Source organism: Plectropomus leopardus, chromosome 20 (genome assembly GCF_008729295.1).
Source record: "Plectropomus leopardus isolate mb chromosome 20, YSFRI_Pleo_2.0, whole genome shotgun sequence".
NCBI lineage: Eukaryota > Metazoa > Chordata > Actinopteri > Perciformes > Serranidae > Plectropomus > Plectropomus leopardus.
Window position 1 is genome coordinate 24,441,392 of NC_056482.1, and position 144,179 is coordinate 24,585,570.

At 40.9% G+C, this 144,179-nt stretch overlaps 1 protein-coding gene across 1 annotated transcript; it reads left to right on the forward strand.

Moving 5' to 3' along the window:
- The first annotated feature begins 33,029 nt into the window (after window positions 1–33,029).
- LOC121959725 (ephrin-A5b-like) lies at window positions 33,030–116,987 on the forward strand. Its single transcript, XM_042509194.1, has 5 exons — window positions 33,030–33,910; window positions 105,408–105,700; window positions 113,727–113,792; window positions 113,918–113,998; window positions 114,769–116,987. The coding sequence occupies exons 1-5, from the start codon at window positions 33,786–33,788 to the stop codon at window positions 114,891–114,893; spliced, it is 690 nt and encodes a 229-aa protein (XP_042365128.1). The 5' UTR covers window positions 33,030–33,785; the 3' UTR covers window positions 114,894–116,987.
- The last annotated feature ends 27,192 nt before the right edge of the window (window positions 116,988–144,179 follow it).

Below are 144,179 nucleotides of genomic sequence, written 5' to 3' on the forward strand. Positions count from 1 at the left end.
TCTGTGTCCACCTGTATCATAGATGGACGGCATCAGATGAGAACGCAGCCAGACAGAACATCATGGCAGCAGCATCCCGGAGCATAAAATTTCTTTTACTGTGCAATTTTATTTGCCTTTGCACACTGCTGTAATAAAAAATGGTTTCCAACTTGATTTAATTAATTTAATGTGATTATGTGTGTATCTTTTTTATAACCTAAAAACAGTTAAATTAAGCAATTAAAAAAAATCACAATGTGTGCATTTGTACTAAGTAAACTTCTTCTCAAACTGTCTCAAAGGAGACATGTCTGTGTCCCAGTGGCTACCATGCTTAATTTGCTAGTGAAGCACTTAGCAAAAAAAATTTTGTTTTGTTTAAAACTGCATTTCTGAAGTTATGATCACTAGGGGGCAGACCACAACACCTGATAACAGATACTGAGCCACCGCCACATCTTATGTTAACAGCTGCCTAGTTACACATTCTGCAGACACGCAGCAACATTATCATCTCATTGGAGTCTTGTATGTGTCCTCCTTATGGAAATCCACCAACTCCTGAGAAAAATATTTGGGTTTTAGCTACTAAATGCTCCACTTTTTTCCACTGTCACTCACTGTCAGTCCTTGATCCACTATAAATATAAAAAAAATATTGTGGAGCTTTAAATAAATAATAAGGAATTAAAAAAATCTACATTCCTGAAGATGAAATATTAGCTTGAAGCCGGTGTGCACAGGGTGGGTGCACTGTGGGGATTATCAGCTGTAAACACGTACCCACCCTAGTTTACATGCAAGCCAGCCTAAGGATACTCCCAGGCATGAGGCATGTGAGCAACACTGGAACAGACTTTACAAAGCCAGCTCTAAATCCTTGTGCACCTGCACGCGGAGGACGGTGGAAAAACAGCAGGATTATCAATAAGAAAAATATGCTGACAGCCATGAGGTGGAGGTCATCCATTACACATGTGCAGACACACAGACATGCACAGAGGTATACACAGGTACATGTATGCATGCAGCATCTTTTCTGCAGCCGGAGGGGAGCCATGGGGGGTGAGATGTACCTGTAGCTCATTAGCCTGACATGCATTATTTAGACACACGCATGTGAAATAGCTTGTTAAGTTCCTCTGTGATGATGATGCTGTTTACAGCTGAGAGATCATATAACAGTGCAAGACGGTTTCAACAAACATGTAATAAACCACACACACACACGCACATTTTCCCCATTATCATCCATTTCCTTTATGCATAAAACAAGTCAAGTATCTGGAATGATCTGCTATGCAATCTTAGATCCCTTTGGCTATCATGTGACGACCATAAAGCTACAGATGAGGGCCAATATTTTGGGCTGATCCGGTGTAGTCAGTGGAAATCCAGAATTGAGGTGCCATTGGGGGTTTTCTGCTCCAAAGTTATTGTATGCAAACAGTGTTATTTGGTCTATAACCATTGATATATGATAAATCAGTTTCACTACTGTCCTGGTTTTACTCATACTTCATGCTTTTGACTATTTTAAAAGTCCAGTTTGTTTTGTATTTCACTGTATTTGGATGTTTTTAATACCAAGCTTATGCTTTGTTGGTTAAGTTTAACCTTGATACTGTACATGAACTGTCAAAAGGGGTGCACGCTACATTTGACTTAGTAGATTGATCAATAAGGCATGATTAGTTTGTGTGTGTGTGTGTGTGTGTGTGTGTGTGTGTGTGTGTGTGTGTGTGTGTTTTCCATGTCCCTGTGTGTCTGTCTAAAGTCTAAAGCCTCTGCAGCGTTGGCTTCACAAAGAAGCAAATTAAATTATCCAATGGCATTACAATTGTTCCACTTCACTTGTAGAATGGTTTGAACCAAAATCATGTTGAATACCCCATAAAGAAGCGTATATTAGCAGCAGTGTTTTATGCCCACAGTGAGTCCCGAAGCCTTTGTTCTACTTCTGAAAGAATTCCTGAGCTCATGTGCTTTTCAGCTTTCCTTTCCCACAAAGTCATATGATGTTATTACATCCTTTAAAGACCACACTGACATTATTTTGCATAATGGTTGGAAATACTTACAAAGGGGAGAGAAATTCTTTTACTGTGTTACCAGTACATGAAGGGTAATTTTGACCATTATAACACAATGGTGGGTAAATGAATGTTCTCACTGGTCTCGGATGGAAATCATTTCTTTATTCGGTTATGTTGTCTTCATGTGTTCTTTTCCGATATAATTGTTTTTGATCTTTTTGTTTTCCTGTTGCATAATTATCATTTAGACGAGCTAGATTCTCTGTCATTTCAATTGTAGAAATAATGCTGGAGGAGATATAATTTCTCTCAGGGTATGAACACTGACAAAACGTCAAGATAAAACATAAATATTGTTTAAATAAGTTGTATGAGTGCATCAAAATGTGATTGCAATACAAGATTTGAGCTGATCAAAAACTACATTTAAGCACCACAGACTCGTAGGGAGATGGTTGGCAGCAAAAGCACTTTGTTTAAATTAAAGGAAATATTGTATCATAATATACAGTATATACCGATAGTGATGGGTGAAACAATGTGTGGAGGATATCTTGTGTGGTGCAGCTGATGGACTGAGCAAGCGGCCGGCAACCTAGTTCTGGATTAGGGGACATTTTCCTCTCCTCTCTATCCGTGGACATTACATGCCCACTGGATCTTTGAAAGGTGGTGATGAGTCTGCAAAAGGTTGAATAATTTTTGTATTAAACATTACAAGTTATCCATTTGTCTGTTTACAGGGCCTACGCCAAAATTTGGAAAGGGGGGTCATTGGTTTGACCATATAGAGACTCACCAAGCAGCTGTTAATCAGCTGCTTCCAATCAGCAATCGTCATTACAGCTCTCTTCTATCTGTTACAAACGAATCACTGCTATCAGCCTGATATCACCAATCCTATATATTTAACTTGTGCTGCCATCTCATTAATTACAAATCATCTGATCCTATTATCTTTCTCATCCTGAAAACAGTTTGAGGCGAACGCTATTCCTCAAGAAAATAACGATAATGCCTGATGCATACACATTAAATAGAACAAACATTGTTTGTCACAATATTTAATGATTTTGCCACTCGCATTTGCAAAAATCATTAGTGGTGTTATTTGCCCGCTGTGCTGAGGTGTTAGCAGGAGCCGGCTGATATCAGCGGTGCGTATGCAAAACCATGCTCTCTATCAGTCTTTGAACAGTGTGTCGTCTCTCCTCGTGCCACCAGCTGAGACGCACATTCACTGTCAGCACCAATTCCCAGTTTGATGAAGTCTCACTGTGTGTGTGTGTGTGTGTGTGTGTGTGTGTGTGTGTGTGTGTGTGTGTGTGTGTGTGTGCCTTTGTTTATCATTAGGCCTTGGTAGACAACTCAATATGTTTGCTCCGGTTGACATCTTTGTTGATGGGCCCTGAGGTGATCATGTGATGTTGTTTTAGTGTTTGTGTGCATTAGTAGTTAGACATCATCTCCCCTCCCCTTCTCAGTGTCCTTTACAATTACCTTTTTTTGTTTGATAATTTAAAGAGAGAAAAAATTAAACTGCAACTTCTGTTCCATAAGAAAAAAAAAAAACATCATTCAAAATCGCAATTGTAATAACATAAATGACAAAATACTGGCCTTAAAAAGGATTGTATTTTTTTTATATTTTCACCTCTTTGTTATGTCTGCCATAACAAAATTGCTTTGAGATTTTTTTGCAGGGAATATTGTGTGTTATTTTAAAAGTGCTTTTTTTTTTTTTTTTTTAATAGAATTGAATTTATGTTGCATCTCCTAACTCAGTGAAATAGCTTGACAGATATACTTTACTTATCCCAAATTGTGAAATTCTTATATTACACAAATAGGTTAAAAGACAGCATTACACATACCACACAGTCGAGAGAAATACACTAAAATTAAACCTTGGGATACTTTATATGCATAAGATACAGTAGATACAAGAATGGAGTGAGGTAGAGTAGGAGAGTTTATTTTATTTTATTTATTTATTTTAACTGTCCCTGAACAGCAGTCTGCTTTTGGACATTTCTGATTAAAAAAAACATTTGGCAAAGAGCAAACGTAACTGCTGCTCACAGCTCCAACCTTTAGATGAATAGTTCAAGCTGTTTCCTTCAGGCTGGAGGTATGGACTCCCCAGGGTCAGGTGCAATAGATACAAACATCCCTTTTTATATGTGCAATAAAATCACTTAATTTGCACTCTAGCAATTAATTTGCACCCTCCGTTGTTATAAGCCAGATAATCCCTGTGTCTCTGACTTAATGTTTAATTTTTTTTATACATATAGGCTATTTATTGTTCATTTTACCTGTTTTAATTTGTTTTTACTGCCAAAACTTTTTATAGGAAATTCATTTTTTAATCTGTTTTACTAATGGATGAATCTGTTTTAATGTGCTGCAATCCAAATTTCCCAAGTGGGACCATAAAGACTGAAATGAGCTAAGCTTTTACAAGCTGATCATATATTTTATAAGTAAAATGTTAATTGCAAAGTAATTACCAACTTTAGCTGTAAAATAAAAGTAGTGGAGCAGAAGGTATTCTAGGTTTTTTTCTGAAATATAGTGTATAATATAAAGCAGCATAAATATTCTTTTTGTCTCGTCCTGTCCTGCTCCATAAAGACAAACTCACTTTGTTAAAGAGCCGTTATAATCAAGTTTGACTCAATTTGACTTTCATCATTCTCTTCTCTCTCCTCGCTGAACTTAATCTGACATTTATTTGATCAAATCACAGCAGAAACATTAATAAATTCCAGGGGAAAGGTTTATTTTACCGAACCCTGTGCCCTGCTGCTTGCTTGTTTTCGGTAACCCAATCTTTGCATTTACATTCTTTGTACTATTTGGATGTAAAAAGCTCTGTTTGGCCTGATCACCACCTTTGCAGATTCTGCTGTTACACCCATGAGCTTTGTGATGACATCATGTGGAAAAATCCCAACAAGTTTGCCAAATAAGCATAAAAGTCTGAGACACACAAGCAGGACCTCAGACGTTGTACTGTACTTCAACAAACCTGTAGGTTCATTAGTTTTGGTTAGACTTTGTCATGGAGAGGTGAAGGGGACGGTGAATGGCGTGTCACCTAGGCGGGAAAGCTGCCAAGCCAAACTGTTTGAGACCAACTTACAGGAAAAAAACTATTGTTTTTTTAGAGAGTCATTGCTGCTTTTCCAGCAGCTTTTTAGCCACCAAACATGGGTGTTTTTGAGTGACCTATTGTTGTGCTTCCAGCAGAAATGGTGCCAAACAAAGGGATTGTTTTTTTTACCAAAACACTGTCATATGGTAAATGGACTTGCCTTTTAAAGTCTTCTAGCACTTCAACACTACATGTAACATTGCCCTATTCGCACGCACATTCACACACACTAGTGGCCGAGGCTACGGCACAAAGTACCACCTGCTGCTCATGCACTCACACGCCAATGGAACAGCCATCGGGAGCAACTTGGGGTTCAGTATTTTGCCCAAGGATACTTTGATATGCAGACTGGAGGAGCCGGGGATCAAATAATCAATTTTTAGCGATTAGAGGATGACCCGCTTTTTTTACAGCGTTACTGGCAACATTTCAACTGTCGCCACCCGTCTGCCTATCATATGGCCACGCCAGGTGTCGTCTGTAGACTGGGGATGTACCATACCACTGCAAAAGTGTAATGCTGCATTATAAACTGCCTCTGAAATGTGAGCTTGTGGTGTCTGTATTTTATTCCAAAATCACTGACAAAGCAGCAGTATTTGACAGTTTTGGAATGAAAATGGACTGCAATTTCCAAACGCTTCGCAGTACTTTCACCTCCTGTCTGAACTTAATGTTCTCACCCAGGGTTGCTGTTAGATACCAAAATTTGGCACTGATTGATTTGACATAAAATGGTAACCTCTAGTACCGAAATCATTTGGTTGGTACCCTTAAAAGCAGAATTAAAAAGCCAACCCCAATAGTAATTCATCAAACAGCTGTCAAAATATTCCACTCTGAAAAGATAATGTCAAACTGCTGTTGGCACTCTTTCCAGTGGTCATCAAGTATTTTCAGTCCTGACTAAAACCTGCTATCCTGAACAGCTAAAGTGACAAGTATGGTTTCTCCAAGGGGGTGGATGTTAAAGGGTTAATAGAGGGACTAAATGAATTAGAAGAAAGAAGGCAAATCGTCATCTTCTGTAAAGCGGGCGGCTCAGGCGTGGGGTCGCGCCCCGCTCTCTGAAAGCTCCTCGGCTCTAAACAGAGCTGAGTGTTAGGGTCGCGTAAACTCTGAGGGAGAAAAGACTCTTTTGAAATGGGGACGAGCCACAGCTTTGGGTTCAGTCACCAGGATATAAAATGTAGCCAGCGTCCTCTCACGGAGCTAACGAGAGCTAGAACACGACCTCTGACCCTCGTGTGCTAAAGTTCACCACGCTCATGTGAAATTAAGAGCTATTAACAGGGAGGTCATTGCTAATGAGGACCCCTGTCTGGACATCCGAGGAAAGCTCAGCCTGAGGAATGTGGACTCCTCATGTGCTCTGGGAGACGTTAGCACCACAACACACGCTCTCGTGATGCGGGTGTGCTCTGTGGGGCTCAGTAAATGCAGTAATTCATTATAAGCTGCAGTAAGGACTGTGGGGAGTAACACCATCATGTGAAGAAAAAATTACACCATAAAGATAGTCTTTTTTTTGCTTGCCTGCCAAAAAATGTCCAATCACTGTGATCCAGAGCAGAATATTTTGACAGCTACTGGCCAGATCTCATGGATATTCATGTTTCCCAATAGATGATCCTTTGCTTTTGGTGACGCTCTGATCTTTGCTGTCGTGATATCGCCAGGTCAAAATTCCTCTTTACCTTTGAGCTTATCCTTACGCTACCTTGGTTAGCACAGTGCATTTACAACTATGGCTAACTCTGATGATGCTTATGTCAATTTTTTGTTTGCAAAAAAAAACCCCAAAACAGCCTCAACACAATAAAAACAAAATGTTAGCTCGATTCAATTCCTTCTCATTGTTATGCTTCACATAAAAAAAGAAATTTCACACACTTAGTATGTCAGTGCAAGACAATCAATAGTGGTACTGGAAAAATGGAGCATCTAATGCTGAACAAGACAGTTTAATGTTCAAATTAACATTCATCCCCAGAGGATGCACCGTTCAGTGCACTAAACTTGGTCATCAAAAATGTTTGTTTCCTCTGTATGTTCATTATTCTGTGCAGACATGTTTGTTTTGTGGAGGAAATGAGCAGTTTCTGAATGAATAAATGAATGTGAAGTTTTTGTTTCTCTGATAAAGAGGGGATCTTATTGGACTAATTAAGAAATTGCATTGCAAAGCTAGTGCTCCTTGTTCATATATGTTACTTTGTTGAATGTGTGTGCATTTTTGTTAAATGAGTGCATCCGTGTAAATGAGCTTAACACATCCACATGTGTCGCTCCAGACCTCTCGTGGTTATGATTTAATTTGCTCCCTCTGAATGAGGCTACTGTCTGTGCTGATATGAGCTAACTGGATTCCAAGTTTCTTATCGTGATTATTTGATTACAGTTAATTACCCTGGGAACTCACACCATCCTGTGGTGCTGACATGCAGACACTAGAAGGAGCTGCATGTCATATGGGGGTCGTCTTTGTCTTCCAATAAGGTCTGCAGGAAGACAATAATGATGTCCTCCCTCCTTTAGCTGGTGGACAGTTGTGTTATTTGAAAGCTCACACAGCAAAGAGGAAAACTATGGTTACAACTGTGAGAACAGTACTCTTATTGTGTGACATAGGCTAATGCAGATTACAAGTCCCATCCTAAACTCTTCTGCTGTTATTATGTCAAGAGTGGCGGAAAGCTGTGAGGCATAAATGTGTTGCGTGATCATCCTTTTGGCATCTACACGCCTCTAATTTATCCCCAACACTGTCACACAAACAGTTAATGACTATTATCAAATACAAACTCGTATTTGCTTCTCTTAGTAAGTGAAACCAGAAATACTGGTGACTCAGAGGACAACAACTCTGTGACCGCTGAGAAAATCACCTGAATATGAAAACATAGACACTGAACTTTTGACAAGCTCGGCTTAGTACTGATATGTAAACAACTGCAATGAGCCGAAAAGATGACACTACATGACACCCCGCCTTTAGACAACGCAAACAGTCCCATGACAATAGCTGCACTGCACAGAAGTTTGACCAGGTCGGCCATATGAGACAGAGAGTAAATAAAAGAATTCAGTGAGAAAATAGGAGTGAGGAGTGTTTACTGATGACAGCAGGGACACAGAGACACAACTTTAGAGCAAACCTGCCCCTCTTCAGCCATGAGGTGACTCAGTGTTTGCATACTCCGGTTGACAGATAATTAAAGTTGATTAGTTTAAGTGTGTGAGGTAGCTTATCTAAACTAACACTGAGACCTGCAGAGACAGCAAGATGAGTCCTCCAGCGCTTTTTAGGTTTTGTAATATCTGCTTCTGTCACTTGTGGTGCTGAATTCAGATACCCAAACACAGCACACATTCATGCACTCATCAGGACAAGCTCGCAAAACAAATTAGTAGAAGATATCATATTCAGGTTCTGTATAAAAATGGTGGATGTTGCCACCATCACATCGCCCGCTGTTTTGTATAGAATCATGTTTTGAAGCCCCGAGTTTGACATTTTGGCCGACTGACTGAAAGCCCAAGGCCGTTCTCCACAGGCAGCTTGTCACTCAAAGCGGCCACATCCTCGATTTTGTGTTTATTTTTTTTTTTTTTTAGTTCATTTCCACATACACATGTATAAAAAAAGACATAAAAAGAAAATTAAATGTTTAAGCACTTTGCAGGAGAGGTTAAAAGCCAAAAAATGGCTTATGGAGAAGCCTCTATATCTTCAAAAACTACAAACATTCATAAAAAGAAAAAAAATGTATAACTGATCAAAATTTCAAGACAGCAAAAATACAAAGTTGATAAAAATGTACATATTAGAAAACGTTTATATTTACAAAGTGAAATGCATTACAAACTAATCATTTAAATGCTGTGATTCTTTGTAGTTTTGAGTCATTTTAAGTGTTTTTATTAAAAAAATGTCAGTATTGATTGTAGTGATGGAAGTAGGTTGTTCCAAAGAGATGACCCTCTGTAAATTTTTGAACTTTCAGCCATAATAAAATTGAAATGGATGATTCAAATAAAATTTTAATGAATGTGGGAATTCCAGAGACAAATATTTTTTGTGACAGGCTGCATGCATGTTTATTTCTACTGTAAACTTTAACATGGGTGTGTATGGCAATTAATTCGCTTTCGGAGATTAGATGAAATGCACTTTTTGGCACTCATATGTTGGCTTCCTTTTTCAGCCATGGAGGTTGCTGCTTGGTTGGGTGCAATGTTGCTTTTCAGCAAAGAAAATGTTTGAAAGTAACTAGGAAGGCCTGTTACTTTATTATGATGTTAATTTTGTTCTCTGTTTTTGTATTCTTTATGATTGGTGTTTCTGGGCTTCAGTGGAAATGTGGTGCTTTGGAGAGTATATTTTATATCCATCCATTCAAAGGGCTTAAAAACACACAGGGTCAAATCTGAAGTCTTAACAGTTAATGTTTTGGGGTCCTGTTTACCGCTTAAAGTATTTCGCCACTGAAAAGATGGCCTTGCTATTAGAATGGGCTGTCTGTGCTGTAGGAAGATGCAAATGCTTTTGCAATTGGTGCTACATGACCAGAGAAAACAGTGCAGTGGCATATGCATTTGCTAAAGGGGAAGGAACGCTACAACTACCCGAATGCACTGTGCTCCACCGGACACTTCTACAAATTTGGCTCAAGGGGAGTGCCGTAAAGGAAGAAGCAAAGTTGACTCAACCAAATTTGAGTTTAAACAAAAGAAAACCAAAAGCAAACAAACTGGTGAGAGGAAGAAGCTGCTCCTGCAAAACCTGCTGCTGGCTGGCAGAGTGAAAACCTGCTGCTGGCTGAAGGCGGGGCTTTTTAAACAGGTAATCAGACCAGCTGCCAGACATCAGCAATCAGCTCTGAGAGGCAGGGCTGCACACCTGCTTCACCTGCAGCCTAACAGAAAAAGCGGACAAAAAAACAATTCCTGGGTCATAAAAACTGATATAATGCAGTTGGTTTTGGTTGACTTGTTCTAAAGAAATAAAATAAAGGTGGCTGGCAGGTAACAAGCACCTGTATTACAGCTAAACAGTGCACTAAATTGTGTTTCAAAAAACATTTTAGGCAATAAATAAGCAGTACAGTGACAAATCTTCGTCCATATTTGATCACCACTGTCTGTTTTCACAGTTTGGTAAACAATGTGGTGCCCATCTTCTGTTCACAGACTCTCATTTTAGTGCACTTTTTAGCTGTTATATGTGTTTCTAAAAATATTTTAGGCATGAAATTGGCAACGCAGTAACAGAATCTTAGCTCATATTTGATCAGCGCTGCCTAGTTTCACTGTTTGATCTCAGGTTTTTCAGCCTCTGATGGGAAAAATTAAGGTGCCCACTTTCTGTTCACAAACTCATTTTACAGCTAAACAGTGCACTAAAATACGTTTTAAGAACCTTTTTCTTTTTGCCTGTGGTGGCAGTGGGAGGAATTCATAAAAGGAGGGAGCGCAATCTGTAGCCTGAGCAACAGTCCAAGAGTCAGTGAAAATTGTGTCATTCAAACGCAACGCAGCTGGACAGTGTCAGATGAAAACAGTGGCATTGTTATGATACACTGATGGACGTCTGGAGCGCACCGAGCACATCCATGTGCAATGCACAGGGGCATTGTCACCTGAGAATGCAGCTGGATGGGAAAAATCGTAGATACAAGATGTTTTAGCAACTTTGTAAGTTTACTTTGAAAAAGACTGCATGCATCAAATATGCAGAAATTGTATTTATCCTCTGAAAATGCATTTAGCAAACATTTACAGGCCGTCCCGTCAATAACAGATGCAGGAGGATACTTAGCGCATCACATGTAGACGTGAATGGCACTGACCACATGCCGATATGTGAGGACTGGTGTCCAGATTCGGGTGTATTTTACATAAAACCACTCAGGTGACCTACATTTAAGTGGCAATACAATTTTGAAAAGCAATTGGATGTACCAGAGATCATTTAGCAGCCGGCGCCCGGGGCGACTCTCACCAGTGTATCATCAGTGTATCTGCTGCTGTTGTGTCTGACGGTTGCCACATAATGGATAGCCGGGGCGGCAGAGTAAACAGTTCGGGGCGTGAGCTGTGTGCAGGGGAGGTCAGACATGCTGATTTATGGCCTCTGTGATAAATCGCCTCCTCTTTCTGGGAGGAGGTCACCGTCCGATCCTCCTGACTGAGGAGCATCTGTGGATTCAGCTGTGGCCTCCGTGACCTGCAGGCAGGGCTGCAGATGAAGCCTGGAGCCTCACTGCCAATCCAGTACTCCTCCTACTCCTCGTCACTCGTCTCCTCCTCATCCTTCTTTTCTTCCCTCCTTCACCTCCTCCAACTCGAGCACTTTTCTTTTGCCATTTATTTCTTGTTTTTCATTCTCGTGTTCCTTGTTCTCCTCTCGCTTTTACATCTTTGTCTTCCTGCTTTTATTTCTCCTCCTCTTCAAGTCTCAAGTTTCACCAAACCTCTTTCTTTCTCATCTTCTGCTTCTTCTCCTCTTACACGTTTAATCTGCTCCGTTTTTTCATACCCCCCCCCCATCCTCCTCTTACTCTCTCACCCCTTGCTGCTCCCTCTCCTTTCATTCCTCATCCTCTCTTAACAGTCACAACTGCTCTCCTTTATCTCCTGCTTTTCTTCTTCCTCCTCCTCCTCCTCCTCTTTCTCCTACTTAATGAGATAACATGCATTAAGGCTCACTCTGTCATCATTTGAGTGTCAGCTGCAAACGCCTACTTGAAAACAGACTCGGTGTGAACATGCAACATGCAGATATTCCCTAAGACTGTCGCAAATTATCATAAGGAGCACAAAATTTCGAGTCAGTGCAATTTTTCAATGTAGCAGGATTTTTGTTTTACTAAGACTGCAGATGCAAATAAGATGCAGTTCATCTGATTTTTAGAAAATGTCCCTAAACAAGTCCTGATGCTGAGCTGTTTTTACACTTGTTGCACATGTGTGGAAAATGACGCACAAAGGAAATTTTTTCCTGCTGGATATTGGTTGAAGAGAAAACAGTATTAGGAGTGTGAGTGTGCAGTCATTCCACAAGAAAAAGGCTTATGCACGGACAGAAATCCTAAAAAACTATAGTCTGATGTTGCCAGCTCATCAAAAGATTGGTTTAATGTCTGCTGCAGTGCTCAGTCTGCACAGATAAATCAGGTGCTGAGGGTACTCGTAAAAACTTCCTTTCCCCTTTACCATATTTTGTATCTATAGCAATGCATTTAGATACATTTTGCATGAGGCCAAACACCAATGGTGTCACCTTTCCTCCATTTTACTGGTGAAAAACATTGGTGCAATTCTTTAGTAAATAAAAAGAATAATAATTTGACTGTTTAGCGCCATCAGAAGAGTTGTTTTTGCACCCTTTTTTCAGGCCTTTTCGGCTCTGAAATAGCTATTTTATATGGAAATTGTGAGATGTTTTTTTTCAACGGTTTCTCCTTGAAACTGCGTGTCTATCCTGCTAATTTGTATTGGCTGGTATGCTTAGAATGAAGACAAAATTGCTGCCTTAATAAGGTTTTGTGGCAACATTGTTTTTGAGTTGAAAAAGTCCAAAATGTTTGAAGAGGTGGTGGAGGTGTTCAGACTGGGGTTTTCATCCTCTGTCTTTCATTTGACTATTTTAGGTTGTTAGGGTTAAATATTTTTTAAAAGCATCTTTGTAGGAGGATATTTGCTGTAAATATACAATATTCATTTTTTTAACCAAAAAACAGGCAGAAAAAGTGGCAATATCTCTTTCAACCCTGCATTCTGCCTGCAGGTCTTCATAAAAAAAACAACAAAAAAGGGAGACTGTTTTAAGAAAATCAACCTGAAAGTATAAAAGTTTAAATTTCTCCATATCCACAGGTAATTTGAACACTGTGTACTAGAGAGTATGCCGTGTTCAAACTCACATTATTGACAGTGAAAACTTGGCAATCGCAGGAAGTGAAACTCACATGAGGGGACAGAAAACGCTCAATTTACAGTTGGGCCAACAGCGTTCTTGCTGACATGTCGAGGCTCTGGCGATTACACTTCAACACATCTGTTAGCCTCACTGTAATGAATATTCACAATGAAACCAAGTCTAAAATCATACACCATGCTGCCTTTACTCCTTTTATTCATGTTTTTTTTTATTTATTTGTTTTTTTTACCAGTTTCAGTTTAGGTAAGCAAGATTTGTACATGTAAGAAGCCAAGAAGAAGCCACCTTTATTCAGCCAGTGCATTTTTTCCAGAGACACACATTAGATGTGGACTTTGAAACAAAAGTTTATCTTCCAGAAAAATGTTTTCTTATATTTGAGGCACTATAAACATAATTTACTCCAGTAAATCAATTAATAATTAAGGCAATGAAAAACTTGGCATTAAAAGCCAAGCAATGTGCAAATAAATTAAGGTAAAAAGAAAATTACCTGAAAATTAGATTGAAAAGCAAGAGAAAGAGAATCATTACAAACAATGATCAAATAAATAGGAAAAAAAATTTAACAAAAAAATATATTTATCATCTTTTTTTTAAACCTTTTTTCAGGTCATTTTCTGTTTTTGTTTGTTTTTGTATGCACTAATTTAGGTAATTTTCTTGTAACTTTTTAGTGATTTTTTGGTCATTTTTGGGGCATTTTCTTGTTAAGATGCTCATTGCCTTATTTCTATGTTTTTGAAAGAAATCAAGCAAATTTGTTCGGGTTTCAATAGGTGAAAACCGTTGTCTCAATGATAAAAAATGATGGTTAAGATAATATCCACTTTATCTACTTTCATGGAGGCTAATTGGGATCCAAATCAAGAAAAAGGGGAAAAAGCATTTTGTAAACCTCCTGGTGTGTTCAGTCCCAGCCACTCAGCCACTAACAGATTGAAAGTAGCATCCGTGGATCAATATCCCTCATCAGAATGGAGCATGTGATCTCAGCCTCTCTGTCCCATTCTCCACTTTATCTCCCATATGGACACAGTGATGGGATGCATTCACTCTGGAGGTACATGTTTGTGTCCACGCTGGTGATTCACCTCATCTGAGTGTGTTGGTATGCACATGTGATGTTGTGATACGGCGAGACGGGCAGAAATCCCCCCGCTGCAGCGTGTGTTTGTTTGTGTGCGTGTCACCGGACCCTGTCATTCGATTACAGGTCACACTAATCTAATCATCCAGCTGTGAGCTCAGCGTGCAGGCTTTTGTGAAAGGGAGCGTGGTGCAGGAGAGCACAGAGCTCAGTCTGTCACCACGTTACCTTTTGCTCAATGACAAACTGAGTCTATGTGTGTCTCTGATAGCCTGCAGCTGTTTCCCAGACTGATTACTGTGGGAGAGAGCGCCTCGCCAGCTCCGGACGGACGTGTAAGTGTAAATAAGGGGTCACTTCAGCTCTGTCTGAAACCTGGTGGATATCCAGGTGTGATGGAGGACAGAGGCGTCTCACAGATAAAGCTGTTATCACTGTGACTTACAGGACTGGACGGGACAAGCAGCTCTCCTCCCTGATATCATATTGACAGGAAACGCGGCTCCCTCAGATGAACTCTGAAGCGGTTCGTCTGGTTTATCATTCTCGGGGCCCGCTTGTGAGGGTTGGCAGCTGATACAGATTTTCTCAGGCTCAATCAGCTGAGCGGCTTGAGGTAAAAAGAGATCAATACTTTTCATTTTTAACACAGAGGCCATATCGACCGTCTGAAACGGGCCTCTTCAGTGGGCACGGAGAGGCTTTCTGCGCCGCGATAAGAGGCGTATTATTTTAATCATCATCATCTTTCATCCGCTCCCCTCTTATCTGTCGCCCTTACACAGGAAGATGGTTGAGGAGAGGGTGGCAAGGTGGAGTGCGGCAGAGTCACAGAGGCATAAGCAGATTGGCTGACTCATGTCTGAACAAGCGACTTCTCATTTTTTCACACTCTTTGTTGAATTAAAGCCGCAGCTAACAGGATGACATGCTGACGCCACGTTGTGAAAACATGCCGGCATTCATTCATGAACACAAGCAGCACACAAAGCACTAGTTACAATGTGTGAGAAATAATACACAACTAGCTGCCATAATTGTGCATTTAACCCTTTGAAACAGGACAGTATGAGATCAAAATCAACTCGTTATACGAGGTAAAAATGTTTTTTTTAAGCTATTAAGCTCTTTAACAGAAATGGTTTGTAATTGTTTGTGTTATTGATCACAGTAAGGATTAGTTCATGCATTGCATTGTTAATGTGCTACCTGCCTAATTTGCATCTTGAATGAAGAGTTACTTATAGACGCAGGTGCAGAATATAAACGCTAGTTGGCCGTTGGCTTTAAGTGCAGCTGTTCTGCACAGAGGTGACGTGAGGCAACAATCAGCCTTCGGTGCCACGTTTTCTTTGATGTTAGTTTTATGTGTCTGAGCTTTTATACAATCACATTTCTCATATGTTTTTCTACTCGGTTACAGTGGGCTATAGACGCTTCTCTTGACTTTCCCTACAACTTTTTCTGTCTTGTTTCAGATACTTTCATGACAATTAACGTGCACTTCACATTTGTTTTCATGTTGAGGACCTGTTTGAACGCAATGCATCAATGCCATAAATTGAACGTCATGAAGTTACTGTAGTTTTTATAAGATACCTCTCTAGTCTCTACTCTTATTTAGGTTTTTATGAGCACTTTTACTTGAAATAAACCAACATTTTTACCTTTTTGTTTACCCTCCACTGTTTAAGGCCTTGAGTTGCGGAGCTGCTGTGGATGGGTGCAAGTAAAGAATAATTTCATCAGTGTCATCACCAGCTGTAAAAACAGAAAGAGATGTGTGAACACTGAGGGGATCCACGAGACAATGTCCCGGTCTCATTATCATAAGAAAAACATAACTGTATGTATTTATGACCACATCCACACACACAATGTGATGAAGTCCTAATGTTGGAGAATAAATCATGTGATACTGTACCCTGATGGAGATCAGAACAGCCGAGTTCCATCACAGAGAAACAAACAAACTGGATATTGTAATTTTATTCATTGACCAAATTGGCAGATGAAATACAAACCATATTCATAAAGTGGCAATAAGAGGCAGAGGCAATACAAAGCTAATAGCTCTGCTAGCGCAGCAGGGTTTATTGTTTCACTGCAGTAATAGACTCTCAAGGACAAACTATTGTTCAGAAGTAGCCTTAATGTTTGCAGAAAAGCACATAATTATTCTGAGAGATGAAATGATGTGAACTGCAGTCTTTGGTGTTTTTGCATTTTTCTTAAATTTAAAGTTTTCATGGTCTTAACAAGAAAATACCACAAGCTCATAAAACACACCCTAAACTGCTGCTTGTCTTAATATGTGAATTTATTTCAGAAAAAACAACTTTTCTAAGCTAAAAAAAAGTTACTTATGTCCTCAGACTTCCAAAACAATTCACTTAATTGTCAAAAAAACAACTGACCAACATTTTCTGCTCAGACGACTTAATGGTTGAAGTTGTGATAAGATTAGATTTTGCATTGGTTTATTATTGGCAATCTGCGTATGCCTTTCCCTCATTTGCACATTTATTTTTAGGAAACAGTATTGATTGCTTTTTAATGGTGTTTAAATTAATTATGATGCTATAGTTTTTTTTTGTATGAGTAATCTCAGAAAGTGCAGACTGTACATCTTCGAAAAATAATTCACTAAAATTCTTATATCACCCACATAATCCTGTAATGTTGTGACCTTTGTGCTACAGGCTGTCCTCCCTCATATGATTGGAGCAAAGGAGGAAATCACGTGACATAATTAAAGCCGGAGAAAGTCTGTGTGGAGGGAGGCCAGGGTGGTAGATGAGTCAAACAAAAGCAGGACTTTCTATCGATACAAAATCGACATATAGAGAAATAGTCATTCAGTCCATTTGCAACCTCTTTGCTGTAAAATTGGGTATGACTGAGAGACGGGTGAGTCTTCTTGCAATATTGATATTAAAGAAGGTACAACAGAACCAACACACATGTAAATGTGGTTTATGGGATTTGCAACAGGAGAAAATGGATGAAAAAGATGACTGAATTGTCTTTTGTTTCCCCAAAGGTGACAATAGAGACTAATTCCATCAGTGTAATAATTGTCATCAGCAGTGGATCGTGCCTTGACCTCGTCCTCATCGCCCCATAAGAAGAGCTTTCACGTCGGAAAGACAAAAATGCGAAAATGCTGCTGCAACCTTCCCATCCCTCTGTAGATGGGATGGATTGAGTTCTGTTCTCTATGACCCAGCTCACTTCAGTCCATTATGGGAGTCTTTTGTTTTTTCATGACAAGGTTACAATAACCAGGCACCTCCATGCTGCGCAACGCTGATTACCTTGAGCTATCACTGCCAGCTCCCATTTAACTTTTCAATGAATCACCTCAGCCGCATCCATTGTGAGACACAAACCAGGGACTGAGAGGAATTCATTCACTTTGTATATTCTCGCTGTCAGGTAAATGTCAATGTCAAAGTGTCACTTTCTGCGGGAACAGGGAAATGTGTTATTTTCTGATCGATGATTTGCTTTCTTGAGCTCAAAGGTGTTTCTTTAATTCTGTAGCTCAAACATGAAAGATAAAACTGCAAAGATTTTAGTCAAAGGACCTAAAAAAATGTGACCCCTGCTTCCACTCCAAACAGCTCCTGACAGATTTACCCAATAAACCTTGCTGACAATTCACGAGCGAAGGCTTTCAGGATTGTAAAGGAGATTAACTAAACAAATACATCACCTTTAGAGGCTAAATCTTTCCTCAAGGAGACTGGTGAGGGATGAGCCTCTGTGCAGGGGAATAAAGACAATGAATGAGACCAAGGTGTCCGTTTGTGACAGCAGGGTGATCTGATAGCTACTGAGGGCATCCTGTGACTTGGAAATCACACATTTCATCTTTACAGCAATCAATGTGTCACTCACTGTTGAAGTGTCCTTGAGCAAAAAAACTGTGATTTGCTGCCAAGAGTCGTCACTCCTCTGGCGTGTGACCTTTCTAGAGCAATACATAAAATTGTCTTTATTTTGCTTTGCAAAGTTCTGTAAAGCCTCTGAAAATAAATACAGGGAAACAAATAAAAGAGCCACAATGCTTGCACAATATCTGCCGCCTGGTGCTTAAGAGGACGCAGTGGCTCTGCTGGAAAATAGCAAGCTGCATATTAAAACGTATTTTCCCGTTGAAGACTTAGAGAAAACACATTCTCATTCTCAAATACCAACGCTTGGTCAGTGGCGCTACATGTCACTAGGTATCCGAATTTGCAGTGGTTACATGCATTGTGTCGTTTTAAAATAACCCTCCTTTTTTCACAGGAGGTGTACAGCTTATGTTTGTTGAAGATTCAGTGGATTAGATTTAGGGAAATTTAGTGGGATGGATCAATGTTTTTTTGATGCTGCTTGTTGTGGAAGGGCTTCTAGCTACAGTGGCTTACATGAAAACATAAATGTCCCTGTCTAGAACCTGTGTTTGGTTTGTCCATTTGGGGCCACTGTATGGTAGTGAACATGGGAATGTCCATGAACGAGAACCCGCTCCCTATGCAGATATGAACTACATAACAATTCTTATTTTCAGCTGATTACATATTAAAAAAATCACATAATATTGTATTCCATTTCTAAATCCAACACAGTGGACCTTTAATATGTGGATGATGGATGTCCCAGTTAATGAGGTCTAAAAGGGGACTTGATAAATGTGAAGAACCAGTACTAAATAAAAAAAAAGTGAAGACATTGTGGCCATTTCCAACAGGAACTGTCTTCATATTTGATGCTGAAGGCAAACAGTTACCTTGATTTCCTGACCATCTATTGTTTCCCTTTTCTTTGTTTATTTCTTTTCACAATCACATCTACTTGTATCACATCTTTTCACAGGCAGCTGCTTTTTTATGTTGTTTTTTATCTCCAGCGGAGTTGACTATAGAGACACAAAAGATGTTTCCTTTGGGAGTTTTGCAATTTGCTTTGTGATTTTCTCCCCCTTATATCTTTTCTATGCCTCACTTAGATAAATGTGTTTCATTTTTGTTGCAGAAACTGTTTTAAGAAGCTCTGCCATCAGCTGTCACATCGATCTGCCTTGAATGGCACTTCACAGGTGTACAGTGAGCTGCAATCATCTGCTTTTGTCTTAACGGGGCAATTTTGTCCGTGAAATATTGGGAGGCATAATTCTGACTTAAAAACGTCACTTTATGCTCAATTAAGTTTGTTTTTTTTAGAGCTCTTTTCAGAGGCAAAACTTTGGTGAGGGCCCCAGGCGATTGGCAATGTACCAGCGGCAAAGTCTGCCTGTACCTGCCTTTGCCATTTTTGTTTCAGAGAACTATATTCTGCTCAGCAGCTGCGTAGGTGAGCAGGTAAATGCAGGCATTAAAGACTCCAAGAACAGAAGTCTCATAATACTTATTATATACATATTATACCCATCACTACACTGAATAATAGAGAATCATAAAGGGGTCGACATACCGTACATTATATGCCTGTTTCGACAATTTCTATGTAAGAACAGCACTAAGATTTTATATACGGAAACCTTGATCACCACAGGTAAATAGTTAACCTCATTAATAGGAGTTGACTTCCAATTCATGCCTTTAACTTCAGCCTTCACTCAGCCTACTGTATGATGACTTTTAATTATTATTGCTGAACTCAAAATCTGTTGCATGATAACCAAATGATGGGGTGTTAATTAGGTTACCAAATAAATTGTTTGATATGACAAGCTTGCAAAGGCAAAGAGATGTGTCCAACAGTTTTGCCCTCCCTGTCTCAAGTTTTCCCCGGAAGTAACTTAAGTAGAAACAGTAACTGTATTGACAAAGTCTTCATATTTATCTGCACGTTTATAGAATTCATCAACGGTAAAGTTAGTACAGAAGCAATAATAAAGGACCTCTTTGCAACCTCGCCATTACTTTGGTTAGGAAGCTTCAGAACTTTCTTCTCAGTTGTGGATGCGAAATACTGCCATAATGGACAGTCATTATAGCACACAAGCCTGCTAGCTTTGGAGAGCTTTTGTGACTGACTAGCACTACTGTGTTCCTGTCTAGCTAGTGCAGTATTTGCTCGCTAAGTAGTTCACCAACTAGTCCTGCGACTAGTCACCGTCACTAGGCTTGTCTACCAAAAGAAGAGCATGCAGATTAATTAAGTTGCAACACGTTCTGGTGTGATAAGGGCTGTAAGAAAATTAAAATTGAGAAAATTAAGGCATCAAAGCATCAAAAGAAAAATTGCCAAACCCCTCTTGTAGCACAATTCACAGGCACATGTGTTCTAAACACTTGATGCTGTGCTAAGAGGTGCAAAAATACTTTTTTTTGCTAGATTGTGGTGCAACACTTCACTTGTTTCAAGAATCCAACAGTTTGTGGAATCACTCATCATCACTCATACTACGGTAATTACAGTATTCAAGCTAAATCAAAAAAGTGTTTCTTGTATTTAATTTTCTTTCTCAACTGAGATTTCTTGGAATGAGTGGCTAACATGCAGGTATTTTGCCGCTCTCTTTCCTCTGAATCCTGGCTGTGCCGCTCTGCTGGGCTGGCACAGACGCCTGTGATCCATCATTACCAGCCACAGGCAATGCAGAGTCACCTCAGCCCCACACTTCTCTGCAGGCTGTCTGCTAATTAGGAGGAGCAGAGAGTTGCGAAGTAGCTGCGGTGTAATAACATCTACAAGTCATGCATGTGTGCCTAATATGGAGCGGTGATATTTTAGATTTAGCTTGGTGAGGGGATGTTTAAGTATGCTGTTACATCAAAAGTTTTGTCATAAAATGAGACAACTTCCACTGGAAGAAACACAAAATTAAAGTGAATGTGAGTGAGTTTAATCCAGGAGATAAAATTGAGCTACAAGTTAAAATGTGTGCAATCATAACCCTAAAGCTCAACAAAAACGTATTTATTCATGTACGTATGTTTCAAATTTGTACACAGCTTTTCATATCCGTGAAATTGCATGAATAGACACTATGAGGCTGTGTTTTTGTATGGCATCTCACTTCAGGCTTCATCTCAACAAACCACCTGCCAAACATCCATTTATTTTTCCACAGAGCCGAAAAATGTCAGTAAATGTTGACGACTGCTTTCAGGTGATCTTTGGAGCGGCATCGTCTGTGTCGCCCACATACCGGTGTTACCACATGTCCCACCAATCGCTGAAATGCCACCGGTGCTATGCCTGGCATCTGGTCCCTGTTGGCTCTTTGACAGCTTCATGATAATTTGGTTGCTCGTAGGATGCTGTGCAGGAATTTCTTGGCCCTGAGCCAAACTTTGAAAGCGGAAAAGAGAAAACGGATATACAAATGAGGAAGAGTAGGGCTGACAACTGCTATTTGGTGCTCTTTGGATTTGATTAAATTGTGATTCAATTCAAATTTGTCAGGTCTAAATGTTGTAATTTCATCCTTGGAGAAAATGTGAGTTGCAAGCACTTTTATTCTCTATTTACAAGCATTCAGCACTCAGAGGAAGTGCGGCGATGTTTACAGCAATAGAACAAGATTTACATGATAGAAACAATACTCATGGCCTTCTACATCTACATGAGCATTTGAAATAGATGCACCTCCTCTTGCAGCTACACAATGTGTATGTGCATATGATGCTACCAGCTTAAGTTCAGGATAAGCTGGATCCTAAACGGTCAGCTTCTTTTTGATACAAGCTTTAATTTGGCTGCTGACATCATCGAGTAGATTGTGAAGCCAAATCTGCAGATTTAATATCAGCTTGTGTTTTGTTCACAGAAACAATGGAGTCGTCACTGCCTCGGGGATGCATTTTTACACTCATTTGTGACCACTGAACAGTCCAACAGTCAGTCCAAAACCATTGTTGTTAAGCTGCTGCTATAAAAGTCTCCGCTCATCTGGGAAGATTTTTAAGCAGATTTTATAACCTAGTTTTAGAGATTTGCTCTCATTGCTTCCATGTTGGGTGATAAGGTCGGACTCAGTCCATATTCCAGTTCACCTCACAGGTGTTGGATGGCATTAGGGTCAAGCACTTCTATATCAAACTGTTAAAATCATCTTTTTATGGAGTCCTTGTGCTCGCACTCATGGTCATGAAACAGGACAGGGTCTTAAACAAACTGGTAACACATAAAATATTATTGTATCCTGTAGGATTAATGGTGGATTGACACCAAACATGAAGCAAATATTTTGCATGGCGATATTACATACAATGTCAATGTAAAGTTTCAAATATGCACATATTTGTGCGGCGTGATTTGAATCGAGCACCAGGAATCCTGAAGAAAGATGCTTTTACTGCAAAGTTTCTTATGTTTTTCTAAAGACACATTGAATTAAACACATGTAAAACATCTTGAGCCCTTAATGATATGTCTTGGAATGTGTTGGAGCCGAAACAGTTAGCTGATTAATTAATTTGTCGATGCCGATTAAATTTACATCTTTAAGGAGGTTCCACCTTTTTACATGCAAATATTTGATTTATCCAGCGAAGCTTCGTCAAAGACAACTAGACTTGCTCTGGATTCTTGAAAATGTATTGCATTCAAGAATATTTGCTAGTTTTAGTATTTTTTACGATCCATCCACCAATTTTCTGTAACTGCGTATCTTTTTATGGGTCACAGTGGCGCTGGAGCCAACTAAGCTGGCAGGGGGCGGGAGGCAGGACACCCTGGAAATGTTGTCAGACTAGTCTTTGCTAAATATTTTGGGGCAAATTGAATATGTCCACTTGGGCTTCGAGATAAATATTATGGGCACTTTATCACAATTTATGATATTTTTGACCAAATTAATAATCACCGGCTGAACTGATAAGTAAAATAATCCTTAGGCTTGACTTTTGAGGAGATCAGTTTTCCTCCCAGTCTTTATGCTTATGTTTGAATCTAAAGTCACTCGTGAAAAGTTATCACATACTTCCATCACCACTGCGTATCTCAGGAGTTTATTTGTGTTGCTGAGTGTCTTTGCTTTGCTCTTCCCTGAAATCGTTTTTCGAATTATTAGATGTTTCCATTTTGATTTTGGGGGCTCTTCCTCAGGCTGACCGCAGCACAAGTCATTTATTTTGAAAAGGCCACCAGCTTTATTGAAAAGTGTCTGTTTCATTTTCACACAGATCTTCCCAGAGGGGGATCAGATATCTGTCGGAAGCAGAGCCAGACGATGTGCTCTCTACTGCCCCGCCGCAGACCCCCTCCCCCCTCCCGTCCGTGACCCTGAACCCCCTCTTCCACCCCCGTCTCATTTTCCCAGCAGAGACACATGAGCTGATGAGTCCTTTCGATCGCTGGCGTCAGATCAATTTTACCGTGCATGGACTGATTTTGTTTTATCAGTCTGATCCAAAGCTCCCTAATTTCCTGTTATGATCAAGTCCTCACTTCAGCTTGAAAGCGTCTCATCAAAGTCTAATAAACAAAAGCTTGCTGAGCTAAGACCCACACCTTTTTATTCGGAGAACTCAAAGGTGTAAGTGCTGTGTGTATAATTAATCACTTTGATAGACAGTATCTCAAAGAACCACTTCAAAGGGTAATTTATCGCCAAGATCATTTCCACTTTTGTTTACAGGTCCCACACACTGGGCAAGAGGGGGGTAGGACCTGCACTGGCTACAAAATACTCAATATATGCAAATGTATTTAGCAATTTTCCATTCTGTCTTTATTCATCTCCCCAAATCTAATCTCAACTCCTACGGTTTTAGAAATAAGCTAATTTCAGGCTGATGAAATTGTGTTATGAGAATGGGAGTGAGCGGATTGATTGAAAGGGCAATAAGGGCCGATCAATGAGCAGATGAGCGCGCCGGACCTTCAGCTCCACAGTGTGTGACTCCCCGAGGCAGGTTTGGCTTTGATTCGGATAACACCCGCTCATTTAGTCGTTGGGCCGGTCACCCACAGCTGTGTGAGTGTCTCTTAATTCAGGTTGTAGAGATCTGATTGTGTGTCTGTAACGGTCGCCTCCACATGAACTGTGTGAATCGGTGTTGTGACCAAGGTTTTAACAGAAGTGGGGCAACGGGGGGGTGAACAAAGGGGCACTTCATCCTCCTCACGCAAGTCTAGGGTTTTGATTCATTTCAAGGTCACACAAAAAAAGCACATGGGGGCACTTGGACCACACAAAAGGTCACTTGGTCTGACCACAGGGCGCGGGGCTGACAAGAAACAACTCAGATTAACCAGAGGGACATTTGGTCATTTAGTGTTTGGGCTAACGAAAAGTGACACTTGGGCCTGCCAGAGAGGCACTGTATGGCATTTTGGTTGACCAAAGGGGCACTTAGATTGGTGAGTGTGCACTTTGGCGCTTTGGTTGACCAGCAGGTGTACAACAGGCTCAACCAGAGAGGCACTTGTGGCATATTGGTTGACCAGAGGGGCATTTGAGCTGACCACAAGGGCATCTGGGGCACTTGAGTCAACCACATGAGGGTTTTGGTTGACTGGAGAAGCACGTTGGTCAACCAGCATAACACTTGGGTCAATCAGATGGCTCCGTGGAAAGTTGGTTGACAACAAAAGTTCTTGGGTTAACCAGAGGGGCACTTGGGATGACTAGATGGGCATATTGTTTGACCACTGGAGCCTGTATGCTAATAGAGACACATCAAGCATGTTGGTTGACCACAGGAACACTTTATTCAACCAGTAGGGAACTTTGGAGCATGTTAGTTTAAGTACTGTGCAGGCTGAGCTGCGGCAGACAGGTCTTTTATGGACTGAGGCATGACTCAAAGCAGTTGCCAGAATAAATATTGCGATTCTACATTTCTTCAAACAACAGATATGTAGCATTTTCACATTGTTATGTTGTAGATATGCTGAAACTTGATTTTTTTTATGTTTCATCAATGCTGTGGTTATATTCTGGCACACAAAACACCAAAATGCCCTGTTTTGGTGGCACAATCACTGCTGGAAATATTTCCAACGTCTCACTAAAACACATCCAGCTTTGGTGGCACAATTGCCACTGTAAACGCCACCAATACCTCAGCAAAACGCTCTGTTTTGATTGTGTCAAACAGTGGTCAATCCCAACATTGTCTCTTGGCAAATGGGCTGCACAACTAGTTGTTAGTTACTGCATCCCTCATTGGTTTGCGGTAAAATTCACAGTAAACTACAAGATCCTGTTGATAACACAGACGGCACTGCACGACCTCGCCCTCAGTTACATTTCTCATCTCCTTGTTACCTGATTGTGCATTTGCTGTTTTAGCCACTATCCTCTAGAACGGTCCTCCACACTGATCAGATCTGCTTTACTGTTTTAAATGTCAACTAAAAACCCACCTTTATAGGCAAGCCTCCCTGTAGCAACTCCAAGTGTGATGTTTTTATTTGTTTGTTTTGGTCTTGTCTGTCCCTCATCGTACTGTGTACTGTTTCGTATTTTTTATTGAAACTCAATTAATTAACTCATTATGTTTGTACAGCACTTCGTAACGGAATGTTTTTTTTTTTTTAAAAGTACTATATGAATAAAGCTTTACTTCCTTCCTCACTAAAAACCATGAGAAGGTTAAGGAGGCACATTATCAATGACTCACGAAGGAGCGTAAGTACGGAGGGCAATTGGGGGCACTTTACAAAAGGGACGCTCTGCTTGACCATACAGGGGCACCTCATTACACTTTTGGTGTGACAGGAGGACACAAATGAGTCATGAAAACGCCCCATTAAGACAAACACAAGGGGCACTTCACCCCAGCACCACCCTTTCTATACGGCACTGGTATAAATGTACAGATCTGGTGAGCACCTCCCCCCACCAGCATAGCTCGCATTCCAGCGTCAGCAGCCTTCTGTTTGAATGACTTTAAGCAGGGCAGGCTCCACGGGTCACAGACATCACTTACGTACATGCAGGGAAACATCACTGTGAAAACACCGATGGAGAGAAGTTTTTCTTCCGTAAAAACACATGAGGCGTGTTTGTGTGTGCCTGTCTTTGTGTGAGCACACACACAGTCTCAGGCTTTTGTGTGCAAGTGTGAGTTTGTGTATTTGTGTTTGCAGAGGTCATGTATACAAAAAGAGTTCAACCAGGTGCCACACACAGACCTACAAGTGCAGATTGGACAGGAATAACTCAGACCTCCCACGTCTTTCTGGCTCTAAGACGGCCTGTCATCGTGCATCTTCCTCACACCCCTCCTCTCCCAGGCCCTATTTCACCTTAATTTGTGTATTTTACACCACGGCCAAATCTTTTATAAGCTGTTCTTCTTCTGACCTCAACATTTACGTCCTGCACAGGGCTGCGTGCGAGGGCAGCTGGGAAGGTTCACACTGGAGTTTTAGACAGAGCGATGAAGAAGGAGAGACAGAGGAATAAACCGCTCCCTTGGGGGAGAGATAAACATTTACTTTTCCATGAGGAGATGGCAAAAGCATTACAAGCAAGAGCAAAACCAGGGAAAGAGAAAAGCAGTGAAAGTAAAAGGAAGTTAAGTGAGAGTAAAAGAGGCAGAAATTAAAGTACATGACCCATCAGCATGGATCTAATGCTCAATGGATCCAAAAATGGCTGACCTGTGTACTTTTTTTCTAAAAACCTTTTAAAACAAGCAAAGAAAGGCTTTATGTGACCATAACCACTAGCAGGCATTAACCTGCAGTGCAGACAGGTTACCGGAGCCCACCGTGGACTTTAAATTTAAAGTTTTGTTCTAAATGGAAACTTTAAATAGCAGCTGTCTGATATCCCAGAAACTGCATTTGTAGGAATAAAATCGCAATGTTTGCATCTGATATGCACCCAAAAACCAACACAGGCCTGTAGCAGCTAAATGAAAGCAGCTGCGACCTTTCATCACCCTTGACTTTAACCCTGTAAAGCCTGAACCATGATATAATTTTTTAGATTTTTAAAATTATTATTATTTATGTGGTCATGGACCTAATTGATTGCCACATATGAAATTAACTCATTTTTTTAAAACTCTATTTAATTTTTTTGTCAAAAGGTATCATCAGGCTTTTATGGTAATTAATTGATCACAAAAAAATTAGCTTATTTTAAAAACTGGAACACTTCACTTCAACTGGTTTTTGGCTTTTTTTCCATACAGAAACCTTTTTTACCACATTTCTTTGTGCATTGCACTGGGGTAAAAATAATAAAGTTCTGTCCTTATCCAGACAAAGACGGACTGGTTAAAACTCAATGTGTCATGAGAGTTGGAACAGGTGAAACCTAAATGCAGGAGACGGCAGACAACTCGAGCTCACACAGATAACTCTTTACTCCAGATTGGAGCAGGGAAACAGCACACAGAAAAGCACACAACCACAGCAAAGATCAAACGAAGACTGAACTGAAAACCAGGACTTAAATACAAGCTAGACTGACGAGGGGATGAAGTGCAGGTGGAGAAAAAGGGCGCTCAGGTGAGGGGAACCTGAGGAGCAGGAGACTGACAGGGCTGATGCAGGGCGGGTGTGTCGCTGTGTAAATGAGGAAAAGGCAGCACAGAAACACAGGAGAGAAAAATACAGTAAACCTGGATCAACATCTGTTTTCTTGTGCCATATTCAGATGCCTTCAACTGGCATTCAAACCTCTGGAACTCAAGAAAATTTGGGTTGATATCTTTCAAAAACATAAAAAAAAAACAACTTAATGAGCAACTTGACACGAATTGTCCCACACACTGAAAAAATAAATAAATAAATAAATAATAATATCAAATGAAACAAAAAAAGTAAAAGAAAATGATCTGAAAATTAGACAGTTAGATACAACAAAAAAAAAACTTATCTTTTGATATATTGTGCCGTCAACCATCCTCTGTACTAACTTAACCCTTTGAAACCTGTATTTAAACCTTTCAACCCTGAGCAAATTGGTTTGCTTTCTGGAGAAAAAAAAAAACACAGGGAAAAATGTCAATGAGCAAGTTGGTAAGAAATGTTCCACAAACTGCAAGAAATCTGTAGATTTAGAAAATTACTATTTTTAAAAGGTAGTGTAACATTTCAAGGAAAAAAACAATATATATAATTACATCATTATCATTAAAGCACTTATTTTAAACTTTGATTTTATCTTGTTTGTTTTCTTTTGTCATTGATTTTTTCTTACACTAATTTTCAGGCAATTTTCTCATACTAATTTCTTGCTCATTTTTGAATTGTTTCTTATTTTCTTGCTAATTGCCTTTGAAAGAAATCAAGCCAATGTGCTCGGGTTTCAAAGGGTTAACGTAGGTCTTTATACGAAAACTTACAAAAGCTCCATGGTGAAATCTTCACAAAACTCAAATCAATCAACAACATATAAACAACTCTGGTGATTACGGCAGATATTTAACTTGTGTTAAGAAAAAGAAACGATTTATTTATTTCTCGGAACAAGATAGGAATATTGAAATGGATTTTTCTTTGCACAGCCGAACGTGATTGCGGCGTGTTTACCAGCTGCTAATGGAAGAGGACTGAGGGGCTGTAATGCCTGTGTCACAACATAAACACTCAGTGGCACTTTGATGGTGCTTGTTTATTACAGATTGCATTCATAAACAACAGAGAAGGAAAAAAAAATCTGAACAGCCCTCGTCGCTGCCCTCCCTCTGCTCGCTGCGAAGCATGTGTGTGATTCAGAGCCCTGTGGCAACAAACAGTGTGTGACATATACTTCATATTGGGATCCCATTCCTGTGCGTATGTGACAGCAGACTCATAAGGCCACGAGAAACATTAGGATGCACTGCTGTGCTGGCAGCCCCACTGACCCTAATTTATAATGACTCCATTGTCTTGGGGAACACAGACGTATATCAGGCGTAAATGAAGTAGGACAGGCACTTTAGCTGGGGAGATGAGGTGATTATAGCTCATGGATTAGTCTGCCTGGGTGAGGTGGATGATCAGCCCGACGTGCACGTACAAACACACTCGTGCACCCAAGTGTGTGTGTGTGTGCACTCGAGCTCACATGCGAAACACTCAGACCTGCGGGTGCGTGTACATACATTTACAGGACACACATGCACGAACACACGGCCTCACCACGCCACCCAAACAAACACAGTGTGAGCTGGATTTACTGTAAACAAAGCCCACAGGAAGATGATGCTGCTGGTGAGTTTGGGTTCAGCCCGCTTACCAGTGATTTGATGATTGGTGGCGTGCAGCAGGTGCATGTTGCTGTGGTTTGCATGTTTTTTTTAGGTGGGTTCATGCACAGACAGAAACAGAGAGGTGATTCAGAAAGCCATAAACCAGGCTTATTTCAGTAAATCAGGCTTCACCTCAGCAATTTAACATTGAAAAGAAGTTTAATAAATGTCTACTGTCTGTTTGTCTTAAGATGTTTAGATTTTGGTTGAAAAGTGAACGTTTGGTGGGCATCTAGTCTGTTTTTGACATGAACTGGACTTGTTGCGCACTTCAAATCAAAGGTTTTTCCTTTTTTTCCACCTAAAGTATCTGCTCAGTGTTACAGTCAAATATGGGATTACTACACTGAAATTAATTATTAAAGCTAAAATAAAACTGACCCATGGCTGCGGGCTCTTAGTAAGAAACATTTTCACCATGTGTTCTGTGAACACACACCCTGAAATCAGTTTATTAAAAACACAAAGGGGGCACAGCCAATCTGAAGTAATTTAAGGAAACATATGAAAGTTGTTATGCAACCATATGAGTAACACAATCCAACTGATTAAAAACCTCCTCTTTTAAAAACAAAGACAGTCACCTGATTTGGGGCCTATTTAATGTGTTAAAGCTGTTTGAGAACCTCAGAATTCCATCTCTACTCTTTGCAGATGATGTGGTTCTTTTGGCTTCATTACACTGTGACCTCCAGCATGCACTGGGGCGGTTTGCAGCCGAGTATGAAGGAGTCAGTGCATCCAAGTCTGAGGCCATGGTCCTCTGCTGGAAAACTCTGCCATGGACTGGTTTGGGAAAGAGTCACTGCCTCAAGCGAAGGAGTTGAAGTATCTCAGGTATTTGCTCACAAGTTAGAGTAAAATGAAGCATTAGGTGGGCACACGGCCTGCGGACGCTGTGCCGGACTGTGGTGGTGAAGAGGGAGTTGAGCACGAAGGCAAAACTCTCTATTTACTGGTCCATCGACATCCCAACCCTCACCTGTGCTCATGAGCTTTGGGTAGCAAACCCAGAACACAATGGAGAGATTTTATATCTTATCTGGTCTGGGCATGCATTGGGATCCCCCAAAAAGAGTTGGAAAGCTTATGAATCTTACATGAAGATAATATGCACATTTGATCTATAAAGGTCCTCCTTGGATACACACACACACACGCACACACACTGACATTCTCTTTCTCTGGTGCATCAGTGTGAACTACTTAGCTGCTTTGCCACTCTGTCAAAGGCAATAACATGATATATATGAAGCATTTGATGCGATATCTACCCAGTGCCCTTTCTTTTTCACTTCATTTTGCAGGTGATCACCTCAGAGCTTGTGTCCTGGTAAAATGAAAAACCTCATCATTTGAAAAAAAGTATCTTTACCCGTCCACTTAGCTTCTATAGAAGCTATTTCATGTGGTGCTCTGAGAAACCCAATAGTTTTGAAATACACACTGTGGCATCAGAGGCTAAACAGATGGGGAGGAACTCTGAACCAGGAGAGATGGAGTTCAACAAGCCTGTTCAGGTGGAATAAATCAGGCTGTTTGTGAACAGAAGCCACAGTTTGAGCAGCAGCGGCGACTGTTCAGTGTCTCTAAAGTTTACAATCCTCCTGTTGAGCTTAGCGGCCCTCAGACCAGCTCCCTCAGTGGTACTGTTGTTATGAGAAGGATTAGTTCAACTACCAGACTGAAGTCTGTCTGTATCTGCAGTGACTCACTCATGGACATCCCCACTGCTGGTGTTTATGTAGTCTAAATACTTTAAAAAATCCCATTCAAACAGAGAAATAGTTCAAATATCTTCTTTAATGAGCAGTGTATTGAGTTATTGTAAAACACTGTGCATCCTCATACAGTTCATGCTGGTTTTCCCATGACCACCACTACGTGGCGCACTGAGTCATGAACCTGAACCGCTGCACAGCTCACTCCAGCCCTGAAACCTGAGGAAGGCACGGCATTAAAAGTCTGTGAGACAAATGTGCGGCCAATAAAAATGCTTCAAAAATATGTAGAAGCAAACTGGGAGAAATAAAAGCTTTTGTGCTGATGATGAAACGTGTGGTTGGTGCGGTCATTTAGGGCAGAATGGAAACTTTGTTTTTTCTCCAAAACAAGTGAAAACTCTGCCAGCTGAGATACTTTTCCTGGTTTCCAGGCAATTCTGCCAGTTAAGGAACTGTCGTGAAACCAGTCAGACCTTTCTTGTGGCTGGACAGAGCACTGGGAGAGCCCTGCATTTACTGACAACATCATTAAAGTCAGGAAATTCATAATAGGGGTTAATTTGCAGTGAAAACAGCTGAGCTTTGGTTCCAACACATTAATAACATCAACTTTATAGTATTTTAACTGGGCATTGTTAGAAAGTGAAACAGTGGTGAACTGAAATCAAGTGAAAATAAAGTATGTCTGGTGAGAGGAGCTTGTTGTGCAGCCTGTCTCTGAAATGATCTGCGATCTGTCTGCCGGTCTGGGAAGTTCATATACCCCCCAGGAGGTGGGATGTTGTTTTTATAAACGAAACGCCCGTCATTCAAAACCCCTAGGCCAATGAGACTGTGCGAAACCGAAGCCTACACTGCAAGAAATATCTGCAGCAACAAACAGGCTGCACTCAATGCTCCCTGTGGACGGAGTAGAGCATGACTCTCAGTGCATCAATCTCTGCACAGAATCAAATGCGTAACAATACTATGGGGAGACCAAATTTACCAGAATTAGCATGTGTATGTCACTTCTTCAAATGCGGGTGAACCAGCTAAATATGTCCTCTATGACCCTTTCCCACTGCCAGTAGACCAGAGCTGTTTACACATTTCTGCAGCAGAGGACTATGCCTTTCTGTGCGTTTGTGGTTTTTTTGTGCACGATGTTTAACATCACGGACAGGCTGAAAAACAGGTTATTAAAAAGCAGAAAGCAGCATGGAGGCCTGCCAAAACATTACGGTCATCTTCTTTATCTATTTTTTTATACGTATTCAGTCTCTCTGGTGCATACATATTTGGATCGATGTTTGAACGCTACTTGGACAGAGACGGATGGAATTTTGTGGCAGCCCATCATTGCATCTCACCAGTAGGCTAAGGCCCAAAAATAAACGGAGAGTCAAGAAACCCAGGTATGAATGCCGCTTATAAAATTTTCCCCTTACATTAAAAACTCAGATGTTAGTGGATATTAGCAGAGTTTTGTGTGTGTGTGTGTGTGTGTGTGTGTGTTTGTGTGCAGTAGGAAAGGGGCTTTACATGACGAAATTTGGTGGACCCCCTGCAGTGACTCTGAGGGCCCCCAGTGGGTCGCAGATTCCCTGTTGAATACATTATATTATATTATATTATATTACAGTTTAAATTATTACATTATGCAATTCACATGTAATTATTAGCTTATTACTTATTTTCTGAAACTTGTGAAAACGTGAAGCTTGACATAGTGGAAACCGAGTTCTGCGGATTCATCCATTTGCATGAAGCCTAATTTAATATACCCCAGAAGATTCAACTGTCACTTAAATTTAATGCCCAAACGGCAAAGACAAACACTTCTTGCAGTGTGCTCCGACTGGCACAGTAGGAGGGAGGGAGAAAGGGGGGGGGGGGGGGGGGGGGGGGGTCGAGGGGGGTTGGAGGAGGGGGGGTTGGTCCGGGTGAGCATGGCCGCAGGAGCCAGAGCGCTGCAGACTTGCTTTGGTTCATCCACATTGTTAACACCGCTTCTCGTGCGCTCTCGGTGATGTTGCGGAGCCGCTCGTCGGGGGACATTTAACCCGGAGATTGTGCGCGTTTACGCAGAGGTTTAATTCACTGCGTGTGTTGTTGTTGATCGGCAGGGCAGCTGCGGGTTCAGCCGGAGCTGAAGCTGCTGATTTCTTTCTTTTTGGCTTCTTGGGTGATTCACTGCGAACAGGAGGAGAGATCCGGAGCTGCTGGAAAAAGCGACAGCACAAGGACTGCGCCACTGATTTCTTTATCTTTAAATTGTGGGACATTTATTCTCTGTTTTTTGTATTTTTTCCCCCCAACCGCGTAGCTCCTCTGTGGGAAATTCAAGGCGAGTTGGAGAAACTGTTGGCTGCGCGGAGCGGAGTTGAGTCGGAGGAAGATTGTTCAGGCAGAAATATTGTGGATTTCCAGCGTCTGTTCACTACTTTAAGTAGAACAGGTTTTCAGTGAAGCGAGGGAAGAGTGAGCGTTTGGTGCAAAGTAATTGATCGGACTGTCAAAACGTGGACTGAGCAAGAAATTGCTGTCACAGAATAGTAAGACATCGCGTTAATTGTGTCATAAACACTAAGGAGGGAGCTACATCTGAGCTGGACTAAAAAGTGGACTCTCATCACAGCATCTCACTACTATATCCATCAGAACCTGAACCAGAGGAGGGACTGTAATCAATTTGGCTTCACCGGAGTTCCAGAGCAAATATGCCGCAGGTGGACATGATCCTCTTCCTCATCCTCATCATTGTGATGTGTGTGTACGGCCAGGACCCGGCGTCCAAGGTGGTGTCCGATCGATACGCCGTCTATTGGAACCGGACCAACCCCAAGTAAGTAAAGCCGCCCGCTGGCCCGCGCTCTCTCGCATGGACGCACGGGCACACATGGGCTCTCTGCGCCCGCAGGAGGTGGCGGATTTCACCCTTGACGTTGCCCGGTTGAAGCTGCACTCGAACCGCTTTATAGTAGTTTAATTGTTGGGTGGCTGGATACAGCGTGTACGCTCTGAGCTCCATTTATCTCAAGTAATCCACTTGGGGGAAGCTGAATAAAACGTTACTTGAAATATTTACATTTTAAGAGCTGACCTATTCTTACATCAATCTGCAACATGCATATCACAATGTAACATTTGCATTGAAGTAACACCGTTATAAAGTCTCCTCCGGCGCACACAAGCTTGATCAATTCATGTTTGCAAGGTTCCCTCGACTACAACCTTTATTTGTTGCCCTCTGATGGACTGCTGTGATCATTCCAGTTTAATAATCCTCCATATCTGAATCATCTTTGTAATCAAGTGTGCACGCCGAGCAGCATAAATCACACCTGACAGAGGAACACGGCGTTTTCACACAAGCTGCTCGCTATTACGCACCATTACGCGCAATTACGCATTTATGTTCAATGTTTGCTGCATGTTCAGGTCGAAAATGAAATATATGAGTGAGCCTTAGACAGAAATTACATTCAGCTGAGCTGTGCCGCTGCGTTCAAATAATGCTGAGTGGCTTTCAGTCTGCTGCCATGAATTAGAATTGATAGAATTGGTTTTGTGCCAAATGGAGAGTCATTGGGAGACTTGAGAAATTTAAAGTTAAAAAAGTTAGAGTTTATGTGGTTTATTATTCTATTTCAGTGATGGGCTGCTTTGCTTAGAAAGTGCAGATAAAGTGTATTTTCTTGTGCTCTTGGTGCTGTTTAAAACTTTAGGGAGCTTGTTGGTTTAATTATTGCAAATTTCCCCCCCAAAAGTCTTTTCATATGAGCTCAGATCCTACAAAAAGTGACACTTCTCTTCCCAAACTCCCTCCTGAGTGTGCCAGGCCACCTTCCTTGGTGACTCAGTGCTTCACTCTTGGCTCCGGAGCACATAGTGATATAATGAGTGTGTGTCACTCTGTTTCAGTTGGACAGGAGTACTTTAACTCTGGTATTAGCTGGCTACAGTTTCTGTATGAGTCAAAAGAGAAGAAAAGACATTTATATCATTTTCTCAGGGATGAGAAACTGGTCTGTTGGGCTTCAGAGGAGTTGAGCTGACAGGGTGTTAGTGATACAAATGCAAATCAGTTGGTTGTGCCATCAAAGGCTGATGGAGTTCCTGCTCCGCTAGCGGACAGATACATATCTGATAACAGCTTTCTGTCCCACTCACAGGCTGCAGGTTCTTTTTTTTCCCGTCTTGGCATTCAAACAGTTCCCAAGTCTGGTTTCTTCGTTGCCATGCTCCCCCGTCCAAGTGTCCCCCCTCCCTCTGCCTCTTCTGCCCCCCTCCCGGCCCACGCTGGGGCAGACAATAAGGGGGTACACAGGGGTATTTCAGCTGCGGCCAAGGCTCAGCGTGGTGCTCGGTCTTGTGAGAGATCCACACATGCTGAGGTCACACACGTGGTAGTAACCAGGCAAGTTGCGGGTTAAGCAGCACAGAGGGGACCGTTGTCAGGGTCAAAACCGGGGCAGTACCGCCGGCCATGGGGCCCGGTGACGGCCCCGGCTCGGCACCCCGCCTGGGCTTTGTCTCTGCAGAATGGGGGCTAAATAAATGAGTAACTCTAAATGACTCTCCTTTTCTCATTCATGACTTTAATCTAAACCTGACCCCGGCTGTATAATATAAGAGAGGGCCGTGCTCAAAGCCTGGGGGCCTCCTGACCTGCAGCAGAACCTAACAGTATTCCATACAAGCTCTCGGGCCCCGGATCCCTGCTGTTTAATGTAACCATACTCAGTATTGGAGCCCTGGGAACCTGCTGCGGTACAGTCCCAACTTCCAGATGAGCTTTCGTACCCCCCTCTTCTGCCTCCTCTGCTGCATATTTGACCAAAGTGGGGAAAAACTGCATCCGGAGCAGCAGTCCATACTCAGCCATTCATGAAATCCCCTACAGGAGCTCTGGAATTGAAATGGGAAGTGAGTCGTGAAAAATGGAAATGTGATGACATTTTCATGTTTTTCTATTGTTTCAAAAGGGGCTGAGGGGAACCTTTTTTTTTGGTAATTTAGATAAACGTGTGTCCGTGTTTGCTGCACTTTCATCTTGGGGAAACATCTCCCCGCGCTGCTGATGCTTGTTGCTGATTAGGCTCAGACGAGCAGGACTCTGAGCGGAGGAGGAGGAGGGATTTACAGCCCTGAGGATGGCTCAGCTTCGCCCAGAGTTTGAAAAGCAGTGACAGCTAGTAGCTGGGCTAGTATAAGCTACTTAATGAAATTAAATGAAACTCTGGTATCAGGGAGCCTTGTTAGAAAGAAACTGCTGAGACACAATTGATGTAATGACTCCTAGTTGTTGTTTCGGTGCCAGATCGCCTCAAAAAGAATCAAAAGTGCTTTAGATAATTGTGCCATTTTGGTCATTCAAATGTAATTCACTCAGTGTAGAGGCTGCAGTGCAATATTTTGCATTTTCAGTCTACGAACAGTCAGTGCATTAGTCTGAGTGTGCACATAGTTGCTGTGCAGGTTTTGCAAGTCTGGGAATGCTCCTGATTTAGACATAATCCTAAAAAAAATGTACAAATTTCACCAAAGAAAAAAATCTGTAAAGAGAATGTTGCGAAGCACAGTTGTGACTCCTTTTAGTTGTAGACGCAGAATGGTTTCAGATACTCTCATGAGAAGTGATGCGTAGCGGCTGTACTACAAGGTACTGGTTCTACAAATTTATGAATTCTAAGTACTTGGTCCCACTTTCTAATAAGGCGGACTTGATAAAAGTTGTCACAAATGGCTTTATTAATATTACTAAATAATTTGATCATGTATATAGATCAGTAAGAAGCCATTTTTCAGAACAGTTTTCTCTGGAACAAAGCAGACCCCCTCCAATGGGAAGTTTCACCTCGAACCTTATGAAAAAAAAATCTTGCATTGTGCAACAATAAATAAACAACTTATTGACATCTGCAACTATTCTCTTAATGTATTATTGTAGTGAAAGAACCCCTTTTTAAATGAGTTTCTAAAATTATACACTAAAAAACATTGAAAAGGGGGGGAAGTAGATTGTTTAATTAGAATTTATTTTATTTTTTCAGTGCGTCACAGTAAATTTCTTTAAGGGATCCATGAACTCTGTCTTACACAAAAATAATTTGATTATGTAGGATGCTTCTGTCACTTTGCTTAATTTTCCATCTTAATGTGGACTGAATATATGAACGTTGGACTCTGGTCCCGGCTTCTTTCATGGTGTCTTATAAGCTCATGGGGGCTGTGAAGAACTGTTTCCACAATAATACAGAAACAATAATTTAAAAAATCATTCATTCATATAAATATACACTTCATGGTTTGCTAGAAAGTAAAAAAAGCATACCAAAAAGTTAAAGTTAAGAAAAGCGCATGACTTAGTTGTAGACATGTCATGCTTTTATTGTGATAATGAAGAATTATGTGTAACAGCTGTTATACTGTAGCCACTGTCACACTGACAACGATAAAGTTACGTTGTAATAAACTGAATTGCAACAATTAATTGAATTGATTAGTTGTCAACTATTAAATCAATCACCAACTTATTAAGTAATCGATTAACTGTTTGAGTAATTTAAAAAAAAAAAGTCAAAATTATGATTCTAAAATTTGAATATATTCTGGTTTCTTTTCTCATATTTGACAGTAAAGTGAATATCTTTAGATTGTGGACAAGATGAGACATCTGAGCGCGTCATCTTTGGCTTTGGAAACATCGATTAACATTTTTTAAAATGTAATTTATTAATTGACTGGAAATAATCATTAGTTACATCATGAGTTGCGAAAGGTTAGTCAATCGGATTGTTGTGGCATATATTTATGGTTTATGAAACATTAATAACAGATTTATTAACAGTATTAAAGTTTTTTTTACAACTTATAAAGCCTTATTAGCAAGTTGCAAATGTTAAAAAGTTGTTAAATTGATTCTCGTAAGAGTACAATCCTTCAGAGATTATTCAAGATTTATAAGTATCAATAAACGATTTAGTAACCACTAATAAAGCCATTAGTTACCACTGATAAACCCTTTAAAGGGTGCATTATTAGTTTAGATTAAAGGATTCAAGCAGTTGTCCTTTTTGTGTGATCAATAAAGTCTTTGGTGGTTGAATGCGAGGTTCAACCACCAATAAAGTAATTGGTTACAGCTTATAAAGTCTGTATGCTTTACAAGAAAATGGCACGGAGACAAAAACCTCCCAATGAAGACGAGAAATCAAAACCCGGAAAATAAAAACTGTAGCGTTTCGCGGTGGAAAAGCTCATGTAAGAAAAATGAGCCACAGATGTTCCCTGTCAGCTTCGCCGTCTGTGTCGGCAACCAAATGATGGAATAAAGAGTACGGGTTGGGTATTTACTGCTGCTCTGACAAGGAGCTATTAGCGAATTCCCTGCTCACCAGCTATTTAGCTGCTTCATTAAAACCCACCGGGTCCATATGGTCCGCACGCAGGCGTTGCCGTGGCCCAAGGTGTTTATTTGTTGCTGATAGGTGGGATCAACGGAGAATCAGGGCCGAGTTCCGTCCTTAATCTCCCAAGCTGTTTGTGTCTCCGACGCCATGGAAACTGATACCCCTCGTCATCAAAGCACCTCATTGGGTGGGACTAAGGACCTGACAGCTGGGGGAGAGAGGGATTCCAGCATTCAGGGAGAGCACTGTCACCCCAGGGGTTTCCTTTAATCCCTGATAATGCCCATCTAAAGCTTCAGCCAGCAGATGCAACATATCTGTCCATAAGACAATCAAAGAATGGTTCCAGTGGCCTGTTTTCATGTGTGAGATAAGTGACTTAAAAGACCCTCAAAGACCCTCAAAATGTCTTTGCCCTCTTAGTTTCTGGACATACCTGATTGCCTTTGGTTGAGGTAAAAGCTAAAAAAATGGTAGAAAGTAGGGTTGATAATATTGGCACATTGTTGGAATTGGCAAGCATTGGCGTTAAAATTAAATACTGGAATGTGCCAGGATGCTGATTTCTACTGATAGATGAACATATACAAAACATTAACTTGAAATTGAAGTTTTTTTCTTATTTTGCGCAATAAATGAATATTATATACATTGAAAAAGCATTTTATTTCATGTGTCCATCTCTTGGTGGGATAAGAGTATGTATAATATGATGTTAATTCCACAAAAGAGCAGACTTGATCGCTAAAATTTGGTGGTAAAAGTGGATATATCAATATCGGTATGAATTAATTAATCAGCAGCTGACATGAACATTTTTAAGAGGCTGTGTCGGGCTGAGTTTTTGAATGATTATACTGGTATCATATTAAACTAGAGGACTTGTGGAATCCGTTGGTATCAACCATGTAATAGTAGCAGTAATGGGGCGAAATCACACTCCAAAATTAGGCTAAATTTTGGCAATGGAAAAATAGCATGGCCATTTCACAGGGGTCCCTTGACCTTTGACCTCCAGATATCTTAGTGAAAATGGGTTCTGTGGGTACCCATGAGTCTCCCCTTTACAAGCACTTTATGACAGTCCTATGTATTTTTTGCTGTAATTTGATTCCTAATAAAGATGGTCTGGTAGGAACTGCTTTACCTTGTTAATATGGATTTTATAACTGTTTTTAATGCAAAATAATGGAACTGAAAACATGCAATCAAAAAATTAGATCGCGTTAATCGCGATGAACTACAGAAGTTCTGCAATTACTTGCAGTTAAAAAAATAATCATTTGACAGCTGTAATTGTTTTATATCGGCATATTGGATATCGGCAAAAAAGTCCTGTATCGTGCCTCCCTAGAAGCAAGCTCCTCGACACTTGCACAAATTTCTTCTCATAGCAGAATGACCTCCGTTATTTGCTTTTCTTACTTACGCTCTCTTTTTAATCTCCACTTAAAGTAACAATACTCCATTTTTCACTTGGTGGCGAGCTGATGTTGTGATAGTTTCCCAGTGGCATTGTGAGTTGCCCCGTTTGCATTGTTCCCAGTGTTTACCCTCGCTTTCCCCTCTCAGCCTTTTCCCCGGCTCCCTGCCGCTTGGTTCCGCTTGGATTAAAAAAAAAAAACGGACACAAAAAGGCAACCACGTCCAAATATTGACTGGGTCTCAGGACCGCAGCCCTCTCCCAGCGCCAGCACAGAGCGCCTGAAAGGCCGCCATTGTTCCGCTCGTACTCAGCGGCCCATAGCCGGCTTTTACAGAGAGACAGACTGGGAGAAGGAGGAGACAGGAGAGGTGGTTGTAGAGAGTGTGCATATGTTATCTGAGGTGGGGCAGGGGGATTATAACAGGAGGGACAATACAGGCGCGGGGGTGAGAGAAACTTCCTCCTAAGAGGCCAGAGGCTACGACAGGGGAACAGTGTCCAGGCTGCAGAGTCCCGGGGTGGGGTCAGAGTGAATGTTTCCACCCTGAGGAAGTGTCAATCTCAAAAGGCATCAAAGCGAGCTGACTGGATGTGATTTCCTGCAGAGAGGGTTCACAAACCATCAATAAACTGAGGATGAGAGGCTTCTTATCTGAGGTTTACCTTCCATTTTATTACAAAGTGCAGGAGCATTAAGCCTCCTCGCAGCACTTCAGTCTCTCGGCGCTCGAAATGAAAGAGCGTCGCATCACAGATGGAAATCTCCCTCACTCACTTTCTCATAACATGTCAGTGTCCGGCCACTCGGAGGACTTTAATCAGTTGTACCTTACAGAATGTGCTTAATAAGACAGAGCTCCATACACTCAGCTCTCTGCAGAGTCGTCCTGTGGAGACGCCCGTCATTCCCCATGCTCTCTACGACCCCGCCTGCAGAGAAGAGCTGCCCCAGCCCGCCCTTTACGCTCTGACTAATAAGGCGAGGCCCTCAGGCTGCCAGACTGTGATTGACAGGAAGGAGTGACGAGGGGTTACTAATAAGTGTGGCCGCTTTATTGGTTTGTGGCGATGTTTCTCTCGAGTTCTGACACAGCAAATGCACTGCGATTGCAATCACTTTGATGCAAGTTGGTGCCTTTTCTTTCCTTTTGCTGTTTTTGTTTTTCATCACAAGAGTTTCCATCTTTAAGTCTTTAATTGTCCCAAAGGTCTTGTTTTCTATAACAAGAGCAACAAATTCGGAGCATGATTGACAGCCAGATTCTAATATAAGTCAACCTATTTCCAGAATTTTGATTGTTTCAGCCAGTTTTTGACACAAATCATCTTCTTTCAAAAGTTTTCTAGAACTGCGTCTCAGTGTCTTGAGACTCAAAAAAACCCACATTTTTATCTTAATTTTTTTGTAACTTAAAATGGGTGATTAGGTAACCAGTGAAGCAAGATAACTACTAATAAAAATCAGCTTGTAACAACGTTTTTTCGAGAACTGATTTTCAGTATCTTGATAGAAGACAGCAGAAGGTAAATTGCTGAATCGAGACGAATCACTCTCTATTCTTGAGAATTTTACTTGAAAGTGAAAATATCTGTCCATACAGCACACAATATTTAACCTGCTCTTAATAGAACTTGTTTCAGTAATTTTCTGGAACCTCTTGATCTAGAAAATGAAAAAAAAATCTTTGGTGGTTTGATTATTTTGGCCAGTTTTAGACAAAAATCAACTTGTCTTAGCAGTTTTCTAGAACTGAATGTCAGTTTCTTGAGAGAAGACAGAATAAAGTAAGAGGGCACAGAGCGCTGGGATTTTGTCTTGATCCAGAAAACCTGAAGAAAAACTGTCAGTGATATGATTAAATCACCCTTTTTTCAATATAATAGTCGATTTGTTTCTAGATTTTTCCAGAATTGATCCTGATTTATTGTCTTGAAAGCAAGGAAACTGCCACTTGAATGTAGTAATTACACAACACACGTTGACAAGTTTAAATGATGTTTCTCTACTCGTTGATTTTTCACTTGTCTGAGAAAAACAAAAACTTTTATGACAAAAAAACAACTAGATAAGGCTCATTGTGTCCAGATGTGATACTGTGAGAGTTTGGCATCCTGCGTTTGATATGCGCGGCAGTCAATGGATTAGCGGGGGGACTCTTCAGGCCTAATCTCACAGTCTCACTCCGCTGCACAGAGGTTCACTTTTCTGCCGTTTTAATCTTAGTGGGGCTTTTTTTTGTGCACGCTGTTAAAAATGTGAGTGGTGAAATGGCATCCCCTGTGTCTTTGTAGGCACCGGTGAGGGTATTAGCAAAGAGGCTCTAAGGGGCTTAAGAGGTCAGCCCTCCCTTTGTGTGGAGACACAAAACACTTCCTGTGGGACCCTTCACCCCTCTCTGTTCTCCCCTCAGAAAGCCAGGCCCTGCCTGACCATTCACATTAATCAGCCTTAGCTCCTAATGACTGCAGTAAAGCCTCGAAAAACTGCTTCGAAAAAAGGTCCTAAAGAGCCACTAAGCTGCTAACAGACGGGGCAAGGCTGCTGCTGTTTGTAGGGCATCACACAGTATCAAAGACTGCAGGGTGGGTGCTGGGCCGTGCTACAGTCCCTTTATAGTTGCCTCGACACCAGAAAGTGATCAAACATAAGTTTATGTAGTTTGTCAAGACTTCAGGAGTCCAAGAAAACAGTGAGCAATGTGCTTCTGATGCTCTGTTTAATGCACTTTAATGTCTGCACTGTAAAAATCACATTTGTAATCACAAATCTCTGTAATTAGTGACTCTAAAAGTCACTTTCTTTATAGTTCAAATATCCTCTTGACTCTAGTGCAATTTTAGGTCTTATTTTATTATTTTCTGATAGGAAAATTCTTGAAACAAATTAAAATGCACTGGAGACGGGTTTTAAAAAAAACACACTGCTATATATTCGTCCTGAGTCATAAAAGGCAACATGACTCGTTAATTGGATGATTTCTTTGCAGTGTAAAAGCTGATGGTGCATTTACACTCGAGTTTTCAAAGAAGAATAAATACAAAGGATGAGTATGAAAGACGCTGAGAGCTCGGCCATGTAAAAGTGATAAAACATGATAGAACACAAGACGTGCTGAGTCCAAGACAACAGTGACACAACATACTTCTTATTTTCCATTTTAAGGGCTTTAATGTTTGCACTGTAAAACACTCAATTTTACCAAGAAGTCTTTGTGTATTATTGACTGTAAATGTCATGTTTACTTTTTTATAGCACACCAAAGTTATTTTGATTATTTTCATGATTCTAGTGGAACTTTTGGCCTTATTTATGTTTTTTTTTTTTGCTTCTTACTAGTACATTCTTGAAACAAACTGAATTGCACCGAGAGTCATAAATGACTTATTAATAGGTTGATTTTTTGGCAGTGCAGACATTGAAGTTGCATTAAAACTTTACTCTTCAAAGTAGAGTAAACAGGATGAGTATCAAAGACTGCAGGGTGGGTGCTTGGCCATGCAAGAGTCTCTTTACAGATCCCTCAACACCAAAAATGAATCAAACATGAGTTTTTTCAGACTTGTTGTGGAAACGAGAGTCCACAAAACAGTGAGCAACATTTGTCTTATGTTCTGATTTATTCACTTCATGTTTGCAATTAAAAAGATTATTATTATTATTATTGCTTAAGCTTAAAAAGGTTAGAGTACAGGATGCCTTAAAATGTTAAGTTGACTGAATTTTCGAGGATAAGTTGAGGTAATTTTGTAATGAGTGAAAAGTTAAATCAAATTGTTTCTCTTCACAGTGAAGTGCACCAAAATTGTTTTAATTATTTTTGTGATTCTGGTGCAAGGTTTGGCTTTTTTTTTGTGTTTTTTTTTGTTGTTGTTAACTCTTGAAACAAATTGATTTGCATTGGAGGCAGATTGAAATCATTACAGTTAAACTCACTGATGTATATTTTCTTCCAGACTTTTATGAGTCACAAAAGACAAACTGACTTACTGTGGACTTCTCTGCAGTGCAGAAGTTGACGGTGCATTTACTCTTAATTCTTCAGAGTTTAGTGAACACTAAGACTGAGTGGATTCATCAGGACTGAGTGAAAGTTTAAGAATTTGCAGTGTTTTCTCGAACAGATTTGATAATTTAGAAATGAATGACTGTCTTGTAGTGATTAAGCTTCACTTTGGACTAAAAACTGCTGTGGTTTCGACTTGTTAGCTGTGATGTCAGCACAGTGACGGCCTCGCTGTCTCTTCTGGTTTAAGACAAATGGAGGTAATGAGAAAATTGGCACATGGGTAGATTGAAATCATATACGATTACCGCTGAAATGTCAATTGGCTCAGATGTGATCACTTTGACAGCAGGGGCCAAACCTCCAAGTAATTGTTTCTGGAAGTAGATTTGGGTCAGCGCGGCTTTGGAGGGAGGCCTGAAAGTTAAAGTATGTGCACCTCCTCATCAGGGCGATATTTCCTGATTTCAAATGGCTGCTGACTCTTAGCTTTTTGTGTATCTTGGAAGAAATTAGACAAAGCTGATGTGTGAGTCGTCCCAGTCAAGGTTTCCTGAATCATGTGTGATTCACAGAGCGAGCACATACGACAGGCAGTCTTTCTTTCAGCCACGCAGACAAACCAAAACATCCCTGATGAGGCAAAATATGCGTTTGTGGGAGACGCTGCTGCCGTCTAATTGCTTTTGTTGCTCTGGTTCAAATGTCTCATGTAATCATTCGGGTATGAGGGTTTATCTGATGATGGTTTGGAGCAGAACCACAACAGAGGTTTAGCATGTTTCACTGTTTTCAGCCTCCCGTGGTGCAAAAATATTAAAAAGAGAATTGTTATGTATCTGCGTGTGAAGAACAAATGTTGTTGCATGAACTTGGTGTGACTTTGCGGGACCTTTTGTGTGGCTCTCTGGTCCGTTGAGACCCAAAGTGTTTCCTCCTGTTGGATTTCAGCACACTTGGTGCTTTGGGACCCATGAAATATTAAAAAAGCCGTTTATGATCTCACGATAGCGCCTGGACAAACCTTCACACGCAACCAGGAGAAATCCAGGTCAGGGCCGCCATGACTTGAACAGTTGGGTCGACATTGTGTCGGCTTTTTCTTTTTTTTTTTTTTTTTCACAAATCTCTCCCCGGCCTGCATTTCTTTGATGATGAATGACGGCGATTAACTTGTTTTTTGGTATTTTATCATCGCAAAACTTGAGTTGCAGGGTCATTAATTGAAATCTCAGACTGCCAGGATCTGTGCACTTTCCACAGACGTGGCTGACTTCTCCTCCTCTTCGCCTTTTCACTGTGGTGTGTGGCGGAGCGGGGAGCACAGGCAGCCATTTTCCAAATTCGACTCCATTTTGTTTCAGTGAATAAAAGTAGGTTACGAATCCTGGGAAGTCACTTGAGCATTTTCTGATCTTTTCTGATGCGGCAGTAAGCTACTGCAAAGAACCCTCCATCTTTAGGAGCCGCGTATGTCCGTGAAAGAAGAAATTTATGTCTCTTTGTTCAGTTCTTTAAATCTGATTTTCCAAAAACTTGAAAAAAAAAACTGAAAATATTTCTGTTTTTTAATTTTTTTGTAATGTCACATCTTTCTTCATTTTTTTTTCTCAAGTGCAGTCACCGGATTTACTCTCTTTTATCGTTTCAAATCACATAGATTTTTATTTATTTCGTGAAATATTTCGAGTCCCAAATCTGCGTCAAAGGGTTATCAAAGTACAAATATGTACAATATGTACTATCCACAAAATCCAGATTTGTTTTCAAGATTTCTTTTTTAAACAAGTTGAGGTATTCTTTCTGCGCTGACAGCTTTTATTTGTGTGAATAAATTGTGGGTTTTTTCGCCGGGTATTGTGTGATTTTGCAACACTGGCGATAAAAAGGATCATACAAACTTGCGAGGAGCACTTTAAAAATAAATTCCCCTCTAAAAACAAACATATATTCTGTTCTCTACACTGTTTGTTTGGTATCAAACAAACAGTGTAACTTGATTTTCCTGAACGTATCATAACAATCAGGCCTCTACAAAACACTATCTGATCCTAAAACTGGTCAAAAAGTTATATATTAAACCTCAAGTACAAAATACAGGTTTCTAAAACCATATTAAGACGCTTGCTTTGTTAATTTTATCTTCTCTAACTTTGAGTTTAGTTTAATTCTTGATAAAAAGTAAAGCCATCTAGTTTTCTCTCATGAGATATGAGCTGGACACTTTGGACGTGCTTCTTGTGAACAAATCAATCAAAAATCAATTAAAACAACAATCTAATGCAGATGTTGTATAAAAAGTTCATTTAAGCAGAAAACACAAAAAAAGATTTGATTATCCGCACATAAGGTCTTGTGACTTTGCTGAGTCGGCCATTTTGCAGTGAGCTTGCAATCAGCCTGATTGACCTACTAACACAATAATGATGCGACAAGCTGTGATGTATCTGTTTATGCACAAACTCGCCCATGTGTGCCATCCCCGCTGCCCCTGTACGAGCTGGCACCTCGGCCCGCTCGTATCACTGCGTGGTCGCAGCGGCAGCACGGTGGGAACACGCTGGGCAGACGCTGCGAGCGCTAGCGCCGATGATCCCCTTTTATGTCTTGGCTCCATCAGGGCCCGGAGTTATTCTAGTGCATAATTGATGGAGGAGTTAGAATAGCAGAAGTAATGCGATGAGAGGGTGCAGCCAAGCGGAGCGAGGGATCGCGTGCGTGGGGCTGCAAACATTGCAGGGGACGAGAGGAGGGCATCTGGCGTAACAGGTCCCAGCGCTGAGTCGACACAGAATATGTCACCGCCTCAGCCAATCGCAGCTCTCGTCTTCCCGCCAATCAGATGTCTGCACTTGAGTGGAGTACTACGCTCTCATGAAAGAGACTCTCCGGTTATTAGTGCTTCTCTGAGCTCTCCTCGGCCTCATTTCTTCCTATTTGTGCGAGTAAATCTGATTCTGGTGTAAAAATTAGATTTTACTGGAGATTCCTTTTTAACTGGAAAGGAATTTTGTAAATCACCTCGGGGTGCTTTTGACCTCAGAGGACTCTTTGTTCCTGCAGGTCGACTTTGCGCTATCAGCAGTGACAGGGTGGATATCACACCTAGACGAGCACCTACAAAGAGAAAGTAATGGCCCAACAAGGCTGCATTGTGTGTTTAACAAAAGGGACAAGGTCACCTGTCCCGTCCTGCTTCAAAGAGACTCAACAGAGGGGACAAATAAAAAACAGGAGACGGGTTTCACCCCCAGACCTCGCCCAAAAGTTTCACTCTGATTTAATGTCAGAAAGTCAGTTTTTTTAATTTTATTTTATTTAAAAAGGGGAAAAATGAATGTATCTGAAATGAATAATGTCAATTCTAAAGAATTAAAAACTAAAAATGAAAATAAAATAAAATGCTTGTTAGTGCAAATATTTTATATAATATTATATTTTGAGTATTTTATTCTTTAGATTTAATACACCATTTTTTTCTGAATTCATCAGTTTACAGTAGAAAAAAGTTGACAGAACTTAAAATACAGTACAGCAAACACTACTAACGAATAAAGGTACATGAAAAATACAGAGTAACTTCAAAAACAAATGCAGTTGTGAAAGATTGTCAGAAAATGAGAACTTAAAAAATTCTAAAGGAATAAAACCAAATAAAGAAAATAAAGTACAATTTTATTAGTTATCATTTTTTGAAAATATTTTATGTAACAATTAAATTTAAATATATTATTTTTAAGATTTAACGGACCATTTTTTTTCTAAATTCCTCACTTTTCAGGAGAAATAAGTTGAAGGAACTTAAAATACAGCACTGCAAAAAAAAAACAAAAAAAAAAGAAAAAACAAAAACACTACTACTTAGTATTTAATCTCATACTGAATCTTCAAAATCCTAAAAACAAGACGACTGTCTGCCAGCAATGGTGAAAAAATACATCAGTAAAAGCAAGGGAAGGAATTTTCTCCTGAAAAAAAAAAGAGTCCGTTTCATGGAATAACACAGAATTAATCAAGCTTAGTCCAGAAAATAACTTGTTCATGTGTGCTGGATCGTGAAATAATTTCCCCTCATTAGCAGATTACTTTCACATGTTTTTAAAGAAAATATAATTTTGCAATTAAGCAAATTGGAAAATGTTTTGCACAGTAATCACCACACCTCCCAAAAAAAGTGCTGAAGAACTGCGTCTGGTCTGCTGCGTCTCCTACATGTAGCATTTGTTGTGTATCCATTAGTTTTATATTCCGTGTCTTAATATGCGAAATGTACATTAAACCCAGCTAATGGGAATTTATTGTAATTTCACGGGCAGTGAAAGTGTTCTTTTAATTATCCAGCAGCCGGCGTAATGAAAACAGTGAGTTGTGCAGTGAGTTTTGTGTGTGGCGCTGCAGACAGTAGCCGGTGTCTGAAGTCGGCTCTGAAACACAGACCTGTCCAGCAGAGCACTTAGAGGCCACTGGACCGGGACTGTGCCTATTAAGATCATAAAATCCTGCTCATAAAGATGTTTTATTTGTTTCCTGAGTGTGCCGGCTGCTTAGGTTTCCATCAGAAGTCTTTATGGCTCACTGCTCATATTTCTGTCTCTGGATGGAGGTGACTATTAAGTTTTAGTGGACTTTTGTAAGTAGCAAAAGCCTGGTCACTGAAAGTTCACTAATTATTTTTAATTTTTTTTTCTTTTCGTTGATGGAGTTTTTCGTTTTTTTAAGTGCAGCTTTGGCATCTCTGTAATGTGGTGTGGTTGTAAGGCAGCAGTTGTAATATCTACATCACAGGGAGAGCAAATGCAATTTGAATTATTATTTTTTTAAATTATAACAAAAAATATTTAACTCAGCAGTGTTAGGAAAATGTATGTTTTTTTTCTAAAAGTAATATTATCAGATTATCTTTATCTACAGATATTCTATTATTATTTAACTGTTGTGGCGTATACACAATTTATATTTGTATTCTTAGTGATTTATATATTCTTTTGAAACACAAATTATTTAAGATTTTAGTAGAATGTGCTTAAAACAAAATTTAAATTTTTGCAGAGACATTGTAATTTAAATCATGATTTTATTTGGAATGAAAGTACACCAAAATCATCTTTTTCAATTTATTGTAGTGTGTATGCTTTGTATATGCATTTCTGAATTTTCGTGAATTTATGGTATTGTCATGTTTTCTGTAACTTTTTCGGTGTATAATATGCCGATAGTTTGACCCAAAATTTATAAATTATTGAAAATTGTGTTAGAAATAGGAAAAAAAAGCATTAATTTAGTGACATTTTCCCATTATGGAAAACATACTCAAAATAAAGCACCGTAAATGCATTCATTTTACATTTATTGTAATTTTATTTATTTATTTATGAAATATCTATTTTTTTTAAATATTTGATGTCAAGTCTTATGACTAGTGTTGAAAAAACCTGACGAAATTAATAATAATTCAAAAGCGAGCTGGTATTAGCAGGGTTTAACCTCGCTTTGATGCAGCCATGCGTCGTTGGCGCCGGGTTCCACGTCTGTCACTTTCCCTCACATTCACTTATTTGAGCCTGATTATAGGCCGGACTAAAGGCAAAGAATTGATCGAAGAAGACGAAGAAAAAAAATGGGCCTAAGCGTGGACGTTGAAGTCCTGTGACTGCTCATCTGGGTCACATGGTTCTTCCAGAAGTAGTGCTGGTGAGGTCTAGACACGCGATACACAGGGGGGTTAGAGAAACACGCCGGCTAAGACGTCACACACATTTACCATCCACCAAGCCACTCCTGTATGGAGGCAGGCCCGTTCTAAATTTTGCCCAGCAACCCAACAGTGGAGTGGGATATGTGGTGCTATGGTGCAGCACAATGTTTGACTCTTTTCTTGACTTTTCCAATCAAAAATCACATTTTTATCTGATTATTCGAAAGTACAGCGAAGACTCTGCGTGACTGTGAAGTTTTTGTTGATGATTAAATGGTTTTAATGATTATTTATGTGTTGAATTAAGAATTTTGAAGAGCTACTGTGGAGGCTGAATCACCTCCTGAGAGGTCTGTTTTTTTAAATTTGGTAAATTCACGTCTTTGTCGCTGTAGCCAAAAATGTCCAAAATTAGGTTACAAATCCTCCACACTGCAATGGAAATGGATAAATATGCAAATTTGTTCCAAGCCCCCCCAAAAAAGACTAAAAAAAAAAGAACAGGGGTGTGTCTTTCCAGAAAGTCACCAATCAGGATTAACCCATAACCCTGCGGCAGCCAATGGGCCGTGGAGCAGCTGTGCTTTCATTGGCCCGTTGAGCACAGATAACCAAAACTGTGCCAGATACACCAGGGTAGAAATAACCCAGAATTCCTGTAGCCTGAAGGGAGCAAAGCTCTTAATGCAGCATGTTGAATTCATGCTGCAGCAGCCTGCTGCTTTCTGGGGGATGTAAACTGAAATGCCAACAACTATCTGAATTAATCACTATCTGTATGGTGTCTATTCATCGTGGCAAGGACACACACAAACTGTGGCGGAGTCCGCCACAGTATTAATGTTAGAAGGTTACAACGAGCTGAGTTTGCTTTCTCTTTTTCGTGCTCTCTCGCTTGCTCATTATCTCTTCCAGGGCTTCTCATTTCTCCCCCTCCCCGTCCTTTCCTTTCCTTTCAAGGAAGCTCACGCCTTTTTTTCTCCCCCAGCAGTCACCTAAAACTTGTGACAATCAAAATCACTGAGTGAAAAATCAACCTCTTTACTGCAGCACTGCCTGCCCTGCACAGTCTGTTTATTAAAGAAACAAATATATCTATTCTGAACAAAATCCCTGATTGTGTTTCGTACATACAAAACCCCCAAATCTGCCCCAAAAGTAGTATCTGTGATCATCCTCACATCAACAACGCCACGATATACAAAACTCTATTATTGTGACCCCAAATTGTAATATTTTAACATAATTTAATATCAATGTTTTTATATCTTCCCTAAAATTCATGTTTTAAATGCCAAAATACGGTATGTTATAGCACAGACGAATTGCCCCAAATGTGGTGTCATGCTCCCTAAAGTTTTTATTTGGGATACAGCCAGCACTCGTAAAAGCACAGGACTGTGTAAATGAGTTGTAATAACAAAAAAATATAGGTCATAAACAACACATTAGTTACAGGGACATTAAAACATTGACATAATCACAAATATGTTACAGTGCGTGCAAATCGGCAAAATTTGCGTACTGCGTATTTGTGTGTTATTTGAGATAATTTGTGACAGTACTAAAATCTCAACATTTACCAAAGCAGCCTCATAATTTGTATGCAAAATTTGAATGAAAAAATATGTTATAGTGCATGCAAAGTCCCAGAATTTACTTCCCTGTACCCAAAATGTGTCATTTGTGATTTATTTGTCACCACAAAATCCCATACAATCCAGTACAACCGCCATGTATTTTTCATCATCTCAAAATTTGTTGTAGGGCTTCAGACTTTATGTAATTATACCTGAAAATACTTTGATGCAACTGGACCCTAAAATCTGGTGCAGTGTCCCTGAAATGTGTTGTGCATGATGATCCCAACATTTTTTAAAGCATCAGAATTCACATTTTGTTTAGCAACCTCAAAATATGTTGCACCCATTTATTTCGGATTAAAAAAAATATTATAGTGCATGCAAATCCCCCAGATTTGCTAATATTTGTAAAAATATTTCATTTATGATTACTGCAGCCATAAAACTGTCACCACAAGATCCACAAATTTGGTGCAGCAAAACCAACATGCACTTTTATAATTCCAAATTTTTCACATTTTTTATTATTATCCCAAAATATACTATGGTGCACATGGATCCTAAAATCGTTTGTAGAGTCCCTGAAATTTGTTATGTGGGATGATCAACACTTTTTATAGCGTCAAAATTCTAAAAAATTGGATCAATAGCGCCATAATTTGGCAAAATTACAACATTCATACATAGGGTCCACAAAAATTTAGTCATGATTCAAAAAAGGTTTTAGTGTTCATGAATTTGTCAGATTTGGTGTTGTGTCCCAAAATGCAGTTGTGAAAGTCAAATTTGTCAGAGCACCACAAAAACCACAAAAATCCACTCAAAATATAGTTTTTGTAATAAAAACAAGTTTGATAAATTTGTGATTGCAACACAAATTCCCGCTATTGCATTAAACCAAAATTTCTTTGTTAGAATTACAAAATTTGTTATTTGTATTAAATCAACATTTTATAGCTCCTGAAAACGTGGAAACCCAGAAACGGTTCAGCTTTTCCGCTGCTTCTCCTCCTGATCCTGCTCTAACCCCGTCGTCCAGATGTTTTTCATCCAGCTGCTGACTCCTGCCGCTCTGCTATCAGATACGAGAAGGGCGATTAAAGCTTCTCAGACTTCACAGCTTTGTTCTGTTCCCTCAAAAAAATCCACCTCAGCTGACTCCCTCGCTCTCCGCCAGGTCTGAGCTGAAGTCACTTCCTCCATGTGTGAGACATAAAAACTCTGGACATTCAAGTTTCAAGTCTTCCTCAGAATTTGGACCTGTTTTAGGAGTGCGGAACATTTTTCTCCCTCTTTTGAGAAAATGGTTTTGGTTGCGATCATAAAAAAGGTTCAGATGCTGCACAGATGAACGTCGGCGCATATTGGTGACTTTAATTTGGCGGCGTGCTCTGTGGCTGCAGACACACATTTAATCTGCTGTGGAAAATGAGTCTGCAGACTTTGGGGAGACGCTGCGATCGCACGAACACACATACTTTTACACAGGCCATGCATGCCTACACACACACAGGCAGACACACACAGATGCAGACTTGTGTGCGGGGTGTCATATGTTTATCCTGTAAGTCAGCTGTTTGATCATAATTTGTGATTAATCAGCCATGAGAGCTTTTGAATTAAGTGCAGCTTTTCATGTCAGAGTAACTGCAGCCTAATCCGTCTGGCCTTTCCCAAATGCTTTATAGTTTAGCGGAGCAGATGACACAGAGCGGGCTGGCTCAGCGCTGGTGCTGGTTATAGAGTGTCTCGGAAAGTTGCAGGTTTTAGTCCCAGCCGTGTCTTGAGCGCAGTAAATTCCATTGATGTGTGTATGTGTATCTAGGAGGATATTTTATATCTCAGTGGCATCTGCCTCCACATTCAGACAGTTTGTCATTTTAACACTATGGAAGTAGATGAGGGATCTGCACTTTTTTTGTCTATAATAAATGTCTCAGGCGTGTACGTCGAACAAGAAAAAAAACTAGAGGAATCGAAACTCCTAAAGAGGCTAAAGTCTGCGAAACATTGTTTCGGGTCGACGCCGAAACTGTGCAAGAAAGAAGCGTCACAGATCCAGTCTTATTTATTATGTATAAGAGTAGAGTTACTCTGTGAACAGGCAGCGGCAAGCTTGTGTCAAGCTTTCAGATTTACTTGACAACCATCATCAAGAGCAGGTAGAGGAAATGAACCGAGTTCAATTCAATACAACCCAATTGCCAGATTTTTTTTCGGCATTGTACATCTCTACAAATCACGGATAAAACATTTTTATATTTCTATGTTGCGAATCCATTGAAACATGTTTCAATAACGCTGCCCAGCTAGCATTGAATATGTCATGAATATGACACCAGAAATACCTTCTACTCTTACATCAGGCAGACGTCACATTTTCAGTTGGAATGATAATTAGGTTGATGATATTTTAGTTGTCTAATGATCTAAAATCTGTTGTTTGGAAGTTAACATTATGACATTTTGGCTTTTGTTCTCTATACCGTGCACCTGAATGTCTTTATTGTACGTCAAGATGACGTTGGACTGAGACGTTTGGAAGATGTTGGATTTTGGTTACGTAACTACACAACCGCAAAATATCGACGTCATCCGTCGTAGTTTTCTGCATCAAACTGATGTTGCCATTAGTCTTGTCTCGACATTGAACATGACGTCACAACCTAAATTCAACCATGTATCAGTGTCTAATAACCGTGGTGGCTAGTTGGGTGTGGTTGAAGAGTGGTTAGGTTTATGCCCAAAAACCACTTGGTTATGATTAGTTAAAAATCATACTTGGGCTTAAAATACCAAATATTGGTGGCACACTCTTGGCCAAAACAGTGCCAATGAGTCAGCGAAAAACAACCAGTTTTGTTGTTTGGCCGTCTCGACCTGTCGACTGCAGCTTGGCAGCCATCTCACCGAGATGTTGTGCCATTCACCATCCTCCTCACTTCCCGATGGCAAAAGCAAGCTCAAGTACAGGAAATCAAAACTACATCACTTTAGAAACGTTTATATGATGCGTATGAAACATAGAAAATTTAGCGTATCTGTGGTTTGCAGAAATGTACATTTATTCAGGCGAATGAGCTGATTAAACACCAGGAGTGCGAGCTGATTGATCAGTGTGAAGCCCTGTTATTCTGATACTTATTATTACACCAAGTTACTCATTTAACCTTGATGGGGATATTTTCCTCCAAATCTACAGAAGCAAACAGTCAAACGTGAAGCAAATTCGCTAACATGTCGCTAACATCTGGGACAGTTTGCCCGCCACGTAAACAAAGCTGGTCAGTTTGCTATTGTCGCATCTTTAAAGGTAAAGCGCACTAATTACGGCCTCAATATTTTTAATTTAAATACGGGAATATATTGCTGAAAATCTGGGGTAAATAAATCAAAACCACAAAAAAAACGACTAAATATTGGATTCCTAAAAGAGCACGTAATGCATATTCGGGACCACACTTTCCGAAAGAGGATGTTGTTTGTTGTAAACACCACTACAAAAGACATAATTGGGCACATTCAAGAATTGTGGTAAAAATCAGTTTTACACGATCTGTTGGTATTTAAAAATCTAGGTACTATTTGCTAGAGTAAAAAAAGTCAGTTGAAACGAGAAAAAGATGCAGATAAATCAATTTGAAGCCAAGTTTGTTTGCAACATTCATAACCGATTTATTCCTATTACAAATCTAAACATTCTTTTGACAAAAACAAAAAAAAAAAAACGGTTGTAAAGGATGAAATGAAGGAATCTGAAGCTCGACAATCTCAATATATAATACTGTGCAGGCAGAGTCTTCTTGAATTCAGTGATTTGAAGACCCAGTTCACAGTTTGAATCTAGATATTTGCTTAGAGCAACACAAATGCTTCTACCTTTTGTTTTTGTTGATGCTGTATTGCTGCCATAAGCTGCGGGTTCAACCACGCCTTCAGATATATCAGCATGTCTGCCTGGCAGCTTTAATCGTGCATGTTTCTCTGTACGTCTAAAAAAAGAAACAATTTCCTCCTAATCTCATGAGTATCATTGCCTTTAAAATGCCTTAAAATGCTCCAAACTCACCCTGCATGTCATGCCCTGGGCACGCCGTTCCCTCCCCACAAATGTTTCTCCTACTGCCCTTTTGTTCCGCTCCAGAATGGAGTTGACGCGTGTGAAACCGAACGTGATACCAGGGGCCCGAGAGTTCATTATTTGCCGCTGTTCTCACGGGGCGAGTGAAAAATCACTCCTTTGTGCCTCGGAAGAAAGAGCCTTCCTCTGACCTCATGGTTGCGCAGTGTAATGTCAAAAGGCCCCGAGGTTTGTGCGGTGTAGCCACACCCACTCTGTTGTGGAGCCGCCGTGGAATCCGACCAGGGTTCCCTGTCCCGGAGAGAGAGCCGGGGAAAAAAACAGCCTGTTGTAAACAAATGTTTGGATCCCACATCGTATACCGCACTAATTGGACCTTGGCTGCTCAGGGGATCTTTTTTTTCTCTCTCTCTCCCAAATCCAAATAGTGCATTTTCTGCATTCTCTGTATACTGTCCATTTCAGACCACACTCACTCTCCAATTAGGCTCTTTTCCTTTAACGGATATGTTAAAGATTTCTTTCATGGCACCATCTCTCTGATGCAGCGCTGTGCAGTATCACACGAGTCAGAATTATAGGTTTCTAGACGTCAGCTCAGTCGGGGGCTCTCCTCTGCATGTCGCATCTCTCAAAGAGTTGACCGACATCAAACGCATCTCAGAGCGGCTGCAGAAAGTCGTTGCTTAAGTGCAGATCATGCATGGTGGCGGATCTGAGGAGGCGTTCTCAAAGCCTCAATCTGAACGCTAACAGATGACTTAATGACCCAGAGGAGCCTGCTGCCTTTCAGGTGTTAATTGAAGCTGTGTGTGGCATGTTTATATATGTGTGTCAGTGTGTAGTTTTGCCATAAATTCACCCCTACACACACACACACACACACACACACACACACACACACACACACACAAATCACTATTTTATCAAGGAATTTTTGTCTATTATCAAGACCTTAAAAGTTTAAAAAGTGGTTTCATGTGCACATCGGCTGAATTTCCTGCACACACTCTTAGAAATGTAAAACTTTCAGAGGGATCTAACTCAAACCCAACATAGAGGGTAATGCCTAGAATCATCTGTGAAAGGTTCCACCCAGAACCCCCTATACGAGGTTCTACAGAGAACCCTTCTGTATTGAAATGGTTCCTTCCACAAGCCTCACTGGGTGTTCTATCCAGAACCTGTCCACCTTCTGAGGGTGCCATTCAGAGCCCACCTATTCTACTGAGAACCCTTTCATATACCAAGGGTTTAATCTCGAACCCACCCTGGGGGGTTCTGCAGAGGAACCTTTAATATTCCAGGGGTTTCATCGAGAACCCACTTGGGCCATCCTACCAAGATCCCTTTCATATTCCAAGGCAAAGCCCACTCCAGTACGTTCTACTGAGAAGCCTTTTATACTGCAAGGATTTAATCTAGAACCCACTGAGGAGGGGCTCTAAAAAAAGCAATTTATTACATTACCCATAGGTCTCTTTACCACTAATCATGGTTTTAGTTCTCAGTGTAACGCTGTCTTACAAAGAACCCTTTCTTTAAAAAAAAAAAGTTTTTCAGAAGCAAATTGTTCTAAGTAGATCCTCAGCCCTTCAGGATGAACCCTTTTGTAACCTTTATTTCTTAGAGTGTACAAGTATAATTTTCCTTTATTCTAGTGCAACAATGATACTGATATTCTAGAAAGTTGTTTTTTCCAACTTGTTTCAACAAAACAAAACTTTGAAGGCTTAAAATTGAAAAAATAACTTTATAAAGTGGAGATTTTTTTTTCTGCAGTAGAAGCAATTATTTTAACAACGTGAAACTTTCAGGGTTCAGTAATCAACCAAAATGGCTTACAAAGATTTCTTTTGCAGCAGCTGCTAAAACCTTTGGTACATTTCCCCTCTGCTGACAAATCCAGACCCAGTAATGGAGTTTTCATTGCAAATCCCAGTTAACTGTGTGATATATGATACACTGCGCTTTAATCACTCATAATTATGACACGGCTCGACCAAAACCGACGCTCTCATGAGGTTGGTTTTGGATGCAGCTCTTATGTTCCATCCAGCTCTCCTCCGTCTTTTCCGTCGTCTCCCACCTCCCCAGATAGCGCCGCCTTGTTAGCCAGGAATGTGGAAAACGGCACATTTCTGCTGAACTAAACCTTCATGGGAAAACGTTGCTTCTTCTGTGGTGGAAGGACTGTTAATGGATTAAGTGGCTGCTGTTTCCCACTTGGGGGCCAAGCCTCCATCGTACCCCGGTTTATTCAAGCTAGATGCCCCCCACCCCCCGTCCTCCAACTCCCGCCTCCATCTGCTTACGGGCTAATAGGCATGGCTAGCGTAGCTCAGCTTTAGACCCTGGTCCTTCGCCATGAACTTGGCTTTCCTGCCCCTCTTCACCCCATTCATGTCAGCAGGTCCTGGCAGTCTTGTTGGGCTTTTTGAGTGTGTTCACTTTGGACGGCGATGAAAGGAGTCGGGGGAACACGGGATCTTAAATCACTTAATGAGGGGAGACAGGCAACGCTTTTGTCCAGCTTGTTCTGGGGCTGTGTCCAGCCAAAGGCCTCTAACGGGCTCTGACACCTCGCTCTGCCGCAGACCCCAGTGTGTGTGTGTGTGTGTGTGTTTGTGTGTGTGTGAGTGTGCATGTGTTGGTACGTTGCCAACATCGCTCCTGGCTTCAGCGTTTGTACAGAATTTTTTTTTTTTTTTATTTGTTCTACATCTCAGCATTTTATTCGCATTTCCTCACCAGCTCGGCATGTTTATTTGGTCTCGGCATATTTCGTGTCTTTGGGCAGCTGGGAGCATATTTGTGTGTGTGGTGAGGGTTAAGTGGGAGGCAGGGAGAAGCCGCATGATGTGTTCGGCAGCAGTGTCGAGGACAGGGTCGCTCCCTGCGGGTGTTTGGCCTTGGCCCACGGTTAGCATGTGCTGACTGAGCCGGAGCACGAAGGGAAAACCCAGAAGAAGAAACAAATAAACAAGTGGCAGCAGAGTTTGACGTGTTTGTGTTTGGTCATTATCTCGGCCTTGAAGTTCCTAACACACACTGCTGCTGAGCCGGTTAACTAAACACACAACCACTATGTTAATGATGGGTGTGTAAGACAATGAAATGTTTTAATGAGCCCCAAAAGTACCTGACTGCCTAGGGTCTATTCTCCTAGAGCACGGGTACTCAGCTTGCTTTGGGGCCACTTTTGCAAAATGACAGGAGAACAGGGGCCATTGGATATTTCTAGAATTTTAGCATATATCCAGGATTTTAGGATGTTTCTAGGATATTACGACATTGGTAGGACCCCTGTCTGGGTGAGGGGGATCCTCCACTGGCACTTTTTTAAATAAACAAGCTCTATTTGCTTAAACCCACTGTCTAATCTAATCCTGGCCGTGTAGGACTGAGAGCTTGTCTTTGTCCCAGTTTTGATTTGTGATTAACAATCGAGTTATCTCAGTAGCAGGTTTGGTTAAAAAAGGTATTCCCTATATATGTAAATAAAGCGTCTGTCAGGGCCAGCTCAAGAACAGCTCAAACTGAATGAGAAACTGGATCAGTGTGTAGTAGCACCACCAGCATGATAAGGATCAGGAAGGCCCGGGCAGTCAGGGGTCAGCTTTGTAGTGGAGGCCTCCACCCTGTGACATCACAGTCCAGGAAATCCCCTTTTCTCCCCCCAGCTTCCTCCGTCCTCACATAAGCCGCTGGCTCTCTCTCACCTCCTCGACACTCACTGCCGCCTCCAGCCGTGAGATGAGCTGCTCTCTGCTGTCTCCTCGACTGCTAGTTAAGTCTATTCACCCCACTCAGTCCATTTTCACTCGTGCACTGCTCTTAACACTCTCCCACATTCTTCACCAGCACTCCTTTCCTCCCCCCATTTTCCTCTGACATTTCAAGGTGCGTATCAGTGTTCGGATATGACACTTGCTCTCTTTCTCTCACTCATTGTCTCTCGCTGTCTATCACCACCTCCCTCTTCTCTTTTTCGCACATGCTGCACACACGCATTTCACACATGTTCGCACACACACTGATATCTGGCAGGCTAGTGTTCAGTTACAGGACACCCTTCAGTGTTTCTCCTCTGTCCCCGATGTGTAAATGAGTATTGTGAACTCGTCTTCATTAAGAGTAGGAGCTTTTCTGAGGCCAGTGTGGGCGCCCTGGCACCAAAGCGGCCTTGGTTGCACCATTAACATATCAGCTGTAAACAGTTGTCTCTGCAGAGCTGCCATGCATGCACGTATTTGCATGTGTGTGTGTGTGTGTGTGTGTGTGTGTGTGTGTGTGTGTGCGATTGCGTGTTGATGTTGCTCTCTGAAAAGCCAAGATTTATATGGCGTTCTCAATTTAGCCTCCCTGCAGCCGCGTCTTGGCTGTTAGGCCTCACTGTTCTTTTCAGCTGGCTCAAGTCCGGTTCCTTTCACAGTCCTCCAAAACAAGAAGAATGCTATGAAGTTCCCATGGTAAATCACATTCCCATTTACATTTTAGGCCTCATCCAGAAGGCAGTGAATACTATGGGAGAGGCCGTGTTCAGACCCATAATGGCACCGCATTAAAAAACCATAACGGCTTGCACTGGTGTACAAACAAACCAGAGAGTACAGTTTGAAGGTATATCACACAGCAACACATTTCACAGCAGTTTGTACTCTTTTGAGACACGATTTAACGACTCTGGAAAGTTACAGAAACGGTTAGTTTCTCAGCACTCTCACTGTTTGTGAGAAAAATAGTAGCTCATTATTTAAGAGAGCTTAATATTATCTCCAACAATTGAAGAACACTTGCAAATTCAGCAGCTGAGGCACAGGCCAACAGCAAAAAGAAGAACAAGATATACAGATAAAAAGCCACTAAAAAAACAATGTATTCATTTTTATTTGAATTGTCAGAATTCTGACAATAAAAAAGCACAATTTTATACAGGCTATATGTGCTTTTGAATTTTAAAATTTTCCATTGCAGTGTTTGCAGATGAGTCTTGGCAGCATTGCAACAATTTTGCGATGGTGGTGCCTGTTGCACCAACACTGTAATGTCATAAAATGAATGAGGGAGTTTAGGACATTTAAGGAAGCAGTCTGAACTTTATGTCTCTAGATTACTAAAAGGGTTGCTCAAGAGAAGACAAGCACTGAAGGTGAAGGTGAAATGAAGGTGAAGCAAGTTTAACCCTATATGTTAACACATGAGGTATTTATGTGGGTCAAATTAAAGATGTCTAGATTTCTAGGTTAAATTTAGGCTTCATTTGCTTATAAACTTTATTTAGATGTCCAGTTGACATGGGATTGTCATTTTAAAGCATTTCTGTATATTTCACTGAGTAGTAGAAGGTTCAAGGACAGAGGGCTGTTGTATGCTGTAAAGCTCTCTGAGGCAAATTGTGATGTGATGTTGAACATGTGGAACCAAATGCAGAAGATGGCACAAGAAATGAATGGCCCTAGAGCGAATGTTTGGTTTTTCCAATCTGGGCCACTGTATGAACAACATAGCAAAGTCCATGGATGAGGAGCTGCTCCATATTTAGATATAAATGGCTCATTCTATGGTAAAGAAAACAAACAATTCTTCAAGTGATTATACACTAGAGAAAATATAGTCATAAATATCACGTGGCATTTCTGCCAATACACCCCTAAATCCTACACACTGGACCATTGATAGAAAATGTGTTTAATCTGCAAAAGTTTATGATCAGCTGTCAGAAATCTTTGCTTGCAAAGCCAATTTCTGGTCCTTCTACGCTCCAATTAGACCCAAATTTCACAAGTAAGATTTGGGCCACAGTGAATCATAGTGACAAAAGGCAACCTTGTTTTACCCCAGTTAATACAGACACATGCTGAGAGATATAACCATTATTGATAATCCTGCAGCTAATGTTATTATATAGTCCACTAACCCAATTAATCAAGGATTTGCCAAAATTAAAAACTTTGGCAAATTTTAATTAAAATTTCAATTAGAAAATTTAAACAGCCTATGTATTTATTTCATAATTTCAACAGACTGTAACAACGTTTTAATTTTATTTTCAATAAAACACCCTGCAAAAATCCTAATTGCTTACTCAAAAGAGGCTTAAATTTATGAGTTATTTATTTGGTGATTATCTTAACATCTCACACATTGAAGTATATAGGTAAATAAAAAAATGTGGACGCAAGACCCTTGTTTTCCATCTCTGCTGCAGGTGGAGGCATGACGGATACTGAGCCCACGTTCTCAAGACACTGGTCTTTTCAGGACGCTTACTGCACTAAATGTTTATGAAAGTTAATTCAAAAAAGAAAGTACATACCAACCAAACCACAGTCAACCCAAGTGGTGGCTGAGGAACAAATCCCTTTTCCAAAGACTCGCTGTCATTGCCAAACAGCACGCTGCCAGTCCTGCCACATCTGTGCCTACTCAAAGTTGTTTCCACTGAATTCCTGTCTGAAATATGCAGATATGTTTTCAATTGCAGGATCTTAAGCTCAAAGACAATCAGATTTTATCAGTTTTCTCTTCGATCTATTCAAGCGAAGACTTTTTTTCCAAGCTCTTAGATTCAGCGTTCTCAAGTTATGTGACCCCTTTGAAAAATACCTTTTGACTTTTCAGACCCCTCAGGGTCTACACTTTATGACACTCTAATTTGAGAAAATGAGAAAAAGAAAAAAATTTCTTTTCCTTGTTTCTGTTGCCAGCCGACATCAGAAAGTGCAGGGGTGAACGTCATTGTGCTTGGATAAATATGGATTCACGCTTGCGCGACCAGACTACAAACAGACATTGTGTACTTTGCTTTGCAGCCGCTTTGCATGGTGTTTGAATGGGCCGCTCGATAGGCCATGAGCCCATGAGAAACCCCGACATGAAAGCCGTCGTCTGCACACCAAGGAAATTCTGCTGACACCTAATCACAAAAAGAGAGGAGTGAAAAAAAATCAGCCGGAGCCCACGGCGATCTCGGCGGGTTATCTTGAGGGAGCGTAACCTTTGTGACATTGATAGGATTGTACACAAAAGAAGGCGCTTTGCTTGTGCGCACACCAACACACACAACCTCAACAACTTTCTTTCATTAGCTTTCTTTGGGGTGTGCGTTGCCGGGCTCTGGAGCAGCAGAGGTGATGGATGTCAGGTTGCCCTCTGTCGCTGTTCTACTCGACTCGCCTTAATGGACCTTTTACGGACTTGAGTGAAATTGATGGGAAAACTAATTCCAAAAATAAAACTGGGGCTCTTTTCTTTTCTGCTCTTTTCTCAGGCTCTCAACCGCATGGCGCCTTATCAACACCCAATACTTTACACACAGTAAAACCTCTCATAAAGATCTGTTTCTCTTTACCTCATGTAGCTGGTCACAGCTTACAGAGCTGGGAGTTGAAGTTGGGCTGGAAGGCAACCAGTGCAACCAGTCACTCCTCTTCTCTCTCACTTATTTCTCAATTTCGTTCTTCCTCCTCATCTGACAGAGCTTTCTCATGTCAGGCCAAACATGTGATTCCCCTTAACCGCTGCCCTGGAGCAGCTGATAGCCCAGAAATCTTCTCTCCGGCCGGGCAGCTGTGGAGGCAGACGGCGACACAACTGTTTATTTTATTTACTATCTATGGAAAGCGTCTATTTCTGGGGGAGGTGTAAGGCTGGCTTGATGAGGTGTTTAAATCAGGGAGGATAAAGGCCAAGCATAGGGCGCGGTTACGGCCTCTCTGTACCCTTGATTGACTGGGTTGAATTTTTCTCCATTACTGGGTCACATTTCTCCTGGAAAAGAGAGGTTTCTAAAGGGTTTTTTTTGTGGGACAAAAGCTACAGCCATGGGCAGGACCACTGTGGCAACATATCCTCGTACAATTGTTCATTTGTCATGAAAATGCACAAATTAAGCCTTGCAAGTGGCATTGTTATGTCACAGACTCAACTTTAAATTAAGTTTGTTAGATTTAGGAAAAGAAATGTGGTGATGATGCACCTTAAAATGACTTCACCTGGTTTCACAAGGGGGAAAGTCCTGTGCTTGTTTGACCCATCCACCTTCCCAACCTGCCTCCTTATGTGGACTGTCACTTTTTATACTTCTACCTTCTTTACTCCCATTGGCCCATTGGTCATGTGAGCTCCGTTATTCCCAGTTTCGTTGGTCATATATGATTTCTGGTACTTTGCTTTTTGTATTCGTATGTACGAACAGTTCAAGGATCAACAGACAATGTCAAATTCTTTGAAGCAGGGCTACAGCTAACGATTCTTTTCATTATTGGTTAATTAATGATTATTTTGATTAATCATTTGTTCTATAAAACTTTAAGAAACATATTAATAATTTCCTAAAACCCAAGGTGGTGGTATCAAACTCTTTTTTTTTTTGTCTGACCAACAGCCAAAACTGAAACATATACAATTTACTGTAATGTAGGGTAAGAAAAAGCAGAAAATGTTCATATCTAAGAACCAACAAATGTGCAACATTTTTTCTTTTTTCATCATTTTTATATAAATAGTCAGTGTATTGTCATAAAACAGTTTGTCAAGTCATGTACTTAACAAAGTTACATACTTAAGGTAAAGTTATGTAGGGTAGATTTAGGCAAGTAAAAATACGTAGGTTCAGTTCAGGAAAGGAAAAAAATTCTCCTGAGTTAAAGTCTCTTTACTTTACTTCCTTCTTTACTCTTGTTAGTTCATTGGTCACAAGTTTGCAGCCTACACGATTACCAGGGCATGAGAACAGCATGAAATAGCAGCTGATTACTTTTCTACAGATCGACTAACTCTTTGCTCGACGAATTGTAGCGATCCTGAAATAAAGACTGTTCAGAATAGCTCAAGTGAACAGATGTGGGACATCAGGAAAGGAAATTAAATAATTGCTCATTTGTTTGAATTTAAGATTGTCTGATGTGCTGCCCCAACATTCTGTCTGAATAGAAAATTCATTGCCGGGTTATGCCAGAATAAAATGAGTTCGTACGACGTGTTTTGCGACCCTGGCAGACGACAAAAGTGTTTATAGTTTTTCCGAACAGCCTCGCTTGAAGATGGGGTAAAAAACGGGTCATTGTAGCGAGGGTTGAGATGTGATAATCGTTTGAATATGGGAAAGATGGCACACATTTTCAAACAGTCTCTCCTGGAGGGCATTCGTAGTGTTGCACTCAGTTGCACACATGAAAAGTGTGACAGTTCAAACCCTGCAGACTTTCTCACCTTCACACAGCGGAGTGGGTGTGACTGTTGGTTTCGATAAGTTACAGAAATTGTCAGATCCATCCCCCTTAATTAAGATGATGAAAGGTGAGGGCGAGGAAGGGAGTTTCCAAATCTGTTTTACCACGCGACAAGCACTTCCGATGGTGCAAAGTGGCGCCAATGATACATCGGACCCTGTCATGTTTTTTTGTCTGCATTACGTTGTGCATGAGCAAATGAAGAGGTGCATGGAGACAGGAGGGGGGCATAGCAAAGTGAATCCACTCAGATCTTCATCTGTCTCTGTCAACATTTCCACTGAGACGCTGAGTCCTCACAGCGGAGACGCTCCGACACCCCGCCATGTATGCCGAATCAAGACCTAATCTCAAGTCTGCCGCCATTTCACCCATACTGCTCAGCCACTGTGTGTGTCTGTGTGTGTTTTGGATGATTTGACTCTGAAGTGCGTTTGTTGATATCAGCGGCAGTCATACCTGAGTCATCACCTGTGGCGAAAAACTGCGCCACAACAAAACTGGCCTGATTGGAGTTACCTGAATGCTTGCATGTGTGTGTGTGTGTGTGTGTGTGTGTGTGTGTGTGTGTAATGACCCTGTGAGTGTTTATCACAGTGATCAGTCTCTGGTTGAGAGATAAGAGGACAAACAGCCAGCAGGAAGTCACTCAACACACACAGCCAGAGAGTGACTCCTGTTTGACTCTCAGCGTGAGTGGATGGTGTGTTGATGGTTTTGTTTTTTTTTTCTTTTTGAATGATATTTAGAGCATGTGCACGCTGACTCGTGCATGTTATAAGGGCTGTAAGGGCCTGGATTGGATGAGAAACAGGCTAACAATGAAAGTTGAGAGCTGTTTCTCACAATTCTTATGCTTTTCTTAGGAATATGTGCTAATCTGCTTTCTCGCAGAGATTTAGATGAGAAAACTGATACCACTTTCATGCATGTAGGGTAAATATAAAGCTACAGTCAGCAGCCGTTAGCTTTGCTTAGCTAAATGGCTGGAATCATTTAGCCTGAGGTCGCTCAAAGGTAACAAAATCTGTTGTTACACAGGGTCATGCTGCGTTCACATGGAATCAGAGTAAGAGCTGCTGACTTGAAACGTTGAACATTAAAGTCCTTTTAATGGGAGCTACTTGGTGTGCAGATCTTTTTGTTTCTACTTTGCCAGATATTTCTTCAGTCCAGCACCCACTCAGTTGGATACTGTGATGTGCGTATCTTGTTTTTTAGGACAGGAAAACTAGACATGCATGACGATATGTTGTGATAGTGAAATCAAAAATAATGTATTTTTTTCCTTTATTAGTATATTTAGTTATTCTTGTAAATTGCAGTATTTGTTTAGATCACCCATGTTTTTATCTTGTGTGAGGGAACTGCAGAGCGTCCGATTGTAAATTCAGTCACAGGAGATGGCAAAAAGTTAATATTTTAACTTTGGACAGTAGTGCCATCTATCCTGAACATTTCTCGTATTCTTTGCCAGCCTCACCTAATTTTACCATCCTGCTCTCGTCCATTAAAACAGTATCCAGTTTGATGTCTACCTTCGGCCTGATTCCATGTGTATGCAGCATTATGTGCTCTACTGTTCCTAGAACAGGCACAGTGACTTCTTGGAGTCCCTGATTTCAGTGACTCCTAGCTTCTCTGTTGAGACTTAGGATGTAGTATTGATCATCCGATTTTATACATTCATGTGCCTAACCCCCCACAAGTCAACTTGCCTAGAGCTAAAGATGTCCAACCTTGTGTATTTTTTTAAACTTAGCCAAAGTCACTTTACTTGTCTAAACATAACGACACCCAACCATGTTTCTTATCTCAAATTTATCCAAAGCAACTTAACTTACCCAAAACATTTCCAAGAAGATGCAAAGCAGTCCAAGAATCCTTTGTGTTTATTTTTGTGGTGGTCACATATGTACAGTATGTATGGAGCCCACAGAAAGTCCTTACTCTGCTCTCAAAGTATGTAAGAAACTTCAGCTCTCCATTAAGTTGTCAGCACATCTCGATACAAGGAAAAGAATATCTCTTAATGAAAACTAAAATGATTTTTTTAAATTCTGAATTTCAAGTTTACCTGTGCAAATAACTTTTCTCAAAGTTGTTTCTAGTTTTCTTATCACCCTTGACTGAGAGAAGATTATCTTTGAGCCCACTTTGATGGGAAAAGGAGGAATAATCTATGAAAATTGCATTCTTTAAAAAGGTCTTTTGGGTAATACAAGCGTTATCTAAGTAACTCAAGCACTTTCTTGAATAAAAGTCAAGAGAGACCTTCAGGTACCTTTGGGAAACCCGACCCTGAGCTGCATGATAAAAAAAACTGGCTCTGGACCAGTTGATAAGGACATAAACTTGAAGTTATTAAAGGGCATAAAGTAAACAAGCGGGCTGAACTCGACTCCTCGAGCCCCTGGCTGGCACACTGGGCAGCAGCGCCACCTGATCCTGGAGCCGTCGTAAATCAAGAGGCGTCCGAGACGCTGAGCTCGCGGGTGACACGAAGACGAGACCGCAACCAGACAGACAGGAATGCTGATGTGTGTCTCTGATAACACACTAATACAGGAGGCACACACACATGGATCTCTGCGTTTCCCTCAGCGTTCCCACTCGGCTCACAATAGAGCCCCACAAACAGTCGAACAAGTGGAGATCACAGGACGACTGACATAGTTGTGTACACACTAATTAGGCAAACTGGCGCAACCACAATAGGCTTTTTCATAGCCTGCATGCATAAATCACACACTCTTTCTCTCACACACACACATACAGGATGGATATCAGGGTTGGGATCTCTGCCATGTTTGCTATGATACTCTCTTTGATCTGGGGTGAGAAGTTCTCTGCCCTCGATAATAAGGAAAAAAGAAACGAGACAGCGGGGTTGGAGAAGGTGGCAGCATTTGTTGGAGTGTTTGACAGTCGCAGTGTGAATGGAGGATGCTGTGTTTTGTTCCGGCTCTGTATGAACAGGCGTTTTGTTTGCCAGATGACATTTAGACAATGGCTGCAGGGCGGGAGGGAGGAGAGGGGGTGTCCGTGTTGTCGCCGGTGATCGTATGAGCGACGTCTGAAGCTTTTGTGGACAGCTGAAGAACGGGGGGTCAGTGGGTCAAGACCGAGTGACCTTTGCTGCCATCAGGGCACAAAATAACATGCGGAGACAGGAACCAGTGACACCTTAATGTTGGTTTTCCACCTCAGGCCTCCTGATATAACATCATATTGCCATCAAACAGCCATATTCCTGCTGTCACTGCTGCTCTGACCTTCGCTAAAGGGATGTTGTTCAATGTAAGAAAGTTTGCGGTTCAAGTGCAGTGTGCAAAAATTTCTTCGATGACCTGCGCTGCGTCTGCATTATCGGGCCCATAGAGCAAGTGCACTAGAGATTTGTGGCCGCCAAACACGACCAAGTGCGGCCAAGCAGCCAACTTTCGCTGGCAGAGCAACTGACTTCCAGTTTAGCACTCTGCTGGCTTGAATGGAGATCAAATACGTTAATCTCACAGCTGTTTTAGACTTGCAGGGGTTGTGACGCTCAAAAAATGTATATATTGATTTATAAACCTTCCCAATATAAGTCCATAGGAAAAAGTCTTTTTGGGCCCAAAAGGGTCATAAGATGAACTATGGATATTGCAATACCACTGCAAAAATGCACAAAAATGCATTAAACAACACTCTGAGACGCCAGGTAACACCACTCTCAAGACATTTTTCTTTTGTTGAGACTTTGTGGCAAAATCCTCCGACGGGTCCCATTGTAACAAAGCTCGGCGAGTTCAAACTGTTGGAAGATTAACTTTGACTTGATCAAATGTTTTCTGTTCCCCCCTGCCCTGTTTGCGCAGATGAAAGAGCTGACTGAATGGGCTTTGTACTGGATGAGGGATAAGACTATTGTCTGGATTGAGCTTTTGTCAAAATGCCCAAGGATTTTGGGTTTACCTTGTTGGTATTTCAGTTGCTGGGTTTCCACCACGGAGGCAAACAGTCTGACTTAGTGTTCTTGGAATTTATTGTATTTCCTTTTGCAAACAAAGATCTTTTATTCAGCTGCAGTTTTTTAATTATGTGATGCATTTAAAGAGTTTATTTGCAAACAAAATGACCAATATGGGTAAATAGAATCATTATTTCCAAGACAAAGAGGTTTTAAACTGCAAGTGTTACTTCACCACATGAGGTTTTGCTGTGGAGTACAAACTGTATCTCTTTAGATAAACTGAACCATTACATGCTCCCCCCAAAAATTTAAAACCTCATAATTTGTGCAACAGCACTTTGAAAAGCAGCATTAGCTTTTTTCTGTTACTGATATCAGTGATCTGATTTGTTCTGTTGATAAAAATCTCGTTTTTGAGCAAAACTTTTCATTAGAGTAAAGCTTGATCTTCAATAAACAAGCTGCCCCTCGCTGTTAAAAAATAAAAGACCATGTGTTTTGTAGCCAGAGACAAAGCCACAGGAAGATAATGCAGAGGTGTGTTATCAGTCTTTGATGCTTTGGCATGGCTGTCTGAGTGTGTCTGAGTGTGTGTGAGTGTGTGTCCTGCTTTATCAGCACACTGAGATGTAAGGGGGCCTGACCTTATCATGGTGTCTCTGCCTCCTCCTGCATCCCGTTCTCCCCTTCTGCTCTTGAGATCGTCAATAAAAAAAAACACACACACACACACACCCAAGCAAAGCAGATCAGAGGAAATGCTCCAAAACAGTTCAATACATCCGTCAGTGACGCTCTTTGAAAGGACAGGAATGTGTGGTGACCTGTCCAGACAGCTGATATTGATGAAACCTTGGACGTCAATATAGTGGGAGTGGGGTGGTCCCTTCATTGACCTGTGGTCACTTAAGAGAGGAGAGCCCATGAGTGTGTCCTGTGCTCCTGTACAGGTCTGTGCTCTGTGTGGCGTGAGTTAATCACACACCATATTCCATTCACTGAACACACTGTACGAAGTCTTACATATATTTATATGTTTGTCTTGGTAGTATATACCACTACAAATGTATTTTTGTAGATGGTTTTGAAAATTTGGTTAAAAATTGCGATATTGCGATTGTTTGGATAGAAATCCAACTATTGAGCATCCTGGAAGATCAGTTAATATCCCAGACAAAGGAGTACATTCAGGCTAATCTCTCCTGGAATTAGGCAATATGAGATTTTGTAACATATAGAGGTCTCTCTCTGTGTAATAGCTCTGATTGGATTAGGACATTTCACGTCAGTGTTGCAAATCAATCAGCTGGACTGATTTATCTTTGATCTTGGATGCGACTCATGATGTGTGAGGTACTCAGAGGCAGTAGGTCATTTGTTAATTTTTAACATGGGGGACGTTTGCTCAGAAGATGCTCGGTGCTTTGAGTCATAATGGCGCTTCACATCTCTGCTTCTAATAATCGCCATGGTCTCTGAACATATGATGAGACATACTGGTTTTGAACTCCCCTTGGGAAGGATGAACATGTCTGTCCATTCTTGATTAAAAGCTCCGTCTACCTTTCTCTTTAGAGCACGCCATGTGAGATTACTTTTCTGACTCTTATTTCTCTGACTGCTGTCTCTCGTCTGGTCTCTCCCCTGTGTGTCTATCTCACTTGAGTCGTAATGCACACATTTGAGAGGATAGTAGCATTAAGTAGGACCATTTAATGCATGCAAATGGTCTGTGAGTTTCCTGTAATTCAGCAGTTATAGGTCTGGGTCTGGAAACGACGGCGACTAGGTCCAGACTCAGAGGATGGAGAGGGTTGGCGGGTTAACAAAGGTGATGCATTTTGGTCATGCTGGCTTCCATAAAATTTCACTCAGTGTTTGCTTTTTTAAATTTGTTGTCATTCAAATTTGCATTTTGAAACTAACAAACGTCATACCCTATAATACCACGGTGACACAATATGTCATACGTAAACCCTAAACATCTTGATTGCCCCCTGGTGGCTGCTTGCAAACAACGTCATTGTTTCAGTCATTTTAGGTCGTTCTTATCACCCTGATGTTTGTTGAAATGATCGGGGTTTTTTTTCTGAAAAGTTTAGTTTTAATTAGTTATTCAATACTTTAAAAAGCTGGTTTGATGTCATGAAAGCTGTGCGTACCATTGGTGTGCTCATGATCAATGGCACTGCTCACGATTGGTTGCTCCAAATTACCTCACCAGCACAAGATGGCAGTGGCTGTTTTGGGGGTATTTAGACTTCATTTTGTACAGTGGGAGGATATGGACACATATTATCCATCTTTATATACAGTCATAGGACACCATTCAAATTTATGGTGGCTGATAAATCTTTCTTCACTTCATGTTACACCTCATAAAAAGCTGCTTTGCATTGTAAATTTGAATGTTGGAATCAGATTTGTGGGTATATGTAGTAACATGTTTCTTTTTTCCTTGTTGCGCTTCCATGCACAAACTAAGCTGTTTCCATCAGATATCTAAATATGTATTCCAATGCCTAAGTACAATATTTACATTTTTAAATGTTTTTGAATGCAGTGGTTCCCAACTGGTGGGACATGGGTCCATTCTGAATGGACCACAAGTGAGTTGTGAACTTGTTTAATTTGTAAAAAAAAAAAAAAATGAACTTCAGTTTGAGAGAGAGTGAATTTCCAACAGAGAGCTTTTATTCTGAAGTGCTGTTTCTGTTAATTCTTGCAAGATGTTTTATTTCTTTGTATTCTAAGCCAACATATTGTTTCGATTTTGTGAAATAAAATTGAATATGTGGTAATTTTTCTCATGTGCTGACCTTGAATTAATGACTAACGAGACGTCTGGACCCCTTGGCTGGACCAGATGGAAACCACTGCTTTGATGAACCAGTGAAACTTACTCTTCATCTGTTACATTTATAGGAATATCAAAATAAGTATTTTATCAAATTAAACTGAATCCCACTCTGAGTATAATGTGTCTTTGAATATTTGCTGAGAGATTTAAAAATGAAATCACTGTTTGGTTAAATGGTTACAGTGAATAATTCTCTCTGCTCACTGAGCAAACAAAAAGGGTCTGTGCCCTAAAGCGCACAGAAAACATCTGAAGATTTCTGCCTAATTATATTAAATACATCAGATGTACAGAAGTCAAACTCGGAGCACATGTTCGCGCTCCCTCTTCCCCTCTGAAGCCCTTGTAAAAGGATCGGTTCTTATCATCGCTCTCGGGATGTATTGTCCGTGAACTCCCGGCTCATGTCTTTGGTATGAATCTTTGCCATTACTTGAGGATTTCTGAGGTCTTAGCTTCCCAGAGCTGGATGAAGCCTGCTGGAGCGTTTGATTTAAGACGGTTATTTTCGCCCAACACTTCTCCTTTGCCAGAAGAGGAGGCCTTAATTTACGTTCTGGTTTTTTACTGTGCGACTGTGCGGTCGCAGCCCTCATCTGTTTTAAAGCACGGAGGGGAAGTCATTCTCTAACCCCTACGCACGTGTGACTCGTTAGCTAACATGGCTATTAGCCACAGTTAATTCCTTTCTCTCTCTTTGCTGAAGGCCCACTGAGACACACATAAATATCCTGAGTGGAAAACTAAAAGCGACGACACGTGACTCCGCTTGCTTCCTAACCACCAGCTGGCCAGCTAAGCACTTTTTGGTCATGACAAAGTCCTTGACATGCCTCATGACCGCTGACACCGCGTTGCCGTGGAGAAAAAGGGACGTTCCCGGGTGTCACTCGGTCTTGATCAGCCTGAGATTTACGGTGACCTGACCCAGAGAAGGCCATCACGGGGTGTGTGGAATTATCCCAGGTTGACTCCTCCAGGGAGAGACTGCTAGAGGTCAGGGTGAGGGATGCAGATTTATATAGCCAGAGCTACATGCTGCACATGCTCTTTCTCCATTTAGCTAATGGGCCTGCTGTCATAATAACCGTACTTTCAGGGAGGAAGAGTTATTGCCTCATTGTCTTCCTGCTGGAGTGGTTTGTGTTTTCTTCTTGGAAAGTTGTGGGAGCTGCATGTCTGGTGTTTATGGAAGGAGTGTTTGGATGGCCTGATGGCCTGCGGCTTCAAAGTCACACCGTGCCCTTTTATTCCTGCAAGAGCCGGCGTCCATTCATGTGGAATCGTCCTGGCACTGACACTGAAGACACTGGGCCTGCTAACTGGCTGCAACATAATCATCTGGTGGAAATGTGTGTGTTTAAAGGGATATGCACGGTGGCCAACAAGGTTAAACACGCTACAGTGGCCCAGACATTCAGAGAAACATGCTGCTGCAGCAGCATAAGAAACAATTCAAAAACACAGAGGAAAGAATACAAATACAGGTTTCCGTTATAAATAAACTTAAGGGATATTATCGAAATGTTGTTAAAACATAAGATGACTGTTTCCATTGAGGAATGTTATGAGACTAGTCTCATGATAACATCAGCAGGTGTATTTATTGCAGCCACTGCACTAGTCGTTATTATTTTCAATCAAAGGCGCCATAGGCGTGGTATATGAGCAATAATAGAAAGGTAAGCCCCTTATATGTGGGAGCAGCCACGTCCGAGGGATTTCTGCGTATATTTTTCAGGGTTTGTGTGTTTCTGACATTGCATTGGTTCTGCATTTGAAAGGTGTTTGCTGTTCTCGTTTTAGCTTTCTGCAGCACATTTTTGCATTAGAAGCATGTGTCCATAGTTTTAGTTATTTTAGATTTTCATATGTGCATTTTAGTTGGCATGTTTTTTAAAGCTGCTGCACGTTTCTTTAATGGAAATGTTTTGGGCTGTTGCAGCATGATTGCCCTCAGTGGTATTTGAAGCAGGTATATGGGGATTACCCATTACAATATACCCATCTATCAGCCAAAAAGCAATCGGAATATAGGCGAGTATTTCCCCTCAGTATAACCTACCCATCTACTTAGTAGTACACCCACCTCATAAATAACCACTATGTCACTGTTTGCCCTTGTAGGCCACCGTAGCTATGCAAAGGAGAAACGCATTTGTGGCTTTATACTGAGTTCCACCATTTGTCCTTGCTAGCCTTTATTGTATAAGCATCTGTTACACAAATGTACTCTTATGCTTTTCTTTTATCAGTCTTTCAGCTGAAACATATTTCACAGGTTTTGTATTCACATTCTCAGAAAACTGGTCTATAACTGTACTGGAAAGAAAAGAAATTACACACCATGTCATTTCAAGCAAGGAAAAAAAGCTATAATTTTGCTAGCAGTCAACAACTAGCTCCCATAGGGCCTTTTTACAACATGCCAGTAGCTAAAGGGCGACACACACCAGCCGTGTCACGTTGTGTCATGTCATGTGACGCCTGTAGCACACCACAAGTGCGCCATGAAGGCAGAGATGTTGTCAGGGTACAGCAACATGTGAAGAATCTGAAGAAAAAATATTGTTGCTTTTCTAGATTTCTGTCTGGAGTGACATTGTCGCATGTCAACCCCACATGACAGCTGATGGTGAGTGGGCTTACACTGAAAACAGGCCCTGGTGTTCTGATCCATGTCTGCTGGTGTCTGTTGTCTGTAAGTCAGGGAACAGACGTGGATGACAAATGAACTAATCAGGTTTATAGGAAGGAATAGCTGCTTTCATTTTACTAAAAGATGTAAAACCTCCTGAATGTCTGGATCTAGTGTTGCGTCTCTGAAATGTAAAACGGGATTGGAAAAATATAGATTTTTAATGTGAAACTACGATTTTCAGTCTTTTACTGGTTTAAATCACCTGGTCTGTTTGTTTTGGCATGGAAGAGACCCCTGCAGATAATTTGAAATTTTAATTTTTTAAAATAGAAGAAATTCAAACCAGGAGAAGTTTAGGCTGGTTGCATTCCTCACATCTAAATGCTACTAAATCTTACACTCTGTAAGCAGTGCCATTGCTTTACAGTCAACCTTGTTGCACAAGGAACAAGGAAATCAAGTCTGCATACACAGCGTAAGAGGACAGAGTAAAAACTGTTTAAAATTAATTTATTGTGGTGACACAGGTTAGTACAATGACTGAGCCAAGTGCACATGCAGTCCAACTGTGAGGTCCTCACAGCGAACATCTGTGCCACATTCCTCTCCCATTCACACAAGTGTAAAACAGCAGCATGGTAGCCTCCAGCTAACCCCGAACACTACGGATTAGCAACGCCACGCTACAGTACAAAGTGTTGAGAGGAGCTAACAGGCTGTGTGTGGAGCAGGTGTGCCGGAAAAACATTAAACACACACGCACATGCACACCCACTCATTCATACACTCCTCTTGTGCACCTCCAGATTCATCATGGGCTCATCACAAACCCACACAGACAGCACATACATGCCAGATGGGTGGTAATGGATCGACATGGGCCATGTGCCAGCAAGCAGCGCGGTCATTAGAAGGAAGAGGGTGAGGGGAAGAGATGAGAAGGGAGGAAGTAAAACTGCGAGTGAAAAGCTAAACCTCCTGGGAGCCATTCGTCTCTCCAGGCTCTGTGTATCACATTAGCAGGAAGATAAAACTTTATATTGTCTTAGATGAGATTTTAACTTTGTTTTAGACCAGGTCTCGCCCCAGAATTAATGTTGGCCTCTGGACAAGCATCGAGCTGATGCACCACTAAAAATCTCCACTGAGACCGATGCTAATTAAATTCTTTCAGGCGGTGTGACATCTCAGGTGCAGACTGCTAAACGCTGAGGGATGCTCGAGTGAGTGCAGGTTTTCTGCCAACAGCTATTACATCTGTAAGAATATGGGGTAGTAGTGAAGCTCAGTACATTTTTGATACCATAAAATGTGTCTGTTGCACAGATTATCCAAAAGTGTTCAATACAAAAAGTTGGCATTGAAGGTCAGATTCATAATCTTGTTTGTGTATTCGTTTGGGTTTATTGGGGTTTTCATTCATCAAATCCAAACAAAATTCCACCTATTGAATCCAAATGTGTTTAACAAACCTAATTAGGTTTAGATTTTTGCATTTGCAAGGAACTATAAATAACTTGACGATCTGTAATCAGCTTTTGTTAGTTGAGATTTCAGAAACACTGCAGCTTCAAGTGGTCGCCTAATTAATGTTCACAACCTGCAGCTAAGACCTGAGAGCGAGAACATACAGTAGAATATAAAATGCTACTTACAAATATTGCAGGTCCAAGAACTAATTAGGCTGATCAACTCAAAATATTGACAAAGTATGCACGAACTCAAGAATCATGTTGAGCTACATAAACACGAGTTCTGTGTCGCCAGCTTACACGTTAACCACACAACAGCCAAAGCTGCATTTTAGCCATTAGGAAACGTTAATTAGCTACAGGTGATATAATATGCTCTCAGCATTTTAATTGGTAAAAGTGATACCTTCGCTAAAAATGAGAAGCTTGGTAATGGTAATTATTTTGCATATCAATCAAAATAGCCTGAGGAGAAATAAAAAAGTTTGATAAGACATTCGTCAGAATCAGACTGACAAATCCAGATATCCAGACAAAATTTACTTTCTCAAAACGAAGCCCAGTAGCTAGAGGAAAATAATGGCATCGTACATTTCTGCAAACCAGCGGGTAAAATTACATACTTCTATTTACATGTATATGAGCTGATTTTATCATCTGGAAGGGGGTTGGCATGACACTTTTGCATATCACTGCCACCATTCAAGACCAAAAAAAACAACAACACTGGTTGTTTACTAGAGAAAAATCAGTGGTGTTTGCAGTGATGTTTGTGCCCAAAAAACCTGAGCGTTTTTAGCAACAGATCAGCAGCATTTGTGCCACCAGGAACCAATCAATGTTTCCAGCAGCATTTCAGCACTGAACCTGGGAGTTTTTCAGCAACACATCACAGCAATTTCAGCTGCATTTGTGCCGCCAAATCTAGGTGTTTTTCAGCAACACATTGCAGCATTTTCCGCCAGCGTTTGGGTGTTTTTTAGCCACAAATCAAAGTGTTTCCATTGGTGTTTCAGCACAGCACTTGAGTCTTTTTCAGCAACACATCATAGCATTTCCAGCAGTGTTTGTGCTCTTGGAGTGTTTTTTTAATTTATTTTTTAATTACCCATAATCAAGTCTTTTTTGTTCCTACACATAACCACATTTAAATGCATCGATGGCTGGCAGAAATGTACAATACCAACATTTATTCTGGCAATGGAGTCGAAGAACTTTGGCTTTTTAAGTAAAAAAAAAAGAAAAAAGAATTTGTCGAAAAACAATCTTAGATTTGAAGTAAAGAATTACAAAAAGTACAATCTATCTGTGCTGTGCTGATTCTCAGGTGTCATATTGGCAACAGAATCAGAAAGTACCCAGCCCTGGTAACAGATGACAGTGTGAATTTATTGCTTCAATTTATTTTTTATGCGTGTGTGTTTCTGTGTGCGTGTGTGTGTGTGTATGGAGTGTTTATTTAGGTAGTAAATCCCCGGCGGCAGGGCCGAGCCTAGCAATGCGGCTCTGTGTCAGGACTTACTCATCGGTGTTTGGGGAAGGGATTATGAGGGATGAGAGACCTACATCCACACAAAACAGGATGAAGGGAAGAACACGAAGAGAGAGTGAGTCCATTTACTAACAGCAGGCGTGTTCTCCTCCTGTCTCTTCTTCGCTTTTGTTCTCCTACACCATTTAACAAGTGCTTTTATCCAAAGTCCCTCACCGTACCAGGCGTGCATACATTTTTAGCATTGGCAGTTCCACTGGGAATGCACCGCCAGCCCCCTCTCAGCACCGCCACCCTGGCGGAGAGGGTGCCAGGCTCTGCCAGTTGAGCTATGCGGGACCACACACTTCTTTTCTCCTCGTTAGTCCTTCTCTGCAGTCGCTTCTGTAAATTACAAGAGCAACGTTCTGCTTTTCGTGACAGCTGTCGCGGTCACAGTTGCACCACATTTGCCTGTTGATTCTGATCTTCAGATTCACTTCTTCTGAGTTTAAGACTAAATATCTATCATAACACTGGATTAAATGACTGGATCACTAAAGATGATGTGTGTCGTGCTCTATGGACTTTTTAGCATCTGTCAGCTCTTTGTGTTGGTTTTCAGGTTTGCAACTTCTCTTCGGTCCTTTCTCACCGTTCTCATAGTATTTGCCGGCATCCGTGATCCCCCCATCTCCTCCTCCATCACTCTGTCGTGGGTCTTCCACGGCTCACCCCGAGCTGTCAGGCCCAAATCAGGGGAACAGATGAGAAACAAATGGGTTTTGTCTGGCACACATGAGGGAGGGAGATACGCTTATCAGGGCTCCCGTGGTGGGCTTTACCCAACGCACCACCGCTGCCTCCGAGCCACAGCTGCCCCCGCTGACTCTCCCTTCCTCTTCCTCTCTACCTGCCATTTTATCTGAGGAATGTGGGAATGCAGCGAGGTCGGGGATGGAGAGCAAGTGAAAGAGGGATGTAGGGAGGGGAAGGATAAAGGGAGAGTTCCTGGGTGCTGACAGACTCGCTCTCTACGCCGACACCTTCCCCTGAGCTCTAGAGCCGAGATAAGTCCAGACCAGGAAGCCCCTCCTCTGTGACTCCCACCCTCCCATCATCCCTCACCAGTCCTCCCCTCTCCTCAGATTTAAACCAGCCACCGTTTGGGGTACAGTAGGATGTATTGCAGCTGTCACAGTGAAAGAAAACCTTGTGCCTGGCATTTTGGCGATTTTCAGCTGAATGGAATCTGAAGCTGGCACTTCATGGCTTAAATTAAAGATGGTTCAGCAAGCTTCCTGCCACCCGGGGTGGCCGAAAGTGCTCGTTGGCTATAGAAGAGACCCTGAAAGACCCTCATTTTATTTTTGCCCCATTATCAGCTTTTTCTGAGTTTTGGATTTTGGACAAACCAACACATTTTAGTGACATCATACTCATGTTAGTTTAAAAGTGCTTGATCAAATGGTGCAATGCTGTGGCATTAAAGAGCTGCTTCATGTAACGAGTGTGGTTTGAACCCACATGCAGCACCACAGACAAAATCACACAGGATGAGCAGGGAAGGACAACAGGAAAGTCCAAATCCATGGCTCAGGGTCTCCTGGGGCACAGGATTGACAATCTGGCAAAGAGAGTCCGTAAGGGTGGGTTATCTACCGGCTGTGTGTAATCAGGAACAGGTGAACTGAGCTGCTTTGATGAGGTGGGCGTGACCGGTGCTGAGGAGCAGGAAACCAGGGTGAATGGAAAACTGCTGAATAGGAAGCCCGTTCTCATTCTGAAGTCATCAAATACCGATGCTTTTGCAGTGCTCTCGGCATAGGATCCTGACGCTTAAAGCCACCTTTTGCGTCTGCATGATACGCCTCTAAATGGCGTCAGCTGAAAACACGGCTGGACAGAAGTGTTTGAGGTACTTTTATATGCTGGACAACCCCTGTTGCGGCAGCATGATATGCAGACAGTCAGCATCAGTTGAAAACACAGCCGGACAGAACTTGTTGCATCCACAAGATACGCCACTAGTTGGTGTCAGGTTGGAAAGCTGCTGAGACGATATGAGAAGCGCAAAGGTCCCTGTAGGCCGGGTAGGAGGGGCGGTGGATGGAATGAACAAACCTTCACCTAACCATGTGTCCCTTTGGTCACCTTGTGCTTTTTTTGCTTAAACATAACCACTTTGTTGACCTCACAGTAGTGCCACCCCAGAACGTCAACAGCAGACACAGGATACCTAGAGCTCAATATATAGACACAGAAGTCCACTGCAAAGCAGCAATATTTGACGACTCGGGATGAGAACGTGTTGGAATGGGAGCTGGGTGAAACGAACAGGTGATCAGTAATGCAAAACTGTGGTACGTCATGGTCCAGTAATCTCAAATCACACTACATGGTTCTTGTTCCATATTGACTCCTCTTCAAGTTTTTTAATACTTTTCAGTATGTCTTTATGTCTGTAAATCAATACTGCTATCAGAATTCATATGGTGCTGAATGATAGGGTTTCACTCAGGCACATGTGCGTTCTTTTACCACCGGCAGCGGCGGTGTCAGAGCAACCTTTTGGACAAACACTAAAGCTCTGTGCTGAGAAATCCACTCGGGGCCATTTAAAAACTCATCGACTGTAATATCATCCTATTGTGCAGCGTTCACTGTCAACACTATCCACTTAGCGCGGCCACAGATGCGCATATTGGCGGTCGCTGGCACCAAATCTGTGACATGTCATTTGCGGGACAGTCCTGCTGACCGCCGGACTACCCCGATGCTCTCATCCATTTACGGTGAGGCAGTGAGTGCTTCAGTCATGACGAGAGGCCCAGAGGCAGAGCTGGCAGAGCCCAGGAGTGTTTGTGAGAGTAGGTTAGTGAGTGATTGAACGCAGCCCTCTGTGATGTGCGTGTCAGAAGCAAAGAATTGTGTCAAATATTGGGTGACGTGCACGCTGACTGAGTCTGATGAAAGAGGCGTCATTTGCGAGCTGCAAGCTTTCAGTTCAGCTTTCAATATCCTGGGATGTGTGTGTGCTAATGTCTGGAGGTGTATGTGTGTGCCTTTGTATGCATATACCCGTGAACTTCAGTGCAGTGTTAATGAGAAGCAGAACAGCCTGGAGGGGTGTGTGTGTGTGTGTGTGTGTGTACGAGTATGAGCTCTCATCTCCGGTGTCAGATCATTGCCTCAAAGATAGGAAGCGGAGAGGTGAATATTTATTCCAAACAGGGGAAATTCCTCTTTATGAAGACAAATACAGGATGACACAACGCCGGAAAGAATTTCAGAATTGAAAACCTTTTTTCAACAACTCATTAGCAGTTATTAAGATGTACTAGTTCTCCCTGTTTTAATCATCGGTGTCGTGATCTTCCATCTTGTTTGCTCTGCGTTACATTCGAGAACAATGAAATCCATACAGATTGTGTGACAAGCGAGCGTTTTGTGATTAAAGCGTCAATTAATCACCGGGAATCATTAAATAGGCAAGAATTTGTCTTAATGACGCGGCCACGGGGGCTTTCTGACAACAGTTTATACAGAAACATATGGTAAAATATAAACAGGACACGGCATACAATACACAAAGACATGGCAAGACATACTTTACCACAGCACACTATAATGCTGCATATGAATATTCAATATTCTGAAACAGTGTGCTTATTATTGCTAATATAAACATTTCAGTTACAAGAGCTAACAAGTGTTTTCGCACCTAAACCACAAAAAAGTCAATTATCTCTGCTCCTTCTTCTATCATCTCCTGTACGTTTCTCCTACATGATGAAGCCAAGTGAGCGCAGCTGGTTTGTGGCCCTTCAGAGGAGAGAGTCCACTCTCTGTGTCTGTCCTCTGGGCTGCTTAAAGCGTCTCAGAGTGAGTACAGTACTTGGACACGAAGGCAGACACTCGTGTGCAGGTGCCACATTTTTGATTTTGGTTGCAAGAGGAAGTTTGATCTCAAATTAGATGCCACAGACTGTGCCATATGGAATAGGTCTTGGGAATACCTGAGATTCAGAGCTCATACTGAAAAAGTGGCTATATTGATACCAGTTTTTTGTTTTTTTTTAAATGATACCCCCATAATAAAGAAGAGCCACTGACAGAGAGATCCTGATAGGTGAGAAAGGTCAGAAAGGTCATTTGCATTCCTCTCATGTGCTGTCTGTCTGAAACCTGCCTCACTTCTGCTGCTCAGCTGAAAAGAGCAATGTTGTTCCTTCCAATTAAGACGTAACACACACACATTACCGCCGCCGCCGCCACCGACTGTTATGTGTCCGTCTGACTGGCTTTGGCTCCTTTTGTCTGTCTGTGTCGTTATTAAACAGTGTGAATACAATTTTATTGATCGTACCCTGAATTCAGGACTAATGGCTACCAAACACTAGACTTGAAAAATATTTTTGAAAGACTAAAGTCTGACACCTTCTCACATCTAAAGATAATGTGTTTTTTGTTGCACACCATAAGATGTAAAGACGGGGGTTCTTGCAGGGTTAATATTTAGTCTAGATTCCTTTTGAGATATTTCCATCTAGTTTTACATGGAAAATATTTGAGTTGTGACTCACTAAGAATTCCTTACATGTCCGCAAAAACGCAGAACAACTAACACATGATAAAAGGCATCATATGTCAACAGTATTTTTGTCAGTTTGGCACCAAAATAATCCATAAGGGGAAGACTGTTTGCGTACAAACTTTACATTTTGGCTTTTGTCACCTAAACTCACTCTAAGCCTCTGTGGGTTAGCTGTGCTATTTAAGTGACAGGAGATTGTGGGATTGAGAGGTGATCTGTTTCAAGAATTAAGATTTCTCACTTAAATAAGAGCTGGTTGGTGGATCAGATATATGCCGAATCAAACACCAGTTCACTCCACCAGTTTCTCCTTTTCCAAAGTACATGTGAACAATGCTTCTTCACGTTCTTATGTCTCCAGTGTTGTGAGTTCTTGCATGAACCAAGACTAACCAAGGATAGCATACAGAATTTAAGTAAATGTACTGCCAGTTACTTTTCACCTCTAGCTTCAGTGATTGTATTGCAACTATTTTTTAAGCTCAAATTTTTGAAATATGTTATTTGGTAAAGAACAAAAGTTCAATTAAGGACTTTTGCTATGTTATTTAAAACAATTAGACTTGGACCCTGGATGTTGCAGAATGAGCTCAAGTGACATTTTTTTCACCCCTCAAAATGTAGCATTTTGGAAACAAACTCTTGAGTCTTGAGGCTGCAGCAGTCATCAGCCTCCACGCAGCTCAGGCTCTTGTCACCTGACACCATCTGCATGCTAACAGGCCTGTGAGAGCCTCTTCAGGCCGGCCAGCACACACTGCAGGGCCCTGCCGCGCTGTCCGGTGACAAGTGTGGAGGGACAAGAGCCAGAAGGCATGCAGGAATGCATCAGCAGACACTCTTCTGTATGTGTGTGTGTGTTTCGCTCATTCCCTGTACGGGAAGAATGGAAGAATTGCTCTCACTAGGTTGTTGAAGGCTATTCTTGTTGTTTTCTTCATTTGTTTGCCTCTGGCTAACCTGCGTCTCTTCTAGAATCTCAACCAGCCTGCTGGGAAAAAAAAGCCTTTCACTTCCTTTTTATCTCACACCAGTCGCCCTGTTGCCTATTCTTCCTTAAGAGCCTTAATTATTATGTATTACGGAAGGATTTTAGTCATTTAGTGTCTCTCTAGTCCTCATCAAAAGTACTACACTTTTAAATAAGAACTTTTTTAAGGAAAAATTATGAAAGCAGATGCAAATTAAGTATAGTTTTGGACTACTCATCAGGTTTCAGTTACTTTAATGCAAATTAAGTAGGAGATAATGCACAAAAGTTGCTTCACATAAAGGTGCACCATCCTGCTGCTGTAAACACTCACGAGAGCAGTAAATGTATATAAATCCACTGGTGAAAATAGTCCCGAACAAATGCACTATTTATTTTTGTGGGAGTGTTTGTTAAAAACTACATCCATAGGCGGCTGATGAGACAATGGGACCCTTGTCACAAACAACAAGCTTTTTTAGAAAATTACCAAGCCATTTCTTTAAATGAATGTTACACTGACAAGTTAGAGCTGCTTTTAAAGATTTATATCTTAGGAACCAATAGGCTCGAGGCTGAATGTCACAGATGGTAGGGAAATTGTAAAGTGTTGCAAGACGGGCTATTACTTTGTTGGTGCTGGTCTTTTTATGGGACTTGTTGACAATTAACAAACAGCATCATCTTTTAAGTGTGTCAATTTAACCCATGATTAAGTTGTTTTTACCACTTAAAAGTAGTAACTTGTTTGTGTTTTGACTAGGTGCCTAAATTTTAGAGTGAATGGGTGTTATAAGTCATGCAGCAGGACTCAAATGCAGGAGAATCCAGGCTCTGTTGCAGGGAAATAACAACTGAACACCCAAGTTGAGGATCAAACAGAGACTGACCTGAAAACCAGCTTAGGTACAAACTGAACTGATGAGGGGATGAAGTGCAGGTGGCGACAAAGGGCAGAGAGGCTCAAGTGAGGGGAAAATGGTGATTGTGAAAAAAATACGCGGGGGGGGGGGTGTTTCTTTAAACATGATTTTAAAAAATGGGGATATATGGGGAAATGTATATATAATATGCTTCATTACTAAATCAAAAGATTTTTTTAGCCTTTTTTTTTCTCTTTTTGTTTGTTTGTTTCCACCACAATTTAGAATAATATCACCAAATAATCAATAAGGCACCTGCCGTAAAGAAACAGTGTAACTTTTAATTTTAGTTCGCTAGTTTGAATGAAATTTCCATCTCTCTTACTTATTGTATGAATCAGCTGTCGAGCTTCATTAAAAAACAGTTATTTTCTCTGGAGTTTTGTACCTGTGTGTGTGCTGTCACTTCCTGACCTGTGTAATCATTTGAGGGATTATGGGGATTCGAGTCTTTACCTGCCGTGAGAAAAGGTGACCTAATCTGTCTGTCTGCCTGTGACGGCTGCAGCGTCGGCCCTCTCATGTCATACGAAACTTAACACGTCTGGACATGTCGCTGAATGAATCACACACACGCACACACACACACACATATTTTCAACTACACAGTCAGGCAGGGGCACACTGTTTAGCAAATGTGTTTCCTGAGATCTCGTACCCCTCCCAACACACACGAATACACACCTACTCAAACACGGAGCGGTCAGTAGAGCCACCTGTGTGAATAGCGGTCAGGCCGGAGCAGTTTGCTTTACCTGACTGATGATCGCTCAGGCTGTCAGAGCAGCAGAAAGGCTTTGTTGAGGCGGATTAGCCGCCTGCAGGGCCGGGCTCGGGTTACTCCCTGGGTTAGGCTCAGCTAGCGCCTAATGACAGAGGAAAGGTGCACACCGTGACCTGTAGGTGTTAAACTGAGACCTCTTCTCGACTGTGATGGCCTGGCTTTGCTATCGGACAGGTTGAATGTGCGAGGTGACATCTTAACTCTGCGGCACATAACTGCTTTACCATGTGCGTGACCTCAGACACCAGCAGAAACACAACAGCATTTAACTGTGAGGGGACTTTCCTTTTTTCTTGTGCATGCGTATGTGTCCCTTTTTTTTATCATTCTGTGCCCTCTCTGTAAATTCAGATGTTTTTATGGGTCCGTAAATGCCGCAAAGATGAAGCTCTCCATAAAATCTTTTTGTTTTCTGCAGCAGTTCATGACTTGCAGGGGTGGATAATTGATCTTTTGATAAGATCAGATTGATGGATGAAAAGCAGCTGCTGCAAAAAAGGTTAAATCAAACTTTTAGCTGCAGCACAACGAACTGTTCAGTTTCATTTTTATCACACCAGACAATCTACTGCTCCGTCTGTGCCCAGAGTACGCTCTGCACTCCAAAATTGTAATACAATGAATAACCTAACAGTATAAATATTCCAATAGCATTTCTACTGAATGCTTCAGTTCCAAAAATATGAGATCAATGCGTGGTGGCAAGTGTTTGACCATCTGCCACTAATAACTGAATGTTCAGAAAACCCTGAGTATTATTTGCAGTATTACTTGGCTTCTTCTTGGGTAGTAAAACGTGGCCTCATTAGTTGGAGAACAAAGCAAGCAGGGAAAGTATTCGCTAACACACCAAAGAGCAGAGATAATTGACTGATAATTGATTGATAATTATATTTATATTCCAGTATTGCTCCGGATGAACGGTCCACTCCAAAAAATATAATAACAATATGTGGCGGTAGGTGTTCAATCGTGGCAGGCTGCCACAAATAAGTAATTGTGTGGGAAATCCTGAGTATACATAGAATATAACTTCCTCTTCTTGAATAGTAAAACTTGTCTTCATCATTTAGGAGAGCAGAGAGAGACAGGAGAAACATACAAGAGATAACAGATGTAGGAGCAGAGATTGTTGACTTTTTTTCTGGTTTAAGCGTGCAAACACTTGTCAGCTCTTGTCAACTAAAGTGTCTGTACAATCTAAACTAAGCATACTGTGACAGAATATTGAATATTTATATTTAGCAGTGTCTGTATAGTGTGCTCTGCATGGTGCAGTGTGTCTGATGCATCAAGCTCTTAATTTTCTGCCTTCTGGTGAATTTGTATCCAGTATTTGTGCTTTTTTTGTGTCACTTTGTGGTGGAAATGTCTTTAATTTCATCAAAATAAAAGTTGTCTGCTACCATTATGGTTTATTGGGGAGCACTAAGTGACTTGTTCCCTTGGTCAAACTCCCAAAAACGTTTGTGCCTGCAATGGAAAGACTCAGAATTGCTTCTCTGTGATACTTTTTGCTCAAAAGTAACGAGCTGTTTATACCAGAATAGGCAAAAATATCAATTAGTTCATTTAAACTGAAGTGCTACCTCTCAGTTTATTACACAACTATTTGGTCATTAGGATCTTTGCTTGACCAAAAAACCTTTTAGTCATTTTATGATGCTTTTTAGGCGATGGGCTGTTAGTCAGTTATCATAAAAGGAAAACTAGACTTTAAAAGATTGATGTGTGAAAGGGCTGATGAGGTAATACTGTATTTCTGGGGTCCCAAAGTTTCCTATCATTCCTACAAAGCAACTGGTACATAAATGTTTGAGAAGTTTAATTAGGAAAAATTGAGATATAAATGCAATCCATGGCAAAATAATCAACTAGCCATTCTTCCAGTATTGTTTGTCTGACAGTTGTCACCAAGTTGTCTTACAAATCATGTCAAAATAAGAGAAATGCATTGATTTAATGAATTATTACACTGACAGAGTTCAGGATGTTTAACAGTTCAGCCTGAAAAATGTTCTCAACAGTGTACATACTGTGGCTGTACACTGAGTTATGTTTTTCACTTTGATATTATTTAATTTAACCCTGACAGTGCTGTATAGAATAACATGAGATATGTCCAAATGTTTGGGTCCGTGTACTTATAATGGCTTTGGTTTAACTGCTCAAAGCCTCCCTGTCTGTGTAATTGGCTGTAGTATGGAGGGTAAACACTATCTGAGAAGTGTTGAGCCTGTGAAGTGTACTGTGTGTATTTGTGTGTGTGTGTGTGTGTGTGTGTGTGTGTGTGTGTGTGTGTGTTATCGTGGTGAGTGCTGAGAGCAGTGAGCGTACTGTGTGTTCAGCAGTGTGTGTGTGCTGACTGATGGTGGTTCAGAGTGATTTTAAACTCTGGCCCTTTTACCTAAACTGTCTCTTTCACGCGACGCAGACGTTTTCTTTCAGTGGTCGTAGTTCCCATGGTGGTTTTTGGTAACTGAATGTCAGCCAATCAGCAGAAACACTGTGGCTGCATTTATTTATCAGCCTGGAAAGGCAACAGATATTCTGCTGACTTCCAGCGAACTCTCATATGTTAAACAATTTTTCGTCTCTCTCACTTTTCAGTACTGATTCAGTCAAGTTAATTTACCTCTGTGCTGATATTTGAGGACATTTTTAGGTTTTGTTTTTAATATTTTTACCTTATTATGGCTTTCTGGCCCACCACAGGCTCGGAAATTGCCACAGCACCAGTCTTAATACTGGAAAATTAAAAGCTTCACAAAGGCTTTGGGGATCAGAGCTATGTTTGGGCACAGTGGAGACAACAATTTTGAAATTGGCATTCATTAGAATTTGCCAGCATGTGCTAAATTGGTACTGAGCAAAATGGAAATAGTGGTAAAAAATTCACTCTGACTTATTCCTTCCATTTACATAGCTTAAAACCTTTACACACTATTGTGTAGCTTGTGTTCATGACATGGCAAATCAAACATCCATTAACTTTAGTTTCATTCCTCACAACTTGCTTTGTCTATGAAAAAACTTAAATTCATGATAACTGATACAGACGTAGGTTGTTTTTCTGAAAATACGACACATGTATAGTCATAAAAAAATCTTTGATTTAAAGCATTAAAAATGTTACAATTATGGAGACTAACTATTATGCTTAGCACTTTAAGGCAAATAATAAAAAAAATGTACATCACTCTCTGTCAGTGACAGATTTTGATGTTTTAAGCCATGCTAATGTTGTGGCTCTGTGGATAGCCTGTCAGGCCGTCACTTTAGACTTGACTGACATATCTCAGGAGTGAAATCACCCTCAAAATGAGTTGGATTAACATGAAATTGTGAGCAAACATTCATGTAGGATGAACCCCACTAGCATCAACACCAACTCAAGGTTGATATTTGTGGTTTTAAGTGAGATGGATATAAAACTGTGAATATACAGCTCACAGCAGCCTACAGTCTCTGGCTTTTGTTGATATCTTGTGTCAACAATTAATTGTTGTTGCACATTTATATCCCGTTGTTAGCGCTGTTAACTTGTTTACTGTATTACATACATGTTGCTGTCACAATGAACATCCTGCAAAGTCCATTTAAACTTTAAAAGTTTGTAAGGAAAACAAAACAAATTGTCAAACAGTTGTATTGCACAGCCAGATCTGCTTTGACTGTTATAATGAGTTAGGTACAGCCCTACTATGAATAACACCACAGTGGATGATTCATACAGACTCTTTTCACAAATACAGTAAACACAAACGCAGTATCAGCATTTCTTTTGTGTTTATATCAATTCCACAGAACAGTCATGCATCATGACAAGTCGAGACCAGCACTACATCTTGATGTGATTCTGCTGAAACATGATCGGCAGTTTATTGAACTGCTGCCACACCCTGGTCAAATAACGTCTGCATGGATTCAGCTAAAATAAAGAGCTCTGCTAATTGGTGCAGAGATTGAACCTGTGGCTGTTTTGATAACCGAATGGTCTCTCCCACTGCTAATCTGCCCTCTTACTCTGGGTTCCAACGCTGAAGGACAGGAAGGATGTACATTAAGGGCCAAAGTACTCAAAGTCGTAAAAAGTAATGACAGCGTCTGCTGATGCTGGCGAGCAGCTACAGTCCAACCGTGTGCCTACACTCCATTATTTGAAGACGCCCTGAGAGTGGTCGTATCTTTTTACAACGTTCCTAATGGTTATGGATGAAAATGATGGCACACATGATGACGCCGCTCTTTCCACAAGGCGATAATGGCGGTCACATGCCATTTAGGATGGGAGAGAGAGTTTGGTAATAGCAGTGAAAGGGCAGAGAGAGAGGGGAAGAGACGGAGGGTGAGGGGTCGTATTAAAACGATTAGAGATGCAGGGTTAAGATGGCAGCCCTGAGCACGGGTGGAAGAAGAGCAGGCGGAGGGATGAAGAAAGGGCTAGTGGTGTAAAATGAGCAGAGAGGAAGGGTTAAGATGGCAGGTCCAGCCCTGCTCCGCTCGTTCTGTCTCCCCAGGGGGTAAATGAGAGATGAGAATGCCTGTCATTCAGTGAAGGGGAGTATATTTATCCAATCCTCCACCCCACTGTCTCCACAGACTCCAACTGAATATGTTACGATCCCTCTTTCAGCTCTTTCTTTTCCTCCATTTCCTCTTTTAAATCTTTTAGTTTCAATTTCCACCCTTAATTTTTTTGCTCTTTTTTCACTTTCATATCTCCTTTTGTCTCTTTGTCTTTGAAACTCTCTCTGTCCCATCCAAAGTAGCACCGATTTGGTGATTTCCAAGTGTAATGAAATCAAGACAGTGGTATTAATATGGGCATTTTTCTCATAATTATGTATGTCACAACATGGGAAGAGTGTACAGAATCACATATCAAACATTAAAACTTATATTCAAACAGTGAATCGCGATATTCTGTTTTCGGGTTGTACATCCACCCACCCGTCCCATTCTTGTGTGCATGATATTTCAGAAATGCCGTGAGGTAATTTCTTCAAATGTGGCACAAACGTTAAACTCAACAATGAATTAATTAGAAGGGGGGCGACTAACATTAACTATTCAGTGCCTCAGGCAGGACTAACGCTGTCGTCACAATATTGTCAAGCACTGTCTAGCGGTGTGGTGGAACCAAGGAGAAGTAATAACAACAATGGTGAGCTGTAGACAAGCTGGGCAACTTTGTGGTCTGTCCTGTTTCTCTGGTAGTCCACCACAAGCACATTGCTTTTGCTGGTTTTGAGCTTCAGGTGATTGTTTTTGCACCGTGGGATGAAGCTTTCTATCAGTCCTCTGTAGTGAAAACAGTGTGTTTCTCACTGGTAATTATTCACCAAAATCATTCATGTCAAATTCCTTTAAAGCTTTCACTGCATACATTATGTGAGTCTGGACAGACATGGATGCACACTGCCACTTGACTGGTTGTCAGAGGCATACAACCACGAGGCGTTAATTCTACTTTTCTTCCTCTAATCTTCTGACTCACAAACAAGGGCAGGTGGTGACGGTGTCGCCAGCAACTGTCAGAGTGAGAAAGAGATGAGAGAAGTGTTGCAGTTTGAACAGCAGGCTAGTATCTCCACTCCAATAACAATTACATCAAGTGGTGTGTTAAATGAGGTGGCCCACGGTTCAGCGGCTGGGGCTAATCGCTGCAGTCTGCTCCCTAAAACGCAGCGATAATGACGGGCAGAGGGGAGGGTTCGATTGCCTCGAAATGCTTAATTTAACCCAGGCACATACTGTACATGTAAAAACACACAGAGCGGCACACAAGGAAAGAAAAAGGACGATGCCGAGATTGTCAGAAAACAGATACACATCTGTCTTAAGTGTCCTTCCCTTCGGCGAGGTGTGGAGGCGAAGAAGCCGTCTGTGTTTTCAAAGAGATGGAAACCCGGCCGGCGGTGAGGTGATCTATCAACAGCAGCTCCATCTCTCCTTTATGGCCCTCTCCATCATCACATCCAAGCAGTAAATCCTTCCTCAAACTGACATGCAGCTGCTGACATGTGGTTCCCATCTAGGGATTTCACAACAGGTCTGGATTCAGCCGAGGCGACGCTCAATCGTGGCGAGGAACACGCTGATAGCAGATCTGGGGTCAGTTGTGAAGTTCAGAGAGCGGCGGATGGAGACTGGATATGTGTCAGGTGTTGCAAAACACATGAGGAGAAAGACGTGCCTGTGATGTTTCTTGGATGCGATGCGGATGTGAGTTAATTCAAACATTTGAAAGGCGTGTTTCTGTATGCAAGTGGGCTTGGTTTAATTCTGATCAGCTGTTGGACAGCAGCTGCTCATATTTTGTTTGGGCCAGTCCACCCTGTCGGACCGGTCTGTTTCGTCCCGGGCCAGATTTTTGCTGCTCTCTGCCTTTTTGCTCAGAATAATATGAGCTGTGTCTGCAGAGTGCATGTGCATGTGGGCGGGTGGATTTGTATGTGTGCTTTTTTCTTAACTTTTATTTATCCAGGGAGGTTTTGATGTTGGTAACGCCCTGCTGTAGACTCACAGAGCTAAACTGTACGGTACAGGATGGTATAAAGCTCACTGTTGCACAGTGTTGGGTTCAAAAAGTGGATTTATTTTCATTTAATTTGATATATTTACCCATTACTCTGGATAATCCACAGTGAACAGATTTCACTGGAACTACTTAAATAGTCCCTAAAAAAAAAAAAAAAAGACAGCAAAGTACATGAAATATAATTTGGGTGAAATGACCCATGAAGGTCCTATCTGATCTTTTTTGGTTAGAAGCAAGCAAGTATGTTAATTGTCTGTATGTTTTACTTATTTAAAACTTAATCATCAATAACTTCTGTTATTTCGAATATTTGGAAAATTAAATCCTTTTAGATTGAATCAGGGATTCAGGCAGATTAGGGTTTGATAACCACATACACTTGCAGTAAAATGGATGAACTGTCTGGCGGAAGTTTGTTGTAGGAGTGTGTTTGTTATTTTTCCCTCAGAGCACATATTGTCCCATTCAGTCAAAGATTCAAACTAGCAACTTCTCAGTCATAAATCCATCCTGCTAAACTATTAGCTCCTGCTGCCTGTGTGTGTGTTCTGTATATATATTCACATGTGTTTGAAATTTCGGAGCACCTCTCAGGTACATTTATGTTCTGTAACAGTGGGAAACCGTTTTATATGCATTGAAATTTGCCCACTGGAGGTCCCAAAAGACGGGCTATTACCTCACTAACTGTACGCCTTGCACCGCGTTGAATATGTGAATGAGGAACATGGCCTCCACCGGTGCTGACACTGGAATGCCGCAGCCAGTGTGAATATGAAATACAGCATTTTAAGGTGGAGCGCGTGAATCTGAGCTCTGCGGACTTCTAAAGGCGCCGTGTGTGAATCCGAGCCGGGCCTCCCTTAAGGCGGTATGTGCAGATTTGAGATGGTCTCCGGTTTGCAGCCTGATGGACGAGACTTTGACAGACATTCTGTGTCAAGGGGAGGGCGCCGAGGGGTGTGATGGGGCCCAGCGGGGGCAGATTGAGCGGGCCAGGTGGTACGGCTCGGCGCTGGCATGCGGGGCACTCGGAGGGCGCTTCTATGTTTAGCCCTTACATGATGTTACATGTGCTGTTTTTTCTGGGCCTGCTGTTGGGTGTAAAGAGGACAGAGCTGTGCTCCTAAGTGGTTCTCCCGCTGAAGCCCTTTACAGTGGAAACTTTACACTTCTTTTATTAGATTTATAGCATTAGTAACAGGTCTGTACTCAAGCGTACCATCTTTAATCCTACACTGCAAACATTAGGGTTAGGGGTTACAGCACAATGGGTTAGGTTTGGGTCAAATGACATTGACACATTCACAAAGTTCAGTGCACACACATTAAAATGGACACATTCATATTTTTTTTTAAATTTAAAGGGTTAATTGGGGAACTGGGGATTGCTGGCTCAAGTCCCCAATATGAACCAAGAATGGAGTTTAGACTGGCAGCTGGAGGGTTGCCAGTTCACCTCCTTGCCGTTGAGCAAGACACCAAACTCCCAAACTGCTCCAGGGGCGCCGTACTCTGGCTGACCCTGTGCTATCCCTCCTAATTACATGTATGTTGTGTAAATGGAGAAATAAGCAGAAGCTACATTTTAACTGCCAATTTTGTAGAGTAGTAAGAAATCTGTGGATTGACAAATTTGTGATTTGTGATTATTGTTATTATTTTTCACAGTCCCAAAAACATAATTTCTATTTGTTTGTATTTCAGATACTTCAACTTAATGCATTATTTCAAAGTGGTTGTCGATGTGGCTGATGTTCGGACTTGTTTTTTCAGACGGTGTGCACAATTTGCTAAAAAAGTGTTAGATTTTTTCTGTTTTTCTGGATTCTGTACTAGTTTGTACATTAAAATCCTTCAAATATCCACCTTTTGCGGCACAGGAAGCTGTGCTGTTGTTAGTACCATTAACATTACTCATATTGGTGTTGTGCGGGTATGCCGGGTGCTGTAAATTCTCGATTGCTGTGAAACAAGCATTGTTCACTGTCATTTGAGTTTATAAGTTTGAGGATGATGCATTAAGTTCAGCATTCACCAAAAATACGGACATCTTCCATGAGCACTTATTAATGTGTTTGTGAACTACACTGTAATTGACCAAATGCACTGCTGAAAATTTAGTTAACTCATAGAATTAAAGGTAAACCATGTAGGATTGTTGATTACTGTTTGTGAACACTTGCCAACGAAAGTGTAAGTAAAGGTCACTCTTTACACATTTCGGTATACATTTTTCAGCACTGTATGCTGTTGCTTATGGACCGGCACCTGGTTGCTACCGCTGTGGGGATACATGCCCGTAAACGTCCCTAATGCAGAAAACAGGAATATAGAGGCAGAGGGCAGAGTCTCTGCAGAAAAATACACAACCACACACTTTAGGTGGGTCATGAGTGACAACTGAGAGGGATTACTTTGAGTTGATTCCTTTCGTTTTCTTTTTTCTTTTAATAAAAATTCTGCATAGTATATTTTTGTGCACATAAAGATGATTCCCAGCATGCACTGTTTTAAAGTTAAAACCCTCCAGAGATCCCTTTTTTTGTGCAGTTAAAAGAAAAAAACTCCTGATGGTAATATTGGCTTCTTAGACTTCTCTTCACTCTGCTGGCAATTTGACAAGCAGCCAACACTGCATCTCCCAAAAAGCTGAAATGTGTTCACCAGAAGAATTTCATGGGACCACCGTGACATGTTGGTTATAGTAATCATTGTAATCATAAAAAGTATAGAGGTAAAAGAGCAGAGAAACATGACAGGTTGTTTAATCCTCTCTCTCTTATTTTCCCTTCGCTGTAAGAAGCAGTTCAAGGACAGTTTGAATGTCTCCTCTTATTACCTTTATATACAGTATTACAAGTAACCTGCTGCTGCCTTCAGCTGCCTACTTTGGTTACGCGAGCCTCGCCTTGCACGTCGTAGTAGCCCCCTGAGAGACTCCCTGTTGTCAGCCCCCGCTGAGCTGCCATGTTGGAGCTCTGCCTGAAAGTTATGAGTTGCATTTTTCCATTGAAATGCATAGAAAAGCATTTCTCCTGGGTGACATATCTCTGCACGAACGGACACCAAGGTTTTCGTTCTTTTTTTCGTCACATTTGTAGGAGTTTGTCTTCTTTAAGATGTTATTCTGGGGTTGGGAGGTGTTGATGTTTCAGGCCAATAGAAGCCATTGAGAGTAATATTAGGTCATACATGTGTCTCAGAACCAAAGAGCAGTGGACGAGGAATTCAGATCCGTACTTATACCACAAAACACTGTGTTACAAGTAAATATCCTGCATGAAAATATTACTTAAGTGAAAGTAAGTATATATAATCAGGAAAATATACTAAAAGCATTCAGAATAAATTTACTCAATGCAGAAAATAATTCATAAGCTGAATAAGTCAAGTGAGCAGTTAAATGTAGTTAAGTAAAAAGTACAATATGTACCTCTGAAATGGCGTGGTGTCAAAGTATACAGTGGCGTGAAGTACAAGTACCTCAAATTTGTACTTAAATACAGTTCTTGAGTAAATATACTAAGTTACATTCCACCTCTGAAGCCCAGCCTGCACACACAAACACAGACCTCCTAGCTCCTCTACAGGACCTATGGGAGTTTTAAATCAAGGATGTGCTCTTTCCCACTCCCCTCTTTCACATCCCTCACATTTTCTCACATCATTTTGGCTTCTTCTTTCACATTTCTCTCAATCTTTCACTCTACCACTTCTGCCCCACCACCCCCCCCTCCTCTCTCTCAAACCTTGAATATAATCCTCTCTCACCCTCTCTCTCCCCCCCCTCTCTTCTCAGAACCTTGAACACAACAAATTTTCCAAGCCCGAGTTTTTAGCATTTCACCATCTCCCCACAGAACGCCTATTACTCAACCAAGTCAGCTTCACCGCACTTTGATGTGTGTGAGACCTCACTGGTGGATAAGTGCTGGTGTTGGTGTGTGTGCGTATGTGTGCATGCAGCGGTGGCGGTGTGTGAGAGCTTTGCAGGCTTGTCATGGGCGGGTGATTGAGTCCAGACGTTGTGGGTTCCTCTCCTCACCGCCGTCCCCTCCCCCCACCCTGCTGGTTTGTGGGTTCAGAGTGTGTTGGGCCCAGGGGCGGGCGGGGCCGCGGCTCCCTGGGGTGCAGTAAAGTGATAGGGCAGCACAGGGGGCTGGGATCGTCCCTGGGGAGGGAGGTCAGGGGTCGGAGTCTCGGCCCTGCGGAGCGGGGATCAGGGCCATGTTAGTCGAGCATGCTTCAGGTGGGGCCTTCCTGGAGAATTCACTGCTGAGGCGAGCTCGCGTCTGGGTTTCAGGGTGTGTGGCGAGGGGGTAGGTGTGCATTTACTCTGTGTTAACGTAATTCTCCTGGTATTCTTTTTTCTGACAATTAAAAATATCATATATTATTTTTCTTTTTTCCTTTCTTATTATCCTGTTTCCTATCTTATCATTTTCTTCCACAAATGAAACTTTTTTGTCTTTTCCCATCATCAGCACATGTCCGTGCAGGCGGTCTGCAAACGTGATCATGTTCAGACAATGCCGTATAAGCAGAACCTGTAGTTTTGAATGGCCGTCACTTGTTTAGTTGTTCTCATTTAACTCTTTGAAACCTGGAGCAACATACATTTTCTTGTGCTGCCTTTCACAAGTAATTCAACCTTTGTACCCTGAGAAAATCTGTGCAATTTCTTTCAAAAACATGGGGAAAACAAGGCAATAATCAACAAAAATTGCACAATTGCAATGACTTATATAGGAACTGTACAGCCAGCTAGGAACGTTTAGTAAATAACAAGACACAGGGTGATGAAGGAAGAGACAGAGAGAGAAGGGATCCAAAAATACAGGCGTGAATGAAGGATTGGGCATTTCATGGGCGATTATGTTTTTTTTTTAGTTTTTCTTAGACTTCTTAAACTTCACCTTCCATCCCTCAGCAGCTCCTAAGATGGACGACAGTGAGGTCAGTCCATCACCTGGGCTCAGACACTGACCAAACACTGGCTCTGGGGCTGAATAATGGGCTGTCACTAACCCCTGACCTCAGCTCAGAGTCTAAAGTGTCAGATCGATATCAGTAGAGCACGGCGAGCAGCTCGTCTGACGGGAGGCATCCTGGGATGTTCAGAGGTTACACCGGCTGTGTGCTCTGCAGGAGCGTCCGCATTTAGTCAAATTAAAAAAATCATTATCATCACAGTAATCTGAAGCATTGTGCATATTGTTTTTCAGCGCACAACATGTTCTGCAGGTGCTGATGGGGCATATTTTAGCGGGGTTATTTTGACAGAAGCCGCTCGGGGCCTCCTGGAGTTATGTGGCATTAGAGGTGTGCTTTGCTGTGTTTGGGCCCATGCATATGTGCGCCTGCACGCGTACACCTGCAGGTATGAACGCTATGTGTTTGTCAAAAGCTCCGATTCTGTGGTCAGAGCATCAACAACGGTCATCATGGCAACCTGAACTGCCATCTTTGGCACAGAGGGAGTTTACGACTCGCTCTGTCAGCCCCTTGGGGTTTTTACAGACTGAATGATAGAGTCCTGCTGTGTGTGTGTGTGTGTGTGTGTGTGTGTGTGTGTGTGTGTGTGTGTGTGTGTGTGTGTGCGTGTGTGTGTGTGTGTGTGTTGACTGACACTAACCCCATGCTGCTGTTGCTGCTTTGACCTTTTTGACACCAGAATAGCGTTGTCAGTAATTAACCTGCCTCATCCATGTAAGACAGAAGCAGAGCCTCTTATGTCACTCAGTCTGTAAAAAGTCACCTTAAAGGGCCATGCCACTCAAATTAAGTGACTCATGGTCTGATTGCCTGCTTGCTTTTATGGAAATACATTTGGTGGTCAGCTAATAATTTTAGCCCAGTGGCAGGCATGTCACAATACCAGATAATTACCAAAACCAATTACAACCCATGAATCTCTATACCCAATTACTTTGTAAAAAAAAAAAAAAAAGCTAGACATCCCATGTACGTAAACATACTCTCTTTTTTAAAAACATTCAAACTCAACTGCCTTGAATGCAAAGTACTGTGTGGGTTTCTGAGGCTGTGTGTAATCAAAAAAAGACTGGAGAGGAAAACCGGGCTTAAATCAGGTAGCTTTCTATCACAGTAGATGATCAGCAGGTGTGAAAGGAGCTGCAGGTGTGTGAGGTCAGCTACGCCAAGCCAAAGACACAAAACTGGAAACAAACATTCGACAAGAATGAGGGGAAAACACAGGAGAAAAAAAGGGGAAAAAGACAAAAGTACTGCAGATCATAACAAAAACTGTATCTCTGGAGTATTTCTTTGCATGCAGCTTTTGTTTCAGGGAAATTCCTAATTTGCTTTATAACAATGAAATCAGATTACACAGTTTTGGAGCAAGTTTCCTGGAAATAACTATTAGAAAATTATTGACGTGAAAAATAAAGCTTTATCTAAAATGCTTGTGTTAAGACTATAAAACTTTGGCTTTTTTAACCCTTAAAACCTGGATAGACATCTTTTGTCTTGTGCTGTTTGACCCCTTGAAAACTAACATGATTTCTTTCAAAAACATAGTGAAAAAAAAGGACCAACTTGGCAGGAAGAAGCTGAGAAATAGCAAAGAACTTACCAAAAATGTAGTTTTAACAAAAGGGGGGGAATTTTCAAATAGGGAAAAATGTCCAGAACACTATATCTAATTATAATAATTTTAGATTTAAAATTATTGTTACAGAAAAAAACATTAAACATGTAAAATAAATATTTTTTTCTTAGTACTTATTCACATTCTTTTTTGTTTTGTTTGGGTTGGGGTTTTTTTGCTTTTCTTTTTAATTTTTTCTCGCTGTCAGGTAATATTCATTCAACTTTTTTACTTTTTATTTTTTGCCTATTTTTTGTCTTGTCTTGTTATATTGCTCGTTGTCTTCTCCCCATGTATTTCAGAGAAATCAAACCAATTTGCTTAGGTTTCAAAAGGTTAGATGGAAAAATAGTTTTGTAGAAAAAAAACTGTCATTTTTCTTGAATAAGGTATAGAAGGGGAGAAAAAAAATATTTTGTCGGTTTTGCAGTTTTCATCACAATGTGTACTGGCGCACAAGGCACAAAGACACCCCTAATTTGCAGAGACGGACAGAGATTAGAATATACATGAAGCTTTACATAACACATTCTCTGTCTGCGTGGACTCACTTAGCCTGGCACACGGCGCGTCTGCAGCTGCACTGAAGGACAAGTTAGTGATTGGCACAGTCAGGACCACCAGGATCCATAAACAGCCCGTCCGCTCTCATTCTTCCCGTCTCTGCTTCCACTCTCTCGCTCTCTCCAGCCCCTGTTTTATTTTTTAACTACCCGAGGTGCCTTCCCACTAGCAGCAATGTGTTTTCAATCTGAGGTCAATTATTCACCTCCCCTGGTTTTGTTCCCAGCAGGGGAAAAAAACAGAAAACTGTCTATACTTTACAGGCTCCATTTTTCCCATCTCTGCGCTGTCAACGCCCAGTCGGACTGAGCCCCCTGGCAGACACATTATGCGTTTAAATACATTCTGTGTGTGTGTTTGTGAGTCCACGGACAGATGTGTGTATATAATTAGCCAACTAGGTAATGATGGCTTTAACTTCCCAGCGGCGGAGGCTATGAATGATGGGACAGGTGGAGGGAGGGTGAGCGAGACCTCCCAACCCCGAGGGCAACGGGATGGACGGACCCCATCTGGTGACATCACATCACATGACCATTGCCTGATTACCCCTTTTTGGCCCCATAAAGAGTTCCCCCTAGAGGCCGTAATCAGGAACTACAGATTCTTACAGTGTATCGTTTGCAAAGACACTTAGTGTGCATGGGTTTGCGGAGGAGTAAAGTGAGGGACTTGATATAGAAGAGGTCTGCAGCCTGTGGTCTGTGTGCGGACATTATCGCAGTGTGTGTGTCTGTGTGTGTGTGTGTTAAGACAGGAGCTTCATGTGGGCTGAAAGCATCTCCTTTTTTCCCTCTTTGTGGAATAACCCTGGGAAGCTGCCCCTTGTCTGACCCAACTGTGTTCATGAGGAAAACAACAGGAGTGCTTTATCCTCCTCTCCTCCCCCTTCTACTTTCCTCTACATTCCTCTTCTTCTGTGTCTTTTTTTTTTTTTTTAGGTTTGTCTTCTCACTAGTGTCTTCTTTTCTCCCTTCCTTCTCCCATTTTTTGTTTCCTCTTTTCTTGTTCTCTCCGCTTCTTGTTTTATTCATCATTTCCATCTTTTGGGTCTCTTTTTGCCTAATTTCATCTTTGCTGATTACCTGTATCTGCATTTTATTTGTTGATGCTTTGACCACAGATAAAATTAACTAAAAGTGCACAGAAAGTGTCAGCGTGGAAGGAACTTTCCCTTTGTAAAACCTCACGGGGGTATTTTTATTTCTTTATTTTCTCTGCTTACTCCCACTCTCTCCTCTTTCTCTCCACTCCTCTCTATTAACTCTGTTTTTTTCCGCTTAGTCCATTTCCCTCTCTCCTGGCTCTGCCTCTAAACTTTACCTGTGCCAGGCCACAGAGTGACAATAACACAGCAGAAGGGGATGAAGAAAGCAAACAAGCGGGGGGAGCTAACTGAAAAGAGGGATTATCCGTAGATGTGCTTTGTTAAGAGCTCCAGTTACTGATTCATTGATAAGCCCCTCCAACTGGCCGCGAGTAATTCAGCCAATCAGGGATCATTAATCCCCCAAGACAAATGGATTCAGGATTTCGGTGCTTCTAGGTTGTTAATGGCTCATTATGACACATTTATAACTGAAAGTGAAATGCTGAACCTTTTTTTTTTATTTTTTGGTGATATCATTCATTCTGCTTCCTATCAAACCCCCTTAACCCTCGATCAGCCTTCAGCGCGTCCCGCTGCTCAGAACAACGGAAAAAAGAGGAAACACAACTGTTGAAATTGCCTCGATCAGCCCTATGAAGGTTTAATGACTCACTAAATAGCCTATAACTACAAAGCCATTTAGAAAAACAGATGAATAAATCTTGCTGGTAATGAAAATGAAGAAACCCCGATGCTGTAGATTGCAAAAACTGCCGACGGTTTATAGCTCGGTAAATGAATGAAGGTTTCTCACGCTTCAGTCCAGCTCAATGGCGGGGCGCGGCGTGGGGGTAGACGGGTGACGGATGCTCTCATAGTCTCATGCTAGAGATATTTTAGATCCAAGTAGAGATCAGCAGGAGAAATTCTCCGGTCAGGCTCCTCAAAAGACGAAACCAGGAGGCATTTAGGGATGAAATGTCATCCACTGGACCACATCTTGAGTCAGTCTGTGTGTTTATGGCTTCATGTCTTATCAATATTTCATTTCTGCCACTCAAAAACCTCCATCTGGCAAACATCTGGATCATCTGTTGGCGCTCGTGCTACCCTCGCTGTGCGTTTTATCGTCTTTTGTAACAAACACCTACAGTCCATATTTTAGATTTAGGATTTTTTTGCTGCATACGTTTGGCCACATTTGACCCCGTTCAGAACTGCCATCCCAAATCCATCTCTGGTGAAGAGATCATAAATGGAAAAATATATAGGCTTCTGAGGCAAGAATGAGAAACTGATCGCTCAAACGACATCTGCAGGCAGACAGGGATGCACGTAATATACAGTGAGACGTGTCGCCCTTAGCTAGAGCTGCCACCCCCCACCTCAAGGTGCCTGTTGTTGTTTTCCTTTTGTTGTGTTTCACCTTACCTGATGTGTCTGCAAGCTGCCAGCAGTGATATTTTGTCTTTTAATTATTGTGAGCAGTTAACATTGTTTCTTATAATATTCTTTTGGAGTGTCCTGTTATTATTTGTTGGTTTTTATCTTTTGTGGAAAGAGGGTTTGCACTGCCTTTCCAGAATGCTCTAAATAAAACAGAAACGCAGATTTCAGAGTTGTGCTTAATAAATTTGGCCTAGTCGTGAGAGGGGGATTTCTGTTGTCATAGTTATCTTGATGACTTATGCATATTGTTTAACTATGCAGTTGTCATGCTATCACATTTTTTTTTTTTACTGACATAATGTCACATGGTGCTGTCAAGATATTTAGGCTATGTGTCGCAAGGGCGTTACAAAAACATCATCTGTAAAGCGGTAGTTTTATTGTCTATGTGTCAATGCATTACTTGTGTAAATCATTTTTGCAAGAAAATCACATTTTAAATGCAACAGGCGCAGCAGCCTCTGATTTTGACGAAGCAATTCATCCCTGAATTCTATCAGACGATGAAAATAGTAGAAATAAATGATATATAATCTTGTTGCCTCATCACATCTTAAGCATTTCCCTTGTTATATTGTCGCTGTCCTGCTACTTGTTGCTTGGGCTACCTGTACACACATTTTACCACAAACATAGAATGGGTTTTGTTCCTGTTCTCGCACCTAATTTTCAAGCTTTTGGAGCATCTTGCCCCAAAGTATATTTGTTTGGAATCCAAAAAGTTATCATAACAGGTTTTCTTCGACCTGTGTGAACTGTGACAACATCATCATATTCCACAGGTTGGAAAGAGAGAGTGGAGACGGCAACAATAGAGGCATTCAATGAGAAATCATGGGAAAAAGTTTGGAGTGGACTCATTAGTAGTAATAGTTTGGCCATGACTGTTTTTTGAACAAATATGTGAATGTGGAGGCTCATGCACACCTTTAAAAACATGTGGACGGGTGTGTAGGAAGAAATTGTCCATAAAAGAGAGCATTCAGTCTGACAAACTGATAACCAAAACATTGTTTCCTTCATAATACAGTTTTTGAAAAGTTAAATGATATTAAGCAGGAATTCTAACAGAACAAACGTTTGCTGGTAATCAGTGTAATCCAGCATTTTAACTTTTACTGTTTACCTCAGCAGTGCTTTGTCTAATCCACTGATGACGCTTTCATGGTCACTATGTTTGTCTTCAAAAGTGTTTAAAACTAGTAGATAGAACCAACGTTCCAGGATTCATTAATGGAACAAGTTCAAGAACTAGAGGTTAGTTAAAGAAAAGGGGTAATAGCGGTGGGTTTATGGTAATAGTGGTATTTAGGTGAATGGAAATTACATTTGTGGTACACAAAGGACTGAAAAAAAATACAATTCAAGAGCAGCTTTCATAAAAAGCTTCCCCACTTCTCTGGATATTCTCCAAAACTCACAGTCAACCGTTTTTCTAGGAACTATTTCTTTGGCAGGAAGTAGTTTCAACAGCTACAACAACAAAATTATGAAACTAAATAAACAAATAAACTGACTAAACTGGAAGGCCAAGTTGGCCTGTTTTAGTTTTCCTGCTCTGAAGTAAAATGTGTTTCTTTCCAGTGTAGAAACATAATCCGGAGCGGTCACTTGAAACTAATTTTGAGATGCATTTTGATGCCAAAAGTAAACACACTCGAGACACAATCTGTTTACAAGTATCTAAATACAAGTACAAAGGTCTGAACAGAGTTGTCATCACTTTTTCTCACCTCTTTCTTAGAAAGGCTTCAGTTACAAACTCTTCCTAATCCTGCTTAATCTAAACTGTTACTCCGTCGGCTCTGACTGACAGCCACTGACACTCGTCAGGTTGACGCTAACATTGAAAGCTTTGTACAGACACGGGAGGACAAAGCAGGCTACCCCCACAGTGCTTCTGCATGAGGACATGACACTGCGGAGCCGGTTGACCCCTGGTAGTCAAAATATCAGCGAGTGGCTCTGAAACCAGAGGCTAAAGGAAACCATGCTGTGCCTGCCTGGAGCCAAAGTGCTCAGCTGGTGCTGAAGCGGTGAAAAAGAGAAAGCTGGGAGAGAAAACAAGAGCTTTGGTTTCACGTTTGACCAGACTATAATTAGAGAGAGGAAAAAGATTAGAATATGGCCGCCATGAGATGCCATGAGACACCCCCGCCATGACACTCATTTGCGGCCCCCGCAAACCCGGTAGGACGGCCACTAATCCTGCGGCACATTTACAATCTGTGTAACGACAACATGATACCCCCAGCAGGCCGTGGCGAGCACACACCTCCCTTTGTGCTACTCCCCAACATGTACGAGTCCGCGGCAACAGCTGCGACCCAATCTCCCCCTTCACCTGGCTTCAGATCAGCTGACTGGTACTCTCGTTGTTCCCGCGAGGAGCAGGAGTGTGCGTAATATCTGATCCGTGGCCAGCAAAACGTCAGGGTAAAACCCCCCGGCGAGTTCACCCGTATCGGATCATCAGCCTTCTGCATGCTACAACACGGTCTCTGGCCTGTCTCCCCTGACGGCCCTCACTGTGTCAATGAACAGAGGTGGAGTATTGAAGACATCCGCAGTATGTCAGTGATACTGAACCGCGGGCCATTAGCAGCTATAGAGACACAACCAGCCGGCCGTCCGAGGCTTAATCTGTCTCCGCTAAAAGCCTCAGATATGCAACCTTATGCGGCGCCTATGGGAATATGTGTTTCCAATCACTCCTCCTCAGGAATGAATACCTGGCATATCTCACCGCTGCACTTTTTCCCTCCTCTACTCTGGTCCACTCGGTTTACAGTAAACACCCGGCGAAAAATCTTGGGGCCAGGCCTCGTTTTTTTCCCAGACTCGGAGATTCCACAAGGGGCTCCTACATCAAGCTGTCATATTGGGCTAATGAAAATCTCATTCTACAGAGGGATCCTCTTAGAGCTGCTAAAGGCACATGCTAACCAGGGGATTAGCCCTGTAACGCTAGGGGACTTTAATTTCAGCACCAGCATAAGTCATCACTGCTGAGCACCAACATTGATATATGGCTTAGGACTGACTCGCGTGTGTCGTAAGGGGTTTCTGTCGGGGTGGGTGTGCTGCTGAGGGATTCGGTGGAGTCTCACAAGAGTCCCGGGATGATTGAGACTGACATGATGAGATCCCGTAAACAAAACCAGAGCCGTAGCCTGGATGTGTCTTTGTCAGTCCGGCCTTCGAGCACTTAGGGGAAGTTTTTCTTCAGCTGCAGCCTCGCTAAGACACCCAGAGTATCAGCTCTTGTCATCAAGCTGTAGAGCACTCATAAGTCTTCGGAGACACGTCATCGAGGAGCATGATGGCGAGAGACTCCCCAAACAAATCAATGAGTAACTATCCTCCCACTTAAACAGCTGCCATCGATGTACCCTTGAGCCAAGCAGCGCCTCAGGGTATCCAAAAGTTAGATGTGAACAAAACACAAAGCAGGCTGCGGAAGAGAGAACATGCACACTCAGCAATATTTTGTATTGGGTGAATAAATCATTAAAAGGTCAAGATCAGTGATTGCATGTTGTTGTATGATGCTATTGTGGGAATTACCGTTGCATGCATAAACACGTAGAACAATCAGCTCACCAATAATAGATTAATCATGTTAGTGTTATTGCTGACATACAGAAACCTGCCCCCACTGTGGATTACAAACACAAATAAATACATTCATGTAAGCACAAGCTGCTCTGGTGTGAAATGCAAACATGATTTTATTTACCTGCCTTTCAGAGCACCTAAACACACTGTGTGTGTCCTGTAAATTTGGATGCATTTCTTTCCTCAAAACATGTGCAAAGTCTTTTTTTTTTATTTTGAGGCTGAATTGTTGTCATCAACGCCGTCTTTGCTTGTAGCCTTTTTCTTTCCTGTCTCATCCCCACATTCCTGCCTCCCATGGTGTCTTACAACCTGTCAATTAGTGGAATAGTGTGAAAACACTGGTAGAAATACGTATCATGTCACCCACGTGCTTGTCTGTGAACTAAACAAGGCTCACACATAAAATTGTTGCTTCATTGCAACCCCAACGGCAAAAAACATGTTGGCACATTACATTTGTATGCTTTTATGTAGGGGATATGTTAAAACTTTACATTGCTTTATGTTTCAATATTAGTTGTGGGTTCACATTAGTTGGTAGTTGGTAATATGTGGTCATGTCTTGGCACAAAACCCACCTGGTTATGGTAAGAAAAAGGTCATGTTTTGGCTCAAACAACCTTCATTTAGTGGCACAAACGCCAGTGTAAATGTAGCAACAGGTCACGCTTTTTCTGTGGCATAAATGTTGGAGAAAATGCCATAATGTGTCACTACAAAAACACCCAGGTTCGATGGCAAAAAATTCTAGAAATACAGCAGCAACTCACTAAAAAACAACCGTGCTTGGAGGCAAAAATGCCAGTGTAGTCACAGCAATAGGTCACTTACAAACCACTTTTGTTCAGCGTTACAAGCGCCGTTGGAAAGACCACAATATGTTGCTAAGCATCGATGTCTCACTAATTAACAACCGGTTTTGTTGCTTGTTGGTTTCGAACAGTTGTCTGCAGCTTGACAGCCGTCTTGCCCTGCTGGGACACCAGCCACCATTCCTTCCACCTTTCTATAAAAAAAGTCAGCTCATATACTTGAAATTAAAACTACGTCACTTGAAATGTTGGTATGTTAGGTACAAAGTACAAATGTGAGGCGTCCATTGTTGTAGAAACCTACAATGCCAACATTTTCTGACTGGGCTGTCTATAGCGCCACTTGCGGTCAGAAACTCTATGGGGCAACTCTAAGTGACAAAAAAAAGGACCAAGACCTGCAACTGACTTGTAATTTGCGGAGGAGGATTTGACAAAATAGTTCAAAATGGTTTGGTGTTTTTGCCAGAGTTAATGTTTTCTGCATAACCCACTGTAGTTATATTCACATTTCCCTTTTTTCTCTCCTCCAGGTTTTACCGGGGTGACTACCACATTGACGTCTGCATTAATGACTACCTTGATGTCTACTGTCCGCACTACATTGGCCCAGTCTCAGACGAGCGGGCTGAGCGTTACATCCTCTACATGGTGAACTATGATGGCTACAGCTCCTGCGACCACACCGCCAAGGGCTTCAAACGCTGGGAGTGCAACAGGCCTTTGTCGCCAAACGGACCGTTGAAGTTTTCGGAGAAGTTCCAGCTCTTTACTCCCTTCTCCCTGGGCTTCGAGTTTCGCCCTGGCAGAGAGTATTATTATATCTGTGAGTATGCCCTTACATCCCTGTCTTATTAACAGAAATTGTACTTTTGGCAACTTTGGCAAGTTTCTCAATGAAAATTACCCAAAAAGTTTTGTTTTGGAATCAGTAGTGAAACTCAGGCATTAGCACAAGCAAAGGAAGATTTACCAATGATACCCAGCTTTGACTGAAGTTATATCAGTAGATCAATATCAATTTCATCTTGGAATTTTGCAAAAAGACAGCAGCAATGTCCAGGTTTTGTTTTGCAAGTCTTTGGAATGAGGGCCAAGACAAAATACCAGCCAGAGGGAGCAAAACATCTCTACTGTTGAGGTCTTGTCTGAAGTGTCTTTTGTTGCTGACTGGCTGAGCTCAGCTTTCTGCTGCTCGTGAGAAGACTCTGGAAAACAAACAGCTGGGAAGTCATGTTTTCATAAGTGAAGTCAGTGCCCTGCAGGGGCAGAAGAGAGGGACTAAAGAGATACAGTGCTCTCCATGGTAGATTTCAGACACTGGCCGGAGGAACTTTATAGTAAGAAGTGCAAGAGTCAGTGAAAAGAGAGCCAAATATTGACATAGAACAAAATAAAGATATCAAACCAAAGGGGATCTGGGTAGTGGAAGTATGGAAAGTTTTCTACATACGTTTATTACAGTGTAACTTTTCAGCTTTCAAACCCAAAGCAGGTGTTTGAAAAGCATGAAACTCAGATTGGTCACATAAGCCAAACTGTGCATTTCCTTTAATAAACTCAGGGGATTTTTTGTGTTAAAATGAAAATGTACCACTGATTGAACCCATGAATCCCTTTTAATTCCATCTGGACACATTTTGTGTCTTTAAAAACTTTGGGACCTTCACTCAAAGCTAAAATGAAGTTCTGCAAGTTTGTAATGCAGCTTAGTTGAGTTCAAGATCACAAAGAAGATTTTTTATGATTAGGTTGACAGGTTGATGATAAAATATAAGTCACTGGAGAATTTCTTCTCACGTCTTTCAACACTTTCATCTCGCTGATCTTGGACGGTGCTACAAGCCATCATCAAGATTATCCTCATGCGAATTAAACCCAATATAAAGCTGTATTTTTCTTGCAGTGTTTTGTGCAGTGATGTATCACCCTTCACTAGATGTTTCTGTTGGATTTCTGTGTCCATTGGCAAGTCTTTGCGACTCCATTGCATAAATGTTGACTGCATTGTTTGGGGAAATCGTGGCCTGCTCCAGAGAATTGTTGATGCTGTTGTAATTCCTTGGATGTCGATAAGAAAAATCGTGGATTTACTAATTCTGCTTTATTTGTTCAATTGGCTCTGGTTGATGTGAAACTGAGTGGAGATGATGTTCTCATAGACTTTGAAGATGATTGATCATCCAGAGAAGAAGAGAGAAAAAGACAGAGAGACAGTCCATATGGCTTCGAGCACTTTCAAGCCATATGGACCATCTCTGACTGACTCAGATTCATGACTCATCCATCAGATCCTCGTTCTCTGAGACACTTTTCCTCCTGAGAACATGTGATCTGAGGATGAAATAACAAAAGGCAAAGACACCTCGGGGAAAATACCAAGGCCATTATAGTAATAACATTTCACATAATACCCAAATTTGTCCTAGTACTGTTCTGTGGTGGGAAAGAAGAGCTGCTTCTGAAATTATATATACCAATGATTTCTCATATAAAAGTTTTCTTTTAATAGTAAACTCTGCGTTCATCCACATAGAAACACTTGTTCACCTGGATAATGTAACAGTAATATCGATTTGGGTTGTGGCCATCAGTTATAGCAATAAATGATTAAATAGTTGTTTTTTGAGAAGTTTTCCTGTCCAAGTACAACAATACCCATGAGCCTGAGCTGTTGTTGCTGTCGGAAGAAGTTAGTCAGAATTAACAGTGATACTGACTAGCACTGATACTAACTGACTTTGTTTTAAGTTTGAGGCCACCATCCCTGTCAGCAGACAGGATGGTGGCCCATGTTCAGCTTTAAGATGCTGAATGTTTTATCTTAGCAGTGTAATCCTTAGCTTTAGCTGACTGTTATAATTTTAGGCTTGAATATTGATTTTTTTTGTAGGCCTATCTGAAAACTTTTATGTCCACAGGCTTGTGGCTTTGACGTTTATCAAAAAACAAGATATATACTAATGCCGTTGCTTATCTTTTTGTATTTTAATGTCTATGCAAGCACAGCATTGTCTCTGCCCCCCCCCCCCAAAAAAATCTATTGATGAGTTGCTGAATGTTTTATCTACAATGTGTAATCCTTAGCTTTAGCTCGCTGCACCAACAGCATTTTAGGCTTGGTGATTTTTTGTATCAAAAAATTGTATGTCCACAGGCTTGTGCCTTCATTTCATGAAAGAGCAAAATATTTTTTTAATGCAGTTGCTTATCTTTTGTACTTTAGTTCCATGTTCATGCAAGCTTAACATTGTCTCTACAAAAAAAACATTCTTTTTCTTGATTTTAATTCAATGTGCACAGTGTGTCATCATTTATTCACATTCTAAATAAGTCTCCTTTGGAGCCTTGAAGCTTAGATTGGCGCCAATAGTAAAATAAGTATTGCTGTCACACATGGAAAAACATATTTTTCCAGATGGATCCTTGTTTTTTTCGGCATCGTTCACATCCAGAGATGCTGGTTACGTTACAGTAAACTGTGTTTTATCAGCTGCTGGTGTCAGTGTCAGATCTCATGTTGACTGTGTCTAACAAAGCCGAACAATAGCTGATAGTTAATACCAGTGTTGTACATATAATATGGTTTTGGAATCTGTTAAGTGGGCATGTAAATGACACATTGAAGGGAGGTTCATGTCTGCTTGTCTCAGTGAAGACAGACACTCCTTTGTCCTCTGTGGTGATCATCATACGCCTTAGGCAGGGGGGTTAGAGGGGGGTGGGGCCACGTCAAATAGATGACACCTGCGGTTGGCTGAAGGCCTGCCCGTCTGGCAGACAGACAAACACCCGCAGGAAAGCCGCCCTGGTGTGGGATCAGAATTGCGGCTGGTCCGAGAAGGTCAAAGGTCACGGATATGACGACGAGGTCTGCGCTGCGAGCTTCTCGCAGCCTCAGAGGGCGGCATGTTTTTCTAATAGAGCCTCGGTGGAGCGGGGAAAGCCTGATCCTAATCTCAGGGGATAGAAATCCAATTTTCAGAGGAGACAGTTGAGAGTCTGGCTCTCCCTGTGTGAGAGAGATGACTGTCTCCCTGTAAAGCCCTCGCGCTTCAAACGCCCCGGTCCCGCTCTGTACAGCCAGTGCAGATCTACATCGATAATGACATGAACCCCGCCAGCACAGTGCCCCAACAGTTTCCCTTTAGCTTCTTACGGCTGAAGCAAAGACAAAGGGCTTTGTTCCTAAAGATAAACAAGAAAAACATCTGATCCCAGAGTATTTAAAATAGGATCTGTCTTATTCACCTCACAGGCACGCCAAAGCCGGGCCTAAATGTGGCATCCCAGCCTTTTCAGCAATCTGTCATATGTGTTACCAGTCCCGTATGTGCGAGGGCGACGATCAGCATGTAACCGAACATGCAACATGTGTCTGAGCATGTGACCGACAGGTTTGCCGTTGTTATGGTGAGGCAGCAGCGGCAGCCGGGTGACCTGACTAACGCTGGGTCTAGAGTTGCAGGCAGAGCTGGAGTTACAGTCATGGTGAAGCACGGCAGCGTTGCTCGAGGATAGAAAACCCAGACTCTGACCTCAGTGGCAGACATGAGAGAAAGGAAGAGAGACTGTTGGGTAATTGTGTGTGTGTGTTGGAATCTGTGAAGGGATGCCGGAGCGGAGAGGGGAAGAGGGTGAGAAAGTGAGATGAGAGAAAGACAGTGTGACACAATATCAGAGAAAGATAAAGAATGAGAAACAGAAAAACAGCTGAAAATCAGTCGTTTTACAGTTTTAATTTGGGCCTCACCATTTAAAAACAACACACACTATACCTAATATAAGACTGAAATCTACAGTTTAACCTTCCATTTTGTTTTTGTCAACTATATCGTCATTGTGCATAGCAGGATTTTACACACAACACTGATCTTTCAACAAAACACTGGAGATAACGCCATCTCTACACAGCTTTTTGTTTTCTCTGCTTGCATCGAGGTGCCAGGAGCAGCAAGTTATTCACAGAAATAATGAGCGCAGCTTGTTTGTCACAGCAGCTGATCGATTTCAGTATGTTGCCATCCAACATATGGAGTCGGTCTGTGTACGCTGGGAGTTAATTGCAGTGTAGTGGAAGACATATGTATGGTTTCTATGGTAACCTGCAGTTTAATATATCTTTACATGATTTAATGACTATGATGAATATTTTCCTTGGATGCTGGTTACCTCCAAATAAAAATGTTCGTGGACAAAAAGATCTGTGTTAGTGCTCAAATGATGAACGATGAATGATGAATGATTAATCAAATAACCAAAATAAAAAATAAAAAAAAAACTGGAAATGAATCAGCAATTTAGTCTTTTATCACATCTCCTCTAATTTGCTTCTTTTATCTGTTTTATATAATTTAAATTAACATGTTTTTCCTTATGGACCATAGGTTGGACAAAATAAGCAATTTGAAGACGTCACCTTGGACTTTGAGAACTTGTGACGAACATTTTTTGCTACTTTCTTACATTTCATGGACTAAGCCCGTGGTGCTCAACCTTTTTCGTGTCAAATCGATTCCCATTAGGTCATGGACTCTAACTTGATAATTTTTTTGCTTCAAGAACCTCCATCTGAAAAGATTTTGGTTGTTAGACATGATTAACCATTTTTCTCTCAACTAGCCACTCAGCTTTTACATAATAATAAACTTTATTTATGTAACAACTGTCAAAGCACAGTTACAAAGAGCTTTACAATAAAAACAGAGATTATTAAAGATGTAGAGAGAACTAAACAAACTATAACTACACTATAAATAGTAAAAGCAGGATGAGATTGATTAAAATGTCATAAACAGGCCAAATCACCAAAAAACACTTCTAAAAAAGTGTGTTATTAAACATGATTGAAAAGACGACATAGAGTCTGCAGCTCTGATCCCTCAGGCAGGTCATTCCACATAAGTCACTTTGTTCTGTACTTGAGTACACTTACATCATCATCTAACTGGCATTTTTTGTTGTGCTACAGTTTAGAAAAGGCCGCAGACAGTCACTGCTGTTGGGTACGGAGCTCTCTGTCTACCACCAGAGCTACATCTGGTGGTCGACAGTTTAAGACGGCAGCAAAGCCTGATCTGGATCTGTCCGCGGCAGGCTGTGCTGCTGTCAAATATAGAGGCATCAGTGTTAAGTTTAGACTGTGTCATAATCGGTTTAAAACACCTTATAGTCGTGTCAAATAGCCGTCCACTTCTGTGTTTTGGTACAGTTCATGTTCACACCTGATGCGTATTGTAGCGAAGTACACCTGAACTGTACTTGAGACCACCTTTCAAGTGGATTTAGGCATAGATTCAGGTGCAATGCCCACATACAGTACACAGTGTTCACACTGATCAAATGAACTGGACCTTTGGGGTTCAGTGTATTCGGATAAGGGCTCGGGCCCCTGATGTGAACGCCCCCTAAGACCAGAACTAGAGGAGATAACCATGGACGAAGGGAAGCCTATAATCAGAATAAAATCGCTTACTCACATTGGACTCACTACTATAGCTAATTGAATAGTGAAATAACCTTTTCTCCATCTGTCTTGGGATGCCCTGAAACTCTTTCAAGGACACCTATCTGAGAACCAGTGGATTCAACAACTAATTTTTAAACTGAGAAACAATTAAGAGATCGTTTGATGACCAGAGTTATTGTTGGTTGAAGCCCTAATCCGATAATTTCATGAGATTAATAAAATCTCCCTCGATCAGAGCTTGGGACAATGGTTTCTTTGTTGTGTCTCGATATATCTATCCCCCAAAACGTTCATGCGAAAGCGCAGAATCACACTTTTTATCGAAGCCCAAGACAGTTAAAGGCAGATAATGACATCCAAGGAAACAGGAGGAGCAGAGAGGCATAAAGAAAGACAAAGACAGGGTTTGGGCCAGCTGAGTTCAGAGACAGAAACTGAGACACTGAGTTTTCCCGTCTGTTCCAGCAACCGTCGGGGTGTGAGGTAAGTTACTCGATACTCGCTGACACAGACGGAAGCAGCATGATTGACACCGCTCCTCTCTCGTTTATTTCCTCTCTCGGCTGCTTCACTCCCAATATTCCTCTCGTGGTGAAGTCTTAAAGATGATTTTTATCTCCTCTCACAGCCGTGCGGCATCTGATAAAGTGGCTTTTGAAATAAGAGCCGGAGTCATCGGCGGCAGTGGAAACACTGACATGGTTTACTTGTATCAGGAATTCACCGCACGGCAAGAATCCATCGCACGGAGCGTCTGGGTGGAAGGAAAGAGGAGTGACTGTGGACAAACTATGGACATGTCCGTGCACAGATGCAACCACAACTACATACATGCTCGCATAGATGTCCAAACACACTCCAGGTTGTGCTCGCGTTTGTGCGTGTGGTCAAATTAAGTGCAGTCGCAGAAACTCGAAAGGCAGCAGGAAATGACAGAGGTCGGAGTATGGAGGCCCATGAGAAAAAGTCAAAAAAAAAAAGAAGAGGAAATCTATATGGGATGAACGTAAGGTCAGACAAAACATAAAAATGTTCTTGACAAAAGTGCAGACAGAAGTTGAAGCCATTCGTCACAGCTGGAGACACTCTCGGCGCTCTATTAGCGACTCGGTCCCCTGCACTACTTGAAAACTAATTAGTTTTGTTAGCTCTGCAAAACAATCACAGCAGCCCCACGAAAAAGTTTTTAATCTTTGCCTTTCACAATCGGGAAACAAGAGGAAATGAGATTTTGTAGGTGAGCATAACAGCGTGCCACTCATCTGCAGAAATGACTGCCCCTGGCCAAATTAGACTTGGAAATATGAGGGTGACATTGAGTTGTTTCATATCATAAAATATGGAGCAGAAGCGCTTTCACATGAGGATGAGAGGGGAGTTCAGGCGGCGAGATAAAGCTCTTCAGACAGTATTTAAAGGAGATAAGTGTGGAATACCTCTGATGAAGAAACAATCGACCTTGTCAGATTATTCGTTTTTTACTGTTAAGCCGATGTTTATGAATGAATGTAGATTTTAGAGAGTGAGGAGGTCTCAGGTGAAGTCATGAAATGAATGTGAAAGGAGATTATTGGGTTTTCAGCAAGGAGCACAAAACTTACAGACTGCAAAATATTTCTGCCTTTCAGGATGGAGATCAGGTGCTCATAAAGTCATAAATTTTGGCCGTGACTGGTCGAGGTCCAGCATGTAGCGAAAGCTGTCAAAAATAAATTAAAGGCCCAGGCATCCGAAGAAAGTGTTGTTGTTGTATATTTCTGCAAAGCCAGGAACCGCTAAATTTGTATATTTCATACATATCATAGCAACATTTCTAAAGTGACGTAGTATATGAGCTGACTCCAAAATATAGTAGAAGTCAAAAGTCCTTTAAAATTAGGCCAAAACAGCCCACTCGTCAGATGAAAATGTACTCTTAGGAATGATTCTTGATTATCAATGAATACAAAAGATACAAGAGATTTTGGACAACAAACGTGTGCATCTTGCTGGGAATGGGTGCCATTTTTATAATATCTGAGTTTCTGTATCGATACCAAAACACTTTTTTGATACCTTAAAAATGAATGTGATTTTTTTTCCCAGAATCATCTGTTTTATTTATGCTTAACAAAAGAGGCCAAAGTTCTCAAAAGCCGAATGTCGAAACACAATCAGCCATACAGAAACACTTGTTATTTGTGTCTACAGGTTTATGCATTTAATCATTATCATTCAGATTGTATGAAAACATGGAAGTTAAGCGGTGTTCTGAAAAAGACTGTTTTGTTTCCAGAAATAGAAATTAGCCACAGTCATGCTTCGATCATGAAAGGTATTTTGAAATGGAAAAGGTAACACTTTTACAGTTTTTTGTTCTCAACCCTGCTCACTGTCTCCTCAGCCTCGATCACTGACGACAAGGGAAGACGGAGCTGCCTTCGACTCAAGGTCTTCGTCAGGCCTCAAAGTGAGTCTGGGATTGTTGAGTCTACTCTGCCCACTTTGCTATTCTGTTGTGCCCCAGCTCGTGGTCAGAGTGACGTTCGACTTCTCTAATCTTCACATATCCTCTCTCCTCTTTGTTTTTCAAAGACAATTGTGTGAAAAACCCTGGGACCACGCAGGAAGGGGTCGATTTTGAAGACAACAGCCACAACTCTCTAGAACCCAGAGGTGGGTGGGAATATACAGCACGTAATGTTTTTGTTATGTCTGCTGATAATAATATTTTATGTTCATTTCCTTTGAATTATTCTTTCATTTTATACGTCATGATTCATGAAGTGACGTGACATTTAGCAGAGCATATACTGTATTAGCACATAATGCTGTTGAAAAAAAACAACAGTTTTTTTAAATGCAGACAGAATAAATCAGTTAAAGGATTCAATCTGCAAATGACCATTTGTAGAAGTGTCTGTACAGCACACTGCAGTGCCATGACTACTGCAAAAAAAATAAACAGATAAAAATACAATGGATACATGTCCATCAGCTCTCAAAGATAAACTGAAATAACCACTGCAACTGAATTCCTCTTTGCCAAAGATATAAGTCCAATAAGTTGTTTTCATTTCATTCTGTAATGGCATTTTCATTTTTACTTAACCTATATCTTTGGTACAATTATATTTGTACATCAACAGGATTTTTTTTCAGTTCTTTTATCTCCTTTTAAACTTTGTTTCAATGTTCTATTTCTTTTTCCAATGTTTGTGCTAATTTTGGGGCCATTTCTCATTAAGTTGATCATTGTGTAATCCCATGTTTTAAAAAGAAATGAAGCAAATTTGCTCAGATTTCAACGTGTTTAAAATGTCTTCACTGGTTGCCTGGCAACCTCATTTTGATGACAGGACTCCATCGTCAACTTGTTGCTGTTTCCAGTCTTTCTGCTAAGCTGAGCTCATCGGCAATTATCATTTCCATCTCTTTCCCTTCAGACGGCATCGGTCATGAGTCACCAGAGCCGGCACGGAGGGATGTGAATTCGGCCGACCGACGCCAAACTTCAGTCCTCCTGCTCAGCTCCGCCCTCATACTCCTGGCTGCCATCTTGTCTTTATAGCGCCCAGTCTGAGAATGCCGACAGGAATGGACTGTCCTGATTGGACCACAGGCCGCCCTACCCTGCAACCCCTCCCCTCAAGGAGCACTTTTTAAAAAAAAAAAAATACTGACAATCTCTCTTGGTGAAAAGAGAGAAGAAGGGACTTCGACACTGAAGCCTTCGTTGTTTTTTTGACTTGCCAACTCGAGTGATTCTTTACTTTCTTGTGGGTGCCGATTGTGGAGGCACCCCGGGGTGAAAGAATCTCTTTACCTGTTTGCCTCGCTACCGTTCACAGTATGCAGATATTTTGTTTTTTTGTGTTAAAGACATGCACACATACATGCTTTCAAACATACACACCCTTAAAACTACACAATCAGTACGTTCTTCAGCTTGAATGGCAAAGAAGCACAGCAGGATCTCTCAGAAGTTTACAGACTTTTTTTTTTTTTTTAAGTTCAGGAAAACATCACATAACCCCCCCCGACATGTAACATGATTAAATCTCACGTCAAAGCGGAAGAAGTTTCTGAGAAGATCCAGAAGCGACACATCACTTAGAGGCCAATGGAAAGGAGAACTAGGATACATTTGGCAATGGCGTGGGAGTACACGCTGATGACTTAACCGTCCTCTCAGGTTAAAAAGGAGTCGGATGCATTGTCTCAGACTGTCGTGGAGAGTAAAAGAAAGATAAAGAAGCACTCATCTTTTAGTGTTTGGATAGGGGCAATTTAATGATTAATGTGTTTGTTTTTTAATAAATCACCTAATTCAATTGTAGCAGCCAACACGGGTGTACAGTAAAATATTTGAACGGAGCGTAGAAGTGGATACGGTATTTTGCCAGGCAAAATGTATTTTCCTATTTATTGTGAAGTCCTCGTGCTTTTTTCTGTTCTGGTTTAGTCTGTAAGTACGGTAGAAAGGCAATAAAAAAAACACTTAGCCATTAAGTTAGTTCATATTACAGTTTTTTTGATACAATCATAAAAACACTGCAGTTTATGTATCTGTTTGGATTGATCGCTGATGAATTGTTTAACAAAGTCCCGGAAGAAAAAAAAAAAAGTCTGATGTGCTATCAGGGTGTAGAAATCGTAGAATATTTGTGTTTGTCATTAAAAATGTCACAGATGTACTTTTACTATTACACTATTGCTTTTGTGAATCACTGTCATAACACAAGTATTGTAAATAGAGACAAAATTTCCTACAAAGTTCAGGGATGTGTCCATGCCTAACATGAGGTAAAAAATGATTATTGTTATTTTTTTTTAATCAGGAGGGTTACGCTTCCTCGACTAAAGCAGCACAAGTTTTCTGTGGCTACAGATGTTTCAGTGAGACAGTGACCGAGTTTCCGAGCGGGTGGTGGTAGTGTGTGGGGGGGCACGGGGATGGTGTGTGATTCACTTGCCCTCTTTGATGTCGTGTTAAGTGGCGTCTGTACAGAAAATACACCGGGGGCGCCCTCGTACCGGTTATTTCTGGAATGAAAAATCGACCACCAGCAGAGATGGAATAAACAGAGCGAGGTGTCCTGTTCTCTCAGGGCAAACTGAAACTCTGCACTGCTGGACCTGAGAGGGGAAGAGAAGGAGGGCGAGATGGGGAGCTTTGTAGTGCTCCTGCTGAGATCAGTGGGCATGTTGTCCAAGCAGGAACATGCGGTAAACATATCTTCTCCACGAGGCTTGTGCCAGTTGGTGATCAGCTTAACAATCAACAATTCAGGAGACAGTCAGCAATTGTTTTTCTCCCCTGTTAGTATTAAACAACTAAACTGTTACAGAAAATAGAGTCCAAAATCTGCATTTGCAGGGGTTTCTGGGGCAGTGGCATGTTTTACAAAAAAAAAAAAAAAACGCTTTTGTTACTCTGTTATTTAATTTAGCCCTTTGAAACTTGGATGGATATCACTTTTCTTGTGCTGCATTCAGATGCCTTTTACATGTTATACACAGCTGGACCCAAGGCAAATTGGTTGGACTTCTTTCAAAGGCATTGGGGAAACAGGCATTAAGCAAATTGGCAAGAAATTTCTCAAGAAATTAGTAAATTAAGAAAACTAATTTGGGGGTAAAACAGCTTTGGAAAAATAAAAACATCCAGATAACTCTATTTTTATTATCACAATTATGTATTTTAATTGATTTTTTTCTTTTTTTTAAATAAAATTATAAATATTTAATCAGGTATTTTTTTCCAGGTCATTTACCTGTCATTTTTTATTTATCTTAAATTGTTTTATTGTAACCCTTTTTTAAACTAATATTAGGTTGTTGGGTTTTTTTTCTGTTTTTTTTGTTTTCTGTTTTTTTTTTTTTTTTACTAATTTCTGGGTCATTTTCTCTTGCTCATTGACTTTCCAATGGTTTTGAACTAGAGCAAGCCAATCTGCCCATGTTTCAAAGGGTTAAAGCAACACAGCTGTGTTCCCTATTCATTTGCCAATCCTAACAAGCGCAATCTGATAAAACCCTGCATCTCCAGTCACCGTATGCCTGCTCATCAAAGCCTGTGTGCCACGCCTGACCCGACTTTAACTTCATGCACCAGTTCCGTTTCTCCAAACAGGCTTGTTTCTCTGAGGTGTCAGAATCTCTTGTGAATGTATATAAATGCCTCTCATTATTGGCACTTGACTTCAAATTCATTCTTAAAAATGCATCTCATTTGTTACTCAACACAGAAAAGCTGCTGTTTAAATGCAGTCAAATTCATGATTGAGCCATTCTCATTTAATATTTTTCTGTTATCAGAGATGTCAAATTTGATCACAGCTCATGAAGCTGCCTTAACCAGCAGCAATACCCAGCTGTTATTATGTTATCACTACGTTGTCTGACTAATGTCTGATTAATGACAGCAGCTGAGCAGTGAGATCAGCTAAACTGACATTTACAATGAGCAACCACAAAGACATTAGGGCTGCTCCCCTTATCTGACGCCCGAGGCGATCGGATCGTCTATATACGATCTCTGATAATGACATTATGACGATAAGAAAATACAGACATTTGCCCAACCCTGTTTCCACCCGTCACTCTCAGCAGCAGCGTGATGCACTGAGTATAAAGGAAGCTCTGGGGGGAAAAAAATCTCTCACTAAAGTTTTCATTTTGAAATAAAAGTCATAATGACTAAAGTCATAATTAGGAGAATAAATTGATCATTTCATACGTTAAATATCAGTAGAATACTATCAATAATAGCAGGTGAGAAAACGTTTTAATTTCACAAGAATAATGATGACAATGATACTGATAGACACCAAGATATGCTGGCCTTTTAGTGTCAAGTACAGGTCCTTAAATGTGGCATCCTACAAATCCCATAATGCAATTCAGCAGTGTCTTTGTTAGACTTTTTTGCCATCCCATTCCTTTTACACTTCACACCACCGATGTCTTAAAGTCCAAACCTTATGACATGATGGGGGTATTTCTAACAATTCCCGAGCCACAAAAACAACACTTTAAAACAGGCTGAGCAGAATTCTCTGTGATGAATAAACTGAAGTCAGCGTGTAAACTCAAGTGAGTACTCTGCTGGAAAAGCAGGGACGGCTTCATGAAATAAACCCAGGTTTGGTGGCTCAGACACTGCTGGGAAATGCTTCAATGCGTCCGTGAAAAACAACCAGATTTGTTGCCACAATCACAGGGGAAACCCCCAGATGTGCTGCTAAAAACTTCCAGGTTTGGTCCCACAAACACCAGTGGAAACCCAGAGAACAGGCGCCAATAACAACCATGTTGTTGTTTATTGCTTTAAAATAGTGGTCTGCAGCATGGCAGGCATCTGGTCCAAAGATGTCATGCTATCCAGCATCTCCTCCACCTCCAGATGACAAAATCAGCTCCTATACTCCATCATTTTAGAAACATTAAAACACCAAATGTCCAAATGTGACAAATCTGTATTTTGCAGCAACGTACAATACAAACATTTTCTTGTGGTAATCGGGCTGCTTCAAATGACTACATTTGTATAACATAATCTCAGATTGCTCTTCTCTCTTCTGTTTCAGAGACAAAAGCTAAAAAAACATATCTCAGTACAAAATCAATCATTACAATTAGAGAAATGTCATTAAATCAGAGCTGAGAGTGGCAGGATGAAAAGGACTAAACACAATACAATCAGTTTGAGGAAAGATTATAATTTGAGGTTAGGAGTCATTCATTTTGAGTGTGCTCAGTTTTGGGAAGCAAACAATTCAGAGTGGGAGTCCTTTTTCATTTGAGGGCACAAATGACCACTTATTGAAAAATCTTTCCTCCTCACACCTACCGGCTTCTGCACATTTTAATTCAACATTAAGAGTCCACTGTCACGGTCATCATCTCCTCTAGCCACGCCACAATGAGAAAAACCAATCAGTTAGTTTTGTGGATACCGTGTATCCAACAATTAGTCTGTTGTAACATACAGTGTTAGATACTTTCTCTTTTTTTCACACCTATTTTGAAGGGCACATTAATGTTCTTAGCAAGAAAAAAAGTTCAATGTTTGATATAAAAAAAGCTTTGTTTCATTTTATATGTCTTTTATATGAAACACAGAAAAAAATAATAACAGGATCAACACTGCACCCTCTCTGTGTAAATGTGCAAACATGGCACATATCATGCAGTGTGGTCGGGCTACAATCAAAGGGTCTGAAGAAAGAACAGATGGATCTCAAAGAGCTAGAATATCTGTTTTCCCTCCTTTTTTTCCCCCAAAAAAACTTGCTCTTGTTCATTGTGTTGTTGCATCAAAAGTGTCTTTAAAAAGGTGCAGGATGTTTTTTGTGTCTAATGTCCACCTCCAGCTGTTTCGGAGCCAAGCTGCGGTTAAGATCGCCGTGATGTTGAATGATACAGGAGACACAATTGGCTTTTATTGGTGTAAAAGCTCAAGGAAGTGAGTTTTAAACCTTGGATTTGAACGTTTCATGTTGAGCAAACTGTGCTACAAAGAGGGCGGATCATATGTTCTAAGGACTTCTTCTTCTTCACCTGATTTTGGTACCATGTAGCCTGAAGCCAACACCACTGTGTCCCTGGTTTGCAGCGTCTGTTTTCCATCCTCTGTATCTTAAAAAAAAAAAAAAAAAAAAAGGATGTGTGCTTTTGTCAGTGCATCTAGCTTTGGGATTTTTGTTACTTTAGCTGCAAATGTGTTCCCAAACTAGACATGGATGTGCCACAAAACTGCACATTTCTTTTAACATTGTAATAAGTGTACGTTGTGCCTGTATGAGCCCCATTTTCCCAACCTGTACTCATCCAAACTATTCTAATGTCTGTTTCCTGCTCAATCCCTCACTAGAATTTTCTACAAAAAGGCAATTTCTTTGTAAATACACGTGTTGGAGCAGCTATGACTAACTAAAACAAACAACAAAAAAAGATTTAATAAATATTTCTTTGTCGTTGTAATTATCGTGTCTGATTTGTTTTATTAATGGAGATGCAAATGAGTGACAAGTTGTGAAACGGGAAGAACATCAATAAGGCGTGAAGGCCTCGTCGGGAGCAGCTCGAGCGAGCGCTGCGTGTTTGTCTTGGTTGTCACTGGATGCATAATCACGCAAAAGGGAAGTGGGTGAACAGCTGTTTCTCGATAATCTGGAGGTAATTCACAAGCTGAAAAAACAAAAACAGAAATGGCTTCAATTAATCTTGCGGGAATGTGCAGCGCTTCAGGGAGCTCCGCCAAGAAAAGTCTGTCTCTCAGACGCTTTTTGCTCCTCTTTTTACCTCTCTGCTTCAGTTCCTCGCTTTCTGTCTCTCTTCCTCTCTCTGTCTCTAAGGTGACGTTGCAACCTTTCACCCAACCTGCTGCAAAAACTTTAAGACATCCGATCATAACGCTCAGACCGTGTTGCCAAGAACACAGTGGGAAATTTCCTGGAAAAGGTCAAGAGCACACTGTTCTTTGGTCTGATGTGACAAGCTGTTTTATCAACTGTAATGAAGGTGCAGCTGAGGCGTCTGAGTCAAAGTGTGCTGCTGCTGGAAATCTCTTTTTATGCCTCAGATGGTTTGGAGCCATGAACTCCCAGTAGAGAAAAAAACAAGGCTCCTACTATAACATAAATTTAGGGGGACATATCCCAATATTCAAATGTTCCCACCACAAAAAATATAAATAAAAACAATTTGCTGTGACAGGCAACTACGCACGACTGTCTGAAACAGTCATTAGTAAATGTCAATATAAGGTGGATCAGGACACAACGGGCCACTGCAGGCACCTGGACACATAAAAGGGCCCCCTCTACATCCCAAGATACCCCACAGAAGTCTGAGTAACATCATGGTCACACTCGACATTAAAACGCCACCATATATCATTCTTAATTTCCTGGTAGATTCCTGAAAAAAACTATGCCGTTGCCAAAATTATATCTGCACATCATAAGCCAGCCACGGAGCTATAGGGGCCATGGCATGTACAGGGTTAACAGCCCCATTGCCCAGCATGGGTGCCCAAATGAAGTAGGCAGCACTCCACAGGACATCAGCGTGATTACACATAAATCAATCAGTTATGTTGTACTACATGTGTAGCTTTCATTTCTTAGATATTTGTAGGCCGCTATACTGTATAGTTGATAATGATATAATAGGAGATCAGTTTTGAATTTTGGTTCTCTTAAATGTTGACTCCATGGCCATGGGAAGAAATCACTTCTACTCTCAGGTACTCCAATGATTTAGGATTTGCACTCTCATAAAGTGTAGGGAGTCACAAGAGACAGAATGATAATATAATGGTCAAAATTGATGCAACAGGTCAATGTATAATACGTTTTTCATGCCTCTGCACAGGCGTTAGCCACGGCAATACCATTTTCAGATTTTCAGTCCGGTCTAATTCTCATGAATGCAATTTCTCAAGAACATCTTGAGGGGATTTCTTCAAATTTAGCACAAATGTCAAATGGAAGCAGTCAAGCCACAAAAACTGGAAATAATCTGTCACTTGACCCTTTTTGATTGGGAAAATATATTTCAAAAGTTCACGCTCCCAGTTTGTAGCATAGACTTTGTTTCTAATTTGTAATCTCAAAGTCAAAGAAAAAGATTACTATGCTGAAATCACATCCATCCCATAATTTCTCCTGATGGATTTGAGTTTGCATTTTCTGCGAATGAGTCTTCATGCTTGTGAGCCTCCTGCACACAAAGTGCTGTCAAAACTTTCATTTATTATCGCAAATACAGCCTCCATAAAAAGAGAAAAAAACCTTAATGTGACCCCAATTCAGAGAGATGCCGAAAATCATCACACGACCTCTGTGTTTGTGAAATATGGCAGGTAATTTGCGGTGGAATTTTTACTTGACAGATGGGAAATGGCAGATTTGCACGGGATTAAAATCACAGACGACCTCCGCAATTATTACAAATTACCAGAGGTCCCAAGGTAATAGCAGTCCCGTGCGAACAGGGCTTACATGTATGACATCATGAGGGTTATTTTGTGGCTCCTGCTGAGCTACAGAGGACATTATACAAAAGTTCTCACAGGCTGAGCTGCTGTATTTTTTTGAATACAAGCAGTACTGCACTGTAAAAACACTCAAATTTAAGAAGTTCTGCGTTGAAAATTTTACTCCAGTAAAAGAAAAGTATAAGCATAAAACTGCACCGAGGTGCATCCTGGCTCACTGAGAATAAGAAACAAGCAAGGAAAGAAACGTGGAGTAAAGTGTATTTTTCCACACAACGCAGGAGAAAACATCCATCGATGTGATGAGACGCTGCTGCGGGCCGCAGACCTACAGTCAGTGACCCCCACTTCTCTTCTACAACCGCCAGTGACACCCAAGTCCACCCCCGCCCTCCGTCTTGGAGGCCGTGTCTATTCTGGGACGGCCCTGTGGTCAGGTGCTAAGTGAAGGACACACTGCAGTTTGCTCTCAGTCACAGCAGCAGTGGTTAAAGAAGGAAGAGAGGCCTCAGTGGTTAGAGAGAGTTTACTGCCGGCACAAGGGCCGTCTTCTGTCTCTGTATGGACCTAAAGTGTCCTTGAGCAATTGTCATAAAACTTTATCCTGCTTTCTTTCTAGCGTTTCTAGAGATAACTCAATTTTCTTCAGGATGAAATCATCAATATCAACCCTGTCTCCAAGAAATTTCATCATATTCTACAACAGCAAATATATATTTTGCAACCACCATAGTACTGCTCGGATTACATTTTAATCAAGATACTATGGAAGCATTTATTAACGCATGTAGCAGGTTGTAAAGCCCAGATATTTCACTGTTTTCCTAAAATATCCTCCTGCAGGGACTACAGCCTTATTAAACTTTTTTTGGTTATGTTCGGTCACTTGCAGAACTTTAGGGAGAGATCATTAGGAAAGAAAAGGTCCACAGTGACGTCAGGCATGAGACAGAAATATTTACATTAACCGAAACCAATATATCACAAACCACACGCGGGACTCAGGATGCCGATCGCAGACTCCACATTCCACCCCGACCACCTCACCACAAACCTGTGTGGTAAACACGTCATACTTCCTGTACTACAACAAAACCCTGCAACATAAACCAGGTGGAGATTATGCTCTCTTTCAAAGCCTAATTGGCTATAAAACTTAGTAGCATGTAAAGGTACTTTGACAGGGTTGGTTTTCGGTTAAATATCTTTTATTTGGACTGTTTTCAGGCAGTTTTACCTCACAAGATTCAGACTCTGTCTCTTAGAAATTACATTTTTATTACTATAATAAATTGTTCACCCATTTATTTTGTGCTGACAAATGCAATCGCTGGTTCGATCATGTTCACAGGCGAAATTTTATTGAATGCATGAAACATTCATCTGCCTCATCTGAGTTGCGTGGCGGTGGTCGGGGGTGGATGGCGAGCGTGCAAAGCGCTTTGACATCAGAGTGTGGGGCTTGCATCCTGAGTTCAATGTGTAGTTCGGGTTTGGCAACAGAAGGACTTTGAGGTTAGGGTCAGTTAAATGTTAAGACTTGGCTTGTTTCCTACTTCCAGTCACTGCAGACTTTTTCTTTAAAAAAAAAAAAAACAAAGATCTTTTCCTAATATTAATGAAGAGCTGCAAGAGGAGATATTGCACAATCAAATTGTTAATCAACATTTTGCTGATATGTTTTACTATCAAGTCAACATTTTCCTCTTTATGTTTTCAATGCAGCGCATCATTTCCTTCGAAATGCTTTCAACTGCTGCAAATTATTCCACCCAATTGCCAAAATAAATCTTGGCTTTCTGCAAACCACAGATATATAAAATTTGCACATTATTATGTAGAGGATATGTTAAAACGTTATATAGTGTTATTGATATGTTGATGTTTAGGTACAAAACCACTCAGTTATAGTTAGGAAAGATCATGTTTAGGCATAAAACGCTCGGTTTTGGTGCCACAATCCTGGCTGGAAATAGTGCCGATGTCTTGCTAAAAGACACCCAGTTTTGGTGGCACAATCAACATCGAAAATGTCACTAATGTTTTGCTACAAAACAACATTTTTGTTTGTTTGTTTGTTTTACTGGTCTCAAACAGTGGTCTGCAGCTTGGCAGTTGTCTTGCAGAACTACGTCACTTTAGAAATGCTTTTATGACTACCCCATGTTGCTTAAAGCTACACTGATATTTTTATATTATTTTAATTTTTCCCAACACAATTAGGCATTTTTAAAAATTCCCTCTTATAATGTACAAATATACAAAGAAAACATGCATATGAAGTATAGATTGACAGAATGGGAGAGTTTAAATTTCCTCGGTTCTTCAGTTTAATTAAAGTGCAAACATTAGAACGACAACATTCCCTCAAGATTTGTGTTTCAAAATGTTTGACTGGTGCACCTGCAATTCACAGACATGGATGGCCTTGTTGAGTTCTTGTCTCCTGTTGTTATGGAAACTCACATTTAAAAATAAGTGATTCTTGTTTGTCCATCTAACAAATTATACTGCTTATTCAACATGAAAACCCACCTTTAGAGACAGGTTTGCAACTAAAGTCACTTCACAATCTGAGCTGTTCCCATTATTTTGACCAGCCTAAATGTTTCATGTTGACAGTTGCTGGATTGTGGGAATGTCTGAAACTGGACTTCCCACTGATAACCAGTCTCCTGTTATCTGTGTTTTGGGTCTGAGGGAAACGTATCTGTCAGACACTTCCACTTCCTGTTCTCTCTGCTCTACTCACTCATTTGGTGACCTCATCTGTAGCCGAGTAAACCTCTAAGACACCGAGCAAAGAAGTAAACATGTAATCAATGTTTCTTTCTGCAGGATGCAATCAGTGTTAAAGACTGTGAGATTCATTTTATGTTTAAACTCTTGGAGTGAGATTACGGAGGATAAATCTAGAAACCTGCTCACTATGGTGGGATTAGCTAAAGACAGTCTCACTGTATCGGCTCTTCTTTCAGATCAACTTAAGACTGTGAAAGCTGCTGATTACCATGAGGGATGATGTATTCCTTACAACTCATCTCGGTACCTCTACTACACCAACTTTTTTCTGAATTAAGTTGTTCTAAGCACTTCTAAGAGTTTTGGGGGGGATTTCATTAAAGCATTTCCATACTCATGAGCAGCTTCAAAACTGAAGAAACTCAAAATTTGCAGATTTTCATGGAGCAGTGACGGAAATCATGGGAGTGTTTGTGCATGAGCTCACAGCTGATTATCGGAGCGTAATTCTGTGTTAAACCCCACCTGAGAGTGTGTGTGTGTGGATACAAAGAATTTCTTTAAAACAGTAAAGGCCTAGAAGCTGTTTTCTGTCACATTCTCCATCTGCAGCACACCTCACGCAGCAGACGCCTTGGCGGGAGACACAAGGCGCGTCACTTTCATTAACTCAGCTGTGATGAAACCTGCCACCTTGAGAAAATGTGGCTGCAGGAAGTGGAGTCTGCTGCTTTGCTGATGTTTGGTCTGAGAGGGCAGGGGATGAGGTGTTGACGGACATAGCAGCTGCAATGGGTTTGTTTTTCCCAAAGACACATTATATGTCCAAAAGTAGGAGGACACTGTCCTCTGTACTTTCGTTTTTGGGTTGTTTTGATGCCTCCGCAGCGGTGATAGCCTTGGGTGGAGGCATTATGTTTTTGGGTTGTCTGGCTGTCACACACAAACACAATCTCTCAAGAATACCTTTAGGGTTGTTTTTTTTTTCTTTTTACAAATTTGGCACAAACGTCCACATAGACTCAGAGATGTATACATTAGATTGTGGTGGTCAAAGGTCAAGGTAACCATGACCTGCTCTCATTCTCGTGAATGTAATATCTAATGAAAACCTTGAGGGAATTTCTTTGAATTTGGCAGAAACGTCCACTTGGACTCAAAGATGAATACATTAGACTTCTTGTCTTTTCATCAATCCCACTCTTGTGAATTCAAAATTTTAAAAAAACGCCTCAAGGAAATTTCTTTCAATTTGGCACAAACATCTACTTGGACTCAATGGCTAACTGACCAGACTATGGTGGTCATAGGTCAAAAGTCAAGGTCGCTGTGACTTTATCTGTCTCATTATTGTGAACATGATATGTCAAGAACACCTTAAGGGTATTTTTAAAAATTTGGCACAAATGTTCACTTGGTCTCAACAATGACCTAATTAGACTTTGGCGGTCAGAGGTCAAAGTAAGTCTGACCTTGTGTCCTTCTCATTCTTGTGAACATGATCTCAGGGAATTTCCTCAAACTTGGCACAAACGCCCACTTTGAGTCAACACTGAACTGATGAGATATTGGTGGTCTTAGGTCACTGTGACTTCACAAACCGTGTTTGGCCATAGCTCATGAATTCATACGCTATTTATGAAATTTCACACAAATATCTAATAGGATAAAATGAAGTGATGACATTTTATATCTGAAAGGTCAAAAGGCAAACTTCACTGTGACATCAGCCTGCAAAAACACTTTTCTGGCCATTAACGTCATAACTCAGGAACCGAAGGTGAGACGTTTAGTCACATACTGGTGACACTAATCTTGAGTGTCCACCTTGAAACTGAGCTAATTGCAAAGATCTTCTGTGCTGCTGAGTTGAAGATGTGTGTGAAACATCCATGTTTTCAAAGTTATTGATGTAAACTGTAAGTGCATCTTAACTGGTGTGCGGTAGCATACAACTGTGGGGAGGTAATTCTAGTTTTAGGATGAACTAATGCACTCTTAAATTAATCAAAGCTTAGGGGATACATTGACTGCCACCGAGGTCATAATGAGATGTGAGACTGAGCTGAAATCTCTGCACATCCAGCATACTTAACAGACTAGTATGTAACCAGTTTGACACCTTCTAATTTATAACCCTTCATTTTCCTGATTAATTTGCCTGTCGTCTTGGTCTTAAGAACATCTCATGTGGCTCGTGTTAATTTGATCTCACGGGGAAAGCCCCCCGTAATATCTCCACTTTAATTCTCAACGCTTCCTCTTCAAACTTATATTCCTGTCCTCTTCAATTTAGCTGAAGGCTCGAGCAGACGGAATTGTACGACGGGCCGCGGTAAATGAATCGTTTTGGGAGTGAGATGTAATATCAGCAGCCAACAATTGCGCCACCTCTTCAGAAGCGGCGACCTTCGCCCGCGTGGCAGCGCAGCCGCAAACCCTGAGGACAAACCCATTTCAGAAATCATCATGGAAAATCATGTTGGCCGTGTGCGCGGACAGCGAGGGACAGGCTGTATTACTAAACTCCCCCGTATTCCCATAATAGAGACCACACAATGGCATGCCGGCCAATTCTCTGCCCCGCTGTTAAAATGAAGCCCTATTCAGTTTTATGTAGGCCATCTGTAAGTCTACTCAATCCTAAAAATAAAGACTGAGTGGAATAGAACATATTCATCGCTCTCTGCTCTCGCTGTAGATGGCTTCGAGCTGAATGGGATCTCTGAAAGGAGAGAGCTGAGCCAGAGAAAACACAGAGCACGGCTCTGTGATTGACTCAAGGCCTGTGAAATGGGCTAAATCTATTATTCAGACATATACAGGACTGCAGGGTAAAGTCCATACCTTTGGGAAAAAAAATCAATATTTGCAAAATGGTCTCTTGTAGTGGTGCAACACAATAGAGACCATCATGAATGATCATTAGTTATTCCTCTCCGTGATTGTGCCACAAAATGTTATTTTGTGTGTTGTTGAGTCCATTATTATGAGTTACGTCATGTAAGACGTAACTGTTTCACTAAATCATTGAGCCATCTCTCTGGGCTTCTGCAGAAGTGAAGCTACAGTAGCAGGACTTCTTAATGCAGTGGTTGCTGTGTTTTCCAATAGCACTTAGAGTTTTACCTAGAAAGCTGAGGCGCAAATGACATCATATGCTTATTTGTGTATCAGTAGGCAAGATTCCATTAACTCTCAAATTTTGCAAATTGAAATTGTGAATATAAAATATGTCTCTCATAGAGACATTTTAATTTTGAACACATATTGGTCACATGATACTATGGCTATGTGCTTGTCAGCAGGAACTGGCTCAAACTCACTTCAGGGAGGCTGCAGATGTCAAACTTTTTGACTTCAAATAATCAAAAGATGGAAGACAGCTTTGCTGCATGAAATTCAATAGAAAAATTCTCAACAAAGCATTTGAATGGCACTACGGCGCTTCTACTACGCTGCAGTGCTCACTCATCCAAAGTGGGAAAATGTCAACATAACCATAGAAACTCACTACAACTGAACTTCTGCTACAAGTGATGTCTCCTCTCCTCCTTTCAGCCTTTCAGCTTCTGCACTGCGCAAGAGGAAAGAGGGGGGGGACTCTGCGCTAAAAGCGGGAGAGCCATAAACTGCAAATATTGAGCAGCATGCATGGGAAAGAATTACAATAAATTTCTCTCTTTTTTTGCTGATGGCCTGATTATGTAGGTTAAATAGGTTCAAAATTTATGATCTGATATCCTGTTTTTGGGGGGGTTGCCCCAAGCATCACCAACAGTCCTGCAGGTTTCAGAGTGTTTTAATGCAAAATCAAATGGGATTCAGCTCTTGTTGCACCAATGGCCATTTGATAGAGGTTTTACTATAGACCTAGTAATATTATAAGAAGTATGAGAGGTAGAAGCAGATGTAGTAGTAGTGGTAGTTAAAAGGATGATGATGTGCATGTACTCAGTAAAGTGTGTTACAGTAACTGTTACACAACAACAACATGAAGCTGAAACACATGGGACAATACGGAGCTGCAGGCGCTGCAGAGGCAGGTGTTCTCCCAGCCCGGGGCCTCAGAGGGCCACCTGGTACTGAGGTACACACGTACACACACACACACACACACACACACACACACACACACACACACACACACACACACACACACACACACACACACACACACACACACACCATTACTGTACGCAGAAACACACTACCAAACAATGTGACTTCATGAGATCCCAGGAGCCAGATCACAGACAGGGCAGCTCTACAACACACACTTTATCATACAAACACACACCACATACACAACGCGAGTCGCTGAGTTGACGACCTCTGCCCGCGTAGAATTAGTACAAAGTAGTACAAAATAACTGGAACAGGCACTGGAGGTTTGGGACTAAATCTGGAGCAGCTGGTTGTAAATGGTTATACTCTGATAATGTGACAAACTTGAAATACGCCGTTCTTATTTTAAGTATTCTGCTGCTTTCGTATTTTTAAAACAAGCAGTCAAGACCTTGGTCTTAGATCAAAGTTTAATCTTAAACATTTATATTTTCATGTGTGATGCTAAGAACTAGCTCGCTGGGTCACTGATGGCAACCCACCAAGTCTTAAATATTCTGAAAGCTTAAATTTCATTTAACTGAAATCAGATGAAAACCCACAGTCCCGGATCAGGCCTTGTCACTATCAACTTTTCATTCATTATTTCTGCAATAAATAGAGGAAGGGACGGACAGATGCACTGAGTAGGACCAGTTGACAAATGCCTTTACAAGCTTCAAAATTGTATTTATTATCTCAATGTGGCAATAAAGCCACCAAAAGACAATAAACTGAGATATAAAAATAAATCCACATTTATCTGGAAATGAACTATTGCAACATGTGATTAATTTTCATAGAGCACACCACATTTCTCCTGAGATTCTCCTCATCTTTTTATTATCTACAACAAATATTTACATAAATTACTACGAGCAACCACATTTGGCTGCAAGTCACCAGTTAAAATTGTAACTCTTTAGAGTCAAACACCAGCAGTGATATGTTTAGTAAGAGGGGTTTTTTTGTTTTGTTTTTTTTTAACAATGGAAAACTTAACTGTTTGTGACAGACATTCAATAATGTCTACTGTACATCTTTTTTCTACTCAGTGTGCTTTTGGTTGTCATCTATCCTTTTTCTGAACAATTTTAGTTACATTTTTCTATTCACGTTTCTTCTTTTTTTATGTTATTGTTTGTTGTATTTAAGTTGAGGGGGTCTGGTTGCATAACCCTTTAACTTTCAGACCTCTCCCGACACATTTCTTATTTTTATTTATCTGCAGTTTATACAGTTTTATATAAGTACAAATAAAAACCAATGTCGGCACCGCTACATGTTCGAACATCCAAGGCAGATGCCAGATTCATCTATACTAATATTAGCTGGTAAAAAAGATTTAGTTTGCAGAGTGTAGCTGGTGTGGTTTGATCAAAAAAAGAGACGCCACAGCTGTCTGATCTGTGTGAATAAATGAGCTGATAATTAAGGGATTGCACTTAAGCAGGCATCTTAATATTTACTAAAAGAACAGGAACCCGGATCAGCTGACAGGGCCGAGTGGTGTGTAATGGCTCATCATGCTGCTGCTTTTTACTGGCAATTACATCAATGCAACCCCAGCTCCATTTGTGTTTGTTTTGTCTTTAACTGCCTCATTAGGACTAATGTTTGTTTGGATTTTTAGCTCATTTATTTCCACTATAATAAAAAGACAAAACACTAAGAGCACTTCAGGATCTTAAACAACTCCCTTGGTTCCTCTGGGCCGGAGAAGACTGGGAAAAAGTCAACATTAAAAGAGGAGGAGGAGTTCAGTGAAAAGGCTTTTGCTCTGTGTTCTTCTGTTTGACCGGCATGTTTCAGTTTCATGAAACATGTTAAAACGTCACTTTTAATGCACCATAGTTGAAAAACTTGAAAGAAAATGACTTCCTACATTTGGCTGAACATAACTCTGTTTCTGTAGAGTATATAAATCTAATGCCAGGCGCATGTGTGAGTTTATAGGAGAGCTCAAAGAGAAACCACCAACACTCTGGCTGGTTTACAGAACAGGAAGCACACGGTCAACACCTGCAGGCAAACACCCACAATCATGACAACGGATCACAGGTGTGTCTGCCGAGTTTCACAGCTCATCAGGAGCCAGATGTTTCTCCTCAACTAATCAGCTGTAAACAATGGCCAAAATAAAAATGCAAGTGTAAAGAATAAATGATAAGACAAGCCAAAATAAATAAAGTTTTTTTTCTTCTTTATATCTTGACTTTAGTTTTGGCCATTTAAATATATATATATTTTAATTTAGTGACATTTTATGAGATTTTACACTGTAAAAAGAGAATATTTGTTTTAACTTCCAAAAGTTAGGCTGCCTTAACATTTTAAGTAAGCTGTTCTCAGGAAGACAAGTTGAAGTAAATATGCAATGATTCAAAACAAATAAACGTATGAACTGTGTTTTAATTCAGTTGTGCTTAAATCAATTTAAGTAATCCTCTTAAATTTAGTCAGTCAGTTTTAATTATTCCGATTATTTTTCTCTACCTAGCAGCAATGCCATTAAAATGAATGGGTCTGAACATGTTAAATTTTGCTTTAAAGGACTTTGATTTAAATATTCCTTTTACTTTTCAGTTTGTTTGTTCTGTTAAATTCTTGGTTTAATACTGTGGATCAGTGGTTGTTAATCTTTAGAGCCACCAATGGGGTCACAAAATAACTTCGAGAAGTTACAATTATCAAGACAGAAAATAGGTTTAAAAAAGACATTTGTGTATCCTTTTTTTGTTTGTTTGTTTGTTTGTTTTACTTGTCTAATCTTCTCCCTCTTATTTTAAAAAGTAGACAAATTTGTCTATATTATATATGTGTAATTGGGTGCTGTATACTGTACTATATACTGTATACTGTTTTCTTTTTTTGTTTTTTATTAAAAGAAACGGACTGAAATGCATTGATTTTCCGGGATTTTCTGTGCAGGATTTTGCTGCTCCTCAAACAGACACCTGTGATCAATTGTCACCTGAGCAGGTGTGCCCTTTTGCCTAATGCTCCACAACTCTCTGACAAAGACCATCAGCCAGAGCAAGCTGCTGGTATTCAGCCCGTCACCACAACCTTGTAAATATTTACACGTGCAATACACGGATGTTGTGGAGCCCAGAAGTTCTTCCTGTTTTTACTTTTTTACAGCCCATTTAAATGCTTCAAATCGTTGCAGCTGGGTTTTTCACTGTTTGGGGTTTTGTCAGAGGCAGCTCAGAAACATACAAACAATACAAAACTTTTTTTTCCAGTTTATGGTGTGATTATCTGTAAGAAAATAATGGCCTCACTGGACAAAAGTCCCTTAAAATAAAATAAAACTCAAGATGTACTTTTTGTGAACTGCAGAAATAAACAATTCAAAAAAAGTCATGGTATAAAAATTTGCTTATGATTTACATCACACATTTTACACTGAAAAGCTGATGGAAACTTATCAAAATATCACGACAAAACACTCAAGTTTGGAGCCTAAAAAAATGATCAAAAAGCACAAACATGTCACGAGAAAACAGCAAGGTCACTACAGAACCCCAGTGTTTGAAGCCTACAAGTATGATTGAAATATATTGATGGGTCACGACAAAAGAAGTTTGGAGCCTAAAACGATGATGGAAACATGTCACAGGTGACTTCAGAACACCATAGTTTAAAACTGATGGAAATACACACACAGCTTGCTACCTAACGCCAACATGAAACCTAAAATGCTGATGGAAAATCAATAAATAATGTTGAAGAGGAGGAGAATGAATAATCTTCCTGACACAGCAGAGGCTGTAATTAGAAAACAGAGCCAAGAGACCATGTCGAAGGGCTGGAAATTCTCAGACGTTATGACCTCCGCCTCATACACAAACGCAAATAAAACCCACAAAACCCCGCAGGCGGACAGGAGCACACTCAGCACAGCCTCAGCTGGTGTTTGGTCTCCTACATTCTTTCCTTTTGTGAGCCGCAGTTTGAGTTTCCCCCCTCTCCTCCCCCTCTTCTCCTGTTTGACATTCCTTCCTTTTATATGCCTTTTCTTTGTTAATTAGCCTGAATGTTTTTATTGCCTGGCTAATTAGCATAGCTTTACAGTGAGGTGACACCTGGTTCTGTTTCCCATACTACAGTACAGTGGCATTAACCAGCCCGGGATCACGGCTGTACGGTGGCTTGCAGACGCCTGCTCGCACGGTTTGATGGATGAGTAACTTTGGCCCATTAGTCATGCAGTGCCACTAAAAGGCACCACTCCCAGGGCTGAGCAGGTCGAGACGGACGATTATCGCCAATGACAAATGAAACCGCACTTGGGTTTTTTTGAAAACTTAAGTTCAGATCTCTGGCAGGGCCTTGCTCTTTCCTTAAATCACATATCTCATCAGTAATCATATTTAATTGTACTATTATTAAAATAGTTCTGCTTGTAATATTATGTGGGCATCAGTACATTTTTCACAATATCCGCAAGAATACATATTGCATCTTTGACGGATCCTATCTTGACATATCTCCATAAAAGGACAAAACTGGACTCGAAAAATCCAGAATCAGGATACCCATCCATGAAATATACACAAAACATCTTACAACGTAATCTGCTTAAGATCTACGTGTCGTATCTTTTCATATATTACCAGCATCTTTGACGTATCCTGTTTCAGATATCAGGCAGCTCCATCTCTCTGACATCACTCTGCAGTTACTGATATGCCTAGGTCCTGTGTGTCAATGTGTGTATTTTTGGTGTATCTGTGTATGTAAGGATTACAAGAGTGAAAAAACAGAATTTCCCCATTAAGGCATTAATAATGAAAAATTGATTATTGTATCAAAACTGATTCAAGCTAAAAAATATGGAAGTATTACAGACAGTCATGGCACAGCAGCCATGCAAGAGCATTCCAAGAGATAAGTTGGCACGGCGGCCAACCAAAAACACACTACGGATTTTAAGAAAAATAAAAACAGAGAGGCAAGAGAGATGAGTCACAGAAAGAGATAAATAGAGATATAGTTGGAAAGATAAGGGAGAGACATTGTAGGGTGATATATGGAGGGATAGTCATGGCACAGCGGCCAATGAAGATAACCAAACAGACATGTCAGCACGGCGGCCATGACAGATAATCAAACAGATCGGTTGGCACAGCAGCCAACGAAAAACACAACACAAACACGAAAAATAAAAATGGCACTTACTTTTTGTAGACCTTGCTGGGTGGCGATAGCTCAGTCTGCAGGGACTTGACGTGGAAACTGGAGGATGGCGCCTTTGAGCAAGGCACTGAAGCTCTAACTGCTTGGAGCTCTGAGTATGTATCATCTCCATCAGTCTAACATCTCTCTGCTACTAATGCATGTCTATAGGTCCTGTGTGTGCGTGTGTGTGTGTGTGTGTGTATAAATAATAGTAACAGGCGGCTGTGACAGATAATCAAATCAACCAAACACAACACAAATCGCCGCCTCAGCATTATGAGGTTCAATCTGACAATTTTTAAAGTTATTATTCCTATTCTGTGACAACATATTAACATTATGTGAGGTGTTTCATAAAGGTTAGGCTATGTATTTTTGGACTTTTTATTTAGAAAAGAAAAAAAGGTTCTCATAATTTTTGCTATTTGGAATACAAAACTTTAAAGCTCAATATCCCAAAACTACTCAGAAAGCAGATAGAAACTCATAATTCTAAGGATGCAAAATGTAAATGACACTTATATCTCACAGCAGATAGAGAGGAGGGATAGTCAGGGCACAGATGACATATATAGAGGGATGAGGAATAGAGATAGACAAAGAGATGGAGAGGTGAGACCAGAGATGAGGGATAGTTACAGAGATGATAGATGGATAGTCATGGCACGGCGGCCACAATCAATAATCAAACAAATCGGTCGGCATGGCAGCCAACTTAAGACGTAAAGAAAAGAAAAATTAACCTTACTATTCGTAGATCTAGTTTGGCAGCGGTAGCTCAGACTGGTGTGGGAACCAGAGGGTGTTGGGTTGGAGTCCAGAAGTCAAGCGTGGACCATGTTACAGAGTGTGGACTGGTAGAAAGACAAAGAACAAGGATATATAGAGGATAGTCAAGGCACAGCAACCAAAAAAACTGCAAAGACATAAGGCCCATACTCAAGGACCTATTATTACCTAGGGACCTCATGTTATGTTGAAATGACTCCCCCTACATCTGTGTTTCATTCCCACAGAATAAGCTATGGCTGTGTATAATACAATATAACAAATAATATAATACTAAATTTGTAACAAAGTAAATGTATAATCATAAATTCATGGTTGATAGTGACACAACTGATAAATAAATACTTATAAAACATATATTGATAAAATAATAAAACGTGTGTTTTTAAAACTATGTACAATAAAAAAAACGTATTAATATATCAATTAAATAAATATCTAAAAAAAACAACAACACATATTCCATTACATTACACAGCCTCCTGAATAATCCTTTTTCTTTCTTTCTTTTTTTATGGCTGTTGTTCCCCTTTAAGGCCTTTAAGGCAAGAAAAAAGAATTGAGAATCACTGATTTGTGGCACAGATGAAGAAGAGAATATCAGGCAATATTTTTAGATATATAAATTCTTCATATATTGATGGAAACTGTGGACAAAAAAAATAGAATATCACCTAACCAGTCTTCCAGCAGATTCAATGTGTAACATGTACAAGCCCTACATATTTAGACTTTTATAAAATGTCCAACTTTTGCACCTTATAGTGTTGTATAAAAAAAAGAGACAATACTGCAGTACTGCACATATCTCACCTTAATAAAGTGGACCTTAACAACTGACTGCAGCTGTCAGATGTTGAAAGAAAATGTTGAATAGCTGTCAAGAGTGAAGGTTTCTGCATCTGATGAATAAAATGTTCTCTTTCTCTGACACACAATTGAGGAGGGAACACTGAAGACTTAATTGAAGAAGAAATAAAAAATATTAAGAAATAACTCAGGGTCCCACGTCTCTCTCTGGCTCCCTGAAAATTCATAAATCACATACACCAGATTGCTTAACAATAAAACCAGAACATTGCAATGCATTTTGAAATGCAGATAAATGCTCGAATTCTGGTGCACATGTTTTAACAAGAAATAAATTTGGCTCGGTCTGCTGGTCAAAAGTTGAATCCGGAGGGGTGTGGGGTGTACAGATGTTACTACGCCTCAATTTCTCATAGTGCTGGAATGTTCTGGAAATGTTTATAGTGTGTTTACTCTGAATCGTGCTGTCTAAAGACATGGACACATCCATGTCTCTCGTGTCAAATGAAAGTGTACTTAACGTCCAGAACAATGAAGTCCGGCTTTTTTTCAGACGAGTGTCGGCAGTCCACCACAGTGGCAAAATGTTCCAGTCTGCTGTTTTCATACTGTGCTGTCAAAGCTCCGCTCTCTAATCCAAACTCACACAGCAGAGTGAAAGTGAATATTTGTCTTGGCTTCCAATGTGTCAGGGAGAAAATTAGCCATGTGTTAGAATAACAGCGTGTGTCAGTAACGTACAGGCCGGCTGCTCGGGAGGAGAGAGCCGAGCTGGAAACACATCATGTGCTGTCAACCCTCTGGCAGTTAGGAAGCGTGTAGCCAAGGTCAAAGGTCAACCATTTCCTCAAATCAATACTTCCCGCTGCTGAAAAAAAACACTCCCTCTCCACTAAACAAAGCGAGTACTACATGGATAAAAAATCTGAGGAAAAAAAAACTGTGCACTGTACCTGAATGCAAAAAATATTCCATTAAAGTAAAAATTCAGCATTCAATTTTCCACTAAATCGATTCCCGCATTAAAATGTATTCAAGCTTTAACAGTATTAATTCATTTTGAAGAACTGTTTTTGTATGTATTAACATGTAAAGTGGTACAGTACCCACTGAAAAGAATCAGTTCATTTAGAGATTAAAGACTGTTAACCCTTTACACTTCCTTTTATATCCATTGTATTAGTAAAGTTCTGAAAGAGACTGGGATGAAGAAAAAGTAAGGAAGAAAAACAAGGACAAAGAAATAAGTGGTGAAAGAGGAAAAGCGAAAAAGGGGGAAAGATGAAAGGGAATCAGAGCCTTGTAAAGTGCAGGAAATTTTGTAGGTTTTTACTTGCAAAATATTACCATTACTACAATTAGTCAAAGAGAAATACAGAAAACTTTCCAAAATCTTGGAAAGTAAGTAAATACACAAGTATCTGTTTGCAAAACTGCAGCCTGGTCTCATTTCCAAACTGTCAAAATATGCCACTCGGGCACTGATCGCGGGTGCATCTATTACTGTCTGTACGAGACGCACAAACCAACTCCAATCAAAACCCATCAGCATCACTATTTGACAATCGAAGCAACACATGTAATACAAAGAACAAAAAATTCCTGTTAAGAAACAGATGGGTGAAAGCACGACCAAGAGGCTGATATCAAATTGCCCGAAACTAAAAGTTAGTGTTGAGTCATTTGGTCATGTTAGTCATGGGGGCTTCGGCCCAAGCCTCAAAATATGAGTAAGGATGAGATCACGTTCCAAAAATGTACTAAACATTAATTAATTAATGATTCTTTAACCACTTATTCTGTTAAGAGTTGTGAGAGAGCTGGAGTTAATTCCAGTGGTCATTGGGTTAAAGGTGGGGTAGACCCTGGACAGGTCACCATAGTACAAAGCTGACACACAAAGACAAGCAGTCACGCTCCCACTCCCACCTAAGGGCAATTTAGAGTCACCAACGTGACCTGCGAGTCTGTGGACTGTGGGAGGAAGTCGGAGAACCCGGAGAAAACCCTCGCTGACCACTGCACCACAACGCCGCCCTGTATTGAACATGAAAAATAGTATTTAGTTACTTCTTAGTTTACTTAATTTTGTTTCCTTTCACATTTAATGTTGAAACAAAATATTTACAGTCTCGAACAACAGCCCTAACACTGAACACCATGTATTACAGGAGACCCACAAACAGTGGATTACTGGGAAAAAAAGTCACTGAGCCTGATGGATTTCCTCAGTCCAACATGTGCTGCTGTAAAAGATCCCACTGATATCTTACTCTGATGCAGCTGCTGCAGTTCAACATCAGAACTTCGAAAAACACAACCGCTTTAAAGGTCATGGTTTATAGTGAGTACATTTTATCCCCAATCCTGCTTTCCCATGCACACTACAAAGAAGTCACTGAAAGGTTAAATGTTATTATAAACTAACCAGCAGAATATCAGATAGTTAAAATGGGCCATTCTGCAAAATGAGTACTTTTACTTCTGGTACTTTAGTTGATTCCAACACTTGTGATTGCATGATTTTCTTGTTATGAAATATTTATTCACTGTAGTAGTGCTACTTTAAGGGGATACTTCACCGATTTTAAGCCAGCTTTGCACCAAAACAATGTGGGTAGTACTGTATGTGTAAATGAACTGCGATGAACTGCTTGAACTACACGGTGTACTTAACCATTTTATCATACTTAGCCGTATTTCCCTACATCCATGCCGCCACCACGGACACAAAGAGTGTCGAAGTGCATCAAGAGACAGGACCTATTTTTCAGGGCGCAACGGCCGCGCCCTGACATGAACAGTTCAACTTTTGGAGCTGCACACACCACAAGTCATGTGACGAGAAACAAGCAATCACAGCTGGCGGATATCTTTCCTTTCTTGGGTTAATATCCGAGCTTTACCTCTCCCATGGACTATATTTTAGACACATAAGAAACACCGGAAAGAAGACCAGCTCTGCACTCAGGATTTAAGAGGGCTATTATATGTTGCTGGTTATTGTCGCTTAGCAACCACAGACATAACCTACCTCAACATGCATGAAAGTTGGCACTGAGCCGACACAAGCGTAGCACCCAGGCGGTTAAAGACGCAGCATGTATGGCCCCAAAATGGACTATAAAGTGGCGCCAGACTTTTAGCACCAATTTCAAGTATTTGTGCCTGTAGACATCGTAGTTTTATCAAAAGGCCATTTTTCCAGAGAAATTCTTCTTTATAGGTAAAAAAAAAAAATCTTAGTACTACCTTCACCACTGTGTGCTGACATAGGTGTGTTACCGTGGTTGTCATATGAATTTCCATTCTGGGACGACAGATCTATTCTGGTGAATTCATGCTAAAATCATATATCCACTATCACTCAGTCAAAAGCACCAAGGTTAATTGTACTGAGCTCAGCGGATTAAGTGTGACTGCACCCTAAGTGCACAAGAGTAACATTTTATGACCAGTCATTGGAAGAACAGATGAAAAATCCTGAATCAGGAAATCGTGCTTTTTCTCCCAACACATAAATGCTAACGTGAAGGAGTTGCACATGAATGTAGATGCTGCCAGTATTATCACCTCTGGTTGATCCTCTGGATTACAGGCCTCTTTTCTGACAGATCTTTGATATTTTCAGTGAGGTAGGCAGGACTTCCAGCCACCAGCATCAGAGACTCAACGCCAGATTTGGTGTCAGTCTCAGGTTGCTTTTATCCGGCCACAAAGAACAGGCAGCGTGTATGAAAGCAGGTCTCCCCGGCAGTATCAAAGATGCTGCTGGCTCTTTGTCAAGACAAAGACGTAATGAGATCTTAGCTGTTCTGAGTCGGCCCCAGAGAGTTTCCCCCAGCCAAACGTCCGGGGCCAGCCGCAGGTCAAGCCTCTCCTTGTGATTTATGTTCTTCTTTATCAGACATAATGAGTGTTCTCACAATTAGCTGGAGACACGCTATCAAAGTCCAGCTCCTCGTCAGCTCTGACCCTCAGCTGCCTCGTAACAACTGCCGGGGCGAACTCTGGATTTCGGTTTTAATGGTCGGAAATCGCAGCTCTGCCCGCTGCGGCCGCGGCTCGTTACGCCGCCTCATGAGAGCGGCTCACACCTCGTCACTGCGGCGCATCGGCTCGTGTTTTTCCCGCCCGCGTCCTGCTGCGGCCTTTGAGGTTTTTAGTGAGCTAGTAAATCGCTGTTCAGTACCTGCTCACTGCTCGTAGGTGTCGATGATGGTGGTTAAAAAGAAGTGGTAGACATATTACAGGTGCCCTTCATCAGCCTGAATCATAAAATAGCAACAGAGCGTGTGAAAAAGATGTCATAACCTCCATCACTATCATTATTTGAATTTATTAAATGGGCTAATAAGCTAACAACAGTGACACTTTTTTCTATATATTTTTTTCTTTTTTTTAGCATTGACATGTCCAGTATAAAACTAAGAAATACACTGTGGTAATACAATATTGTTGCAATAATAATGCACTGAAAATCAACAAGAAGAAAACCAAACAAGTTGTAAGCAATGCCAAACAGGACAACAGCCAATGCGTTGGTAAGTATCTACTTACATATCTGAATATATATTGGAGTTATCATCAAAAATATAGTTTTTCTCTACCTTTTGTTGTCTTTTTTCTAGTTGCTCAGTATTGCACCAGTTGGCTTCAAAGGATTAAATAAAGGCGCCTAAAAGCAGCACAAGAAAAGCGATGTGGCCCCAGATTTCAAAGGGTTAAATGTCTTAGTGTGGTAGCCAGAATATCCTGGACATTGTTAAGCAGCCGATAGAAAGTGTGCTAACATACAATTTAAAGAGACAATTCAACTCAAAACAATCTACATTGATAGATAGCAAAACAGGTAAGAGAAAAAAATGTTATTTTTGATTTTGGGGTGAACTGGCCCTTTATCATAATGCAATGGACATCTCATTGTAAGTACATTTTTAAAAATAGAAAGAAAAAAACTCTGGCTGCAGAGGACTTTGGGGAATTAGAACTAAAAACAAATTTTGTAGTCAGTTTGAATGGCTGCCCTCTGGGCCATTGGGACGATCCCAGTAATGCTGGGCCAGAATCACTGATATCAATACTGATACAGATATCGATACTGGAGCTAATGTGAAACTTCAGCAGTCGGAGTTAGACAAATCAAATGGATAACTTCCAAAGTTACAGTCTGCTCAGTACCAAATTTCCTGTTAGTGACTCCCCTGACAGCGTTCTCTTGCTGAGCTGCGGGGGCCGAGTAGTGACAGAAAGATGGAATTTTACACTAAAGAGACAATAACTTTGAAAGATGCTGCTTGAGTTGCCTGATTCAGACTGATGGATCCTCATATTTGCACAGGCTGAACATTGGGATTATTTTTGGACAGAAATAAGGAAATGAAATCCACATTCCTGTCACTTACGCTGAAATTTCATCACTGTGGACAGAAGAAATGAGTACAACAACCAACAGCGCTTGTAATATGGGCATGTTAGTACCTTTTCAGATATACTTGGATGTACTTATACTTAATAGTGAAAAACTATTGAAAAACTTCAACAACTACAACCACAGAGAACAAGGACAACTAACGCAAACGGCGATGACAACTGAGAGCAAGTATCAAGAACAACGAAACCGAGAACGACAAAGATCAGAGAACAACTTCTGAGAACAACATTGACAACTACTTAGAACTATGACAACTCCCGAAAATGAAGTCCACTGCCGAAAACAACAACAAACAAATGCCAACAACTACAGAGAACAATGATGATGAACAACGACTCAGAAAAATGACAACTTTGAGAAAGGCAATGATCACTGCTACAACGGACAGCGCCGATGTTGACCACAGTTATCGACAAGAATGACGACCACCAAGAATGGCAACTACTGAGAACAACAACCACCAAGAACTATGACAACACGAACAAAAAACAAGAACTGTTCCAACTACCAAGAAAGACGACTACTGAGAACAATGACACTAACGACAAATGACAAGAACAATGAGAACTATCTAAACAACGGCAACAGCAGGCCTCCAGCTGCAAGTTTTGCTTGGATCCCACAAACTTACAATCCGATAATCCATAAGTAAAAGATCAACAACTAAAAAAGTTTAAGTTGACACAGAACGTGACAAGTACATTTAACAATTACATGTATTTAATCAATAATTACAGAAAGCAAAATCTCTCCAAAGGTCGTGGCAACTATTACCTTTTTCTATTATAATTCTAAAATTCTATAATATTACAAATGTATCATTATGTCTTAACTGAGGGAATAAATGGAGTAAAACGTAACCCTGAGATCAGCTCGTGAATGTGGCATTTCAATATAAGGACGTTGTTTTGTCTGTTTATGGAGTTCACCGCTCAGACTGTATTTTGAAAGCACACTGTCTCTAAAGTTGTGTTTCTCATTTATCATTTGAGCTCCAGAAGAGAGAGAATATTCCTCTTTTCTCCCCTCAAAAGAAAAGAGCACTCATGGCAAAGTCACCTTTCATTTTAATGACTTTCCATAAATTATAAATTAAAAACTATGTTTATTACGGTCACAAATAATTGGGAACATTTGTTTCAATTGCTTGTGTTTCTTATCTCTTTGTAAAAACATTACTTATTAAAAGTCAGTCTCATTCAGCAATAATTCAGTATAATAATGTCCTCATTTCACACCAACTCCCTGACAGCAGAAATTAAATATGAATGTTACAAAATAAAGATCAATCTAAATACCACCGCAGATGAAAACATGACGTGTCTGAATTCACTGCCCAAAGAATTTCAATTATTGTTTACTGCCTGATGGGGAAACCTGATGTCGAGCGGTAATCCTGTGATACTTTGGAAAACAATTCAGAAACCTGTCATGAAGATTTGTACTTCTGTCTTTTTAATACTTTGCAAACAAGCTGCTTTATTGGCTCAGGGATCTATTTACAGAGTGGCATTTCCTGCTTCATCTTCCATCGTAAATGTAATATGAATTTTCTTTCTGTAGCGCCATAAAAATTACAGGTGGCGGCGTATGTTTTTCATAAGGATAGATAAAAGAAATGACTCTGTTTAAACCATGGCATAACATATTTAATTTAGTTCAATTGAAAATGACCCTGTTTGAGCTAATTAATATCTCCATGCCTCAGGCTCCCAGCATGCATCACTACATGTTGCCCACAGAGCCAGACTTCCTGGCAAACGGGGGAATACAGAGAGACACACATGTGCACAAACAAAAGCACACACACATCTAATTGCAAAAGACAGACATTTCCCTTTGAGTCCTCTGCAGGTCTGCCAAGAGCTGCGGACATCAAACGGCAAGAGGAGGTTTTAATATTTCACATTTATGTCAGACATTTAGCTTGTCACCACTCACAGCTGTTCACATGTCAACACTGACCCCGCCTAAAAGAAACAGCTCTCATGAAAACGATGAGTTTTAGGTTTTAACTACATTTGAACTGTTAGTTGGATGTAAAAATGGTGATCCAGCCAGCACAAGACATTGCCATAAAGTGATTTATGGTTCCCAGAGGATGATTCCTAATGTTCTCAGTGACATGCTGACCTTTTCTCTAACACTAACATCACCACAAAACTTGAACACAAGGAATATTCAAGAACAAGGGGCCCACAAACTTCCTAAGAAATCTTCTGCGCACATTCATGCTCCTCAGAGGATAAGCTACTGGACAGTCTGATCTCTCTTCTAGCACAAAGATCAAGTTAAATCATGCTGCACTTTGCACACAAGATATATCCAAATTTAGGTATACTGTTATGAAATTTGTTGATTGTATTTGTGCTCTTCACAGGATGAATCGTTTTTATTAAACAACCTCCACGAGCTTTCCTCTACCACCACCCTCAGGACAGATTTTAAAGAGTAAATACTCTAAATATAGTTTTGAATTATGTGCAGTACATTTATTGTACCAGTAATTCTAGCCCTTTTTACACAAAATCTCACCACTCTAGGGCTGCTACAAAGTCCTTTCTTTGCACCTCCTTTGCACCTAAACAATAGCGGCAGTCCAGTGTGTGATTTTAGACAGCATGCCAGCATTGCGGAAGGAAAATGGGTATCATATTGGGCCTTGGGCCTCTGGTGTGATATAACATATGCATCGCCAGCGCTTTCTGTACAATAAAATTGCATAATATGGCATTAATGATCATTTATTATGCCTGTTATATGGTAGCTGATGTCGTCCT

What these genes read in the sequence shown, in the direction of transcription:
- LOC121959725 (XM_042509194.1), top strand. Translation starts at nt 33,786, where the DNA reads ATGCCGCAGGTGGACATGATCCTCTTCCTCATCCTCATCATTGTGATG. An exon ending in GGTCTTCGTCAGGCCTCAAA is followed by an intron (nt 113,793 to 113,917) that starts GTGAGTCTGGGA and finishes TGTTTTTCAAAG; the next exon opens with ACAATTGTGTGAAAAACCCT. An exon ending in CAACTCTCTAGAACCCAGAG is followed by an intron (nt 113,999 to 114,768) that starts GTGGGTGGGAAT and finishes CTTTCCCTTCAG; the next exon opens with ACGGCATCGGTCATGAGTCA.